The following is a 138,932-nucleotide window of genomic DNA, read 5'->3' on the forward strand; positions in this document are numbered from 1 at the left end:
GGGTGCCTCCACTCCCCACTGGTCCATCTGGGCACCATACAGGGATGGACAGCTGGGCAGGAAGGCAGAACATCTCTCTCTCTGAGCTGCAGAGTCAGTCTGGCCTCTCTGCACAGGAGCTGCTCTCACCGTAGCTCTGTGGCTCTGACAGGGGTCAGAAGAGGAGAGCTGGTGAGGTCCTTCAGGCTGAGCCCTGGCCTGGTTTTACACCATTCCTTCCCATGCATTGAACCAGCAGGGGAGTCACACTGTAACTCACAGCAGTGAAACCACCGGCGAGGAGCTACGCGTGGAGCTCCCGTGAGTGACAGCACAACCACAGAATCACAGACTCACGGGGTTGGAAAAGACCTTTAAGCTCACTGAGTCCAACCATCCCTGTCCTGTGCTCATCCAGACCTCTCAGCACCTCATCTCCCCCTCTGTTAAACACACACAGGGGTGGGGACGCAGCCCCCTCCCTGGGCAGCCTGTTCCACAGCCCCACAGCTCTTTCAGGGACGAACTTTTCCCTCCCATCTGAGCTGACCCTGCCCTGGTGCAGCTTGAGCCCATTTCCCCTTGTCTCATCTCCTGTCCCCTGGCTGAAAGTGGACTTGTTGCAGCCAGTTGTACAGTTAATTTCCTGGGGGCCTGGCTTTGGTTCAGGGATGGCAAGAAACACACCTCCAAGCAAGAAGGTGACACGTCAGCACTGCACATCTCCTGGAGGTGCAAGGAGACACCTTGCCTGCAAGCAGTCAGCACCTCCTCATGATGCAAAAGCTTGGGGAAGCTGCCCCTGCCTGCAAGTCCAATACAAACATCACCTCACACAGAATCCTATTTCCTGCTCCCATCCTGATGGGAGATCAACGCTGGTGAGAGGTGGTGATTCAGTGAATCAGGTCCTCCTGAAGCAACTGTGTTTGGGGGGCATTCAAGCAGAGCGTTCACCACGGAGCAGTCTCAAAGCTGGACCATGCATGAAGGCCTCGCTCAGGAACTTCATCACGTCTCATCCCACTCCTCAAGCTACAAAGACTGTCTACAGAGGACCAGGACCTCTCCTGACTCAATGCTCCAGGGAAGGGAAGGAGCAGCCTTTACATCCATCACCCTACGGTGATCTAACAACCTAGGAAGACAAAACCTGCAGGACGTGTGCTGGAGGGAACAATATTTTTTTCCAGCAAGGTGTGTTCCCAAGGGCTTTGTGGAGTTGGAACAGGACCTGGACAAACCCTCTGAGAGCAGGTGGTTCTGAGATGTCAGTTCCTCCTGCAAACAGTGGTAGATTCTGTGTGAATCTGAGTGCTGGAGGACTTTCAAGAGCTCTAAAGCTGCACCTTTGGGGGTTCAAGGCAGTCAATGGCTTGGGAAGCTAATTTACCAGTGGAATTGGTCCAACCTGGAATGGGGAACCCAGGAAGTTTTGTAGCTCAGAAGACCAACATGGTAAATAGTCTATATTCAGTGATATAGAGAGGATGGTATGAGGTTCCTCTCCAGGGGGTGGAGATCAGCAACCAAATAAGACAGAGGAGTGAAGAGAGGCCGGGCAAAGCAATGGGGAAGAGCAGAGAGGAAAAACAGGGGAGCACAGTGCCACTGGCCTGTCCATATCTCCTGGCTGTGCTGCGACACATCCCCACCTGCACTCCATGGCAAACATCTGGCCAGGGCTGGCATCATCACTGGGAGGGCTACAAAGAGAAGCCCTCAGTGGCAAAACCTTGCCAGCTCCTTAGGAGAGGAGCAGAGAAATGCTCCTCAGGAGGCGGGGCAAGGCAGAGATTTTGGCTTGGGTGGTGGGATGCGAGGCTGGAGCCTTGCACGGGCTTAGGATACCCTCTGCAGGCCAGCACTGAGCTCCGCACATCCCGAGCAATTCAATCACAGACAGGTTTGAGTGGGAACGGCCCTCAAACCCCCCCCCAGTGCCCCCCTGCCATGGGCAGGGACACCACCCCACCAACCAGGATGCCCAAAGCCCCATCCAACCTGGCCTTGAACCCTGCCAGGGATCTAGGGGCAGCCCCAGCTTGTCTGGGCACCGTGTGGCAGGACCTCACCCCCTTCATCATGAAACACTTCTTCCCTATTACATCTCAACCTTCCCTCCTTCAGTTTAAAACCATTGCCCCTTGCAGAGGTTTGGGTTGGGAAACAAGCTGGAGACACCAAAACTGAGTTCCCTGCAGGGTGGGCAGGATGTCATTCAGCGCAGTATCTGGCAGAGATCCCTTTCCAAACCCGCTGTCACTAGGACATCTGCAGAAAGCTACAGCTCTGCAGGACAGTTTGCACCACAAGTGGATTTGGTGGGGAACTGTCTCTTCTTCCCATGTTCTCTGTTCACCCCAGGGGCTCCCCAGGCCTGGGTTCCCAAGGCCAGGCAGCTTTGTGGGGAGCGTGGGTGTAACATGCCCCATCTGACTCTGGCTCTAGCAAGAGCAGCTACAGGACAGACACGTGAGTTGCCCCCATACTGGGCACTGGTGAGGCTGCACCTTGAGTGCTGGGTCCAGGTCTGGGCTCCTCACCATAAGAAGGACATGGAGGTCCTGCAGTGAGTCCAGAGAAGGGCAACCAGGCTGGGGAAGGGGCTGGAGGGCAAATCCTCTGAGGAGCGGCTGAGGGAGCTGGGGGTATTGAGCCTGGAGAAGAGGAGGCTGAGGGGAGACCTTCTCAGCACCTCCACTGACCTGCCAGGAGGGTGCAGAGAGGTGGGCGATGGTCTCTTCAGCCAGGGGACAGGAGATGGGACAAGGGGAAATGGGCTCAAGCTGCACCAGGGCAGGGTCAGCTCAGATGGGAGGGAAAAGTTCTTCCCTGGCAGAGTTGTGGGGCTGTGGAACAGGCTGCCCAGGGAGGGGGCTGAGTCCCCACCCCTGGGTGTGTTTAACAGATGGGGAGATGAGGTACTGAGAGATCTGGGTCTGCACAGGACAGGAACGGTTGGACTCCCTGAGCTTAAAGGGCTTTTCCAATCTTGGGATTCTGGGATTCTGTGAGTTGCTGGACTAAGTCTAGTCCCAGCATCAAACTGCTGCATCCTTCACGTCACAGAATCAATCACAGACTCACAGAGCGTTAACGAGTTGGAAGGGACCTCAGAAGCTCATCTAGTCCAACCCCCTGCCAGAGCAGGATCCCCCAGACTAAAGTCATTATTCATCTTCATAGAGTCACTCCAAAATCGTTTGGTTTCCCAGAAATTAGCTTTTTTATTGAGTGGCATTTTGCAGATCCCTATGACAGTGAGGATCAATGCCCTGAGATCCTTCCAGCCATCCCACAGCTCAAATAGAGACAACTAAAGATAGAAGTATAAAGATTTAGTGAGCAAATGATAACCCCTAGCAAGTGTCTCAGTCATGGACCTTCCCCTCCTCTCTTCAAGCATGGGTCTTTCAAGGAGACACAAGGTTTCACCTCCATCCTTGCAACCATCCTTTCTCTGCTGCCTACCTAAGGTCTAGGGCAGCTGGGAGCCTTCATCAGAGGAGGACCTGACACTACAGTAGGGTGAAGATTGGTTTAGTGGCCTCTTAAATAGATGAAGAGCAGAAGAAAAGCATGAGACATCTCCGTAGCAACTAGTGCAGAGACTCTGCCTCCTCTGAATTTTTCTGATTCACCTTCTCTGCATGCAGGTAATCCAGGGGTGATGGTAGAACCACTGATCCCACTGGAAAGGGGTATGTGGTGAGCTGAAAGAACTGGGGCTGTTCAGCCTGGAGAGAAGCAGCCTGAGAGGGGATCTGATCAATGGGTATCAATATCTGAAGGGTGGGACACAGGGGGACATGGCCAGCATCTTCTCAGTGGCTGTGAGGACAGGACAAGGGGTGATGGCCTCAAGTTGGAGCACAGGGAGTTCTGCACCAATATGCAGAAGAAATTCTTCCTGGTGAGGGTGAGGGAGCCCTGGGACAGGCTGCCCAGGGGGGTGTGGAGTCTCCTTCTCTGGAGATATTCCAGCCCCGTCTGGACGCCGACCTGTGCGACCTGTCCTAGGGAGCTGCTTTGGCAGGGGGGTTGGACCCGATGGGCTCTGGAGGTCCATTCCAACCCCTATGGTTCTGTGACTCTGTGATTCTGTGATGGAGGTGGGTAAACAGAAATATGCAACATCAGCTCCTTCACCAAATAAAGTTCTTCTGAAGGGGGATTCTGAACCTAAGAAGGTCTTAAAAATGCCCCAAAAAACAGTTTTACAAGTGGATTCAAGCCCCTGAATGTAGAAACCCACAAAGCCAGGTGATGCTGTCAGGGCCCTGAATGTCATCACGGTGACATCCAGCCACTAACATCTGTGCTTCAGGCAAGACACAGAAAGGTGAGAGATCTGACTTTGAAATAAAGCCACACACAGACTTGATGCACCTTTGGTCTTCCTGTCCAAGCTGAAGGCTATAGAAAGAAGTTCTTGCACACCTGAAGATGAACCTGGTAGGAAGCAGCGTCCTGGGGGAAGCCACTGAAGCAGCGGGACAGCACGGAGAGTGGAGGGGCAGCAGCCATGGGCAGCAACGCGGTAACCTGGAAAGCTGAAGAGGTGGTGAGATGGCTGAGCCTCCTGCCTTCATGGGAGCTGTGCATCTCCCACTCCTCCCATTTAACACCCTGAGAAGTCTCAAGCCAGCCTCATCCATGCCAAAGTCATCTGGAAGGTATGCTGGTGGGCTTCCCAAGTAGATATCCCTCTCAGACTCACTACAAGGAGCCCAGACGTTGAAGCATTTTAGGTGTCTGGAGATGGAGATATGCTCCAGGAGGGATGTTGACAGTATGGAAGTGGTGGCAAGGTACCCAGCATGGCCACCCACATGCTCCCACCCCCTACAGGGGTGCCATGTTGTTTGTGGTATGCAACTTGGAATCACAGACTGGTCAGGGCTGGAAGGGACCTTAAAGATCATCAAGTTCCAACCCCCTGCCATATGCAACCTGAAAGGCATTGCATATGAAAACCACAGAATCATTAAGGTTGGAAAAGACCTCCAAGATCATCTAATCCAACCATGCCCCTACCACCTCTATCACTCCCTAACCCATGTCCCCTCAGTACCTCATCCAACCTTTCCTTGGACACACTGAGGGACGGTGACTCCAACACCTCCCTGGGCAGCCCATTCCAATGCCCAACTCCTCCTTTGGAGAAGAAATGTCTCCTCATTTCTCACCTGAACCTCCCCTGGCCCAACTTGCAGCCATTCCCTCTTGTCCTATCGTTACTTATCTGTGAGAAGAGGCTGACCCCCTGCTCACCACAACCTCCTTGCAGGGAGTTGGAGAGAGCAAGAAGGTCACCCCTGAGCCTCCTCTTCTCCAGGCTGAACAGCCCCAGGTACCTCAGCTGCTCCTCATCACACGTGTCCAAGCCCCTTCACCGGCTTTGTCGCTCTTCTCTGGACACACTCCAGGGCCTCCATGTCTTTCTTGGAGAGAAAGGCCCAAAACTGAACCCAGTATCAAGGTGCAGCCTCCCCAGTACCCAGTCCAGGGGCACAATCCCCTCCCCAGACCTACTGGCCACACTATTTCTGACACAAGCCAGGATGCTATTTGCCTTCCTGGCCACCCAGGCACACTGCTGGCTCATGGTCAACCAACGTCCCCAGGTCCTTTTCCTCTGTGCAGCTTCCCAGCCCCCCTGCCCCAAACCTGTAGCGCTGCCAGGCCTGTTACCACCAACAGTCCCCATCCAAGAGAGAGGATCCTCAACCCTGTGAGAAACAGGGATTTGAAGCAGCTCCATGAAAGTCAGGCCAGTAAGAACAACCAGAAATAACACTCTTCACTCAAGCAGCCAGCCAGGCTGAAGTAACAGATAACATCCCAGAGCCAACCATGGAAGATCAATCGTCCCTGTGGATGCTATATCACCGATGACACCAAGCTGGGTGGTGAGGATTATGTGCCAGAGGGATGGGATGCCATCCAGAGGGACCTGGACAGGCTGGAGAAGTGGGGCCAGGGGAACCTCAGGAGGTTCAACAAAGCCAAGGGCAGGGTCCTGCCCCTGGGTTGGGACAACCCTTGTTATCCATACAGGTCAGGAGATGATGGGCTGGAGAGCAGCCCTGAGGAAAAGGACTTGGGGGGACTCGTGGATGAGAAGCTCAACATGAGCCACCAATGTGCATCTGCAGCCCAGAAGGCCAACCCCATCCTGGGCTGCATCCCAAGGAGTGTGGCCAGCAGATGGAGAGAGGGGATTCTGACCCTCTGCTCTGCTCTGGGGAGACCTCACCTGCAGTGCTGTGTCCAGCTCTGGAGCCCTCAGCACAAGAAGGACATGGACCTGTTGGAGCAGGTCCAGAGGAGGCCACAATAATGATCCAAGGGCTGGAGCAGCTCTGCTGTGAAGCCAGGCTGGGAGAGTTGGGCTGGGTCAGCCTGGAGAAGAGAAGGCTCTGGGGGGACCTTAGAGCCCCTTCCAGTCCCTGAAAGGTGCCTGTAGGAAGCTGGGGAAGAACTGTTCCCCAGGGCATGGAGTGATAGGATGAGGGGTGATGGGTTAACCTAGAGCAGGGCAGGGTCAGATGAGACCTTAGGAAGAAGGTGGCGGATCCCTGTCCCAGGGTGCCCAGAGAGGTGGTGGAGGCCCCATCCCTGGAGACATTCAAGGTCAGGCTTGCTGGGGCTCTGAGCGACCTGCTCTAGTGAAGATGTCCCTGCTCACTGCAGGGGGTGGGACTATAGATGGCCTTCAAAGGTCCCTTCCCACCTAGCGCACTCTGTGACTCTCCGGCAGGTCGCGGAGATGCCCCGTGCAGCCGCCTGACCGCCGCGGGGTGCCGAAGGGGACACACCCGCCCTCTCCAGGGCCGGGGCTCCCCTCACACCGCGCCGGGCCCTGCAGGTCCAGCTGCCGCTCCCCCCCGCCCCTCCGTCCGCCGCAGGGACGGCACCGACGGCCCCGGCTTATATACCCGCTGTCTCATGAATATTCATCAGCGGGGCGTGGCCCGGCGCGGAGGCGTTGCTCATTAATATGCAGCGGGCGGGCGCGCCGCCGCCGCCTCATGAATTATGTGACACGGGGGGGGAGGGGGCGGGGCCGCGCGCCCCAGCGCTCTGTCCCTTCAAAGTGTGAGAAGATGGCGGCGGCGGCGGCGGGTCCCGGCGGCCGGGCCGCGGTGCCGGCTCGGCGGGGGCGGCGGCGCCGGGGGCGGGCTGTGGCAGCGGCGGCGGCGGCGGGGGAGGAGGAGGAGGAGGGCGAAGTGGTGCTGGCGGTGGCGGAGTGCCCGGTATGCCGCCAGGCGTCGGTGGAGGCGGTGACGCCGCCCTGCCGCCACTCTCTGTGCCTCGCCTGCTTCCAGCGCTGCCTGCAGGGCCCGGGCCTCTGCTGCCCGCTCTGCCGCAGCCGCCTCTCCACACGGGCCCGCCGCCAGCAGGCCCGCGCTGAGCCCGCCGCCACGACGGCCGCCGGAGGAGGCGGGGAGCAGCGGCCGCCGGACCAAGGTGCGGCGGCGGCGGGCGCCCGTCCCTCCCTCACCACCTCCCCCCCTCCCTCACCCCCCTCCCCGTTTCCAGCCGCGCCGGTGGAAGGGGGGAGGGAGGAGGCGGGAGCGGGAAGGGAGGAAAGGGGGGGGCGATTTGGGGGGGTGGGGGGGGTGGTGCGGGGCGCGCGCGGGTGCTCGGCCCCGAGGGGGCGGGGCCGGCGCGCGGGAGGTGCGATGAGCTGGAGGGGGCTCAGCCCCCGAGCGGGGCGGGGCGGGGCCGGGACGGTGCGGTGAGTTTGCGGGGACTCAGCCCCGTCCGCGGTGTGCGGGGAGGAACGGGGGGGGGTGCGGCGGGCCTCAGCCCACCCTCCCCTTAGCAGCGGCGGGAGATGGGCCTCGGAGGGGTGCCCGGGACACCCACACGAATGTTTCCATCCTGATCAACACTGCTCCGTGCACTGAGTGCGCCCGGGCTCAGCTGTCAGGGCTGCACCTCGCCGACAGCGTTGAGAGGGGGACGGCAGGAGGGTGTCCCCCTGCATAAAGCATCATCCCTGGTGGTGATGGTGGGCTGGGGAGGTGTGAAGGCTGGGCTGGAGAGAGCTGCCAGCAGCCTCCCACCCCGTTCCCTGCCCCGCACTAATCCACTGGCTTTAACAGCCCCCCCTGCATCGGGTAGGTCTGACCTCTCCTCCTGAACCCCGAAACACCAAACAGACAGTTGTGTGTACACCAACACCCCCCAAAAAAACCCCGAGTGGCTTCAACAGCGCTGCTGGTTGCTGCTGCAGCCAGAGAGGGAAGCTTTGTGCTGGGGGAAGTCCCGCTCCCTTGTTGCCATAAAAAACAAGCCCATCATTTCTGAGTTCATGGCTTTTTGTCACGCGTTTCCTCCCCAGCAGCCTTTCCCTCTGCTCCTAGAAAACCATCCACAGTGTTTCCTTTAAAATAAATCCTCATCTGAGCCAGCAGCCTGGCTCTGTTTTTCTTCCCTTCCCCCCCACCCCCCTTCCCTGTTGTGATAAGATGCCCAACCTTCCTGCTGTCAAAATTCCCGGTGTGCCGGGAGCTTCTGCTGGTGCCGCGGTGCCTGCTGGTCGGAGAGGTGATGCGGCAGCGCTGGCAGAGATAACCTCCTACACCGCACCCACCTGAGAAGCTTCACCACCTTTAACAGCACAGATGAGGCTTTAAGCTCTGGATAAACGGTCTTCACTGGTCAGCCATCCCCTAACCATTCTCCATCCCCTAACTTCTCCATCAGCAGAGGGGTGGCAGCAGGGACAGGGAGGGGATTGTCCCTCTCTGCTCTGCCCTCATGAGGCCCCAGCTGGAGTCCTGAGTCCAGATCTGGGGCCCCAACACAAGAAAGATGTGGGACTGTTGGAGAGGGGTCAGAGGAGCCACGGAGATGATCAGAGGGTTGGAGCAGCTCCCCTATGAAGAGAGGCAGAGGGAGCTGGGCTGGTTCAGCCTGGAGAAGAGAAGGCTGCGGGGGGACCTCATTGCAGCCTTCCAGTCCCTGAAGGGAGCAGAGAAACAGGAGGGGAATCGGCTTGTTAAAGGGCAGAGACTGGCAGGACAAGGGGGATGGAGTGAAGCTGGAGGAGGGAAGGGTTAGATGAGATACTGGGGGGAAGTTCTTTCCAGAGAGAGTGGTGAGGGGCTGGAAGGGGCTGCCCAAAGAGGGGGTGGGTGCCCCATCCCTGGAGGTGTTCAAGGCCAGGTTGGATGGGGCCCTGGGCAACCTTGTGTAGCTCCAGGCCTGGAGGTTGGTGGCCCTGCCTGTGGCAGGGAGGGTTGGAGCTCTGTGATCCTTGGGGTCCCTTCCAACCCAGACCAGTCTGGGATTCTATGATTCCTTTTCCAGCCTGTTCCCAGTATCCCAGTTCGTGCTTAATTCGCTGTGGGGAAGAATTGGCAGGATGAGTTTAAACAGCTTCAATTGGTGGTTTGCACTCACCCCACTCACCTTTGCTGGGAGGGAATTGTGAAGTCTTCAGGCAGGAGGATTCACTGTCCAGTGGGAGGTTTCTCCTCGCCGACCCAGCCAGAGGAGTGACAACAAACTCCCCCCCCCAAATCCATCTCTGCTCCGAGGTGGTTGTCTTGGTGGTGCTTCAATATACTCGGCTTGATCCTGCTTGAGTGAGACTATCCCACCCCACCATGCTGTGGGAATGCTGATGCAGTGCTGTGGTGGTTCAGTTTGGGGGTTTATTAATTAGTGGATTTCAATATGCTGGTTGTCTTGAAGCATCTGAGATGCATGTGTGGTGCAGCAAGGGCATCCCCTTGGTTGTTTTCCGTCTGCCCAAACTTCTGAAAGCTCTGCAAATGTCTTGAAGAGAATCGTGTTGGGGCGTAGCAATGAGAGGTGTGGGGTGTACCCCAAACCATGGAATCACAGAACCACAGACTGATCCAGGCTGGGAGGGATCTCAAAGATCACTGAGTCCCACCCCCTGCCATGGGCAGGGACACCTCTCAGCAGCCCCGGCTGCTCAAGGCCCCATCCAACCCAGCCTTGGACACCTCCAGGGAGGGGGCAGCCACCACTTCCCTGGGCACCCTGTGCCAGGGCCTCACCACCCTCAGAGGGAAGAATTTCTTCCCAATATCCAATCTAAATCTTCCCCCCTTCCAGTTTAAACCCATCCCCCCTCGTCCTATGTCTCCCTGCCCTTCTGAAAAATCCCTCCCCAGCTTTCCTGTAGCCCCTTCAGGGACTGGAAGGTGCTGTGAGATCTCCCCAGAGCCTTCTCTTCTCCAGGCTGACCCAGCCCACCTCTCCCAGCCTGGCTTCACAGGAGAGGTGCTCCAGCCCTTGGATCATTTTGTGGCCTCCTCTGGACCTGCTCCAACAGGTCCATGTCCTTGTGCTGAGGGCTCCAGAGCTGGACACCACATTGCAGGTGGGATCTGACAATAGCAGACCTGCACCTGAGTGTCCCCTTAAGCATGGCTTGCTCCTGGATGCTCTAGGTTGGGCTGGACTAACCCTTCCTCACACTGTGCCCTGTGTTCAGTAGCGTAGACCTCACCACCATAAAATTCCACTTAAAGCCATGGAGTGGTTGAGGTGACAGCTCATGAGGTGAGGTAAAATGAGCCGTAATCTTCAGTGGCATTTTCCAGCCCAAGCTCCAGCTTAAGTAGCACCAACTTGAAGCCATGAAGATAATTGGCCACTTAGGTCATAAATTGGGCTAACAGTGTGGAAATCGAAGGTAGGCATTACAAGTGGTACCCTACTATGTCCAGAGAGAGGGAGCAGTGGATGTGGTTTAGATCATTGGTGAGGTTTATCAGAGGGTCACAGCGTGGTTGAGGTTGGCAGGGATCTCTGGAGACCCTCAAAGCGGGGTCACCAGGAGCAGGTTACTCACTACTGAGTCCAGTTGGGTGTTGATTCTCACCAAGGTTGGAGACTCTGCAGCTTCTCTGGGCAACCTGTGTCAGTGCTTGACCACCTTGATGGTAAAAAAGTGTTTCCTGACATTAAATGGAGCTACTTGTATTTCAATTTGTGCCCTTTTCCTCTTGTCCTGTCACTGGGCACCACTGAGTAGAGCCTGGCTCAATCTTCTCTGCTGTCTTCCAGCAGGTATTTAACCACACTGATGAGATCCTCCCAAAGCCTTCTCTTCTCCAGGCTGGACAGTCCCAGCTCCCTCAGCCTACACCAGATCCTCTGGTCACTTAATGATCTTCATGGGGCTTCACTGATGAGGATAAACTGTGTCCACTGCTCATCTGCTGAGCCAGTTGTCTCATCACAGAAGAGTACTACACTGCTAAGTGTGCTTTCCTTTTCAAACATCCAAGCTGAATACCTCCCCAACACCTTCTCCTTGTCTAGAAAGGGTTTCCAGGAATAGTGGCTCCATCACCTTTCCAGGGATCGAGGTGGGACTGGCCTTGTCTTTTGTCCTCCTTGCCCTTTTGAAGGGAAGAGTGCCATTTCCTTTCTTCTAGGCCTCAAGAACCGATCTGGATCAGCATCACCTTTGAAAGATGATTAATTGTAGCCTCACAGTGACACTGGCCAGCTCCCTGGGCTCTCATGGGTGCAACCCATGAAGTACCATGGACCTGTGTCTGTCTGCTTTGTTGAAATGAACCTGATCCTCCCCCAGTGATGGTGGGTCACCCTGGCTCCAGATCTTCCCCCTGCTCTCAGGAGCCTAGGATTCCTGGAGCTGGTCTTAGAATCCCAGGCTGGTTTGTGTTGGAAGAGACCTTTGAAAAGTACGTGGTTCCAACCCCTTGCCATGAGCAGGGACACCACTCACCCAGCCCAGGGTGCGCCAAGAGGGTCTTTGGCAACCTCAACTACTCTGTGATTCCTTTATCAAACACTGATTAGGTTGATGTATTTAATTAAATCACTTAAAATCTGCAGAGTCTGAAAAGCTGCTGGGTATGACTTCTTGGCATGGTGTGGCTTCTTGACCTCTTGACTTGGTATGACTTCTTGACATGGTCTTTCTTGATTATTCCAGCTTAGACTGGCTCATTAATCAAAGTTTCAGGTCTCCTATTTTTGTCCTGTGGGATTTGTACATACTGGTGGACTTTAGGAGCTCTCAGACCTTGGCTGAGATTGTGGAATCTGTGTTAGGTGCCACACAAATACGTATGAAGACAAAGTCCTTGTCATACCAGTTGTCAAACACAACTGGATGGAAGTCAGCAGAGACCATGCTGTGTTGTGTCAGCGTGGGCTGGGTTTGTTTGCCTTCTCCTGGGCATCTGCTGCCCTTTGAGCTGCCCCTCTGCCTTCAGCCTGGCCTCCAGCTGCTGCTCCAGAAGGTGTAGGTGACCCATTGGTCCCACATCCTCTCTGCCTGCTGTGTGGGCATCTCTAGGTGTATAGATGCTGGAGTACAACCGAATTTTGAGCTGAAGATGCAGTGTGATGCTTTGCTTAGTGTGATTCCTTCTATGAAAACAGTTTCCTGGTGGAACTCTTGGAAGGCAGATAGGTGCAGCAGATGGGAGGCTTGGAGACAGCGGGAATGTGTTGGAGGCTTCAGCTGCCCAAGAAGAAGGAGGAGCATAACGTGTTCACAGCGAGTTGCTCAGCCTAAATAAATTCCCATCTCATCTCTCTAAGGAAGATGGATGGCGTTGTGACTCAAGGTGCTTTGTGCCCATCACCCCTTGTCCTGTCACTGGGCACCCTGAGAAGAGTCTGGCCCCATCCCCTGGACACCCCTTTTAGATAGGGGTCAGTGTTGATGGGATCCCCTCGCAGTCTTCTCTTCCCCAGCTCTCGCAGCCTTCCCTCCCACCAGAGATGCTCTGGCTCATCCTCATCCTCATCCCCTCCCCAGACTCTCTCCAGCAGCTCCCAGTCTGTCCTGAACTGGGAGCCCAGCACTGGACACCCAAGTCCAGCTGTGGCTCAGCAGGGCTGAGCAGAGGGGAGGAGAACAGAACCTCCCTGGAGCTGCCGGCCACTCTCTGCTCAAGGCCCCCAGGTCCCACCGGCCCCTTGGCCACTGCTGGGCATGGAGAGCTCGGTGCCACCAGCACTCCCAGGTCCTTCTCGGCAGCGCCGCTTCCCAGCGGGTCACCCCGAACTGTCCTGGTGCTGGGGGTTGTTCCTCCCAGGGGCAGGACCCTACACTTGCCCTGGCTGAACAGTCCTGACATTCTTGTCCCTGACTATAGATGACTTCAGGGAGCTTGGAAAATTGCTGAAGGACAAGTCGTTAAGTTGGTCCAGACCTTCACACCCCTAACATGAAGGTGATCTGGGAGGGAAAGAAGAAACAACTGCTGCCGTAGTAGAGGTCCAGGTATTTTTAGAAGGGAGGGGAAGCCTGCTCCCCCATGCTGAAGTAGGATCAAAGGTACCTGGACCTTGTAGACATCCAAGTCGTCTGCTGATACACAGAAGATCCCACCACCGCCTTTGTTTCAGCCTCCGAACTTTTGGGAGATATTGCCTGGTATCTACTGAAGCTCCCTTGTTAGGAACACATCCAAGTTTCTTTGTTTCTCCCCTGCCCAGTAGCTACACAGAACAACCAATAGCTGATGTTTTTATAGGGGGGTGGGGTGTTTTTGCCAGACATGACCTCCCCCTCCTTCTTCCCAGTCTTTTTGGCTGTGGTTTCCCTCTTTCCTTGCTGAACCAGACCAGTCTCATTCTCCAGCATTTCCTGGTGATTCCTTTATTTGCTGTCATTTCTTTTGTTCTCCAGCCTGTCACCAGTAGTTTGTGTGTGTGTCTCCAGACCACAGCCTTGAAGAGTTGATGGCAATCCTGAGCAAGCCTTTCACTGATTTACTCCGCAGGTCCAACTAATTGAAGTCAACACCACCTCCTTCTTCCTCCTCCTCCTCGCAGTATTGGTGGTGTCTGGCTGTTTGATGGCACAGATTAAATTTGAGATTGCCAGAGAACAGGAGAAAGGTTGGGTTGCCTCTTCAGGGACATTAACAGTGAACGATCTTGCACAGTGGCTGTCTGCAGCCAAGGACGCTGGGGCAGAAACCCCACAGATGGAACCTTGCTCTGGGATGCATCTGAGGAGGAAGGAGAGATGATTAGAGCATGACATGTATTCCTCCAGCACCACCAGATTTTATAGTCACTGGTGAGAACAGTTTTGGACAGTGCAGGAGGCAGTTCCTCTGTGAGCTGCTTAAAAGCAGGGTGCCCCGTTGAACAGCACATCCTGCTAGTCCTGAACTTCCTCTGTCAAGAGAAGTTGTGGTTGGCTTGGTCTCTCCAGCAGCTAGAACACCCTCTCACCCCCAAGAGATGAACTGGATGTTACTTGGTTCCCCCTAATTATCCCATCAGAGATGGAGATGGGTTTGAGTTAATGAGTTGTCCTTACAGTATGGTGGTAGTTGGCCTTCTTCCAAACTTAACAACTGGTTGTAGTACCCCTACACTGGTTTACACTTTTCAAGTAGCTGCTTCCCCTCCTCTTCTCCTACTTCTCCATGATCTCTGTGCTCCAGGAAGCCTTGAAGACAACCACAAGCACTTCAGAACTTACCAAGGGGGGGATTTCACCAGCTTTCTAAAGACACCTCTTCCCTCTGTCCCTCTGGCTGGGAGACAGAAATCCTTCCTGGGGAGGGGGGAGGCCCTGGCACACGGTGCCCAGAGAAGCTGGTGCTGCCCCTGGCTCCCTGGCAGGGCTCAAGGCCAGGTTGGATGGGGCTTGGGCCACCCTGGGCTGGTGGGGTGTCCCTGCCCATGGAAGAGGGGCACTGCAGGGGGCTTTGAGGTCCCTTCCCACCCAAACCAGTCTGGAGTTCTATGAAAACATGTTGGGAAGACTATCTAAAGGAGATGACTGGAATTACTGGTACCAGCCTATTTAGGCTGTAGTGAGTGAGGGAGAAATGACTCTCTGCTACATTAATATTCCTTTGGTGTCACCTCCTTCAGCTGGAGCTCAATCCTCACAAGCAGATAAAATCTGTTACTGTCCCATTTGAGAACTGGTATAGAGCCCATTGTGACATAGGAGCTCTGCTGGGGTGAAAAAAACCCAACTTTTTGGAGATCTGCAATTAGGTTTTTATCCAGTAGATGAGTTCTACCTTGGCTCAGGTCCATCTCTGGTTTCCTGTGACCAGAGCTGGCAATTGCAGGGCAGGAGAAGGGGGTCTGGAGATGCCACATGTTGTCCTACCAGTGTGTGACAGCCTCAGTTCTTCCTACAGCTCCAACTTACTGCTTCTTCCACTTAGAAAAATTGCAGATTTGTGGCCAAACCAGCCAAAACTCTTGATCTGTTGGCCACGCTCCTTGGGATGCAGCCCAGGATGGGATGGCCTTCTGGGCTGCAGATGCACATTGGTGGCTTACATCCAGACTTGCTCCAGTGGCTCATCAAGTGATGACATCAAGTGATGGCTCATCAAGTGATGGCATCAGTGTGGCAAAACCCAGGAGCCTCCAAACAATGGGACAGGGAACCGAAGGGTTTCTGAACCCAGTTCAACTTCTCTTTATTCAACCCACACTGCAGAACTCTCCAGGTGGATGTTTCTGAACCTTCTCACCAGTAACTATAAAATCTGGTGGTCAGGAGGGCAGGTGACTCTGCTTGATGCACAGTTCTGCATGCTTCTGTTGAAGGATGGAGGCATTCAAGGGGATGGAGGCTATGAGTCAAATGCCTTCTGTGAAGAGAATTAAAGAATTAATTCTTTAATTAAGTAAAGAATTAGGAACCCTTTTGTCCTCTCATATAGTGCAGAAATCAATTGGGTTCTTCCAAGATTGAGTACAACAGGCTGAAATTCTTCTCTGCCAACCTAAGGAGGCCAAGTTGGATCCTATCGCTGTGCCTGGCTCAGTGCTGTCACCCTGCTTGGAGGGAGCATCCCAGTGCTGACCTTCCCAAGAGCCCTTCCAGGTCAGCTTCCTTGAGAAACCATTTCTGTTGACTCACAGTTGCTCAAGAGAAGAACAAGCTGGAGTTTTGCTGCAGAACCGAGTCAAAGGCTGTTTCTTCCATCCTTTCACCCATTTTCCATCATTCTCCCAAGCTGCAGGACACACTGGAACAGCTGAGCAGCCTTCTCCTGGACCTGAGCATGCAGAGTTAGGACAGGGATGTTCAGGAAGGAGGACGTTCCTGTGCTGGAGGAATACATCTCATGCTCTAATCATCTCTCCTTCCTCCTCAGATGCATCCCAGAGCAAGGTTCCATCTGTGGGGTTTCTGCCCCAGCAGCCTTGGCTGCAGACAGCCGCTGTGCAGGATCGTTCACTGGACAGACAGTTGGACTTTATGGCCCGAGAGGTTTTTTCCAACCTTAAAGATTCACAGACTCCCAGGCTTGTGGGGCTGGCAAGGACCTCTGGAGATCCCCCAGTCCCACCCCTGCCAGAGCAGGGTCCCCTCCAGCAGGCTGCACAGGACAGCGCCCAGGATCACGGGGTTGGGATGGCTCCAGAGATGGAGGGAGACTCCCCAAGCTCTCTGGGCAGCCTGGCCCAGGGCTCTGCCACCCTCCCAGCAAAGAAGTTCCTCCTCAGGGTCAGGGGGAACTTCCTCTGCTCCAGTTTGTGCCTACGGCCTCTTGTCCTGTCCCTGGGCACCCCTGAACACAGACTGACCCCTCCTCCTGAGCCCACCCCTCAAGGGTTTCTCAGCACTGAGAAGATCCCCCTCAGTCTTCTCTTCTCCGGGCTGAACAGCCCCAAGTCCCTCAGCCTCTCTGGGTCAGAGAGATGTTCTGGTGCCCTCAGCATCTCCACAGCCCTTTGCTGCCCCCTCTCCAGGAGCTCCCTGTCCTTACTGATAGGGAACCCAGCCCCTGCACACAATATTATGGGTGATCTACAGCTGTGGATCCATTTTTGTTTTCATGTCTTCTACACCAGTTGAAATTTGGGGTTTCTGTCTCTTCACCCATCTATGAAACATTCAAGTTGTCTTGTAAAGTTTTCAGACATAAAATTCCCTCCCCCTGACATGAGACCCCCCCAGGGAACCAGCACAGCTTCATGGATAAACCTGATTCTAGTCTTTAAAATCTCTTCCAACTTGCTGAACCCAATGAAACAGTTGATGTGGCTCCTCTTTAGTGCTGCTTCTTTCCCTCAGGTTAGCTCATAGGGCTTCATCATGTATCACAGAATGACCAGGTTGGAAAAGCCCTTTAAGCTCAGGGAGTCCAACCGTTCCTGCCCTGTGCTGACCCAGATCTCTCAGTACCTCATCTCCCCATCTGTTAAACACACCCAGGGGTGGGGACTCAGCCCCCTCCCTGGGCAGCCTGTTCCACAGCCCCACAACTCTGCCAGGGAAGAACTTTTCCCTCCCATCTGAGCTGACCCTGCCCTGGTGCAGCTTGAGCCCATTGCCCCTTGTCCCATCTCCATTTCCCTGGCTGAAGAGACCATCGCCCACCTCTCTGTACCCTCCTGGCAGGTCAGTGGAGGTGCTGAGAAGGTCTCCCCTCAGCCTCCTCTTCTCCAGGCTCAACACCCCCAGCTCCCTCAGCCACTCCTCACAGGATTTGCCCTCCAGCCCCTTCCCCAGCCTGGTTGCCCTTCTCTGGACTCGCTCCAGGACCTCCATGTCCTTCTTATGGGGAGGAGCCCAGAACTGGACCCAGCACTCGAGGTGCAGCCTCACCAGTGCCCAGTCCGGGGGCACAATCCCCTCCCCAGACCTACTTGGAGGTAGGTTTTACCCCAGAGGTAGGTTTTACACCCTTTTAGCTACAGAGATAAGGTCAGAAACAAACCTTAAACACTCAGCAGTAACTGAAGGTTGCCCCTGGTGTGTTAGGAATGGCTCTTGCTCTTGGCACTGTCTCCGTGGAAGTTCAGCTTGATAAAATTCCCAGAGAACTGGAACTGCTCAAGTACACAAGTGAAAAAAAGAAACATTTGGAGAAGATGATGGAAGGTTTCCAGCGTGGCTGGTTGCAGAAGCGGGAGTGAAGAATGCAGCCTGGACTCCCCGGCCTCACCACTGCTCAGGATTTTTATCACATGTTTTGGGATGCTTTGGGTGTTTTCCTTTAAAAACAAGTCCTTCTCTGGAGAGATTCCAGACCCATCTGGACACCTCCCTGTGCGACCTGTCCTGGGGAACCTGCTTTGGCAGGGGCGTTGGACCAGATGATCTCTGGAGGTCCCTTCCAACCCCTACAGTTCTGTGATTCTGTGATTCTGTGATTCTTATCATACAAAATAGCTTCTTAATGTTTGGTCCCAAGATGTTTTTTCCCCCTTTTCAAGTGAGTATTAAAGATCTGTTCATTCTGGCCTCAACAGCAGGAAGCTCCAGAGTTGCCTCTCATGCTCGCCGCTGGGAAAGGACTGAAGTGATGGGCTTTTTCATAGAATCATGGGATGGTCTGGGTTGGAAGGGACCCCAAGGATCACAGAGTTCCAACCCCCTGCCACAGGCAGGGCTACCAACCTTCAGGTCTGGAGCTACACAAGGTTGCCCAGGGCCCCATCCAACCTGGCCTTGAACACCTCCAGGGATGGGGCACCCACCCCCTCTCTGGGCAGCCAGCCTGTTCCAGCCCCTCACCACTCTCTCTGGAAAGAACTTCCCCCCAATATCTCATCTCACCCTTCCCTCCTTCAGCTTCACTCCATCCCCCTTGTCCTGCCACTCTCTGCCCTTTAAATAGCTGATTCCCCTCCTGTTTCTCTGCTCCCTTCAGGAACTGGAAGGCTGCAATGAGGTCCCCCCACAGGCTTCTCTTCTCCAGGCTGAACCAGCCCAGCTCCCTCAGCCTCTCTTCCTAGGGGAGGTGCTCCAGCCCTCTGATCATCTCCGTGGCTCCTCTGACCCCTCTCCAACAGTCCCACATCTTTCCTGTGTTGGGGCCCCAGCTCTGGACACAGGACTCCAGCTGGGGCATCACGAGGATGATGAGCTGTGCTGCTCCCCACCCTGAGCACTGATGCTGGCTGAGCTGGGACAGTTGTTCAGGGGTTGTTGTTTTATTTTGGTTGTTCCCTTTTCCATCTGAGCTCCTCTGACTGTACCACAACTTGCCCAGACTTGTGCTGCAGAGAAACCGGAAGGAGCTTTGAGACCAACGTAACGAAGGGAGTTATCTGGGGAGTAACAGACTCCAGGGATGGAGGTTAAACTCTAATCCTGTGCCAATGTGCTTCTGGTTTCTGAATTCCCAAGGGGGGGAAGAGAGGAAGCGGGAACAGGATGGGGAATTCCTGCCGGAATGAGCAACCCACCCTTCCAGCTTTGAAATACTGACTTTGGGGAGTGGTTTTCTAGCAGAAGGAGATGAGGAGGAGCTGAACCATGTATAAAAAATACAGGGATCTCCTGAGGAGAGTCCAGGGGAGGGACACGGAGATGATGAAAGGCCTGGAGCGTCTCCCCTGTGAGGAAAGGCTGAGTGAGCTGGGGCTGTTCAGCCTGGAGAGAAGCAGCCTGAGAGGGGATCTGATCAATGGGTATCAATATCTGAAGGGTGGGACACAGGGGGACATGGCCAGCCTCTTCTCAGTGTGTGTGGGGACAGGACAAGGGGTGATGGCCTCAAGTTGGAGCACAGGGAGTTCCACACCAATCTGGGGAAGAGCTTCTTCCCGGTGAGGGTGAGGGAGCCCTGGGACAGGCTGCCCAGGGGGGTGTGGAGTCTCCTTCTCTGGAGATATTCCGGCCCCATCTGGACACCGACCTGTGTGACCTGTCCTAGGGAGCTGCTTTGGCAGGGGCGTTGGACCCGATGGGCTCTGGAGATGCCTTCCAACCCCTGTTAGTCTGTGATGTAAAACCAGAGAGAGTTCTTGAGGTGTTTGTTCAAACAGCGGAAGGGCACGGATGGGAATTCAGGACATCCTGCTGCTGCTCTCAGCTTGCTTGGCTGTCTGGCTGGAGGAGATGCTTAAAGCTTCTAGGACTCAGCTTCCCTGTGCCACCTCAGGGCTTAACGTTTGTGCTTACATCCTCCTCATGCTCTCCTGTAGAGTAGAAACCCTGTAGAAAATGGATTTGCTTGGCCATCCTCCTCCTGATGGTTCTGTACATTAAACAGAGCTTCCACAGCAATGTCCTAACATAAACATTCCATGCTCCAAAAAATGCTGCAGAACCTCCCTGGACGGCTTGGCTTTTTGGGGAAATAATGGGCAACACCAGTCATCATACACTAAAAAGTGGTTTTGTCTTTGTTTTGTCCCTTCTTTTTCCAGACTTTATATTCAGAGCACCCATTAAATTGAGTAAACCAGGGGAACTCCGAGAAGAATATGAAAGCCACCTAAGGAAGGTACAGTATTCTGTGGAAATGGTTTTTTTTTCTTCCAGAAGAACTTGGATTTCCTGTGGGAATGCCATCCTACCTCTAAGGAAATGGGAAGGGCTTTTTATTCCTGCTCTGTAGCAAAGGTCATTCATTTCCTTTGTGCTGTTCACCCAGTTCAGAAAAATGTTGGCAGTAATGGAGCGTGGTAGGTCCAGGGAAATGGCCTTCAGCTGCAGGAGGGTGATGGAGAGGGACTGGGAAGCAGGAATCCTTCCTGGGGAGAGGGAGGCCCTGGCACAGGGTGCCCAGAGAAGCTGGGGCTGCCTCTGGCTCCCTGGCATGGTTCAAGGCTGGGTTGGATGGGGCTTTGGGCACCCTGGGCTGCCTGTGACAGGTAGGCACTGGATGGGGTTTGGGGTCCCTTCCCACCCAAACCAGTCTGAGAGTCTGTTGAGAAGCCAGATTTTACTGCCTTGCAGAACATGGAAATGTACCTTTCTCAGCAAGCCTTAAGGATCCCTTCTGTTGTTCAGGGTTCATTAGAGTATCACTATTTGTGGCTGTAATTCCATAAAGACTTTTGCAGCAGAAGACGCCTCCTGCAGTAGGATCTTTCTCAGAAACAACCTATTCTGAACTACAGCTTTCTACCTACTTTTGGGCAAGGAAAAAGATGTCATTTCAAGCCAAAAAAGACTTGAGAAGGGAAGAAAAAGCTTCTCAGTTGCTTTGGAGTTAAAAATCTGGGAAAATTTTTTGAACATTTAAAAAGGGAATTGGTTTTGTGGAACTACCCACCTCCAAAAACCAGTTGTTTATGGAAATCTGTTGCTTATTAACTGGGAACTGTTGCAGTGACTGCTGCAGCCAAGTGGATGATGATTCCAACTGCAACCCCTCCTGTAACTTGCTGAGAGGGGAGTGTTGGAATTCCTGTGTCTGTCACGCCTTCCTCTGCTTGGACCTGCTGAAACACTGTGGACTCTGCCCACTGCCAGTGTGTCTGTCAATAGATTTCATCGCTGTCCTGGGGCCTTGATCTCTGTGATGGTGCTTTGAGATGGGTCCAACCTCTGGCTGATTGGTTCAGCTGCTGGGGAAGAGGAATGAGAGTCACAGAATGACCAGGTTGGAAAAAACCTTTAAGCTCAGGGAGTCCAACCGTTCCTGTCCTGTGCTGACCCAGATCTCTCAGTACCTCATCTCCCCATCTGTTAAACACCCCCAGGGGTGGGGACTCAGCCCCCTCCCTGGGCAGCCTGTTCCACAGCCCCACAACTGCCAGGGAAGAACTTTTCCCTCCCATCTGAGCTGACCCTGCCCTGGTGCAGCTTGAGCCCATTTCCCCTTGTCCCATCTCCTGTCCCCTGGCTGAAGAGACCATCGCCCACCTCTCTGCACCCTCCTGGCAGGTCAGTGGAGGCGCTGAGAAGGTCTCCCCTCAGCCTCCTCTTCTCCAGGCTCAACACCCCCAGCTCCCTCAGCCGCTCCTCAGAGGATTTGCCCTCCAGCCCCTTCCCCAGCCTGGTTGCCCTTCTCTGGACTTGCTCCAGGACCTCCATGTCCTTCTTATGGTGAGGAGCCCAGAACTGGACCCAGAACTCTAGCTGTAGCCTCACCAGTGCCCAGTCCAGCTCTTTTCCAACCTTGTGATTCTGGAGAAAAAAAAACAAGGGGATTCCAGGAAGGGTTCATTGCATGGGTCAGAGTGGGGAGTTTTCAAAATTTGGGGTCCCCTTTTGGCCTTCGGAGGGGTTAAGGGATCTCTCTGGATCTTCTCCATCCCAATGGGTGAACAAAGCGATGGGATTTCATGCAGTGACTAGGTTTCCACATGGGAATCACTGTATCAAACCAGTTTTGATGTGGGTGACGCTGTCTGTGTGCCTGTCACAGCATGTGGCCTGTGCTGCCGTCTGTTGGCAGAAGAAAATACCTGTGGTGTTCACGTTAGAGCCCGTGAATGTGTAAGGCTGTAGAAACAACCCATCCTCCACGTGATTCTTAGTGAGGGAGGCACTGGCTCTGCTGTGGAGTAGAGAAATTAAGACACTAAATTCACAGAATCACAGAGCTGGGGGGGTTGGAAGGGACCTCCAGAGCCCATCGGGTCCAACCCCCCTGCCAAAGCAGCTCCCTAGGACAGGTCACACAGGTCGGCGTCCAGACGGGGCTGGAATATCTCCAGAGAAGGAGACTCCACACCCCGCTGGGCAGCCTGTCCCAGGGCTCCCTCACCCTCACCGGGAAGAAGCTCTTCCCCAGGTTGGTGTGGAACTCCCTGTGCTCCAACTTGAGGCCATCGCCCCTGTCCCTTTTATACCAGGGAGCCCAGAACTGGACACAACACATCAGGTGGGGCCTGACCAAATTAAATTATGTGGTCAGACTTTTAGAAAATTAACTCATTGGCATCAAGATGTTGGACTTCAAACCATTTGAAATACGCCCTTTTTCTCCTTATTTCCAGCTGAGAGAAGAAAAACTCCAAGAAGAAAAAGCTTCTGAGGATCTGATTCACAAGTTCATTCTGGATGATGTGGACATTGGAAAAAGAAAAATGGAAGAACAGCAGAAAAAAGATGAATCTTTAGTGCTTAAAGTGAACCAGGAGTGTGTAAGTAAACTTCTCCTTCCCTTTCTCCATCATAGACATGGAGCAGTAGATGAAATGCTGCTAAGACTCAGTCCTGGAGCAAGAACTTGTGGGGGGGTTTAAGACCTTGACTAGTTGAGTATCTCCTCTTCCTGCCCATTGATACTGAGAGGTGTCAGGAACTTGCCAGGGTTCTTTGACAGACGTTGTCATGATCCTTGAAGGCTGTGAGCTAACAGACTGTAAAGATCCATGTTAGTGAGAGCTGCCTTCAGTGGTTTGTTAGGATGCTCTTCCAATCTGTACAGGTACTGGCTCTGCTTCCATATCCTTAATCTTCAGTTGTACCTGTGTTTCATAGAATCATAGAATCATAGGATGGTCTGGATTGGAAGGGACCCCAAGGATCACAGAGCTCCACCCCCCTGCCACAGGCAGGGCCACCAACCTCCAGGCCTGGAGCTACACAAGGTTGCCCAGGGCCCCATCCAACCTGGCCTTGAACACCCCCAGGGATGGGGCACCCACCCCCTCTCTGGGCAGCCCCTTCCAGCCCCTCACCACTCTCTCTGGAAAGAACTTCCCCCTAATATCTCATCTCACCCTTCCCTCCTTCAGCTTCACTCCATCCCCCTTGTCCTGCCATTGTCTACCCTTCATGTTTCCACGAATCTTCTCCAGTGAAGGTGTACAGTGACTGACTGTAGTCAATAAACCAACTCTCTTCGATGTCCGACAGCTACATGGAGCAGCTGTGGGTTTCCTTTGGCATTATTCATGCTCAGTGAAGAGCTGAGGAGCGTGTGGGGCTGCTGGCAGGTTCCTTCTCAGTTCTTGCCCTCAAGGTGTAATTGGAACAGGGGATTTGGGGATCTTTAATACCTTGGCAGGACAGAGCTTTATTTTCCAAGTGGTTCTTCTTGTTGTACGTGTCAGTAAACTCTTCCTTGATTGGCTGCAGTTTCCTGAACGTCTCTCAGATTCAGAGAACGAAGAACCATTCCAGGGCAAACAAACACATCGCTCGGCTTTCGTCTCCAAGAGCAGTGCCTACTCCTTCGCTTTCCTTTCAGGGTAAGAGCCTGGGGTTAACAAGTCACAAAACCCCAAACTGGTGGGGCTGGCAGGGACCTCTGGAGATCCCCCAGTCCCACCCCTGCCAGAGCAGGGTCCCCTCCAGCAGGCTGCACAGGACAGCGCCCAGGATCATGGGGTTGGGATGGCTCCAGAGATGGAGGGAGACTCCCCAAGCTCTCTGGGCAGCCTGGCCCAGGGCTCTGCCACCCTCCCTCAGGGTCAGGGGGAACTTCCTCTGCTCCAGTTTGTGCCCATGGTGCCTTGTCCTGTCCCTGGGCACCCCTGAACACAGACTGACCCCTCCTCCTGAGCCCATCCCTCAAGGGTTTCTCAGCACTGAGAAGATCCCCCTCAGTCTCCTCTTCTCCAGGCTGAACAGCCCCGAGTCCCTCAGCCTCTGTGGGTCAGAGAGATGTTCTGGTGCCCTCAGCAGCTCCACAGCCCTTTGCTGTTCCCTCCCCAGGAGCTCCCTGTCCTTCCTGCCCCGGGGAGCCCAGCCCCACATACACTGTTCCTGATGAGGCCTCCCCAGGGCAGGGCAGAGCAGAGGGGCAGGAGAACCTCCCTGACCTGCTGCCCACACTTCTCCTGACACCCCCAGGACCCCGTTGGCTTTCTTGGCCCCAGGACACATCACTGGCCATGGTCAGCCCGGTGTCCCCCAGCACTCCCAGGGCTTTTCCCACAGTGCTGCTTCCCAGCAGCTCACCCCAAACTGTCCTGGTGACAAGCACTGAGCCCTTGGACATGGCCCAGGTCTCCATGGCACATCCAAGTTACCCAGATCCCTTGGGATGTGCAGGAGAATATCTCTTCCAGCCAGGCGCTGCCAAGGCCGATGCCTTCCTCCCACCTACATTCACTGCTGCCAGGGGTGGGGCTGTGGGGCTGCTCCTTCCAGATTGTTCCTCACCAAATCTCCTGTTGTCACCCCCCTGCTTTTCAGGAACCTAACGGCCAAGGTGGAAAGGAGTCGGAGCTGCAATGACACGATTCAGGAGAGATCAAAGAGCAGGCAGAGATCAACAGTGGCCAACAGAACAAAGGTACCGACTGGGGCTGGGAACGAACGTGGTTTCTGTGTGTAAACATTCTTATCTGGGTTACTGGTGTTTCTGGTGTGGCTGGTGATGTGTTAGCACCACAGGGTCTATCTTCTTCTTCCAGCTCACAACGAAAACCTGCCAGGGAGCTGGGAAGTAGGAGGCTTACAGGTTCGTTAGCACAGGGGGGATAATTGGAAATTATTGGGTAATTGAAACTCATCACATTTTCGTTTACTAATTACTTTTCAAGGCTGAAGCCCCAGCCAATTCCAAGCAAATCTTGAAGAAGTTTGTGTGTCTTGGTGGATGAGAAGCTCCCCATGAGCCAGCAGTGTGCTCTTGCAGCTCGGAAGGGCGATGGGATCCTGGGCTCCATCAGCAGAGGGGTGGCAGCAGGGACAGGGAGGGGATTGTCCTTCTCTGCTCTGCCCTCGGGAGGCCCCAGCTGGAGTCCTGTGTCCAGAGCTGGGGCCCCAGTACAAGAAAGATGTGGGACTGTTGGAGAGGGTTCAGAGGAGCCACGGAGATGATCAGAGGCTGGAGCAGCTCCCCTAGGAAGAGAGACTGAGGGAGCTGGGCTGGTTCAGCCTGGAGAAGAGAAGGCTGCCGTGGGGACCTCACTGCAGCCTTCCAGTCCCTGAAGGGAGCAGAGAAACAGGAGGGGAATCAGCTTTTTAAAAGGGTAGATAATGGCAGGACAAAGGGGTTGGAGTGAAGCTGGAGGAGGGAAGGGTGAGATGAGATACTGGGGGGAAATTCTTTCCAGAGAGAATGTCTGGAAGGGGCTGCCCAGAGAGGGGGTGGGTGCCTCATCCCTGGGGGTGTTCAAGGCCAGACTGGAGGGGACCCTGGGCAGCCTTGTGTAGCTCCAGGCCTGGAGGTTGGTGTCCCTGCCTGTGGCAGGGGGTTGGAACTCTGTGATCCTTGGGGTCCCTTCCAACCCAGACCAGTCTGTGATTCTATGATTCTCCCCCTTCCTCTCCTGTTCTCCAAAGCTGTTCACAGAGAGGGAAATTCCTTGCTCTCCACATGTTAGGACACTTCCCCTTGCACTTCCACACCACAGCAGGAGCCGGCCTGGTCTTGCTTTCCAGTGGATAGCAGTTTTACACACTGGCGGTTGTACGGATCTGTCTGTGAGGCTGTACTCTGCCTCTGACTGACAGCAGCAGCTTAAATCATGAGAGCTGTCAGTTTTCAGCCTGGGGCAGCTCGCAAGCACATCCCACCTCCTCATGCTGACACCCCTCACACTTGGGCTCGGTGTCACCCCAGATGGGGAAGGGTTCAATTCCAGAGATCCCAAATTTTAAGGAACAAAAAGCCTCTGGAAGGTCAGTTTGGTTGGTGCCTATTGCTTGGAAAATGGTCAGATCCCCACTGGAAGCACTCATCACCCAGTCAAACTGCTCTAAGGCTACAGGCATGGACCATGGCTGGAGAGATTGTATTTGAAGCCTGTTCCACTTCCCATGGAAGCTAACGGGAGCTGGGCTGAGCTGAAAGGAAGGTCTCAAACTGACCCGCCTACTCCTGACTTGTGGGGCTGTTTTAACTACTTTATGGACCTAGCTAATTAAGACTGGTGCTACAGGGGTGATCTGCTAATTTGTATTGAGCCCAAAATAAGCTCATGGAAACAAGTCTCTTTTGGGCTCAGTAGGGAATCATAGAGTCACAGAACCGTAGGGGTTGGAAGGGACCTCCAGAGCCCATCGGGTCCAACCCCCCTGCCAAAGCAGCTCCCTAGGACAGGTCGCACAGGTCGGTGTCCAGACGGGGCTGGAATATCTCCAGAGAAGGAGACTCCACACCCCCTGGGCAGCCTGTCCCAGGGCTCCCTCACCCTCACTGGGAAGAAGCTCTTCCCCAGATTGGTGTGGAACTCCCTGTGCTCCAACTTGAGGCCATTGCCCCTTGTCCTGTCCCCACACACACTGAGAAGAGGCTGGCCATGTCCCCCTGCGTCCCACCCTTCAGATATTGATAACCATTGATCAGATCCCCTCTCAGGCTTCTTCTCTCCAGGCTGAACAGCCCCAGCTCACTCAGCCTTTCCTCACAGGGGAGATGCTCCAGGCCTTTCATCATCTCCATGTCCCTCCTCTGGACTCTCTCCAGGAGATCCCTGTCTTTTTTTACCAGGGAGCCCAGAACTGGACCCAACACTCCAGGTGGGGCCTGACCAGGGCAGGTTGTCTGTGCTTCAAACCACAACTTTGTTTCTTCGTCAGTGAGGTTTACACCTATGTATGTGCAGCTCTCATTTCTCTTTTATTTGTGCCTGGATTCTGTCACATTCCCGAAGTGACAGCTTGAGTTGTCAAGAAAATGTTGCTCTTAAGCTCTGCTAGGGACTGGCTCAAGCAGCGTCCAGTGTGTTGTGGTCTGGGACCACTTCTCCAGGTTGTTCCATCACTCAGCCTCAGGGACACAACACACGGTTTCTCATGCCGTTTTGTGGCACAGTTTGTTTAAACCTGGGACGAGTGTTTATTCTTTGTCTCCTGGAGAAGAGGAGGCTGAGGGGAGACCTCATGGGAGTCTTTGAGATACGAGTGTCTTGGGGTTAATCAAGGAATGCATTAGTTTGGAAGGGACCTTTGAAGGCCCTCTAATCCCAGCCCTGCAGTGAGCAGGGACATCTTCACTAGAGCAGGTCACTCAGCCCCATCAAGCCTGACCTTGAATGTCTCCAGGGATGGGGCCTCCACCACCTCTCTGGGCAACCTGGGCCAGGGATCTCATCACAGTCTGTAGCTTCCTTCTGAGGGGAGCAAAGGGGCAGCACCGATCTCTCTCCTCTCTGTGGGGACCAGGACTGGAATCCGAGGGAACGGCGTGAAGCTGCACAGGGGAGGTTTAGGCTGGGTGTCAGGAAGAGGTTCTGTCCTGAGAGGGGGGTCGGGTGCTGGCACAGGCTCCCCAGGGAAGGGGTCACAGCCCCGAGCTGGGCTGAGGGCAAGAAGCGTCTGGCCGATGCGCTCAGGGCCCTGCTCTGACTTGACCTGTGAGGAGCCAGGGGTTGGACTCAATTGGCCTTAGGGGTCCCTTCCCACTCAGGAGATCCTGGGATTCCTACAAGGAGCAAGAAGCCCTGTGAAGGTGACTTCCTCTGGCTCCCTTCAGCCAGGGTGGCTCCGTGCTTCTCAGCTCCTTGTCTTTCAAGCCTTTTGCCATCAAGTGGGTGCCACTCGTGGTCAGAGCAGCTCTTCCCCTGAAATAACCTTCAGACCCAGATGGTGTCAGACTCACGTTGTCTCCTCGTCCTCTCGCGGGTTTGTCTGTACTTCTCAGTGCCAACCTCTCAGAGCTGTGGTGCTTTGCCTTGCAGGTGCCACCCCTCACCAGCACGTCCGCACCGCTGGTTGGAGTTCTGTCATCCACCCAAAACAACCGCTGCCTCTCCGCCCCAGACCTGACGGCAGAGAAACGTCTGGTTCTCAACCCTGTTTCATCCCTCTCAGCCCTGCACAAGCCGGAACGTTCCATCAGCCCCGAGAGCAATGACAGCATCTCAGAAGAGCTCAACCACTTCAAGCCTATTGTCTGTTCCCCGTGTACTCCTCCAAAGAGGCTTCCTGATGGCAGAGTCCTGAGCCCTCTCATCATAAAGTCCACCCCAAGAAACCTGAACAGGAGCCTGCAGAAGCCAACCACCTACGAGGCCAGTCCTAGGATACTGAAAAAATGGGAGCAGATATTTCAAGAGCGCCAGATTAAAAAGACTCTTTCTAAAGCCACCCTCACATCCTTGGCTTCGGAGCCTGGAGAAGATATTACAGTTCCTGATGTCCCCAACTCCAGCACTTGCACTAAAGAGCAGCCTCACATGCAGGATGATCATCTTCCTCCTGATGTGACAGCAGATCCACGTGGTGAGCTGGATTTCTTTCCTTCCATCAGCAAAACGAAGCTGGGAAGAGGGAGTGAGAAGAACAGAGATCCACAGGCCTTAACCACAGATGACAACGCTGCTGAACCAGATGTGAGATCAAACATCACCTCCCTAAACACACGAGTGTCTGAAGCTCCTGAGCTAAAAGCAAACATGGACAAACCTTGTCTGAACCTTGGCCCGAAAGTGCTGAGCAGAAGACTGATGGGCGTCACCGCGTCGCTGCCTGACAACACCACCACCACGCTCGGAGTCTCCGTGAAACCATCAGGCAAAAAGCAGCTGAAATACCTGAACAACAGTGAACTCATCAACGTGCAGAACAGCACGTGTAGCTCTGTGGAGAACATCATCGGGGAGCAGCCCCCGTCGCTGAGACGGGGCCGCAAGAGACGCTGCAAAACCAAGCACTTGGAGCACAACGGCTCCGTCAAGAGACTGAGGCACGCGGCTGGGGAGGTGGGTTTGGCTCCGGAGGATCGCTTGGTCCGGGAGATGGAGCAGAAGCTCCAACAAGAGGAGGAGGACAGGAGATTGGCCCTACATCTGCAGAGGATTTTTGACAGTGAGAACAGGACAGTGGATAGGCGGAAAGTCCGAGTGGATCGGTATCTGCTGCGGTCCAAGAGCACTCTGGGTGCTAAGTAGTGCTGCTGGACGATGTTGCCTTTGTAGAGGACACTGAGGTTGATGAGATTATCTTAGAGGAACACTATTTTTTGTCACGTTTCCACCCACACAATTGGTTTGGTTGGGGTTTTGTTTTTTTTTTTTTTTCTCCTTTTGGTGGCAAGACATTTGTAGGTCCAGTTCGAGGAGAAGCCAGAGTCCTTTCAGATTGACAAAAAAAAGAGAGAGAGAGAGAAACTCCTCCAGCTTTCTGGTCTGTTGGTCTGAGAGAAGTGCCTGTCCTTCCCGTGAATACGCTGCAATGCCGCTGTGTCCGTCACGTTTGGGGTTCCCCAGCTGAGGGTTGCAAGAGGGGTACGGGGTAAGGACTTTGTCCTCCCTCACCTTGCTGCTTCCATATCCCAAGAGCTATGGGAGTTGTACTCACAGAGAAGGAATTAGGCTCTTTCTGTCCTAGAAACATCCCGCTCCACTCTGCCCTCCCCAGTTTCCTCCTTCCACTGCAGCTGGCTGTGGTGGTTGGACTGGTAGCTGTGTCGGTGCGTTCCAGTGACCTGATTCCAAGGTGATCCATACTCCTATGAAGTTCCAGATAGATCCACCTGTAGACATAGAACTGGCTGTACCTCCTGCCTGCAGCAGCAGCAGTGCAGGTGGGCGCTTGATTTCTCAAAGCAAAAAGCCAAAGGCAGCGAAGAGAGATGTAAAATAAGGATTTGACTGAAAAGCCTCAGAGGAACTTGGAGGTTCCTCTTGGTGACACAGCAGAGCTCGGGGGGAGCAACTGGGAGATGCCACCCAGGGACCAGTGCAGCTTTTCTCCTGGTCTCTTCCCAGGCAAGAGGGTTTTGCCTTCTTCCTGCTAACATTAAAACATAGAAAGGTTTCAACAAAGGGCAGAGACTGGCAGGACAAGAGGGATGGAGTGAAGCTGGAGGAGGGAAGGGTTAGATGAGATTTTGGGGGGAAGTTCTTTCCAGAGAGAGTGGTGAGGGGCTGGAAGGGGCTGCCCAGAGAGGGAGTGGGTGCCCCATCCCTGGGGGTGTTCAAGGCCAGGTTGGATGGGGCCCTGGGCAACCTTGTGTAGCTCCAGGCCTGGAGGTTGGTGGCCCTGCCTGTGGCAGGGGGTTGGAGCTCTGTGATCCTTGGGGTCTTTTCCAACCCAGCCCAACCCAGTCTGGGATTCTGTGATTCTCTGATTCAGAGTTCAGTATCTAGGACTTTGTATGTTAAGGGGAAAAGCTGGCTGAGGGATTTTGGGAAGGAGGCACTCCCTGCTGACATGTACCCCACATGTTCTTGCTCTCTTGGCACACCTAAGACCTGTCCTTATGTGTCTGAGAGCAGCCCAAGGAGACATCCTGAGGTACCTGAGGCATAGCTGTCCTCTCCCAGGTGCCCAATGGGTTGGTGGTAGAGTTGGGATGGGAGCCCAGCCCGTGGGTGCTTGGGTGATGCCAGCCTGCCCTGCCCCTGCTCCGAGCGAGCTGTCCTCAGGCTCAAACCACTAAGAAAGCTCAGGTGAGCAATGCACTAAAAATGGCCACTTCAAGGTATAAAATGGGGCGGTGGGAGCTTGGACTGGAGCTAATTCAGATCCTGGGCTTGGTGGAGTATGTGTTGTCTGCCCTCTGGGCTTTTCATGTTTAGAATCAGAGAGTCATGGAATCACTGACTGTGTTAGGTGGGAAGGGGCCTTTGAAGGCATCTAGTCCCACCCTGCAGTGAGAAGGGGCATCTTCACTAGAGCAGGTCACTCAGAGCCCCAGCAAGCCTGACCTTGAATGTCTCCAGGGATGGGGGCTCCACCACCTCTCTGGGCAACCTGGGCCAGGGATCCACCACCCTCAGAGGAAAGAACTTTTCCCTAATACCCAACCTAAATCTCCCCTTTTCCAGTTTAACCCATCACCCCTCATCCTATTGCTCCATGCCCTCAGGAACAGTTCTTCCCCAGCTTCCTACAGGCACCTTTCAGGGACTGGAAGGGGCTCTAAGGTCCCCCCAGGAGCCTTCTCTTCTCCAGGCTGACCCAGCCCAACTCTCCCAGCCTGGCTTCACAGCAGAGCTGCTTCAGCCCTTGGACCATTTTTGTGGCCTCCTCTGGACCCATGCCAACAGGTCCATGTCCTTCTTGTGCTGAGGGCTCCAGAGCTGGACACAGCACTGCAGGTGAGGTCTCCCCAGAGCAGAGCAGAGCCGAGGGGCAGAACCCCCTCTCTCAATCTAACACTCTTCCCCATCAGCCATTAACAGCATGATAATTTCATTGATTAGTTCCAGCAATCAGGTTGAGAAAACCCCATCATCTCCACTCGACGCTTGGAAGCCGCCTTTCAGAGTATTCACAGGGGACCCTCTGTGCCCTCAGGGACGAGGCTGTGGCGCTTTCACCACCTTCCTGACCCATGTTCTGGGTGACAAGTGGCATTTTCAGGCCATAACTGAAGCATGGTGGTGTGAAGGGAGGATCTTTAAACACAGGGAGCTGATCAGAGCAAACACTTGTTGCCCAAATTCCTCTATCTTAAGCAACGGTTGGGATTTCTCCTTCCATCTATAACTGGTTCAAACCAAACCAGGAACTGGTTTTCTTTTTCTCTCCCAGTATACTTGTGTAGCTGTGAGGACCCTGGCGCTTTTTTTTCCCTAATTGAACTGGATTTTTTTTTTTAAAGGAAAAAAAATAGAAAAAAAGAAATCTTCTATTTTAATGGATAAAATTTATATATTTTAAATACTATATTGCAACAGATGGACACTTTGGTTTTGAGAAATCTTCTAGCGATGAGTCCATAATATATATATTATATCTCTGTAACTCCTTAACACGCAAACTACTGGATGGTTAAAGTCATACCTAGGGCTGGCTTAGACCTGGCTTAGCTCTGCCCACTTAGGGCTGGCTTAGACCTGGCCTAGCTCTGCCCACCCGCTTAGGGCTGGCTTAGGCCTGGCCTAGCTCTGCCCACTCGTTGCGGCTCGTGGGCGATGCCTTTCTGCAGCCTCCTTAGGTGCTGATTGAAGCAGGCGCTTTTGACCCAAAACTGAGTCCTGTCCCCGTCCCCAGCTGTGAATCAGAAGGAAATGAAGTCATTAAAGTCTCAATGTGACCTAAAAGAGCAGCGCAGAGAGAAGTAACAATGGCCCACGTCCTCCCTCCACAGTGAAATAAGCTCAGGAGGGAAACTCACAGCTTCTACTCGGAGTCCGTTCCGGTCTTCCCCCAACCTTTGGAGCTGAAGCATGACTTCTCCAAGCACTCAGCCAGATTTACCATTATTTTTCCAGGCCTCCCTTTCCCCCCAGTTTATTCCTTGAGCCTGGGATCAAACTTCCCAGAAGTTTCCTTCTTTCTTAAGGTGTTTTGGGAGGTTTCAGCCAGGTTTGGGCTGCTGGATGCTCTCTGAGCAAACCTACACCACAAGAAACTACAAGCACACGTTGAATGTAGCCTTTCTTTCCCTCTTATAACAGATCTCACAGTCCAACACGCCAGGCCAGTGACTTAAATACCTTCTTGTTTTAAGTGACACAAATATTTAGGGGGAGATGTTGTGTGGTTTCTAAATCCGAGCTGAGCAGAAGCATGGGAAGCCCTGCCTGAGCTGGAGCTCATCCCCAGCCAAAGAAAAAGAGGCTTAATGGGCCACCTCACTCCACCAGCTTCCCAAACCTCGGCTCCCCGAGCATCCCTGCGGCCGTGGCATCATGGAAGAGTCGCGGTGGCCGCCGGGTGGGACCGAGCTTTTCCCGTTGAGGTTTTGAAGCCCCTCAAAGCTGGTGGCTGCATTTCTACGTTCACTTCTCCATCCAGTTGCCTAAGGACTGGGAAAAACATGGGGGGTTGTTTTCCAGACCCTCTGACCACCTTCATCGCCCAGCAAGAGCGCTCCCGCCCTCGGCTAAAATCCACCCCAGGCCGTGTCGGGCTCGAGACTCGGGGTGATGTGAAGGGAGGATGAATGTTGTATGAATTTACCACTCTCTGAGCTGGTGTAAGCTGGCACAAAAAGCAAGAATTGTAAATAATTACACTGCAAAGAGCAGGAATTCCCAGCCTCTGCCTTCTAAAGGTCGAGTATGACGCTATTTTTGGCTACCAATTGTGGCAGCTTGGAAGTAAAATACCTCTTGGTGGAGCGGTGGATGCAGCACAGGATCAGCAGAGGCTTTTCAGCTGAAACCAAGGATTTCTTTGTGCTTCTGTGAAAGTCATTCAGAACCTTCCTCCTTTCTGCAGCCACCTTCTTTCTGGGATGGAGACAGTCCTTGCTGGCTGTGGGACAGCAACGCACGGGTGAGAGCATCCTCCTAAAATGAAGCTGTCTTCTCTTGAGGGCAACATAAATAAATACAGGTCAAGAGATTGCACTGCTGGTAGCGCTGGAGGGGCTGGGGTCAGTTTGACACCGGAAGGACCACGTCTGCCAAAGAGGACTCCAGAAAAGTTGCTTTCTAAACCCTCTGGAGCTCCAGGAAAAGCCGTAGGGAAAGGTCTGTGTTTGGAGTGAGTGAGATGGGATAAATGAAGGAAAAGTGCCAAAAGAAAGGGTCGTGCCCAGATGATTGTACAATGTTGTTCTATATTGTCAGTATTTCTCTTCAGATGCTGTTGTACTTGCAGTGCCCAGTAGTCGCCAACAAGCGGTTCTTTGTGTTTTCTCCATGGAAGAAAAGGGGGAGGTTGAAGCCTTAAAGACTATCACTGAGTTTATAAACCAAGCCTTTAGCAACGCTCTGCGGAGGGACCCCAGGGCTCCACCCGGACCCTCCCCCAACCCTGGGCTGTCTCCCAGTTGTCTGGTGACAGAGGAGCTCGTCCCATGTGCGGGATGGGGAAACGTTTAAGAAAACCCCCCTGACCCCTCTCAACCCATCCGGGGATCCTAAAATGGAAACGTGTTAACGACCATCGGACACGACGGTCTCACGTGGTGCTGCGTCCCCCACCGGGGGGACCAGGAGGTCTCGCATGGTGCCGCAATGGAGACCAGTGGAGTGTCCCCACCCATGGGTGGAACCGGGACGCGATGGAGACCCGCCAAGTGTCCCCCACCAGTGGGTGGAACTGGGAGATGATGGTCTCGTGTGACACCGTAATGGAGACCAGCGGAGCATCCCCTGCTCATGGGTGGAATCAGGACGCAACGGTCTTGCGCGGCGCCGCGGTGGAGACCCATGGAGTGTCCCCTGCCGATGGGTGGAACCGGGACCCGACGGTCTCGTGTGACGCCACGATGGAGACCAGCAGAGTGTCCCCACCCATGGGTGGAACCGGGACGCGATGGAGACCAGCGGAATGCCCCCACCCACGGGTGGAACTGGGATGTGACACCTGTTTGAACTCCAGCGCGGAAGCTGGGATGATTTTGCCCCCCCACGTGACGCACGCATCTTCCCCGTGTCTGTAAAACACCGGCTCTAGAATTAGCTCATCACTATGCAAACAGAAGAACCTCCAGCTGGTTACAGAGGGGGATTCGTGTGGGCCTGGTTTCCTTGGTATTTACTGTCAAAACTCTTTCAACCCAATCTAGATGTTGCTGCACTTACCCTTTTCTTTCTCATTCCTGATAATGCTTTCAAATGGTCGTGCTTTCGTGTTCTCCTCTCGCTCGCCAGCAGAGCACTGGGGTGGTATAAAGACTTTACGGTTGTTTCAGGGGGAGGGGGGGGTCTCAGCTGAACCACCGTGGCTTCATCATCTGAATGTTTTCCAAAAAAAAAAAGGGATGGAATTTACTGAAGGACTGGTGACTTGCATGTGTAAAATGTGTGGGTAAAATGACATGCAGGTGTCTGTCATGTTGTGGCTTCTATTTGGAACAGAGTATAAAAATCCTGCTTGTGATAAAAAACAGTGGTCACAGACCAGAAATCTGCCAACCTCGTACAAATCATGTGTGTGGTTTAACAGCAATGAGGACTTTTTAACTGCAGGATAAAGGCTGAGGTTAAAATCCAGAATAAAACCAGGTTCTGACAGTGAACTGCCTATTTGTGCTGAAGTTGTTGTGCTTGGAAACAAGCAGGACCCTACTGCTGCCTCTCCTGAAAGGGGTTACGGTTGGCCCTGGCTGAGTGAGGTCGCTGGTTAATGTTTGGCAGGGAAAAAAAGCTATAAAAAAGGTGGTGAAGGTGAGTGTAATGATGGATTTTTGATGGGAGCAGCCCACAGGGAGCGAGCATCCTCCAGTGCTCATCCCAGCCCCCGTGGTTGCACTGTTTTTAGAGGAGCCAGAGCAGGGTGGGGATGGATTTGGGGTGTAAGAACTATTTTGGGGCTGGCAGGTTTGAGGTACCCATGTTGGGATGGGGCTCAGAGAGGCGTGGGGTGGATTTTCCCCCAGCCAATGCTGGGACAGTGAGTGGGAGCTGAGAGAAGCAGAGAGCTCATCTGCTCCGTTACGGGCAGCGCTGCTGCTCGCCCACGAGCCCTCCTCATACAGGCAGAGCCCCTTCGTTAGCCACGCTCATCAGCGAGCCCTCCACCCAGTTTGGTGCTGGCCAAAACCTCCCCACAGTGCCCCAAAGGGTCAGTTTTTTGCCCCCACAGTCTTGCCTGTGTCGGTGTTTTCAAGCTGGATGTCGCTGCCTGAAAGCCTGAGATGAATTGTGTTGGGTTTTCAACCTCAGGAGGAGAAAACAGCTCCCAACATGTTAAAAAATGAACATTTTACCCAAAAGGTCCAAGCTGTGGGATGCTTTATTCAGACCCTGGCCATACTGAGAACTAAACCTTGGACACCTTCTTGGCTGCTCTCTTCCCTGGCAGCTGTAGCTGTTTGGGGCTTCCCTGCTTGGGTATTGCCTCTTCGAGAAGGGCTTTTCCCACCTGCTCCTCATCCATCGGCTTGGCCATCTCCTCCACGATGGTTTCAGGAGGTTCAAGAACCTCCTGGAATTTCTCCATCAGTCTCCATGCCTCCTGGTATGCCCCGGAGCTGGCTTTCCTCTTCTGCAAAGCAGAGGCTGAAAAAGATGAGGGGGTGTGAGCGGAGCGGTGGGACGGCTCCCTGGATGCAGCATCTTCCCCTCCCACACCTCCCCGCCCACCAACGGCTCCTCCCCAGCCCTCCCGTCCCTGCAGCGCAGGGCACGTCACCGCGGCAGGGTGACAAAGGCAGCTTTAGGGATCTGGCTCTGTCCTGGCACCCGCATGAAACACGAAAACCCCAAAAGCAAAGGCAGCGGTGGTGGTCCTGAGTGACTTGAGAGTGAAGAGAGAGGTTCTGGGCTCAAGCCTGGGCAGGAGCTTTTACTGTAGGGAGCAGAAAAGGTCTTAGGTTCATTCTTGCCACTCTTCTCCTGCTCTTCTGTGGTAAGTGCAGGGAAAAGAAAATACAGTGTTAAGTGTTAATATGCCTGAGGGTAGGGAGGCTCTTCAGAGGGATCTGAACAGGCTGGAGTGCTGCACATGGGACATAAACAACCCCGAGCAGCGCTACAGGCTGGGGGAGACTGGCTGGAGAGCTGTCAGGCAGAGAAGGGCCTGGGGGTGTTGGGTGACTGACCATGAGCCAGCAGTGTGCCCGGCTGGCCAGGAAGGCCAATGGCATCCTGGTTTGTGTCAGACACAGTGTGGCCAGTAGGTCTGGGGAGGGGATTGTGCCCCTGGACTGGGCACTGGTGAGGCTGCACCTCGAGTGCTGGGTCCAGTTCTGGGCTCCTCACCATAAGAAGGACATGGAGGTCCTGGAGCGAGTCCAGAGAAGGGCAGCCAGGCTGGGGAAGGGGCTGGAGGGCAAATCCTCTGAGGAGCAGCTGAGGGAGCTGGGGGAGTTGAGCCTGGAGAAGAGGAGGCTGAGGGGAGACCTTCTCAGCACCTCCACTGACCTGCCAGGAGGGTGCAGAGAGGTGGGCGATGGTCTCTTCAGCCAGGGGACAGGAGATGGGACAAGGGGAAATGGGCTCAAGCTGCACCAGGGCAGGGTCAGCTCAGATGGGAGGGAAAAGTTCTTCCCTGGCAGAGTTGTGGGGCTGTGGAACAGGCTGCCCAGGGAGGGGGGTTGAGTCTCTGCCCCTGGGTGTGTTTAACATATGATTAGATGAGGTACTTAGGGATATGGTTTAGCTTAGGATGGGAACAGTTGGACTTGATGATCTTAAAGATCTTTTCCAACCTAGGAATTCTGTGATACACCGGGGAGTAGCTGGGTCCTGCTCGTAGTAGCAGTTGAGGGTTGTACCATGCTTGGGGCTGGGATGGAGACAAAACATGGGTGCTACTCAGAGCCCCAAGTCCTGCTTCATCTCAGGGGCAAAACCACTTTTACTCCAAGGCCATTCACCCACCAGCTGGGCAGGGGTAAGGCTAAGACAGCTGTGGATCCAAGGGATCCCAGCTGTGGATCCAAGAGATCCCAGCAGCCTTTGTCTTGGATTTATCCCGCCGTTAACTGGTAGGGAGAGTGATCGGGGTCCAACCTCATGATGGGCCAAGGGTGTTCAGCAGGCAAAGCTCCTGTCCTCCCCATTGGGGACCCTCATCCCCAACTCAGCCACACCCCAGAGCCCCACCAGCTCAGGGACACCTTTATGTTCGGATCCTGCCCCTGCCACGCTGCCAAGAGGAGACTGGGAATGCAGGAACATACCCAAGGGGACTTCAGTGACGGTCGAGGTGTTTCTCATGGCCAGGAGGACTCCTTCCATGACCTCTGCTTTTGTCTTTCGGGCAGGAGGGCTGGGCATCCTCCCACGCTGCAGGAAAGATCGAGAGGCTGCAGCATGCCTCCCCTCCACGCTCCAGGCTGATGATCCCCCACCTCCTCTTCCCTCCCCCTCTCCTAAACCAACATGGCCATGTACTTCTGCATGAGGTAGGGGAGATGGTCTTTTGTTTTTGGGCCAAGCCAGTTTGGTTTCACCACTGATTTAAAATTACAGGATTGCAGCACTGGGTCAGCTTTTTGTCAACCCAGGGCCCTGCAGTGGTTTTGGGTTCAGTAATTCTACCACAACCCACCCCACACACCCAGCTTGGAGGCTAAAAGTTGCCTCCACATCCCTTGGGACAGAGCTGGCTTTGTCCAGGGTGGCAAGGGGCTCCTCAGCCCCAGCAGGTCACATCCCATGGGGGCTGAGGGCATTATAGAATCACAGACTGATCTGGGTTGGAAGGCACCCCAAGGATCACAGAGCAAAACCCCCCCTGCCACAGGCAGGGCCACCAACCTCCAGGCAGGCCTGGAGCTACACAAGGTTGCCCAGGGGCCCATCCAATCTGGCCTTGAACACCCTCAGGGACAGGGCACCCACCCCATATCTGGGAAGCCCATTCCAGCCACTCACCACTCACTCTGGAAAGAACTTCCCCCTATTATGCCATGAGGGAGAGAGATCAGCGAGGCCCTGGGATCGGGAACTGGGGCCAAGGCCACACTCAAGCGCTCGGCATCCATCCAAACATGTGAGTGGATCCAGATACAGGTGCAACCTCTCACCCTTTGGAGCTCTTTACCTTTTCCAGGGGCACATAGGGCTTCTGCACACCATCCAGACGTGGTTTGGCATCCCGGTAAACCAGGGGGTGTTTCAGGATGTAGTACAGAGCCTGCACATTCTTCTGTATCCCTGTAAACCAGAGGGAAAATGAGACAACAAAAGCCTTTGCTTCTTTGTTCCTGGTCAGAGCAGCCCATGCTGCTCATGGACCTGCCAAGGCTTTTCTAAGCAGGAGGCCTCTGCTATCTTCACTCACTAACTGGCTCCACGAAATCCGGGTCTGTGTCTCCACCAAGCAGCTCCTCGTAGCCTTTGTATCGCTCTGGAACCACCTGGGAGCTTCCTTCCCCACTCTGCTCACTTGTCTTCTCCAGCCTGGCCTCTGCCACAGGCTGGGACACATCCTCCACCTCAAAGCAGCAAAATAAAGGGATTCACAGCCACCCTTTTGTAGCAGTCAGGCTCAGCTGGAGCCTCTCCTGCTGTGGCCAGAGGTCTCTCCTGGTGGCACCGAGCCACGCAGCCACCACCTCGTCCCATCTCTGCTGAGCGGGACTGGGTGAAGAGGAGAGAGAGAGGCCATATCAAGCCATTTTCCCCTGATAATCCCCATGTTTGCAGGGAAAGCAAGTCAAAAAGCTGCCCTAGTGAGCTATAGGAGGGAGTTTTCCAATGGATGCTGCAGGGATGATGCTGGACTGGTGAGGTCCTGCAGCTGGGGCTACCCACCAAGCCAGCGCAGCCCTGTGCCACCATGAGAAATGGGCCACCATTCGTCACAGTGTTGGTGGGTTTGCTTCTTGCTAGTGCTTCCTTCCCTAAATCCCTTGCAGTCAAAGGAGGGATATAACTAGGGATACCCACAGCACGTGCCCATGGGTTGCTCACTCAGGTCCACACATCAGAGGATCACAGAATCATTGGGGTTGGAAGGGGCCTCAAGAGATCATCAGGTCCAACCCCCAGATCATTGGGTCCAACCCCCACACATCTCTGGACCATTTCTGGACAAGCCCTGCAGTCTTGAACACTTACAGCCCAGCCTCACCTGTGTTATGAAGAAGGATGCAATGTCCTCCTTGGCTGGGCCAGGAGGAGGCAGGGAATCACCTTCATCTTCCTCCAGTTCTGGCTGCTGGCTGCTGGCTGGGGTGAGTGAGCTGATGGGGGGAAGTGGCTGGGCTGGACTCGGAGGTTCAGCATCTCTCACAGTCTCCACCACAGCTGGAAGTGGTTTCCACTGGAAGGTTTTGGCAGGAGATTCCATCATCAGTGGCTGCTTCATCACTTTGGGGAGTTGTGACGTGACCTGGGGGGACACAATGGACACACAGCCACAAGTGTCAGCATGAGGTTGGGTCTGGTGGCTGGAGGTTGGTCCCTGAGGGACAGGAGGTGCCAGGGCAGCCCCGGCTTCAGGGACACCCAGGCAGCAGCTTCAGTCCCATCTGATCCCTCAGCCGAGGCCGATGTGCAGGACTGAACCCAAAAACCCAGAGAAAAACCCCACCTGGGGCAGAAGTCAGGGCGTTGTTGGACTCCCCAGCTTCATCCTGAGCAGAATACCTCCAGATCCTTCCCACCCTTCCCTCCATCCTTCCAACCCCACCGGGTGGGTTCCATGTGTCCCACCAGCTCTTCCCGTGCTCCCCAGCAAGCCAGTTCCTGGGCAGCCCTGCCCCCCCCCCCCCCCTTACCTTGCGGCTGGCTTTGAGAGGGATGGAGAAATGCTGCCTCTTCGTGGCTGAACTCTTCTGTCGGACAAGTGTGATCCCCAGATCGTGCTGCAGGAGCCGGGTCAGCAGAGGTGGCTGCCCTGAAGGAGCAGAGGTTGACCAGAGCTGAGGGCAGGTGGTGAAGAGGCCCATGTCCTGCTCCTTCACCGGCAGCATCCAGGGCCAGTTAACCCCAGGCTCAGCTCAGGGCACAGCCCCCCTGTTTTGTAGGGAGATGCTTTAGGACACACATCAGACAGGGCTCCGTGCCACCGAGGCCAGAGGAGCAGCCCTGAATGTTTGATTTACTAGCTAACACATAGGTCGTGCAGGGAGCATCACCACTGCATAGAGTCATAGAATCATACAATCATAAACTGGTCTGGGTTGGAAGGGACCCCAAGATCACAGAGTTCTAACCCCCTCCTGACACAGGCAGGGCCACCAACCTCCAGGCCTGGAGCTACACAAGGTTGCCCAGGGCCCCATCCAACCTGGCCTTGAACACCCCCAGGGACAGGGCATCCACCACCTCTCTGGGCAGCCTGTTCTTCCCCCTAATATGCAATTTAAACCTTCCTTCCTTTAGCTTCACTCCATCCCCCTTGTCCTGCCAGTCTCTGCCCTTTAACAAGCCGATTCCCCTCCTGTTTCTCTGCTCCCTTCAGGGACTGGAAGGCTGCAATGAGGTCCCCCCACAGCCTTCTCTTCTCCAGGCTGAACCAGCCCAGCTCCCTCAGCCTCTCTCCGTAGGGGAGGTGCTCCAGCCCTCTGATTATCTCCGTGGCTCTTCTGACCCCTCTCCAACAGTCCCACATCTTTCTTGTGTTGGGGCCCCAGCTCTGGACACAGGACTCCAGCTGGGGCCTCCCGAGGGCAGAGCAGAGAGGGACAATCCCCTCCCTGTCCCTGCTGCCACCCCTCTGCTGATGGAGCCCAGGATCCCATCACCCTTCTGAGCTGCAAGAGCACACTGCTGGCTCATGTGGAGTTTCTCATCCCCCAGAACCCCCAGGTCCTTCTCAGCAGGGCTGCTCTCCAGGAGCTCTTCTCCCAGTCTGTAAATATGTCTGGGATTCCTTGAGCCCAAGTGCAACACCTGACACTTTGCAGTGTTGAACCTCATTAGGTTGACTCGGACCCACTGCAGCATTTCATCAGCATCCTTCGGGGTTCATCCACCCTGCTCAGAAAGCTGCTGCAGGAGAAAACCTGGGCCTGCTTCAGACAAGCCCTTTGGGGGTTAAACACCATTTGGGGAGCAAAATGTAGCTCGGGATTGATTGCACTGCCACAGTCAGGGATGGGCTGTTCTGGACTTCGATGGGGTTGAGAGCAGCAGCAGGGCATTAGTGGTGTTTGTGAGAGCGGTGCTCATCCACATTGCTCTTTAGAGAGCAGAAAGGATGAAAGCACCTCCTCAGGGACCAGAAGCAGCGTGGCAGGAGTGTCTGAACCCCAAAAGGTGATGTGGTCCCTGTCCTAGAGACCTAATAGAGGTGGAGGGACAAAGCAGGAGTGCCCTGCAGAGCCCTGCTCATACTGTACCACTCCGAGTGGTGGTAAGAGGGTTGTTGTGAAACGTCAGCTCCTTCAGGCACGGGAAGAAAGCCACGGGTAGGAGGGCTGTCTCATCTGCAATCTGTAAGATAAAATGGTTTACTGTTAGCTCCCAGCATTGAGTCATGCTGGAGGCTGTAGATTTTCATCTGATTGTGGAGGGAAGAGGCAGTGCTCCCCTCTCTTGCACGCAGCAGCCAGAGGACTGATGCCTCCAGCACTGAGAAGAGCTGCAATGTGGAGAGCAGCAGCTCTTTGGAGCGAGAAAACAAGTCCTGCCTCTCCACCCTGCTGTCCAAACCGCAGCCTGGCCTGTGGCATGGCACCCAAAAACCAGCTTGCTGCCAAGGCAGTGATGTAAAACAGGGAGATGCTTTGGAAGCAGCCTCAGCATGCCCCTTGCTGAGCAGAGGTAACTCAGCCCTGCCAGGGAAGCAGCGGGAGTCGAGCCCTGGGCAGGGGCCAAAAGCACCAGGAAGGGGAAGTTAAATGAAACCCGTTATCTGACACATCCCCACGGGCTGGCAGTTGGACACAGGAGCTGGGGAGAGCTGTGCCCTTGGTTGTGGCAGCTAAAGACCCTGCCAGGGAAATAAAGCTGGGCTCGAGCAGCTGGATCTTTACACTTATCCAGAGCTAGAGGACCCTAGTCACCTTGTTGAAGGCCAGGCTGAGATGTTTCAGCTCAGGAAAGGGAGCACGAACGTTTCTGAGCATGGAGGGAGCTGACAGAGTCATAGAGGCAGATGGGTCCATCTCCCTGGGAACAACCTTCAAGAGAGGAGGAAGAGTGTGAGCAGAGACACCGCCCCAGAGGCAGGATACCACCCTCCTGAGCCCACACACAGCTATAATTTGAGGAGCTTTTGGCTCACACTCGCTTTGGGGTTTGTCTCCAGTCAAATGCACCCAACTCCCATCATCCAGCACCAAAAGCCTGCGTGAGCTCAGGAGGAAGTGTGACTGTGTGTCCTGCTAGAACAAGCTGCAAGTGCTCCTCATCCCTGAACCTCAGCCCCTCGCTCAGGTTCTAATAAAAATCAGGGTCTTTGTTCCCAGCAGCACCAGGGGGCCTGAAACTGGGGGGGCTTACTGAAACTCAGAGAGGTGTGGGGAAGGGAAGTTTTGGAGCACATACCCCATTATCAGGGATTGTCTGATGGTTCTTACCAGCGCTGGGTGTCCCTGAGAGCCAGAATTAAAAAGGACCTCTGCAATGAAACACAAGCAAAACGAGGGTTTCTATGTGAAGCTGAGCACCAGGACAGCTCCAGCCATGGCAGGGCTGGAATTACTCTGGAAAAGCAAATCTGTGTCAGGCAGGATCCAGCTCAACAGCAAGAGGGGGATTAGGCTGACTGTAGCAGGTTTGTTGACAGCCCCATCGCTCCAGGTGAGATCCATGTCCCTCAAACACAGGAGAGACCTGCTTCTGTGCAGCCAGGAGCTCCCCACAGGTAGATTTTGGAGTCTCACCCACGAGCACAAAGCCTTTCCCACATTGTGCTGCTACTGCTAGAAGTTGCACTGTTGTCTGCTCCACAAACACGTACCCCAAAGGACTGCTGCCATGTGCCAGGGGGCAAGAGGAGCGCTTGGAGCAGCCCCACCATCAGCCTCCATCACAGCATGATCTGCACAGGAGACACCGAGCAGCCTCTGGACCTATCCCAGTGTGTGGCCCAGCATGGTGTGTGCATCACACTCCAGTGATGACATCCAGAGGGGAGAGCTGACCTACCCCAGGTGTGCATGGGCTACCTGCTCACACAGCCTTCCTACCTTCTACCTCTCCAGGATCCACCATCATTCACTTCCCAACCTATTTTCCCTATTTTCCCCAGTTTTCCTCTCAGCCAGCATGCAATATCTGCTCCAGAGCAAACTACCCCAGAGGAATCCAGGAAACAGAAAGGGGTACTTCTGTCTGACCCACTGGAGAAGCCTTCTTCAGGGTGACTCCTGTCCAGTAAGCTCCCAGTAATTATAAAAGGGACTGTAAAGATTATCTGAGATGTCTAACATGGATCCCTCCCTCACTGTTTTAATTCTGCCAAGCTTCTTCGCTCACCAGTAAACATCCAGCAAATCCTCACCCTGCCATAGAATCACAGAAACCCAGACTGGTCTGAATTGGAAGGGACCCCAAGGATCATAGAGTTCCAACCTCCTGCCACAGGCAGGGACACCAACCTCCAGCCCTGGAGCTACACAAGGTTGCCCAGGGTCCCATCCAACCTGGCCCTGAACACCCCCAGGGATGGGGCATCCACCCCCTCTCTGGGCAGCCCGTTCCAGACACTCTCTCTGGAAAGAACTTCCCCCCAGTATCTCATCTAACCCTTCCCTTCTTCAGCTTCACTCCATCCCCCTTGTCCTGCCAGTCTCTGTCCTTTAACAAGCCGATTCCCCTCCTGTTTCTCTGCTCCCTTCAGGAACTGTCAGGCTGCAATGAGGTTCCCCCACAGCCTTCTCTTCTCCAGGCTGAACCAGCCCAGCTCCCTCAGCCTCTCTTCCTAGGGGAGGTGTTCCAGCCCTCTGATCATCTCCGTGGCTCCTCTGACCCCTCTCCAACAGTCCCACATCTTTCTTGTGTTGGGGCCCCAGATCTGGACACAGGACTCCAGCTGGGGCCTCCCGAGGGCAGAGCAGAGAGGGACAATCCCCTCCCTGTCCCTGCTGCCACCCCTCTGCTGATGGAGCCCAGGATCCCATCACCCTTCCGAGCTGCAAGAGCACACTGCTGGCTCATGTGGAGTTTCTCATCCCCCAGAATCCACAGGCCCTTCTCAGCAGGGCTGCTCTCCAGGGGCTCTTCTCCCAGTCTGTATACATGTCTGGGATTCTTCCGGCCATAACCAAGCCCTCTCCCACTCAAACACCCCACAGTTTCAGGGAAGAAGCAAATGCTGCTCACCCTTCCTATCCAGATCCCTCTTGTTCCATAACATGACATATTCAGGCTGTCCTTTCTTGGCTTCCAGTTCTGCTGGCATCTCCGTGTCACCCTGCTGCGGTGGCCGGTACTGGTGCCAAAGACTGCTCAGGGACTTGTACCACTCTGCCCTGAAGCTGTCACCTTCCAGCGTGGGGTGGAGGAAGAGCTGCCTGCTCTCTACCTGGTGCAGGTAGGGGACAGCTGAAATCCTGTTCCTGTCCAGATTCAGCTCCCTCAGGCTACGGGAAGAGGAAACTGTGTGAGGAACTCCACAGTGTGAACATCCGGCCATCTGCTCGCCCCAGCGCCCGTGGGGCAGGGAGCTGGCGCTGGATCTGCCTCCTCACTGAGCTTCCCATCCATGACACCCACGTCTCACTGCCCTGTTCCCCCTCTTCTCCAAACCTCCACCTTGGCACAGCCCAGCGTTGCCCCTGAAGCCCCTGATTTCAGTGCCCCCTCCCCCCCCACCAGCCCAAGGGTGACATAGCTTTAGCACATCTCTTGATGGGAATTTAACAGACAAGGAGACATCACATCTTCATTATTTGTTCAGTATTCTGTTCATTAATTCTGCTCATTAATGAACAAGGCCATTAATTAAATCACACAGCGTCCCAATGAGCTGTGATCCTGATGAGATTCCTTGACAATGTTCCACCTTCCCAGAGAAATACAAATGCTGAGAAACCCTTGAGGGATGGGCTCAGGAGGAGGGGTCAGTCTGTGTTCAGGGGTGCCCAGGGACAGGACAAGGCACCATGGGCACAAACTGGAGCAGAGGAAGTTCCCCCTGACCCTGAGGAGGAACTTCTTTGCTGGGAGGGTGGCAGAGCCCTGGGCCAGGCTGCCCAGAGAGCCTGGGGAGTCTCCCTCCATCTCTGGAGCCATCCCAACCCCGTGATCCTGGGCGCTGTCCTGTGCAGCCTGCTGGAGGGGACCCTGCTCTGGCAGGGGTGAGACTGGGGGATCTCTAGAGGTCCCGGCCAACCCCAACAGTCTGCGAGTCTGGGACTCTATGACCAAGGCCAGAATGCAGGTTAGGGAAGAGCAGAAACCCAAACATCCACACTCCAGCCCTGCAGTCTCATCCCTAACCCTTGCCCACTCCTGCTCATGGACCCAGTGGAATCATAGACTCACAGAATCACAGAGTGATCCGGGTTGGAAGGGACCCCAAGGATCACAGAGTCCTAGACCCCTACCACAGGCCAGGGCCACCAACCTCCAGGCCTGTTGCTACACAAGGTTGCCCAGGAAAATGTGCAGGAATGTCCTGGCAAACCCAAGGCAATTAGCCAGACCAGATACCCACTTCCAGGTTGCAGCACTGGAGGGAGGCACTCAAGGAACATCAAAAGATCTCTGTGCCATCCCCAAATCCAGCTGAGGGGCACGTGAACAGCCACCCTTCTCTGGCTGAATCACAAGAACATGTTAAACAGAGCAAGCTGGTCCACAGCCTTTCCTAGCGGTGTTGAGTGGGAACAGAGGATGAATCAGAGCTGGAGGAGGGGAAATGGAGAAAGCAACTTCCATTTCTCAAATCAGACCTGGAGATTCAGCAGGACCTGAATTACCAGCTGCCTGCTAGGTTTGGCCAGCTTGTGCTGGGGTGCATCAAAAGGAGCGTTGCCAGCAGGTCAAAGGAGGGGATCCTCCCTCTCTGCTCTGCCCTGGTCAGACCCCACCTGGAGTGTTGTGTCCAGTTCTGGGCTCCCTGGGATAAAAAAGACTGGGATCTCCTGGAGAGAGTCCAGAGGAGGGACATGAAGATGATGAAAGGCCTGGAGCATCTCTCCTGTGAGGAAAGGCTGACAGAGCCCTGGGACAGGCTGCCCAGGGGGGTGTGGAGTCTCCTTCTCTGGAGATATTCCAGCCCTGTCTGGACGCCGACCTGTGCGACCTGTCCTAGGGAGCTGCTTTGGCAGGGGGATTGGACCTGATGGGCTCTGGAGATCCCTTCCAACCCCTGCGGTTCTGTGAGTCTGTGCCTTACAGCAGGATGTTTGTTTCCATTCAGCCCTGTTTGCAATATGAGACTAAACAGAGAAGTATCCCAGGGAATCCCAAAGGTTTGGGTTTTTGTTTTAAGCTTACTGCTGTACAGCAGCCCCTCAAAAATGAGACTCATCTGCTGCCAGGAAATTCCTTACCTGCAGAGATGAGACAGGCTCACAAAGACACTCGGGTCTGACAGACGATTGTCATCCAGTGACAAGACCTCCAGAGATGGAAACCGTAAATGAGCAGAGCTGTGGGTACAGAGAGGCTCATTAACAGCACACTCAAAGAGAAGGGAAAAACACATCATTTGCTGTCACTGGGGGAAGATGTGTCTGCCAGGAGACTGGACCGGGGCCTTTTCCATTCTTTTAATAGGAAATGGAGATCCTACCCCAAATCATCTCAATTAAATCAGACCAAACGACCATATAGCTCAACATCTTATCTCCACCAATGGCAAACAGTAGATACCTTTGCATGGCAACTGTGGCTAAGCTAATGGGAAGGGTCTCATAAATAACACCCTCTTCATGTGGCTCGGCCAGGGCTGCAGAACAACTGTCCAGAGGTTCCTCTGAGTGACGGAGCGCAGAGCTGGGATAACCCTTCCCTGCCACCCAGCACCGACCATCAGGTTATTTTTATTTTCCGGTTTGCAAGAGAAGAGTTCTGCTGCCCAGACTGATAAATCCCAGGGTGCCCACTCTTGCTGCCCACCCTCATTACCGTGCCAGCCCCACTGCTGCCTGTCTGGCATGTCCCGCCGACCTGGTGGCACCTCCCCACCAAACTGAAGTGTCACTCGCCCTGTGCACTCACCCCCATGCGCCTGCCAGGTCTGGGGGCAGGGACTGAAGCCCGTTGGCTGTCAAGTGAAGGACTTTGAGCTGTGACAGATATCCCAATGTCCAAATGTCCTGGGGGGACAAGTTATTGTAGGAAAGATCCAGATGCTGAAGGAAAAAGAAGAAACAATCCTTAGGAGCAAAGAGTCTGTTGGCTTTCCCTGAGTAGGTATTAAATATTTACAGGAGAGTTTCAGTCATGCAACCACCTGCCAGGCCAGGGTGATGCTGTGAGTGTCTCTGACGTGCTGGGACTTCTCTTACATTGGTGGGACTCTGCACCCCAGCAGAAATGTACCCACCTGGAGTGTTGTGTCCAGTTCTGGGCTCCCTGGTATAAAAAAGACAGGGATCTCCTGGAGACAGTCCAGAGGAGGGACATGGAGATGATGAAAGGCCTGGAGCATCTCCCCTGTGAGGAAAGGCTGAGTGAGCTGTTCAGCCTGGAGAGAGGAAGCCTGAGAGGGGATCAATGGTTATCAATTATCTGAAGGGTGGGACACAGGGGGACATGGCCAGCCTCTTCTCAGTGTCTGTGGGGGACAGGACAAGGGGCGATGGCCTCAAGTTGGAGCACAGGGAGTTCCACACCAATCTGGGGAAGAGCTTCTTCCCGGTGAGGGTGAGGGAGCCCTGGGACAGGCTGCCCAGGGGGGTGTGGAGTCTCCTTCTCTGGAGATATTCCAGCCCCGTCTGGACACTGACCTGTGTGACCTGTCCTAGGGAGCTGCTTTGGCAGGGGAGTTGGACCCGATGGGCTCTGGAGGTCCCTTCCAACACCTATGGTTCTGTGAGTCTGTGAAGTGCTCAGGGCTGGTTTCCCACCCACCTATGAGACTCAGGACAACAAGCCAGAGAAAGCCAAGAATCAGACCCTGTGGGGAGCAAGGACAAGGATTTTTAGGATATGTGATGGGAATAGCTTTGCCAGGGCAATACAATGGGCTACGTTTTCCTGGAAGGGGCTTGAAGCATTCTCCAATTTAATAAGGATCATCTCCAATCAACATTCCCAGGGCTGATTTCTCCAGAATCACAGAATGACCAGGTTGAAAAAGACCTTTAAGATCATTGAGTCCAACTGTTCCTGTCCTGTGCTGACCCAGATCTCTCAGTACCTCATCTCTCTGTATGTTAAACACCCCCAGGGGTGGGGACTCTGCCCCCTCCCTGGGCAGCCTGTTCCACAGCCCCACAACTCTGCCAGGGAAGAACTTTTCCCTCCCATCTGAGCTGACCCTGCCCTGGTGCAGCTTGAGCCCATTGCCCCTTGTCCCATCTCCTGTCCCCTGGCTGAAGAGACCATCGCCCACCTCTCTGCACCCTCCTGGCAGGTCAGTGGAGGCGCTGAGAAGGTCTCCCCTCAGCCTCCTCTTCTCCAGGCTCAACACCCCCAGCTCCCTCAGCTGCTCCTCAGAGGATTTGCCCTCCAGCCCCTTCCCCAGCCTGGCTGCCCTTCTCTGGACTCGCTCCAGGACCTCCATGTCCTTCTTATGGTGAGGAGCCCAGAACTGGACCCAGCACTCGAGGTGCAGCCAACCCAGTGCCCAGTCCAGGGGCACAATCCCCTCCCGAGACCTACTGGCCACACTGTGTCTGACACAAGCCAGGATGCTGTTGGCCTTCCTGGCCACCTGGGCACACTGCTGGCTCATGGTCAGTCTGCAGTCACCCAACATCCCAGGCCCTTCTCTGCCTGACAGCTGTCTAGCCCAACAGCCTGTTTTGCTGTCAGGAACGAGATCCTGGACACAGGTGATAGATGAAGCTGAGATCTATGGGGACATGGCAGGAAGGGGAGTTTAGGCAGGTCCCATCCCCACCTTTCATGGCTGATGCCAGTGACAGAGCTGCTCATGTGGAGTCACACAGGGATGATGGACGGGATCAGTCCTGGCCTCATGAGCCTTGGGAATTTGGTTTCTCATCAGCTGGGCACGTGCCCACTGACCAAGTCAAACCCTTGAGAGGGTCACCAACAGTGCATGAGACAAACATGGGAGAAGCTCTTCTACGTTTCATGGCTTTGGGGATGTCCTAAAGCCTGCAGGCAGAAGGGAGGCCAGGATCTGAGTGTACAGAGCTGACAGCTGAGCCACCAAGAATTCTTTGAATATGACAAGGAGAAACCTTTTAAGACAGAACTTTTTATCAAGAAACAAAGAGACATCAGAGAGATCCAGGCAAGGATGTCTCCTCAAAGACAGCGAACCTAGAGGAGGTCAGTACAGCTGAGCTCTCTAGAGCAGAGTCCCACTGTGAGCTGGAGGGAGAGGACTTGAGCCATCACACCAGGAACAGCTGCTTGTTCTTAGGATACACTTTGTCCCTTTGTTTTTTAAAGAAAAAAATAATCTGACCCCTTTTCTGCATTAGAAGGGCAGTCTGTAAGTTGGGAAAACTCCAGACACCCATCTGGAGAGTAAGAAGATGCAACACAGAGAGGTAGAGCACAGTTTGGAAGAGGATAGGGATTTGTCAGGGACCACACAGCATCAGGGAGGTGAGGGATGCTACGGGTGATGGACACACTGCAGGGAGAGGATCCTACAGCAAAGGGAGTGGCCCATCGCAGAGAAAACAATGAGTCAGTGGCTGAGCCACAGGGATCTGTGAGGGATTGCTCTTCAGGAGGAAACATGATGTGAAGGTGCCTGAGGGACACATGGGAAAGGACTTCCCAGAATCACAGGGAAGCAGGAAGAAAGAACGACTCTGCAGTTTCAGAGAGCTTGGCTTCAGCATGATGGTTGGGAGGAGATGAATAAGGTCTCAGCTTCTCCTCATCTTACTTCCAAATGCAGGAAGTCTCCAGCGCTGATTTTCAGGTCTCTCAGTCCGTTCAAGGAAAGTTCCAGTTCCCGCAGGCCCGGAAACTTCCGAAAGGATTCTGCAAGTGTGGAAAAGGAGACGCTCCAGTCAGTGAGGAACAGCAGTAACAGGACAAACCATGTCTTATCCAGGTCTGGAATGGACCAAACCCAGCAAGAACAAGAGAGAACATGTTTGAAAGGACACACTGGCTCGGTTGGACGCTGTCTGGGCTGAATGAACTGGGGCTGTTCAGCCTGGAGAGAAGAAGACTGAGAGGGGATCTGATCAATGGGTATCAATATCTGACGGGTGGGACACAGAGGGACATGGCCAGCCTCTGCTCAGTGGCTCTGGGGGCAGGACAAGGGGCGATGGCCTCAAGTTGGAGCACAGGGAGTTCCACACCAATCTGGGGAAGAACTTCTTCCCGGTGAGGGCGACAGAGCCCTGGGACAGGCTGCCCAGGGGGGTGTGGAGTCTCCTTCTCTGGAGATATTCCAGCCCCGTCTGGACACCAACCTGTGTGACCTGTCCTAGGGAGCTGCTTTGGCAGGGGCGTTGGACCCGATGGGCTCTGGAAGTGCCTTCCAACCCCTGTTAGTCTGTGATTCTGTGAGTCTGTCTGTGCAACACATGATGCCCCACCAGCCCATTCCTCAGAAGTTTGTTTTGCTTTCTACTCCAAGCCAGATGACTGCTCAAAGCCACCGATGGCACGTTCAGCTTCCATGTTTTACTAGTTATAAAGGGATTTCCCTTTACTTCTTCAAATTAACTGAGCCCAAGGCACTGGATTTGGATCTACCTCCCAGTTCTCCCATTAACCTCTCAAGCCTTTGGGACAAGTGTTTCTTTCTATTAAATAGGGATTTTCTCCATAAAGAGCTTTGTTTTCTCACAATGAAAAGGATACCAGATGATTAGTGTTACAATTAAAGCGAATTAGCACAAGGATTTCAATTCAGTAAGGGGAAGGAAGCACTTCTGGGAAAAAAAACTATTCAAAGCTCTCAACCTATGTTCAGCCAAGCATAAGCTTCCCTGGGTTGAAAAGCAAGGTGGATTTTTTGGGAAAGCAACCCCTTACCCAGCTTCAGCAGGTTCTCAGCAGCATTTATAAAAGCAAGGCAACTAAATTTCTCAAAATCATCTTCTTTTGCCTGAAAAATACAGGGAAAAAAAATCAAAAACCACATCATTCCACTCCAGCCCCTAAACTGACCTGAAACAAATGGATCTCTCCAACATCCAGAAGACTTAAATAAGTAGAGATAAGGTTCTATGATTCTGTGGTTGAGTCCCAAAACAAAGCTCCTTCTGCTTGCTCACTGCTGACCTTGCTCTTCCATGTGTATTTCTCCTGGGATGGAACTCACACCCACGTGTGCCACCCTAGGATTTAGTACATCTGACCTTCCCCGCAGCAGGAGGGAACCCTAAAAAAGTCACTAAAAACCTATCAGCAACAGATTGCAGACGAACCCAAATAAACCCAAATAAACAGCCCTTCTCAAGCCCAAGTTTTGTCCAGTTTTGTTCAACATCTTTACCAATGACCTGGATGAAGGGATCGAATGTTCCCTCAGTAAGTTTGCAGATGACACTAAGCTGGGAGGAAGTGTTGATCTGCCTGAGGGTAGGGAGGCTCTTCAGAGGGATCTGAACAGACTGGACCAATGGGCTGAGACCAACGGGATGAGGTTTAACAAGGCCAAGTGCAGAGAGCTGCACATGGGACAGAACAACCCCGAGCAGCGCTACATGCTGGGGGTGACTGGCTGGAGAGCTGTCAGGCAGAGAAGGGCCTGGGGCTGTTGGGTGACTGACCATGAGCCAGCAGTGTGCCCGGCTGGCCAGGAAGGCCAATGGCATCCTGGCTTGTGTCAGACACCTTCTCAGCACCTCCACTGACCTGCCAGGAGGGTGCAGAGAGGTGGGGGATGGTCTCTTCAGCCAGGGGACAGGAGATGGGACAAGGGGAAATGGGCTCAAGCTGCACCAGGGCAGGGTCAGCTCAGATGGGAGGGAAAAGTTCTTCCCTGGCAGAGTTGTGGGGCTGTGGAACAGGCTGCCCAGTGAGGGGGCTGAGTCCCCCCCCGGATGTGTTTAGCAGATGGGGAGATGAGGTACTGAGAGATCTGGGTCAGAATAGGTCAGGAACGGTTGGACTTGATGATCTTAAAGGTCGTTTCCAACCTGGTCACTCTGTGATTCCCCCAACCCAATGTGAGGGGATATGTGCAGGGAAAGGGCTACATGTGATGAAGACCAAGTTCATTCAGTTCTGAAGACATGACCCAGAAATTTGTAGGACATCTAAGCCTGTTCAGAGCTGGCTGGCTCACGTTCCCCTGCAAGGACGTAGGCCTGCTTCTAACATTTTTTTTTCTCTGACATCTGGACACTCATGTGCTAAAGTGGTGAATTTTTCAACTTTTAAGGTAATTCATTGATGTTTCTTGAGCCTCTGATACTCACAGAGACCAGGTTTTGGCTGCTTATGTTCACAGAGCACAGGTCAGAGGGGTTCTTCAAACAGTGGTGCTTCATCTGGGGATTTAAAAAAGGAAACAGGATGTTTAGTCCTGTACCACCCATGTGAGCAATTCTAAATGTCACATTTAGACCTGAACCCCAAAACCAGACCTCGGCTGCCCCCTTGGATTGTGGGAAGGGGGGAGAAGGTGGCACGGAGATGGGGAGGGAGAGGCAGCTAGAGACTCCATCCATGAGCAGGATCTATCCAGAAAGGGCTATGGGAAAGTTCAGGTGGTAACAGAGGAAATCTGCACTCACCAGAAATGGCTCATCTAGGACATTGTTTTCCTTATTTTCTTCCATGGAAGCAGAATCTGGGAGCTTTCTCCTCTGCACTGGTGTCTTCCTGGCGGTGCCCTTCTCATTCCAAGCCCTCTGGGTAACGCCCCGTGCCAGCATCCAGCTTCTGGCCCCTGGCACAACAACAGACCAAGGCGGATGGGATGGGATGGGATGGGATGGGATGGGATGGGATGGGATGGGATGGGATGGGATGGGATGGGGGGCACACAACCCTCTAAATGTGCCCTTCACAAAGTGGCTGCATTCCACCCCATGTTTCAGCCCAGCACCTAAATCCATCATCTTAACCCCCCCATGGGGTATTTCCCATGACTGTAGTTTGGGAAATAGTGGAGTACAGTGGAGTATAAAATGTTCAGTGATCATAAATGTAAGGAAGGAGCATTAAAACTACAGTCAGAGCCATGGGAGAGGATAACCATGCTATGTTACAGGTGCTTGTAAAGCCATAGGTTGCAGAGATGGGAACGTGTGCTGGAAGAGCATTCTGGAGGTCTCCAAGCCCACCTCCCACTCAAAGCAGGACCATCAGCAATGTTAGATCAGTCAGCTGTGGCTTCACCTAGCAATTCCACCACCTCCCAGTGCAACCTGGCTCAGAGGTGCTTCTCCTCTCAGTGAAGAAGTAATAGAATCATAGAATCACTGAATGTGTTAGGTTGGAAGAGACCTCCAAAGCCCATCTACTCCCAGTTCCTACAGTGAGCAGGGACATCTTCACTAGAGCAGGTCACTCAGACCCCCAGCAAGCCTGACCTTGGATGTCTCCAGGGATGGGGCCTCCACCACCTCTCTGGGCAACTGTCTGAGAGGACAGCAGGCCTGCTAGAGGCCTAGCTCTCTCCTCCCAAGATTTAGGCCCTGACAATATTCTTCTATTCCCCTGAGACAGGAAAAGTTTCTCATGATGAGAGGAACCTAATAATGACATTCTCAAAACACAGCAGCCTTGATGATAGGGGTACAGGCTACCCTAAACCAAGAAGCAGTTATGGGAAGGTACTTGGGAGTAATGAAACATGATAAGAACCAACCATAGTAAGATCATAGAATCATAGAATCCTAGGGGTTGGAAGGGACCTCGAGAGATCATCAGGTCCAACCCCCCTGCCAAAGCAGGGTCCCTAGCTCATATTGCACAGATAGGTGTCCTTCACCACCTGTCCCAGGGCTCCCTCACGCTCACTGTGTAAAAGTTCTTCCGCATGTTGGTGCGGAACTTCCTGTGCTCCAACTTGCAGCCATTGCCCCTTGTCCTGTCCCCACAGACCACTGAAAAGGGGCTAGTCATTTCCGCCTGCATCCCATACTTAAGATATTTATAAATATTAATATGGTCCCCCCCTTAGTCTGCTTTTCTCCAGGCTGAACAGCCCCAGCTCACTCAGCCTTTCCTCACAGGGGAGATGCTCCGGGCTGAAGTGTCTGCTGCGGTGGTGTCATGATCATGGAGTTCTGGTCGAACTGCACTTAGTGCTTAGAATAAACGCCTGGCAAGGGGTGGGGGATAAATTATGGGATGCGGTCTGTATGGGAGACAAGGAAGGAAAGCGACTTGCTGCTGCTTGGAAACTTGTCATGTCCACTCTGGAAAGCATAAAAGCAGAGCAGGCAGATGCCACGGGGGCTGCTAAAGCTCCTGTGGCAACCACATGCCCTGCTGGTTTTGACCGTATTAGTATGGTTGGTTCTTAACATGTTCCGTTACCCCAAGTACCTTCCCATAACTGCTTCTTGGTTTCGGGTAGCCTGTACCCCTACCATCAAGGCCACTGTGTTTTGAGAATGTGATTATTAGGATCCTCTCAGCATGAGTAACTTTTCCTGTCTCATGGGAGCAGAATATTGTCAGGGCCTAAATCTTGGGAGGAGAGAGCTAGGCCGCTAGCAGGCCTGCTGTCCTCTCCGACGGGCAACCTGTGCCAGGGATCCACTCCCTTCAGAGGGAAGGACTTTTTTCTCATATACAACCTAAATCCTAGCCCTGCCAGTCCCACAGCTGGGGAAGCAGGCCAGGACACCAGGGGCTTTCTGGGCTGCCAGCACACAGTGACAGGTCACGTGGAGCTTCTCATCCCCCAACAACCCCAGTTTCTTCTCCTCAGGGCTGTTGTCCATCCATTCTCCACTCAGCCTGTCATAGTGCTGGGGATTGCCCGGATTCATGAGCAGGACCTTGGCCTTGGCCTTGTTGAACTTCAACTTCTGCCATCTCTAAGCATTTCTCAGATGTGACTCACAAAGCCCAGAGAAAAAGGAGAAGCTCCCAGCTCAGAACCACCCTGCGCTATCTACATGCCTGAAGCATCCCTCCTGACAGCATCTGCCCATAGCCATTGTTTAACATCTGCCCTGGACATCCTTTCCCTCTTCATTTGAATGCAGTTTTAAATGAATTTAAGACTTTCTGGAAATTGGTTTTAAGTTATGTTATCAAATGTTCTGTGTGTTATCCTCTGTGATGTACCCTCAAAGCGTCACCTTCTTTACCTGTGCCAAAGATGTTCCTGGCAGGGAAGCGGTTGGTTGCGTAGCTGCTTCCATCACTCATGGTCTACAGCCCCCTCGTAGGCACCTTCGCTGCGGCGGTCCTGCGGAGAGTGGGGAAATGATTGGGCTGAAACCAATGGGATGAGGTTTAACAAGGCCAAATGTAGAGTGCTGCACATGGGTCAGAACAACCCTGAGCAGCGCTACAGGCTGGGGGAGACTGGCTGGAGAGCTGTCACGCAGAGAAGGGCCTGGGGGTGGTGGGTGACTGACCATGAGCCAGCAGTGTGCCCGGCTGGCCAGGAAGGCCAATGGCATCCTGGCTTGTGTCGCAAATAGTGTGGCCAGTACTTCTGGGGAGGGGATTGTGCCCCTGGACTGGGCACTGGTGAGGCTGCACCTTGAGTGCTGGGTCCAGTTCTGGGCCCTCACCATAAGAAGGACATGGAGGTCCTGGAGCGAGTACAGAGAAGGGCAACCAGGCTGGGGAAGGGGCTGGAGGGCAAATCCTCTGAGAAGCGGCTGAGGGAGCTGGGGGTGTTGAGCCTGGAGAAGAGGAGGCTGAGGGGAGACCTTCTCAGCGCCTCCACTGACCTGCCAGGAGGGTGCAGAGAGGTGGGCGATGGCCTCTTCAGCCAGGGGACAGGAGATGGGACAAGGGGAAATGGGCTCAAACTGCACCAGAGCAGGGTCAGCTCAGATGTGAGGGAAAAGTTCTTCCCTGGCAGAGTTGTGGGGCTGTGGAACAGGCTGCCCAGGGAGGGGGCTGAGTCCCTACCCCTGGGTGTGTTTAAGAAAAAAGTAGTTGAGGTACTTAGGGATATGATTTAGCACAGGTCAGGAACAGGGTTGGACCTGATGATCTTAAAGGTCTTTTCCAACCTGGTGATTCTGTGATTCTCTGAATTAATAGGTTAACGTTTTAATTGGCTTCATCGCTCTCTCGCCTTGTGTCCCTGTAGCGGAAGATGGTCTCCCTGTGCCATTTGCTGCTGTGTCCACTCCTGGCTGCTGCTCTGACATACTATGGCAGACTATGGTGGTCGCACACGGTGCCGGTATTTGGGGTGGATCTCCCCTACAACAGGCACAGGCTGTGTGTTCCTGTGCCAGTATAGCGGGAGGGCAGCTGTGTGTGCTGTTGGCACTGGTAGTGGCCAGCTGAGGTGGTGCTTCACCACCACACGGGACGCTCATCGCGACGCCGATGCTGGCACTGCGGGTACAGTGAGATGGCAGCGGCACAGGGTACACCGGGACACCATCAGGGGTGTACTCCAAACCATGGAATCACAGAACCACAGACTGGTCCAGGCACCAGCACGCCTATGGTGCACCGACACGCTGCACTGCCACACCGTTACACGTGACCCAAACACCCACACACCCAACACATACCCCTGTCACCACAACTGCCCACAACACAGACCCCCAGTACCCAAAAATACCCTCCCATGCACACCCACCACATATACACCCCAGGTACACCCATCACATAAACCCTGCCATGCTCCTCACTGTGCACCTCAGGGCGCACACAGCCCATGTCCTTACCACCCCAGAACATCAGCACCCACGTACCCCCGCACAAAGACCCCCAAACACCCTCACAACCCCATGTACACCCACTCGCCACACTAGCAGATCCCTGCACCTGCACAAACACCCTCTCACACCACACATACACCCTCCCAAGACCCCTGTGGCCACCTGCCACACCCCGCTTGCACTCGTGCTCCCCAACACAGCACCACAGACACCCTCACTCCTCACACTCCCTCGCACACCAACAAATGACCATGACAGAATGCCAACCACATCCTGGTTTGCATCCCAAGGAGTGTGGCCAGCAGATAGAGAGAGGGAATGCTGGAGTGCTGTGTCCAGCTCTGGAGCCCTCAGCACAAGAAGGACATGGACCTGTCGGACCGTGTCCAGAGGAGCCCACAAAATGATCCAAGGGCTGGAGCAGCTCTGCTGTGAAGCCAGGCTGGGAGAGGTGGGCTGGGTCAGCCTGGGGAAGAGAAGGCTCTGGGGAGATCTTACAGCACCTTCCAGTCCCTGAAGGGGCTACAGGAAAGCTTGGGAGGGAACTTTTCAGAAGGGCAGGGAGTGACATGATGAGGGGGGATGGGTTTAAATTGGAAGGGGGGAGATTTAGATTGGATATTGGGAAGAAATTCTTCCCTCTGAGGGTGGTGAGGCCCTGGCACAAGGTGCCCAGGGAAGTGGTGGCTGCCCCCTCCCTGGAGGTTTCCAAGGCTGGGTGGGATGGAGCCCTGAGCAGCCGGGGCTGGTGAGAGGTGTCCCTGCTCATGGCAGAGGGTGGGACTTGATGATTGTTAAGGTTCCTCACAGCCCTGACCAGTCTGTGGTTCTGTGATTCCATAGTTTGGGGTACACCCCACATCTCTCACTACTACGCCCTGTCATGGTTCTCTCCAAGACATTTCCAGAGCTTTAGGAAGTTGCCTGTAGGAAGCTGGGGAAGAACTGTTCCCCAGGGCATGGAGCGACAGGACGAGGGTTGATGGGTTAAACTGGAAAAGGGGAGATACAGGTTGGGTATTAGGAAGAAGTTCTTCCCTCTGAGGGTGGTGGATCCCTGGCCCAGGTTGCCCAGAGAGGTGGTGGAGGCCCCATCCCTGGAGACATTCAAGGTCAGGCTGGATGGGGCTCTGAGCGACCTGCTCTAGTGAAGATGTCCCTGCTCACTGCAGGGTGGGACTAGATGGGCTTCAGAGGTCCCTTCCAGCCTAACGCAGTCAGTGATTCCAGGGCTCTCTGACTTCACGGCACCGCACACCTCTCCCCTCCCTCTCCCGAGGCCCCAGCCTGAGGCAGCCCGGCCAGCCAACACTGTCCTCTCCTCCCCGCTCGGGCCGGGGACCGCCCCGGCACCTATCCGGGCCCCGTTCTCCGGCGGGGGGGAGGGGGGGTCCCTCTCCTCACCCCGCCTCGCCTCGCCTCACGCCGCCTTCCCGCCTCACGCCGCCTTCCCGCCTCACGCCGCCCGGTCGCCACAGCAACGCGGCACGCGGGCGGGGAGGGACTACGCTTCCCAGGGTGCCGCGCGGCGAAGGGTTGGCGAGGGGAGGGGCCCCCCCCGCCCGTCCCTTCCCGCCGGCCCCCGCGGGCGGCCAATCGGGAGCGAACAGGTCGCGTGGCGAGGGAGGGCGGCGAGAAGATGGCGGCCAAGGGAGGCAGGAACGGGCTCCTCGACAAGGTACCGTGCAGCGGGGCCGCCCGGGCCCGGCCCTCCTGGGGCTTCTCTTCCCGGTGGAGCCTCTCCCCGGCTTCGGTGGCGCTCCGAGAGCCGGCTGTGCCGCGCCTCATCCGCCTCGCTCCCGGGCCTGCCAGGGTTCCCCCGCCTCGCTGAGGGGCGTCCCCTCGCCTCAGCCGCGGTGCTGGAGGGGAGCTCGGGCCTCCCCCGGCAGCGCCGCGGCCGCTTCTTGCTGCAGACGGGCAGGAGGAGCCCCAAGGGAACGCGGGGAGGGGGGGCTCTTCCCCGGGGCAGGCCGTGAGGCGAAAGCAGCCTGCGAGATCGCTTGGCGGGTTGGGTTGGAGGCGGGGGGGGGACGGGGGGGGGGGCTGTTGTGTGTTTCAAACCACCCCTTTTTCTGTCAGCGTGGCTGGGTTTAGCTAAACCGTCCCGCTAAAAGCCCAGCTGCCCTCCTCCCGGAGGGCGTTTGGCCAGGAGAGTAGCGCCGAGGTGTCGGGTACGGTAAAACCAGCCGGTAACTCGCCTCAGCAGTTCAGAGGGACGTGTTTGTAAAGCGTCTTCCCCTTCCGCTCAGTTTTAAGTGGTCAGGCGTTTGCATTACAGCTCTTTGCGGTGTTTGGCAGGCTGGAAACTGAAAGTAAGGATCCAGAGGCGTTGTCTGGTTTTTATTTCCCTGAGAACATGCATAAAAAAAGCCGTGTCTGTATCTCTGGCCATGTTTGCCGGGTGGCATCTTTCACTGAACTTCAAGATCCAGAAGGCTGCAGCAGCAGACACTTTGCTTGGTGCTGATACCTGCGTCCTCCTCCTAATTTCATAAGAGCGCTTTGTCCTCACCTCCATTTGGGATTAAATTGTTCTTACCACCCCTACGAATTGGGGAGGAGGGGAGGTTCTTTAGGTGGGTAGATTAAGTTGTCAAGCAAACACTTTTAGGGGGGAGGCTTGCATCCTGAAACACTCCTGTCATCTGCAGCCGCGCTCAGCTTCTGGAACGAGGGTGCTTTGTGCTTAAACTTAGAAGAACTCTGGGAAGTATCAGGCTTTTGAGGCATTCCTGCTCCTCCTGCTGTGTTGTGGATGCTGGGGGGTAATTATTTCCAAAGGAAGAAGGGGTGTTGGTGAAATCTTTTAGTTGGAATAGTTTCAGTGAGGTTTCTGCCTGAGGTACGGACGCGCTCAATAGCGATTCCGTCCCTGTGTGGATCTGTGTGCCTTCGCTTCGTCCTGCTGGATGACTTAAATGCTGTCTGGTCACTTCTGTGAGCTGGTGTCTGTGTTGCTCAAGGGTTATCTGGAGAATTGTGGCCTCAGGTTCATCGTTTCCTCCAGTTTCTTTTTGAACAGGGATATAACAGGTTATTCCAGAGGCTTTCATAAAATCACAGAATCACAGACTGGTCTGGGTTGGAAGGGACCCCAAGGATCACAGAGTTCCAACCCCCTGCCACAGGCAGGGACACCAACCTCCAGGCCTGGAGCTACACAAGGTTGCCCAGGGCCCCATCCAACCTGGCCTTGAACACCTTCAGGGATGGGGCACCCACCCCCTCTCTGGGCAGCCCCTTCCAGCCCCTCATCACTCTCTCTGGAAAGAACTTCCCCCTAATATCTCATCTCACCCTTCCCTCCTCCAGCTTCACTCCATCCCCCCTTGTCCTGCCAGTCTCTGCCCTTTAACAAGCTGATTCCCCTCCTGTTTCTCTGCTCCCTTCAGGGACTGGAAGGCTGCAATGAGGTCCCCCCACAGCCTTCTCTTCTCCAGGTTGAACCAGCCCAGCTCCCTCAGCCTCTCTCTGTAGGGGAGGTGCTCCAGCTTTAACGCCTTTGGATGGGTTATTTATTCAGTGTATCTTTTCATGCTTTGCTAGAAGGGAAATCGGGGTGAGTTCAAGGAGATTTGCAGTTTAACTATCCAATTTTTCTACTTCTTGTGTTTTCTAAGTGTGTTAATCAGAGTATCCTGACCTCTCCCCACTTATCCGAGACCACCAAAAAGTGCTCACTCACTGTCCCCTCAAACACCTCAGGGTTTCACCCACCTAACACAGTGCCAAGTGATTAACTGTGCTCTGCTGCTACTAGAGCAAAATCTTCAAAGGTTTTGCAAGTTTCAGGACTAGAACCACTTCCTGAACACCAACAGCCACTAACACCTTCCACTTCTGTGCCCCAGGAAGAGCTCTCTGGGGCCAGGGGGACGTTGGGTGTGAGCACAGTCAGGCAGCGCTGGTATTTTGGGGGGAATGAGGTCCACAATTCCTTCCTCCAAGGCAGAAGATGAGTTGGTTGGAGCTGAGAACGGCAACGCCAACGTGCTGGAGTTAGCTGCAACTCTTCCCTCAAGAAGAATGGGAGGGAACTGATGCCAAGTGAGGTGTCCCTGGATTCTGCCTCTTGCAAATCCTGCTTCAGCCAGGCTCATTAGGGTTTTTGTGGAGGGGTGAAGGCCTGTGGTTTGGGACTGTCTGTCCTGTCAGCTGCAGCCCTGCCTACAGGAAAAAACAAATGAGGTTTAATAAAAGCAAATGGAGACTCTTGCACCTTGGAAGGAATAAATGCTTGTATCAGTACAGGCTGGGGTTAGGCTGCTGGAGAGGAGCTCTGTGGAGAAGGGCCGGGGGGTCCTGGGGGGTGACAGGGTGGCCATGAGCCAGCAGTGTGCCCAAGGAGGCCAATGGGATCCTGGGGGGCATCAAAAGGAGTGTGGCCAGCAGGTCAAAGGAGGGGATCCTCCCCCTCTGCTCTGCCCTGGTCAGGCCCCACCTGGAGTGTTGTGTCCAGTTCTGGGCTCCCTGGGATAAAAGGGACAGGGATCTCCTGGAGAGAGTCCAGAAGGAGGAACATGGAGATGATGAAAGGCCTGGAGCATCTTCCCTGTGAGGAAAGGCTGAGTGAGCTGGGGCTTTTCAGCCTGGAGAGAAGCAGCCTGAGAGGGGATCTGATCACTGGTTATCAATATCTGAAGGGTGGGACACAGGGGGTCATGGCCAGCCTCTTCTCAGTGTCTGTGGGGACAGGACAAGGGGCGATGGCCTCAAGTTGGAGCACAGGGAGTTCCACACCAATCTGGGGAAGAGCTTCTTCCCGGTGAGGGTGAGGCAGCCCTGGGACAGGCTGCCCAGGGGGGTGTGGAGTCTCCTTCTCTGGAGATATTCCAGCCCCGTCTGGACGCCGACCTGTGCGCCCTGTCCTAGGGAGCTGCTTTGGCAGGGGGGTTGGACCCGATGGGCTCTGGAGGTCCCTTCCAACCCCTGTGGTTCTGTGACTCTGTGAAAAGGACACAGCGTTTGCTACGTGCCTTCAAGGAGCCCTTGTGCGTTGTCAGCTGAGGATCTCCCAGCCTCCCTTGGCTGTGGCATCACAGCCAAGAAACTCCGAAAAGTTTCTGATGTTACTGTTTGGGAAGAGGACTTTGCTTTCTTTTCATCCTTGTGGTAGAAAACACAGGCTGGACACAGAAATAACACTCCCCTTGGAGAGTTTAGAGAGTCTACATGGGTGATCCTCTTGCAATAGCGCTGAATCTTTTTCCCTCTACGGTTTATGTTTGTAATACCCACAGCGCCCTGTACGCTTCAGAGTGATGCTCGGCGGCAAGCGAGCTACACAGGAGATCATAGAGTCATAGAGTCATAGACTGGTCTGGGTTGGAAGGGACCCCAAGGATCACAGAGCTCCAACCTCCAGGCCTGGAGCTACACAAGGCTGCCCAGGGTCCCATCCAATCTGGCCTTGAACACCCCCAGGGATGGGGCACCCACCCCCTCTCTGGGCAGCCCCTTCCAGCCCCTCACCACTCTCTCTGGAAAGAACTTCCCCCCAATATCTCATCTCACCCTTCCCTCCTCCAGCTTCACTCCATGCCCCTCGTCCTGCCAGTCTCTGCCCTTTAACAAGCTGATTCCCCTCCTGTTTCTCTGCTCCCTTCAGGGACTGGAAGGCTGCACTGAGATCCCCCCGCAGCCTTCTCTTCTCCAGGCTGAACCAGCCCAGCTCCCTCAGTCTCATTTCATAGAGCAGATCTTGCAGACTGACGTTGGATGTGGTGGAATGAGACTGACAGCAATGAAGAAGGAGTAAGACAGGAAAGGGTGGGGGCTGGAAACCAAACTTAAGTTTGTTTCTCCTGTAAGAACTTTCTGGGCCTCTTGCTTAGGAGCGAGTTTATCAGAGGCCTTTAAGTGACAGTTTTAGCTTGACCAAATGAGCTTTGCGAGCGCTCCGAGCCTGCGATGGCTCCGGTGAAAGCAAGTGCTTGTTTTGCTCTCCCATTTTTTGGGGAGGGAGAGGGGGCTAACAGCAGAACGTTCCCCTGCAGCTGTGCTGCAGTCCAGCCTTGCTCTTCGGTGAGGTAACAGCTGGCTGTGTTTTAGCCTTCACTCCAGAGTTTGCTACTAGGCAGGGATGCTTTTGGGTACCAAATCCACTTCCTGGCTGTGCCCTGTCTCCTCCCTGTTCATAGTTCCATTGTGTTCAGAACGAATCCGATAGCCTTTCAGTTGGTTTTTAAATCAAAGGAGTCAAAACACACCCAAACTACAAAATAAAAACCCTGGAATTCTTTTCCCCCTCCATCAGGCTGGAGCTGAAATCTGAACTTTTCTCTGGAGGCCTTTGGAGCTTCAGAATGAGGAGCTGGTTGGAAAACATCATGCACTAGCCAGAGGAGCAGACATGTTTGTGTCTGCCAGGCTCTGTGGGTCACTGTTGTGCTGCTGTGGCCTCAGCTTGCCTCCCCACCTTCACAGGCAAGGCCAGGCTGTGCTGCAGACCCGAAGGGCTGGGGGTTTGCCCCCTTCCCCTTCTCCCCACCCTCTGTTTGAGAGTGAGCACTTGGTGGCAGGGGCTGAATCTCTTCCAAGCCATCAGTGAGAGCTTTCACACAGGGTTGCGTCGGTGTGTGGACATCGATGTATAGGTGTGTACGTTTTTGTGTGGGTCTGGACACAGGGGTGACATGGATCATTCCCTCCAAGCACCTTCCCTGCTTCCCTTCCACATCCCAACCTCTCCCTAACTCTTTGGTCCTGCAGATCAGCCTGGAAGAAACAGGAGAACCAGCAGCACTTCGGTGCTGATACCTTATCAGGAGAAGTAACCTCAGGGGAACATCACCACCAAGGTAACGGGAAAGCTGAAGCTTCTCCCTGGCTCAAGTCCCAAACCACAGATGTGTCCCCATTACAAGGGCCCTTCTCACATGAACCACCCGTGGGATTATCAAGCTGTTACTGTCTTGAAGCAGAACAGCCTTGGCCAGAAGGATGCCTGAACAGGAACCACAGAAATGCTGGTTCAGCTCCTTGCCATCCAAGATTAGATTTTATCTTTTTCTCCACCCAGTAACAGCTTTATTTCATTAAAAAATACCACATGAGCTTCTACATCAGCCCCAAAAAGCGGTGGCTCTATGATAGAGATAAATAGCACTGATGTTATCTGGCAGTTCCAGTGTTGAGGGGGGAACAGAGGCTGAGAAATCTGTCACGGGTTTCCTGGAGCTTTTATTTTCATGGCCTGCTCTCAGCTTTTCTCACTGGTGGTTTCTAACTCTGCTCTGGGGACACCTCACCTCTGGAGTGCTGTATCCTCAACACAAGGAGGACACAGAGCTAGTGGAGTGTGTCTGGAGAAGGCCACAAAAATGGTCCAAGGGCTGGAGCACCTCTCCTGTGAAGCCAGGCTGGGAGAGTTGGGCTGGGTCAGCCTGGAGAAGAGAAGGCTCTGGGGAGAACTTACAGCACCTTCCAGTCCCTGAAAGGTGCCTGTAGGAAAGCTGGGGAAGAACTGTTCCCCAGGGCATGGAGCGATAGGACGAGGGGTGGTGGGTTTAAAATGGAAAAGGGGAGATTTAGGTTGGGCATTAGGAAGAAGCTCTTCCCTCTGAGGGTGGTGGATCCCTGCCCAGGTTGCCTAGAGAGGTGGTGGAGGCCCCATCCCTGGAGACATTCAAGGTCAGGCTTGCTGGGGCTCTGAGTGACCTGCTCTAGTGAAGATGTCCTTGCTCACTGCAGGGGGTGGTACTAGATGACCTCTAACAGTCCCTTCCAACCATACACATTCTATGATTCTATGATCCTGAATTCAAACAGATCTTAGAAAGCAGTTGGGTTTATTTGGGAGGAGAAGAGAATTTTAGCACAAGTCTCACTTCTATCCTCACAGGCTTTAGGAATTCAAACCAGACCTGAAATACTTTGTAACTTAACACTGATGTGAAAGCTCTTCCCCAGCTGTCTGTGGCTTGTAAACGTGTCTTCCTTTTGCTTTTGTCTCTCCTAAGCCAGTTGCTGCAGTTACTATGCACTTCATAATTCCTAATCAATAATTCATAATTCGATACCTGCAGAGCCTGAAGGAGAAACAGCCTTTTCCCTGTGTGAGTGCAGGAAAGCAGATCAGGTTTTCCACCTTCCCTTCCAATGGTTTTTGTTCCTGCTGGAGAAGGAAAAGGAGCTCTTCTGACAGGTAGTTAATAAATCCACCTAACGAGCGTTAGGGGCAGGGAACAGGCCCAGTGAAGCTGAGAATCGCTTCGAACAGAGTCTAAAATTTGAGCTCAAATCACTTGATGACTTCAGATCAACAGGGCTGGAGCTCCTGGGTCCTACTGTGGCTAAAAGGATCGGTGTCCCCCAACAATATCGTGGCTCAGAGGAAAATGAAGCCCTTTGGAGAAGCTGAGCCCTTGGACCTGAGACTTCTTATCGATGAAGATCCCGCTTCTGAGGGGAATCAGGATGTAGGAGAGTGACGGAGTCTTTTGGCTTCGCTCTGGAGGGATGGTGTGACTGAAGCACCTTGGTTTATCCCCTTAAGTTCTCCCCCCTGTACCCAGATTGTTAACTGACACCTTAAAGCCTTCCCTGCCAGTATGGGTTGGGGACTGGACTGCTGGAGAACAGCACAGGGAGAGGAACTTGGGGGTACTGGGGGGCAGCAGGATGACCATGACCAGCAAGGTGCCCTCGTGGCCAAGAAGGACAATGACGTCCTGGGGAGTATGAGAAGAGGGGTGGTTAGTAGGTCAAGAGAGGTCCTGCTTCCCCTCTGCTCTGCCCTGGTCAGACCCCACCTGGAATATTGGGTCCAGTTTTGGGCCCCTCAGCATAAGAAGGACACAGAACTCCTTGGAAGAGCCCAGCGCAGGGCCACCAAGGTGATGAAGGGAGTGGAACCCCTTCCTGATGAGGAGAGGCTGAGGGAGCTGGACCTCTTGAGCCTGGAGAAGAGGAGACTGAGGGGTGACCTCATGAATGCCTATCAATATGTAAAGGGTGAGAGTCAGGAGGCTGGAGCCAGGCTCTTCTCAGGGATGGCAGCGACAGGACAAGGGGCAGCGGGTGCAGCTGGAGCAGAGGAAGTTCCATGGGAATGTCAGGAGGAACTTTGTCCCTGTGAGGGTGCCAGAGCCCTGGGCCAGGCTGCCCAGAGAGGCTGGGGAGTCTCCTTCTCTGGAAACATTCAAACCCCATGATCCTGGATGTGTTCCTGTGTGATTTAGTCTGGGTGATCCTGCTGTGGCAGGGGGTTGGACTAGATGAGCTTTCAAGGTCCCTTCCAACTCCTCATGGTCTGTGGTTCTGTTACAGGCTCCATCTGTCTCTGCTCAGGTTTTCGTGAGCGGGCAGGGTGTGTTTCACCTTGGGTTCTATCCTTGTGCTCATGATAAAAGATGAAGCTGTACCTAATTCTCTCCCCTCCCTTTGATTTCTGTTGCAGTGGAAGATTGATGACAAACCAGTAAAAATTGACAAATGGGACGGTTCAGCTGTGAAAAATTCCTTGGATGATTCTGCCAAAAAGGTTTGTTCCGCGAGTGTCGGTCTCGGGAAGCGCTCGTGTCCCCTCAGCTTCCCGAGTTTAGTTTGAAAACTAAATGTTTGGGGGGGAGGTTGTTCTATTTGTGACATGCCCATGGCCACGCTGGTTCTACAGTGATTCCCCTGGCTCTGAGGGTATTTGAATCACAGAGTCACAGAGCTGGAAAAGCCCTTTAAGCTCAGGGAGTCCAACCATTCCTGTCCTGTGCTGACCCAGATCTCTCAGTACCTCATCTCCCCATCTGTTAAACACACCCAGGGGTGGGGACGCAGCCCCCTCCCTGGGCAGCCTGTTCCACAGCCCCACAACTCTGCCAGGGAAGAACTTTTCCCTCCCATCTGAGCTGACCCTGCCCTGGTGCAGCTTGAGCCCATTTCCCCTTGTCCCATCTCCTGTCCCCTGGCTGAAGAGACCATCACCCACCTCTCTGCACCCTCCTGGCAGGTCAGTGGAGACGCTGAGAAGGTCTCCCCTCAGCCTCCTCTTCTCCAGGCTCAACACCCCCAGCTCCCTCAGCCACTCCTCAGAGGATTTGCCCTCCAGCCCCTTCCCCAGCCTGGCTGCCCTTCTCTGGACTCGCTCCAGGACCTCCATGTCCTTCTTATGGTGAGGGGCCCAGAACTGGACACAGCACTCGAGGTGCAGCCTCACCAGTGCCCAGTCCAGGGGGAAAACTCAACTCCTCCCCATGTTCCTCTCCACAGGTTCTCCTGGAAAAGTACAAGTACGTCGAGAATTTCCGCTTGATCGACGGGCGCCTCATCATCTGCACAATTTCCTGTCTCTTTGCCATCGTAGCTTTGATTTGGGATTACCTGCACCCCTTTCCTGAATCCAAACCCGTCCTTGCCTTTTGTGTTGTGTCATATCCTTTATCAATGGCAGCTCATTTACTCCAAAAAACGTGTGGGTTTCCCCATGAAACACAACAAACTCCTTCTCCCTCTTCCTGTTTTTCCAGCCTGTGGGATTTTTCCTTCCCATGGTGTGGGGATCAGCTGATAATCAAACAGTTCTCATGTGATGGTGAAGCTGGGGAGTCAGGAGCTGCTGGAGCAGCTGATCCACTCTTGGGCTCCCTGTTACAGCAGAGGAAAATTCCCAGCTCTCAGACTCCAACCATGCCAAGATTCCTCCACTTAAGTGTGTTCATCTCAAAATCTTAGCCCTTGAGGGCTCGAGTTGGTTTTTGGGTCTGTTTGGGGGAGGTTTTATGTTTAATTTTGCCTCCTGCCTGGATAATTTATCTTCAAAGGATTGAATTACAGAACTGAGGAACGTGAATGGCTCCATCTGTGATTGAGTCTGACACTCGTTTGCTCTCACAATTTCTTCCCATCTCCCCACAGATGTTGCTCCAAAACAATTAAAACCAATATTTAGTAATTAAAATATTTCACCACCATGATTTCCTCTTTGGAAGCCTTCTTGGAAGCTTTCTTTCACACAGCCAGGGAATTCCCTGTCAGGAAAGCACGTAGGGACTTGTTGCTTTTCCTGTGGCTTGCAGACATTGATGGATGTTCTTATGCAAGGGGAAAGATTTAAGAAAGTGTCCTGATAATTATTTAATTCCCTGTGCTAATGAGGCCTCAGCCAAGCACCCTGTTCATAATTGTCACAGGAGGTGGTTAAACGATGGTGGCTGAGGGTATCTAAAAGGGTAGATAATGGCAGGACAAGGGGGATGGAGTGAAGCTGGAGGAGGGAAGGGTGAGATGAGATATTAGGGGGAAGTTCTACAGAGCTAGTGGTGAGGGGCTGGAACAGGCTGCCCAGAGAGGGGGTGGGTGCCCCATCCCTGGAGGTGTTCAAGGCCAGGTTGAATGGGGCCCTGGGCAACCTTGTGTAGCTCCAGGCCTGGAGGTTGGTGTCCCCGCCTGTGGCAGGGGGTTAGAACTCTGTGATCCTTGGGGTCCCTTCCAACCCAGACCAGTCTGGGATTCTGTGATTTCTCTGCCTGATTTCCACTTCTAATTGCAACTTTGTAATTTCCTTAATGGTTCTTTGCACCTATTTTGTGATGATGGGGATCCTGACCATCTACACCTCCTACAAAGAGAAGAGCATCTTCCTTGTAGCCCACAGAAAAGACCCCGCCGGGATGGACCCCGACGACGTTTGGCAGCTCTCCTCCAGCCTCAAACGGTACCACTTCCTCCCACAGCCCGGATTCAACCAGTGGGGAACGTGGGATGCTCCCCTCCCAGCCCCTGCTTGTCTGTGCCACCCGTAGCTACCACGTGGGGCAGGAAAACATGTCATGAGGGGGGGGAATGTCGGTGTCATGGCACTGAGGTCGTGAGTTGTCCACCGTGCCACCATCTTTGCCTCTCTCCAGGCATTGTTACTCACCATGGAATATGATTACTCAGAAACAGCAGCAGTTTGAGATCCCTCTGGATCTCTCCATAGGATCCCCTTAAATATTCCCCTTTATACAGAATCCCACAGGATCATAGGGGTTGGAAGGGACCTCAAGAGATCACCAGGTCCAACCCTCCATACCTACAAATCTCCCTCACTCCACCAAAATCAGTATCCCAACCTAGAAACAGAAGTGGGGCTGAGCAGTTACCTGCCACCAGCGTTCCTGTTTCACTTCTCTTTAGTCGTGTGCCCCCCCTCATTTAATCACAAAGAGGATTAAAACCTTTAATTGAGCCATAATTAACCCCTTACATCTTGACAGCAACCAGTGTGTGGGAATCTCCTCTCCTGGGGGCTTTTCCCTTTTCACAAAGACAGGATTTGAGATGGGGGAGGCGGGGGTGAGGGTGGCTAAACCTGGCTTAAATCAAGCCTGGCTTAAATCCTCTTCCATCTCTCCCCAGGTTTGATGACAAATACACCCTGAAGCTGACTTTCATCAGCGGGAAAACCAAACAGCAGAGGGAAGCAGAGTTCACCAAATCCATCGCCAAATTTTTTGACAACAACGGCACCTTAGTCATGGAAGCCTATGAACCAGAGGTGTCCAAGCTCCACGATAGTCTGGCCCTGGAGAGGAAGATAAAATGAGTCCTCACGCCTCCAGCTTCCCTGGGAATGTGCTAAATTAAGGCCAATAAAAGGAAAACAGCAAAAGAAAAGCCAAGCCCTTGCCTGGTTTTGTCCTGAAATCCTGTTAAATGGTGGATGAGGGGGATTTTTTAAGCTTGGATGTGGCGGGTTTTGGAACCACAGATGGTTTTTTTGCACTGGGTGTTGACTGTTCCCCTTCCCTCAGGGAGGGAGAATCCACCCGTGGGAACCCTTGGGGAGGGCAGAGCGGCAGTTGGGGGACTTTTACACCATTCCCATTTCCCTTTTCTGGTAGGAATTCAGGACAAAATCCTGTTGCAAATGAGTTTTGTTTATTTTTGTAATTAGCTAATTGGGGGAAAGGATTGTTTTATATAAACCTGGGAGGGGGGTAAATACGCTGCTGCGTGTCTGGCCCTGCTGCTTATCTCCAGGGTGGGAGGAGGAAAGCAAAGGGCTGCTCCAAGCTCGGGGGGGCCCTTCCATAAACTGCCTTTTTCTTGAAAAAAAAATCAAATTGTCTCTTTTATTTTCCCTTTTTTCCCCCCTTTTTCCCTTTTATTATCTCCCCCAGCCCCCTCCCCCCTCCCCCAGTCCCCCCATTTAAGTTTTTCTCCCCAATAAAAGGGAAGAACACCCCTCAAACGTGTGCTGGGCGTCTCTGGGGTGTTTCGGGGTGCTGTGATCTCAGTGCGCACCCCATTCTTCCTTCCTCCCCCCTTCCCGGTTCCACACCCGCCCCGGGGCCGGGCCCGGCCAGGAAGAGGCGGGGACAGCGCGGCGGAGCGGACGCGGCTGCAGATGAAGGGGGCGGTACGGAGGGTTTGGGGGGGGTACGCGGGGTTTGGGGAGCGGATTCGGGGTACGGAGGGGGCTGAGAAGGAGATGGGAAGGTCGGGATGGGGATGTCAGTGAATTGAGGGAGCGCAGGGGTGCGGGGGCGGGGGGAGAGTGGGGCGTGCAGGGAGTCGGGCTCGGGGGTACGGGAGGGGGGCTTGGTTTGGGGGTCGCGGGGGATCGGTACGTGGGAGGTGGCGTCCGGGCGTTGGGGATGGGGGATTACGGGAGGGGAGGGGGGCACGAGAGGTGCAGGGAGCTGCCCGCGGGGGGGGCGGTATGTGGAGGACGGTGGATTGAGGGAGGGGACTGAGGGCTGTGGGGGGCCAGCGGAGGTTTGGAGGTGCATGGGGAATAGGGGGTGCACCGGGAGCCTGGGAGGTGCGTGGGGGGTGAAGAGGGCCTGGAGGGTGCATGGGGAATAGGGGGGGGCTGTGGGCACCCCCTCAGGGACTCCAGTTTGGGGATGCCGGTGGGGTTGGTAAAAGGGGGGCTTGGGGGTCAAGCCCTTGGCGGTGGGTGTTGGGGGGGGATGGAGAGGAGCCTGTCCCACGGGAGACACAGGGACATTGCAGAGGGGCAGGCCGGGGTGTGTGTGGGGGGAGCTCTGCTCTCATCCCCTCCCCCCACACCACACTCAGGCCCCAGTGGGGACCTCAGGGAGGCCACCATGTCCTCAGCCACCACCTCCCTCAAGGTGAGTCCTCCCTAAACCCCCCCCATCTCGGGGGGGGGAGGCATGAGGGCCAACCCCTTCTTCTTCCAGCAAGCCCTTAACCCTTTACTATCTACCCCTCCCAGCAGCAGGGGGGTGACAGGGAGACACCCCCTGGATTCCTTCCCGTCTTCCAACGGGAGACGCTGTTCCGGCAGACGAGCCGGGTCACCTACCGCATCCCGGCTTTGCTCTACATCCCCCCCAGCGCCACCTTCCTGGCCTTCGCCGAGAAGCGCTCCTCAGCCAGGGATGAGGATGCCAAGTACCTGGTGCTGCGCCAGGGCCGCCACCACGGCTCCTCCGTGGAGGTAAAACACCCCAACCACCCTCCATGGGGTGGAGGAACAAGCTGCCACCTCACCACACCTTGTGTAGGCCTGGAGGTTGGTGGCCTACAGGGGATTGGAGCTCTGTGATCCTTGGGGGTCCCTTCCAACCCAGACCAGTCTGGGATCCTCTGATTCCCGTCACGGTGGGCTCACCCCTGGGGTGCTGCTGGGCGTTCTCGGGGTGCAGCCACACCAGCGCATCCCATGGCTGAGCCCTCTTTTCCTCCTTGGCCGCCAGTGGGGTCCCGTGGAGGAGTTGTCAGCGCTGGTTCTGCCCGGCCGCCGCACCATGAACCCGTGTCCCCTCTACGACGGGACAACTGGCACCGTCTTCCTCTTCTGCATCTGCGTGGAGCAGGGCAAGACGGAGCGGTGGCAGATCTGGAGGGGCTGCAGCGCCGCTCGCCTCTGCTACGCCACCAGCGCCGACGGCGGCCGCGGCTGGTCCCCGCTGCGGGACGTGACGGACGAAGCCATCGGGGAGGATTTATCCCGTTGGGCCACCTTTGCTGTGGGACCAGGCCATGGGATCCAGCTGGATTCGGGGCGCCTGGTTGTCCCAGCGTACGCCTACTACGTCCACAGGCGCTTGTGCGGCGCCGTGCCGCTGCCGTGCTGCACCCGCCCACACTCCCTCGTCTTCTACAGCGACGACGGCGGGCGCAGCTGGCGCAAGGGTGCCCTGCTCAGCGGGGTGCCGACGGGGGAGTGCCAGGTAGCCGAAATCCAGCGGAGCGATGGCCACCGGCCTTTGCTCTACTGCAACTCCCGGGCGTCGCGGGGTTGCCGGGTTGTAGCGTTCAGCGCTGACCACGGGCTGCGGTTCCAGCGCTCTGCGCGGTGCGAGGTGCTGCGTGAGACGCTGTGTGGCTGTCAGGGCAGCGTGGTGAGCTTCCCTGCATCCCCAGCCGGCGCCGGGGATGAGCTGACGTGGTTGCTCTACTCCCATCCCACCGACCGGCACCGCCGGAGCGATTTGGGTGTCTATCTCAACCCCTCGCCGCTGGACAGGGAGGGCTGGCAGCACCCATGGGTGCTGAACCTGGGACCGTCGGGTTATTCTGACCTATCCACCTGCGCCGGTGGCGTTTTTGGCTGCTTGTTCGAGTGCGGCACCACCAGCACCTGTGAGGAGATCACCTTCTGCCTCTTCACCCTGGACACCTCCGAGCAGAACCTCAAAGCTCCCTAAAACTGACCCGTTTTTAAGGAGAGGGGGGTGATGGAAACACTCAGAATCAGTCCTGCTCACCAGCAGCCAGACCTTTGGTGAGCGCAGTGACAGCCAGTACCTCACCAGCACAGCGATGACCAGAACCTCCCCAGCCCAGCTTGGATGTGCCAGAGGCTCAGCACAGCGTAGTTTTTACTTCATTAACACTTGGCTTTTTAATCACTCTTCAGATCAGTGAGGGGTAGGGAGGTTGATGGAGGGGATGCCCACACAGCACCTGGAATGCCACCGCTGCCCCAATACTCAGCGTTACCCACCTGGCAGCAGCAAAGGAACCCCCAAGGTGGTACCACCAGGAGCAACCATTCCCTGGGGATAAAATTCCCCAAAATGGTTTCATTATGTATGAAATCCATCAGGAATTCCTCCTTCTCCTCATGTTGTGGAGAGAATTCGGTGCCCCCGTGCCTCCCACCCCTGTTTTTACCAGTTTTTAATCCCAGTTTCTTTACTCTCCCAGTTCTGACTGGGTTTTATCCCATATTCCCATGGGAAGAAGCACTCAACTCCTGCAGTGGCAGGATGGGGCATTTATTCTTCTCCACATCCCACCAGTGCTGGTGACCTCATGCCCCTTCCCGTGCTGCTGCCAAATAAAATCCTCTGGAAACAGGTGAAATCCATCCAGTATATGGGAAAAATCCCATGGGAGGTGACCCTGCTGGGGGGAGGATGTAGAATATCCCCCCAGCATTGTCACCTCCCCAGCCACCCCACCACCCCCCCCAGCATTGTCACCTCCCTGCCGCTATGTCTCGGGTACACAGCATCTGGAAGAGAAGATGACCCCCCCAGCCCCCCATGGTGATGGGGTTACTGGTTTTTGGGGGTGGGGGGGAGGTACAGGGGGATTATTTTGGCATCTCTGTGTTGCCAGTAATGCTGGGGACATCTGAAATGTCCCTGCTGGGTCTCGTGGGTGAAGCAGAAGCAGCCACAGTGGCCGGTGTGCTGGGCGCAAGGATGGGCGCTGGTGGGGACGGCGTCGGATGGGGCTCCCCAGGAGGTGCTGGTGGTGGGGGGCCAGGGGCTGGCAGCCAGGAGCAGGGCCAGGAGCAGGGGGACAGCATCAGAGGGCACCCCCAGGAGATGCTGGAGGGGGGGGCGGGGGCTGGCGGCCAGGAGCAGGGCCAGGAGCAGGGGGACGGCATCAGAGGGCATCCCCAGGAGATGCTGGGGGGGGGTGGGGGGGTGGGGGCTGGCGGCCAGGAGCAGGGGGATGGTGTCAGATGGGGGTCCCCAGGAGATGCTGGTGGTGGGGGTGCAGGGGTTGGTGGCCAGAAGCAGGGCCAGGAGTGGGATGGGCATGGTGTGGAGACACCAGTGCCCCCTGGGGTGGTATTTATGGGGTTCAGCCCTGGGGAGGTGAGGTTTGGTGGTGGAGGGAGATGCTGGGTGGGGGTTAGTGATGGATGATGGTTTGGCCTGCTCTGGTGGCTGCGGGGGGACATGGGGATGGGGTACAGGGGATGGGGAGGGCCCCATGTGAAGGTGGGGGTAGGGGGTGTTTGTCCGACTTCTTGGGGTGACTCAGGGTGGGGGGAAGGCGGGAGAATGGGGGGTGATGTGGGGATGTGGAGGGATGAGGACGTGGGACATGGAGTGATAGGGGACATGGAGTGATGGGGACATGGGGCGTGGATTGATGGAGACAAAGGATGTGGAGTGATGGGGACACAGGATGGGGAGTGATGGGGACAAGGGACATGGAGTGATGGGGACATGGGGTGATGGGGGACATGGGACATGGAGGAGGGACATGGGAAGCAGGATGATGGGGACAAGGGACATGGCTGAATGATGGGGGATACAGGACATGGCTGAGTGATGGGGATGCACAACATGGTGTGATGGGGGCGTGGGACATTGAGTGACAGGGGCATAGGACATGGAGTGATGGAGACACCGGATACGGCTGAGCGATGGGGACGTGGGGTGATGGGGACACAGGACATGGCTGGACAATGGAAGGAGGTACCCAGACCCTGGAGTGGAGGAACCTGGAGCAGTGCTCACCCCAGGCTCTGCGCCCATCGTGTCCCTGCGCCCATGGCCCCACCATGGCCAGCCCTTCACATGGGCACAGCCACCCTGGGACACCCCCCCATTTCCCAACGGCTCTTGGCTGTTCCTTTGGGAAAGGGTTTCCTGGGTGGGATGGCAGCTGCAGCTTTGGTGGGAGCCCATGGGGACATCCCTGACCCACCAGACCGGGATGGGACAGGATGGGGATGGGATGGAGTAGGGACAGGCAGGAGGAGGAAGGAGGACAGGCAGAAGTTGGGGACAGGCAGGGTGGGACAGGGCAGGATGGGGACAGGGCAGGATGGGGACAGGGTGGGGCCATGGAGAGTGGGGACGGGCATGATGAGTTCAGGACAGTTTGGGGACAGACAGGGAGGTGACAGGAAGAGGCAGGATGGGAACAACATGAAATTAGGGACAGGATGGGATGAGGAGAAACACGGTGAGAATGAGGAGGATGGGGACAGAAGGGGATGGGGACAGGCAGGATGAGGCCGGGGCAGGACAGGACCAGACAGGATGAGACCAGGACAATTTGGGGACAGTCACAAGGGGAACAGCAGTGGTTGGGATGAGAGGGGACCAGGCAGGATGAGACCAGGATAGTTTGGGGACAGACAAGAAGGGAACAGGAGGGAATGGGGACGGGACAGGAGGGGATGGGTACAGGGATGGGATGGGATGGAGATGGGGACAGGACAGGACCAGGCAGGATGAGTCTGGGGCAGTTTGGGGACAGTCAAGAGGGGGACAGGAGGGGATGGGGACAGGAGGGGATGGGGATGGGATGGGGACAGGAGGTGATAGGGACAGGAGAGGATGGGGACGGGATGGGGACAGGACAGGACCAGGCAGGATGAGGCTGGGGCACTTTGGGGACAATCAAGAAGGTGACGGGATGGGATGGGGACAGGAGGAGATTGGGATGGGGACAGAACAGGACCAGGCAGGCTGAAGACCAGAAGCCAGCGTGGCGGATCCAGGGCACCCCGCTATCGCTCCCCACCCCCCCACACCCCCCAAGGCGGGGCCTCCCCGCCCCTTTCTCCCCCTTTCCCCCCCCTTCCCCTCCCCTCCGGCCTCTCCGGGCGGCGGTTGGATGCGGCGGGATGGGGGCGCTGGGGGCGCTGGGGGCGCTGGGGCTGGGGGCTCTGCTGGCCCTGCTGCCCCCCCCCGCCCCGGCTGAGACCTACACGGCCATGCTGAGCGTCCGGAAGGCGCTGGGCTCCGAGGGCCGCCTGCTCCGCCGGCTCCGAGCCTACCTGCGGGAGGAGAGCGCCCGGCTGCGCCGCCTGGCCAGGTACCGGCCCCCCCCGGACCCTCCCCCCGGCACCCCCCGGCCACGGGTGGGGAGGTCCCAGGAGCATCCCCCCTTCCCCTCCCCCACCCCCTCCCCCAAGCACCCGGAATATGCCCGCCCCGAGGTGGGTACTGCACTTGAGGGGGGGGGAGTGGGGGGGTAATTCAGAGCATCCCCCAGCAGATGGTTTTTGGGGTGCCCCTAAAAAGAGGTTGGGGTGTTGTGGGGGGCACAGCCCGGATGCTGCCTGCCAACCCCTGCCCCCCAGACACATCCCGGGAGGGGGAAGTGGTGAAACCCGCTCCACCCCCCCCCCCCCCCCCCCCCAAAACTAGGGAGGTGGGGGGGGGGGGTCATCCCCACGTACTCACCAGGATGGGGGCCAGCCAGCCTTGGAGGGGGTTTCCCTGCCTTGGGGATGCAGGGGTAAAGATGCCCAACTATGGAGGGGGAGGTTGTCACACCCCAGACTCCACCCTGGGGGTGTCACCTCCCAGGAGGAGCACTCCAGGTGTCACCCAGTGGGTCCCTTGTAGGTTTTATGAGAAGGTCCAGGCGCTGCATCAAGACCCCAAGACCTCAGTGGACAATCCCTTGTTGGCCTTCAGCCTCATCAAACGTCTCCACTCCGACTGGCCCAACGTCATCTACAGCGACGAGGCCACCCAGAACACCCAGGGTATGGGGGGGAAGGGGGGCACACACCCACCTGGCTACACGTCCCACCACCTGGGGGGAGACCTGAGAGCTGGGAGGTGATGGGAATGGGTGGAGGAGCAGAGGGATAGATGGAGGAGCAGAATGTGTGGCTCCTAGAGATGGAGAACGGTTGGTAAGTGTAACTGCACCCCAAAATAACTCAATAATCCAACATCCCCCCCGCCCTCCCCCAACAGCCCTTCAGGCTGGCTTCAAGGAGGTGGAGCAGGACCTGCCTGGAGCTGAGGACCTGGATGGGGCAGCCCGGGCGCTGATGAGGCTGCAGGATGTCTACGCGCTCAGTGTCAAGGGCATGGCCAGCGGCGTCTTCCAGCCAGCCGGTGCCGGGCGGCCGACCCTCTACAGCCCCAGCCGCCGTGTCTCCCTCTCTGCTGACGACTGCTTCCACGTGGGCAAGGTGAGGTGGAGCCCCACAAACCCACCTCAGAGCTTTCCTGGCCTGTTGGCTTCTGGAGGGTTTGCTTCCCAGATGGATGCGGAGGGATCAGTCCACAGGCCATCAGTCCACCACCTGCCACCAGCTCCAGGGTTCCTCCCTGCACGTGGCTTGGGGAAGATCTGAGCTGGTGGCATTAGGAAGACCTCTTGGCCCAGCGTCCTGGTTGGGTAGAGGGTGGGTCCCCACCCGGGGGTAAAAGTGGCTCTGTAAATCCCTGGGATGGGGGTTGGGTACTTTGGTAGAGGGTTTTGTATGGGGTGGAGTCTTCTGAAGGTCCCTGCAGAGCTGGGATGGAGTGTTAGACCACGGGATGGGATGGGGTGGGATGGGATAGGGATGGAGATGGGGATGGGGGTGGGGATGGGATGGGACAAGATGGAGATGGGAATTGAAATGAGGATGGAGAAGGTGCTTTGATAGAGATTTTTGTGTGGGGTAGAGTCTCCTGAAGGTCCTTGCAGAGCTGGGATGGAGCACTGGACTATGGGATGGGACGGGGATAGGTTGGGATGGGATGGAGTGGGGACAGGATGGGTCTGGGTGGTGCACTGCCTTGTAGGTGGCCTACGACACGGGTGACTACTACCACTCCATCACATGGCTGGAGGAAGCCGTCAGCCTCTTCCGCCTCTCCTATGGCACCTGGAACCCCGAGGACCGGAGCAGCCTGGAGGATGCTCTGGACCATCTCGCCTTCTCCTACTTCATGGTACGGCTGCCAGTCCCATCCCCACCACCCTGGTGTCTGGTGGAGCTGAACCATGGGCAGGGCGATGCTCACGGGCTCTCCACCCCTCCATCCAGGCTGGAAACATCTCCCACGCCTTGAGCCTCTCCAGGGAGTTTCTTCACTATGGTATGTGGGGCAACCTCAGGTATGGCAGGAGGATGGAGAGGTTTTGGGGTGTCCCCATCATCTCGGCATGGCACCAGCCTCCTTCACCCCATTTCTTAACCCCACGTGGGGTGAGTCCTCCAGGGACTGATGCCAGGTCCTGATGGGTGCCAAGTGATGGAGACATGGTGTTTTGGGCGATGGGGACATGGTGCTTTGGGTGATGGGGACATGGTGTGTTGGGTACCACCACCTCTCTGGCAGACCCCAGTAACCAAAGGGTGGTGAGGAACGTGGCCAAGTACAAGAAGCTGCTGGAGATGGGACCGGCGGTGAGCGCTGGACCCCTGCGGCGCCCCAACGGCACCCGCCTGCAGAGTCGAGACACCTACGAGGAGCTGTGCCAGCGCCCGGCAGGGCAGGTGGGGCTGGCAGGGGTGCCATGGTCCCCTACCCCACCACTGTCCCCACCCCCCTTTCATGCCCTCCTTAGTCTTCTCTCTCTCTCCCCAGCCGATCCCGGAGCATCTCCCACACCTCAGCTGCTCCTACGAGACCAATGGCAGCCCCTACCTCCTTCTCCAGCCTGCCAAGAAGGAGATGGTCCAGATCCAACCCTACGTGGCTTTGTACCATGATTTCATCAGTGATGCTGAGGCTGAAACCATCAAGGGGTTGGCAGGGCCCTGGGTGAGCTGTCCTTGTCCTAAGGGATGACCCTCTCCTGGAGAAGGGTGCCTCAAGAGCTGCTGGTCCAGGGTAGACCATGCTGAGATAGGAGCGGTTTTAAGCCAGGGCTTAGCCAGAACCTTCTGCAGCAAGACCCTGGGGGGGTGGAGGTGGGGGAGGATGAGCCCAGCTTAGCTCCATGTGAGCCCACCCAAAAGATTTTTGGGAGAAACCAGGTCCATGCATGCATCTAAACCCTCTCCCAGCCAAGCTTGACTTGGTGACACCCAACTGTGTTGCATCCAAACTGCTATCCCTGCATCCATCACCCTGGTGGGACACCTCAGGGTGGGGAAGGTTTGGTGACTAGGTAGTATTAAACCCCCCCCCCCCCCCAGTTTCAACCCCAACTGGGATCCCTGCTTGGTGTGTGTGGGGTGGGGGTGGTCTCCATCTCCCCCACCATGTGTCCTCCAGCTGCAGAGGTCCGTGGTCGCCTCCGGGGAGAAGCAGCAGAAAGCTGAGTACCGGATAAGCCAGAGGTAGTATGGCCACCCCCTCCCTTGTCCTCCAGCCGGTGGGACCACCATGGCCCCATTGCCACCACCGAGGTGGTGGTGGAGCCGTGCTGGGCAGGCCTGGGTCCTCCACACCCAGCATGAATTCGGGGAGGGGCTGAAGGCAGGGTGCTTCCACAGCGCCTGGCTGAAGGACACCGCCGACCCGGTGGTGCGGGCGCTGGAGCAGCGCATCGCCGCGGTCACCGGCCTGGACCTGCGGCCACCCTACGCCGAGTACCTTCAGGTCGTCAACTACGGGCTGGGAGGCCACTACGAGCCACACTTCGACCACGCCACGGTCAGGGAGCTGCTTGGGCGGTGCCCAGGGTGGTCTCTAAGAGGGTCACCAGGGTGGGCTCTGGGATGGTCCCTCAGAGGCTCCTGGAGGTGACCCCGGGGTGGTCCCCATGGTAATCCCTGGGGTGGTTCTCAGAGTGGGCTCTGGGATGGTCCCTCAGCTGTTCCTGGAGGTGGCCCTTGGGGCGATGCTCCCAGGGTAACTCCCTGAGGAAGGTCCTAGGGGTGTCCCATGGTGGTCCCTGGGGTGGTGCCTGGGATTTTCCTGGGAAGGGAGGGAGAAAAGAGGGAAGGAAGGTGGGAGGGAAAGAAGGTAAAGAAGAGGATGAGATGTCTCTGGGGGCATCTCAGAGCCACCAGCTCTGTTAGGGCCTCCAGGCCAAGCTGTGTCAGCATGGGACTGACCGTCCCCATCTCCTCCCTCTTGGGGCAGTCCAGGAAGAGCCCCCTTTACAGAATGAAGTCAGGCAACAGGATCGCCACGCTCATGATCTATGTGAGTCCACCCCGTTTCCTCACACGGTCATCAGTAGGGTTCAGAGTGAACAGGGTTTGAGATGGGGAGGGCAACCCTAAATCGAACCGTGGTGGGGTGTTAAAAGATCTGCAGAACATTGAGGAGCTTGTGACATGCACCTAGGGACATGCTGGGTGGGCAGGGGGAGGTTATGTGCCTCAGTTTCCCCATATCACTGGGGGAAGAGGAGGCCCACAGCTCATACCTCTGCTCCTTTTCCAGCTGAGTGAGGTGGAAGCTGGTGGCTCCACCGCCTTCATCTACGCCAACTTCAGCGTGCCCGTGGTGAAGGTGAGGGAGACCCTCACAAGCTTCTCCCCCAACTCCTCCCCAGGGAGTTTTGGGGTGCCAAACCCCAACCCTAGAGCCACGGACTCTGCTTTGGGGGTGTCAAACCCTAACCCTGGGATGCCAAAATCCAGTCTCAGGGATCCCAGCTCTATTTTGGGGTGCGAAGCCCCTCCCCAACTCCAGGTGTCTCAGGTCTGGTTTAGGGGTGCCACACCCCAACTCTTGGGCTCCTTGCACTGTTTTGGGGTGCAAACCGAAATTTTCGGGCTCCTGGCTGTATTTTAGGGGCACTGAAGCCCAACCCTTGGGTTCCTGGCTCTGTTTTAGGGGTGTTGACTCCCAACCCTTGGGTTCCTCCCTGCACTGGGATGTCAAGCCCCAACCCTTGGGCTCCCAACTTTCCTTTGGGGTTCCAACCCCCCCAGTCCTGGGGCTCCTGGCCCTGGTTTCGGGGTGCCAAACCCCTCTCTGCTCCACAGAACGCAGCTCTCTTCTGGTGGAACCTGCGGAGGAACGGGGATGGGGATGGAGACACCCTCCATGCCGGCTGCCCCGTCCTGGCCGGGGATAAGTGGGGTGAGAGACGGTGGCTGGTGTCACCCTGGGGTGACACAGGGACAGAGGAGTAACTGACAACGGGGTGGGGGGAGGGGAGAGATGCTGGGAACCCAGAAAAATCCTGGAAAATAAGGCAAACCCATGTCACCCATACTGAAATGGGGGTTGAGGGGGTGTGGGGGCTTGGGGGAGGGGGTGGAAGCAGATGAGGGTTCTTGTCCTTGTCCCTTCCAGTGGCGAATAAATGGATCCATGAGCACGGGCAGGAGTTTCGGCGGCCGTGCAGCTCTGACCCCCGGGATTGAGCTGCTCTGGGCTCCAGGACACAGGACCTATGGATGGCAAAGCCACCCTGGCACAGGGTGTTACCCAAAAGGGAGGGAGGGAGGGAGGGAAGGGAGGCAGGTGGCAGCGGGATGGGGTGCTAGCAAGGGCTGTGGCCTCTGCTCAGCCATGACCCGACCCAATGGAAATAAAGTCAAAAGAAACTAAACTGGAGCCTGAGGGAAATAACCTCGGGTGGTACCCCACAGGATGATGTGGGGGTGGTGTTTGTGTCCCCCCCACCCCAATACCAGCCTGGGCCCTACACACACAGACCCAGCCCCCTCCTCCAGCCCTTGCCAGTCTGTTCGTATAGAGGTGCTAGGAGTTGGTGTCATGGAATTTCTATGGTAATCAGTAGGCTTCAGAGTGAACAGTGGCCACAGCCAATACACTGCCCTACCTCAGATAAGTCCACAGTGCTCAGCTGCACCTTGGGTGCTCTGCTGACATCCCCAGATCAACATGGGTGCCCCCTCCTCTGCACCCCAGAAGGGTGAGGCAGGGGGGGGTTGGGATGCGGGGCGGGGGGGGGGTGGGGTTACAGGGTTTTTGGGGAGGGAGAGGCCAGCCGCTGCCTTCCAACCCCAACCTGCTCACAGTCAGAGCACGTCTGCTCCAGCATTGCCTCCCTGGGGCCCCACAGACAAGCTCCCTTTCTCCAGGCCGGAGCGCGGCACCTCCGTGACTGGAAGGCGAAAGGAGGCGGCTGGGCTCCCCGGCAGCGCCTGGAGATCGGGCAGGGACCCCGCGCTGCTCCCCGGGGCCCCCATAAATCCAGGATTGAGCTACCACATGGAAACACCCCAGCTCCATGTTCATCCAGCCCCATGGGTGTGATATTTGGGGAGGGTGGGGGTGGGAAGGGCAGGGGACCCCCCTTCTTTGCCAGCTGGATGGAAAGGGATAAAAATCAGGGTGAGGGATACAAACCCCAGGCTGATCTCTCTCACTCCAGGTTCCGAAACAGACGCACTTCTGGCTGCCCTAACTCTGGGGTACTGTTAACCACCCCCCCGATACCCCAAATTCCTGCCCTTGGGTTAGGAGCAACCCCCCCAGCACTGAAGGTTTGCCAACAGACGGGCCCGGACGCGGCGCGGTTGTTTAACAGCCAGAGCGCCGTGGTTTATTACTTCCAGATGTTTCCATACATGTGGGAGCCATCAGATTGCACGGAGAGCAGGGGGAAAGGCAAAAGCTAGGGGTAAAGCATCCCCCCTCTCTTGCCACAACAGAGGGGTGAGGGAGGATTTTAGGTGAGGAGAGGTTTGGGGCTGGTCCTGGAGATGGCCCAGGAAGAGCCGGATGGACATTCCGAGTAAGGGATGGGGTGGGGTGGGATGGGAAAGGAGGAGTTCCCACCCCAGGCTTTTCACAAATGCTTTATTGGAATGAGAGAGGGTGAGGAAGAGGGTGAGGCTGACACAGGGGACAGAGCACGGGCTCTGGAGAGCTCACACACACACACACACAGAGACACACTGTGTGTGTGTGTGTGTGTGTGTGTGCACGTGTATGTTTTCCTTTTGGAATCAGCAGCAGGTGGTTTTTAAGAGGTCACCTCACCAGACTGGGAAAACTTGCCCAAAAACCAGTTAAACACCCAAGAGCAAAGCTCAGAGCCACCACCTGAACTGGTGTCCCACAGGTCTCCCACCCCTTTCCGGCCGGGGTGAAGCATCGCTGGCTGGATGGGGGCGGAGGACAAAGACTTGTGGGACACAAAGGGGCAGGTTCAGCTTGTGACACGAGTGGTAAAACACCCCAGGGCCAAGTTGGCTTGGAAACAACATCCCATAAACTCTCTTTTTTTGACCATATGGGTTTAGATTTTCGGGAGGGTTGCGCACCAGTTTGAACTAGTGACCTTCCACACCCAAGAACAGAGTCAGTGATGAAGACCTGGAGGAGGAGAACATCAAACATCAGTGCAAGGTCTTCCTCCAATCCCTGACAGGTGAACCCCGGATCGATGAAGACGTGGGGCACACCGAGGAAGATTTTAGGGCTCCCAGGATGGTCCCACTGAAGGAGAAACCAGCAAAGGGCTTTTCTCTACTTGGAATCATTCAGCTCTGCCCTGCAGGGGGAGGAAAAACCAGGAGGGATCACTCCAAACTGGTCCAGAATGGTATTTATGGGATCTATCTCCACCCTGCCACCACCTCCCAGAGCTTCCTGGCCAGGAACTCAGCGCTTCTTTCTCTTTCAGAGGGTGTCTTGGTTGCACCAAGCCCTCCAGTTGCAATAAACATCGTTATTTTTAATTGCTTTCCATATCATCGTCTGCCCAGGTGATCTCACCGGTCCTGGGATCTCCCATTTCCCTGGAGCTGGTGAAATCTAACCCTGGGTCTGGCTTGGAGAAGTTGAAGTGAATCCTGTGACAAAGCAGCCTTAAAAAATGACAGCTCCAGCTCCTGCCAAGCTCTGGGGATTTTTTCCATTGTGAAAGTTTCCACCCATCCTCGATCCAACCGTTGGAACAAAAGCAGGAGAGAGATTTCTAAAGGATGAGAAACTCCAGCGTGCAACCAGCATCCAGCATCTCTGTATGGAACCGGGGCGATGCCACAGGGAGCAAAAAAACACCCTGGAGCAAAAAGCTGGTAGGTACAGGACGATTCTTCTCACCATCCCCATTTTTCATGAGTCCAAGAGAATATCTCTAGTCCCCACAGGTACTTTTAGCACCGCCTGATCCATCCTTCACCTAAATATCATCAGTGGGACCAAGTCCAAATATTGGTTCTCTGAAAGCCTGGAGCTCCTGGAAACGGGAAAAGAAACCACAACAGGGAAAAGTGGAGCCTCCAAAACGTCCACAGATAGACCCAGGGGAAATAATTCCCCCTCCATCCACACGCTGTTGCCACTGTCCCTCCAGTCACCTTGTTTTTTGACTCCACGAGTCCATCATCGTTGTCCCTCTCGGGACCAAGAACTTGGCACAGGGAGATGGCCCGTCCTGTCCCCCCCAACTCACTTCTCCACCATCACCAACCAAAGATGATCCCACAGGATCCAGAAACAGGATTGTTTGTTTTGCAGCAGTGCTTCCAATGGAACAGGAGTTTTCTTTTGCTTCCCACTAAGGTTTGTGGGTTTGATGGGGAGAGTTTTGTTTGGGTGTTTGGGGTTTTTTGGGGGTGTTGGGGGGGGGGGTATTGGGGTGTTTTTTTGTAAATCTCTGGCAAATGAAACAGGAGAGGTGAAGGAACATGAGGAGTTACTGGAACAGATCACTCCTGGCCAGATCAGGGTGGAGGAATGCGACTTGACCACAATCATACATGGGTATGACAACGTGCTCAGCCTGTGATGTGAGATTCCAGATGGACACATCACTCTTCTTGAACTTCTCCCAATCTGAACGCCAGGAGACATCTGGAAAGGGCCAGGAATTTGGCCAGTCTTCAAGATCCAGCTGGGGAATGTGTTATTTCATGTCTCAGCTACCGAGGAACCGTTTAATCCATCAGGAGCTAAACCAGGGGTGGGAATTACATCGAGGTCCCAGCAAACAAAGGTGGTAGGAACGAACTGGGGCGGGGGTGGGGGGTGGGGGTGTGTGTGTGGTGTGTGTTCAGGGGGGAAGTGCCAAGGAGCCAGTGATTGCTCTTGTAACACCTGAGTTCTGATGGCTGAAGAGAACTCTCCAGAATGAGGGTTTCTGGTCTCTTAATTCAGGCATTTCCCACCTGGATGCATCAAGGAAAGGGGAAAGATGGAGCGAAGCCACCACCACCGTGTCCAGGGCTCACATGGGAATGGATCAGAGGAGATGAGGGGCTCTCCATGGGGGTAAACACTGAAGTTCAACCAGGTTTTGGCAGCTCTTCCCACCGTGTCCTCACCTTGCAGACATCAAGAGGTCGTGCTGGGTCTCATCACGCATCGCAGCTCCCGGATGGGGCTTGTGCAGACCCTTCCAACCCCTATGATTCTATGAAGAAGGGAACTGCTCCTCAGGGTTTCCTCACACAGCATCAAGGAGTTACAGCCACCAGGCCAAGGAACAACCAAAAAAAGAAGCAGATTTTGGATACCCACCAGGAAAACAGCAAGGAAAGTGGCTCTACAACCTGCTCTCAAGCTCAAGAGATGAAGAGGTGGAAGGAATCTGAGAGCAAAAGCTGTCTGCAGGTAACTTAACCCCAATGAGCAGCTCTCTGTGTACTTGCCACACGGGATAGGGAAGGCAGGGAGCACAATCTCAGAAGCATCATCAAGAGGTGCTTCTTTCCTTGGACCCTGGGGGGGGCTGAAGGGGGGAATATAACACAGCAGAAGCTGCCTCTAACCCTGCATCATCAGCAGGACCAAGTCCAAGCTCTCCCAGGGTTTTACGTACCGCGCTTTCTGTGTTTCTTTCTTTTGGTTCCTCCAAAAGGTGCTGATCTCAGCTCAGGTGTGTGGTGGCTACAAGGAGGAAAGGATAAAGCAGCATTCCGGGGCAGAGAGGAGCCAAACCACCTGTCAAGCATGTTGTCAGCGCTGCTCTTGGGTCTTCTCCATGAAGGCAAGCCTGGAGGCCCCTGCCTGCTACTTGTGGGCAGCAGCTGGAGTCACCCAGGGTGTTTTTCTCAAGTAAGAGCTGGAAACGAGCATTAAGAAAGCTGCAAGACTCCAAAAAGGAGCTCACGGCGTCCGTCTGTCCATCCCCCTCCTGTCTGACTCCACGCAGGGAGGCAGCGTCTCGGCTCTTCCCAAATTAACCCGTAAGGTTGGTGTTGGTGAGAGGAAACCCCACCTCCCAACGAAGCTGATTCCTCATCTGCTTTAGGGGAGAAACACACCCATGCCCAAAAACCAAACCCAAGGGGCACTTCCAAGTCACTTACAGCAATTCCATGGATAAATCTCAAAGCCTTTGGTCACGCCACAAAGCCCTTGGTGGATCTGCACTCCCAACAAATGGCTCCTTTGTGCTTGGGTCTGAGAAAGCCCAAGGATTGAAGGAGACCGGTAGGATTGGCTAAGTTGAGATTTTGGAGAGGCCTTTCCTGGTGGCAGCAGAGAGGAGCTGGCTTCTGAGGGCTCGAAAAGCTTTCTGTGATCTTCAGTACAAGCTGCTTCCAAGTGAGGAAGTCCCCTAAGGGTTTACACCTTCTGGAGAACTAGTTCTAAGGGATGAAATCTCACACCAATGTCTCGTTGCTGCTGAACTGGAGAGATGAAGGGATATGGATACGTCACAGTGGCCTCTGGTGTGGTTTATTTACAACAGGACTCAGTGCTGGAGAACACTGGGGTATTAACAAGCAGGAAACACGCTGGGAGGGAAAAAGGAGAGCAGAAGAAAGGTCACATGTCAAAAGCAAAGTGATATCCTGTGTATATCTGAGCTACGACACCAGAGAGTTAGTTGACTGCTCCAGACCAAGCAAGGTCCATCACATGGGTTAAAAGCAGCAGCCAGCAGCACCTCACAAGCAATGTAATAGAGAGGAATCAGGGATTCATGGAATCATTGGAGTTGGAAGGGACCTCCTGAGCTAATTGGGTCCAACCCCCCTGCCAAAGCAGCTCCCTAGGACAGGTCACACAGGTCGGTGTCCAGACGGGGCTGGAATATCTCCAGAGAAGGAGACTCCACACCCCCCTGGGCAGCCTGTCCCAGGGCTCCCTCACCCTCCCTGGGAAGAAGTTCTTCCCCAGATTGGTGTGGAACTCCCTGTGCTCCAACTTGAGGCCATCGCCCCTTGTCCTGTCCCCACAGACACTGAGAAGAGGCTGGCCATGTCCCCCTGTGTCCCACCCTTCAGATATTGATACCCATTGATCAGATCCCCTCCCAGGCTTCTTCTCTCCAGGCTGAACAGCCCCAGCTCACTCAGCCTTTCCTCACAGGGGAGATGCTCCAGCCCTGTGTCATCCCCAAGGGCATGGGATGAAGGGGAATAAAGAAGATCACCCAGCAGAACCTCTTCAACACTGCCAGTCCTACAGCTCAGTGCATTTTGGGGCTTCCAGCTGTTGTTGAAAGAGTTTTCAGGACTGCTTAGAAAACCGTGCTTAGTTTAGGGTTGTCTTGGCACAGTCTGGCTGGAGGCCTGTAGCCAGTGGTGCTCCTAAGGGGTCAGTCCTGGTTCCAGTCAGGCTTCATCAATGATTTGGATAAAGGGACAGAGTGTACCCTCAGCCAGTTTGTGGTGGTACCAAACTGGGAGGAGTGGTGGACACGCCAGAAGGTTGTGTTGTCATCCAGGGAGATCTGGACAAAGGGGAGAACTGGGCAGGGAGTGATCTTGGGGAATTCAACCAGGGCAGGTGCTGGGTCCTGCCCCAGGGAAGGGTAACCCCCAGCACCAGGACAGTTTGGGGTGAGCTGCAGCACTGTGGGAAAAGCCCTGGGACTGCTGGAGGACACCGGGCTGACCATGGCCAGTGATGTGTCCTGGGGCCAAGAAAGCTAACGGGATCCTGGGGGTGTCAGGAGAAGTGTGGGCAGCAGGTCAGGGAGGTTCTCCTGCCCCTCTGCTCTGCCCTGCCCTGGGGAGGCCTCATCAGGAACAGTGTGTGTGGGGCTGGGCTCCCTGGGGCAGGAAGGACAGGGAGCTCCTGGGGAGGGGACAGCAAAGGGCTGTGGAGATGCTGAGGGCACCAGAACATCTCTCTGACCCAGAGAGGCTGAGGGACTCAGGGCTGTTCAGCCTGGAGAAGAGAAGACTGAGGGGGATCTTCTCAGTGCTGAGAAACCCTTGAGGGGTGGGCTCAGGAGGAGGGGTCAGTCTGTGTTCAGGGGTGTCCAGGGACAGGACAAGGGGCCGTGGGCACAAACTGGAGCAGAGGAAGTTCCCCCTGACCCTGAGGAGGAACTTCTTTGCTGGGAGGGTGGCAGAGCCCTGGGCCAGGCTGCCCAGAGAGCTTGGGGAGTCTCCCTCCATCTCTGGAGACGTTCAAACCCCGTGATCCTGGGCGCTGTCCTGTGCAGGCTGGGAGGGGACCCTGCTCTGGCAGGGGTGAGACTGGGGGATCTCCAGAGGTCCCTGACAGCACCCACCAGTCTGGGGTTCTGAGATCTTTCAGGTGAGCAGTAGAACAGACAAGCAGCCTCCACGAGGTCTCAGCACCGGTTTAGTTATTACTTTTACGGTACGATAAGGCTTAAGGAGTTTTTTATGATCAATCTTATCAGTCCCAACCTTCTCCCACCACCCTGCTCCTGATTGTGGAGGCCTGGCTGTGTTCTGATCCACAAACACACGAGATAAGCACAGGGTGAGCCTGCAGAGCAAAGAGCAGGGCTCTCTCTTATCTCACTAGGGCTTCTTTGGCCAAAGGGCGGTGGTGTGAAGTTGTTTTCAAAACACAGGGCCTGTTATTACTTCCAGAAAATGCTATTTAAACTGATCAGAGGTGGTAGTTCTGCCTTCCACAGGCTATAGGGAAAGGAAGGAGCCAGGGAGGATCTGCTCTGCTCCTCGCCTCCAAGGAAAGAGGTTTTAGGAGCACAAGTTAGGATGTGAGAAGCTTAGAGAGACCGCCTCAACATCAAACACAGGATTCAAAGCTGTTTGTTTACATGGTGGGGGGGCAGCATTCCACCGAAACTCCAACCTCCCACATTGAGCAGGAAAGGTGTAGGCTTGGGAAAGCAAAGAGCCCTGCTCAGGGACCTCACACAGCTCTAACACCAGTAGAGCCTTACCACTGGAATCCACCGATGGGCTCTGTAAACCTGTGACGGATCAGGAACGTCGCAACAGCTTCAGCAACCTGAGGGAAAGGGGGAAAAAAGTCAGTTGGAATTTGAAGAGCAGGAAGAAGGGAAGATATCCCATAGTTTTCAAAGCCTGTGGCATTCCCAATGTCAGTTTGTGTCCTCAGGACCCTCCTGCTGCATTGAGTTTGCTCCTCTGAAACTAGGATGGAATGACTGACTTCCACCTTCCCTCTGACACCAACAGCAGTTTGTCAGGGTCTCTCTCAGTAATTCTTAAAGCAACATCTCAGTTCAGAGGGTGAAAAAAGTCCCATGAGATGTCCCAGAGTCACTGAATGACCAGGTTGGAAAAGCCCTTTAAGCTCATCAAGTCCAACCGTTCCTGTCCTGTGCTGACCCAGACCTCTCAGTACCTCATCTCCCCTCTGTTAAACACCCCCAGGGGTGGGGACTCAGCCCCCTCCCTGGGCAGCCTGTTCCACAGCCCCACAACTCTTGCAGGGAAGAACTTTCCCCTCCCATCTGAGCTGACCCTGCCCTGGTGCAGCTTGAGCCCATTTCCCCTTGTCCCATCTCCTGTCCCCTGGCTGAAGAGACCATCGCCCACCTCTCTGTACCCTCCTGGCAGGTCAGTGGAGGCACTGAGAAGGTCTCCCCTCAGCCTCCTCTTCTCCAGGCTCAACACCCCCAGCTCCCTCAGCTGCTCCTCAGAGGATTTGCCCTCCAGCCCCTTCCCCAGCCTGGTTGCCCTTCTCTGGACTTGCTCCACTGGACCTCCATGTCCTTCTTATGGTGAGGAGCCCAGAACTGGACCCAGCACTCGAGGTGCAACCTCACCAGTGCCCAGTCCAGGGGCACAATCCCCTCCCTAGACCTACTGGCCACACTATTTCTGACACAAGCCAGGATGCCATTGGCCTTCCTGGCCACCCAGGCACACCACTGGCTCATGGTCAGTCACAGTCACTCGACACCCCCAAGTCCTTCTCTGCCTGACAGCTGTCTAGCCAAAATGTTGGTGCAAGTTATCCCCATGGAGAATGACCCCAGAGTCATGACACTGCTTAGAACTGGTATTCAAGGGAGTAACAGTGTGAGAACTCAATATATTCAGATTAAAACCCAACTCCCAGTTGCAGATGGGCAAAGCGAGGCACCCAAAGCCTGAGGTGGAGTCTCGCAGTGGTCTGTGTAGAACAAGCTGTCCAACCAGATGTGGTCCCAACCACAGGCTCCACCACATTCTTGCTCCTATGTGGACAGGGGGTTTTCAGGAGTTCCCAGCAGCAGCTCTGCTCTGTCTGTCCCTGAGTGGTTTTGTACTGGGGGAAAAGGTGAATCACCCAGCTTAAGGAAACACAGACCAACCCCAACCGCTGCAGCTTATGGCAAGAGAGAGTGGAGAGCCTCACAGGCAAAAGCAGGGAGGATAAATCCATGCTCCAGGGAGTTAAGAGTTAGTTATATCACTGCCAGCCTGAGAGTTGAATGGAAAACTAGCCAAGCCCCATGGCATGAACCATATTTCCAGCCAATTTAACCCTCTCCCCGATTTAATCCATTAGCAGAACAATCCAAACCACTTGGCAAAGAGCCAGTGAAGATGTCGTGCCAAAAACCACCCCTGAATTACAATCACAGACTCACAGAACTGCAGGGGCTGGAAGGGACCCCCAGAGTCCATCGGGTCCAACCCCCCTGCCAAAGCAGCTCCCTAGGACAGGTCGCACAGGTCGGCGTCCAGATGGGGCTGGAATGTCTCCAGAGAAGGAGACTCCACACCCCCCTGGGCAGCCTGTCCCAGGGCTCTGTCACAATCTCTGGTCCATTGGAAGCAAAGGACCCCTTCAGCATTGAAACTGTGATGATGGATTTGTTTTTGACCCCATGGTGAGGCTCACCTTGTCTGGAGCATCTTCATGGACTGCGTGGCCGCACTGCGGGAGGACCTGCATCTGAAACTTCCCTGTGGACCAAGAAAGTCAATGCTGGAGCTGCTTTTGAAGAGGCCCTGAGGTCCAACAGCAACAGAAAACAGTTCTCACACACACACAAAACACCCTACACCCTTCAAAGTGCTGGGACTTTAGGGAGCCTCCAAAAAAGGATCTTGGATTCTTTATGAAGCTCACGGAATCACAAGGTTGGAAAAGACCATTAAGACCATCGAGTTCAACTGTTCCTGTCCTGTGCTGACCCAGACCTCTCAGTACCTCATCTCTCTGCATGTTAAACACACCCAAGGGTGGGGACTCAGCCCCCTCCCTGGGCAGCCTGTTCCACAGCCCCACAACTCTTGCAGGGAAGAGCTTTTCCCTCCCATCTGAGCTGACCCTGCCCTGGTGCAGCTTGAGCCCATTTCCCCTTGTCCCATCTCCTGTCCCATGGCTGAAGAGACCATCGCCCACCTCTCTGCACCCTCCTGGCAGGTCAGTGGAGGTGCTGAGAAGGTCTCCCCTCAGCCTCCTCTTCTCCATGCTCAACACCTCCAGCTCCCTCACCCACTCCTCAGAGGATTTGCCCTCCAGCCCCTTCCCCAGCCTGGCTGCCCTTCTCTGGACTCGCTCCAGGACCTCCATGTCCTTCTTATGGTGAGGAAAAACCTCTCTCCACGTGTCAGGAAAGGACCAGGGAAGGCACAGGAGTCCCAGGTCAACTGAACAATACACCCAGCACCCAGTTTCAGGGGATGTTTAATTCCTCTTCCCTGGGAGTAACTAGAGCAGGTTCCCAGGAGTTCTAATGACGTCAAACTTCTCGGAGCTTCTCGGTAGGGCTGAGACCATTTTTCAAATGGAAACCGTCACCAAATCTACCTTAATATAATGTTTAATCTGCTCCCACTATGATTTTCCAGTACTGGTTGCTCTGGAAATCAATGAAGCTGAGACAGGGAGAAATGAATAAAACACCCCAAATGAACCCAAACCATTCCTGCAGATGCTGAACCTTGGTCTGATGTCTGCCAGAAACAGCAGGAGACCAAAGTGTTTTGGATGGTCTCAAGTGCTCTGGCCAGGAACATCAGGAACATAATTAGAAAGGGAAAAAAAACCAGATTAGAAGGAAAACCTCTGGTGGAAGAGAAACTTGGCAGCGCCGCCAATGTCAACATTGAACACTGGACTGAAGAAAACCCATGGCAAGAGCCCATCACAACTTCCCATTCAACCTCTCTCAACTCCTCCACCTTTCCAACTACCAGAGACAGTCTGAAAACACTTTGGGATGGATGTCACCCCAAAAGAGTGTTATAGTACGGATGGAGTAAGAAAATGAAATGTTTACCTTGCATCTGTCCAATTGTTAGATCTTTATCCAGCCTGTCCACACCTACAATCAAGCAAAGAGAAGCACTGGAGAAAAGCCAGAGAGGACATGACTAGCTAAGTGGGGCTTTACTCATACTCAAATGGAACATCATCCCTGATACCCACAGGGACTTTCTGTTGTTCCACCTCCAGAGAGTAAAGTGACATGAGAGAATCCCAGCCATGACATACAAACACATCCACCCCTACAACTGGAAAGGGGTATTTCATAGAATCCCAGACTGGTCTGGGTTGGAAGGGACCCCAAGGATCATACAGTTCCAATCCTCCTGCCACAAGCAGGGCCACCAACCTCCAGGCCTGGATCTACACAAGGTTGCCCAGGGCCTCATCCAACCTGGCCTTGAGCACCCCCAGGGATGGGGCACCCACCAGAGCTCTGGGCAGCCTGTTCCAGCAATTTATCCCAGTTCCATTCTTTATTTACTACTGGGGTATGAGGAGGATCTACAGCTGACTCCAGAACATTGATCATTGGGCTTTCAGTTGGAATGTTCCATTCAGGCCCATGTCTGCAGGAAAACATCTCAGTGGTGGCTGAGAAACAAAACACCCGTCCAGCAGTACACAGGACGTCACTGTAGCCATAGTGGAGGCTCTGAGCTAATTCCAGACCCACACAGATCGACCAGACCAGTTTGTAGTACTGCAAGAGGTCCAGAGAAGCCAAGGTCTGCTGAGACAGGTCTGCTCTTCTCAGAGAGACATCACCCCAACTAGCTAAAACCTAAGTGGGACACCACTGAAGTGAACAGCCACAGAAGGTGACCAGGACTGGAAGAGACACGTACCAGCTAAAAGCAACAGCTTTGGGGTGGGACAGCTTAGGAAGAGGTTGGATAATCCCCTGAACCAGCCATCCCAGTACTTCTCTGTTTTCGCCAGTTCAATTCGCCATGTGTATAAATGCTCCTTCTTGGTCTGCAGGGAGGAGAGAGCTCAGTATTAGTGACCAGTGAGACACCCCGAGTATGGATCCCAGAGCATCAGGAGTTGGAAGGGACCTTGAAAGTTCATCTAGTGCAACCCCCTGCCACAGCAGGATCACCCAGACTGAATCACACAGGAACATGTCCAGGATCACGGGGTTTGAATGTCTCCAGAGAAAGAGAGTCCCCAACCTCTCTGGGCAGCCTGGCCCAGGGCTCTGGCACCCTCACAGGGAAAAAGTTCCTCCTGACATTCCCATGGAACTTCATCTGCTCCAGCTGCACCCGCTGCCCCTTGTCCTGTCGCTGCCATCCCTGAGAAGAGCCTGGCTCTGGCCTCCTGACTCTCACCCTTTACATATTGATAGACATTGATGGGTCACCCCTCAGTCTCTTCTTCTTCAGGCTCAAGAGGTCCAGCTCCCTCAGCCTCTCCTCATCAGGAAGGGGTTCCACTCCCTCCATCACCTTGGTGTCCCTGCACTGGGCTCTTCCAAGGAGTTCTGTGCCCTTCTTGAGCTGAGCCAGACACATTTATAGACATTAATGAGGTCACCCCTCAGTCCCCTCTTCTCCTACCTAAAGAGACCCACCAACCCCCACAGCATCCTCGTGGCTGAACTGAGGAAGTGTGGGCTGGATGATGAGGTAGTGAGGTGGGTTGTGAACTGTCTGAAGGACAGGAGTCAAAGGGTTGTGGTCAGTGGGGCAGAGTCTGGCTGGAGGCCTGGATCTAGTGGAGTCCCTCAGGGGTCAGTACTGGGATCTGTACTATTCAATATAGTCACCAAGGTCCTGGGTGAGGGAGCAGAGCCTCCTGAGGACAATCTCCATCAGTAAAGAAAAAGTAGGCATTCAGTATCTCCACCTTCTTAGTATCCTCTGTCACCAGGGCATCCACCTCACTCCCCAGAGGGCCTACCTTGCCTCTAGTGTTACTTTTGTCTACAGTTGTTGCAGTTTTGTGAGGCTGTGCTGCTGAGACTGTTTCTTTAAGCAGCAGTTAGAGTTTTCTGCCAGACTAAACTATAAACAACGAGCAATTCAAGGCCAAAGTTGCGGCCTGAGGGATAGTCAAGTGCCTCTGAGAATCACATATAGGAGAAAACAACCTGGCAGCAGCTGCATTTTGCCACCAGAGAAGGGAGTGAGAAGATGTAACGAGCTGTGCAGACACCAAGGCTGGGAAAGGGCGGGGGAGGAGGCAGCCCAGGTGCCAGAGAGAAAGATGCCCCTGCAGCCCCTGGAGAAACCCATGGAAAGGCCGAGACCCCACCTGCAGCACGTGGAGGAGCTCCACACCGGATGAAGCAGGTGGAGACACAGAGATGACGCTGTGACCCTATGTTGGAACAAGCCCCTGCCAGCACTTGCAGCCATGAGGAGAATCAGAGACACAGAGACAAGTGAGAGAGAGATTTGCACCGAACAGGTTTGGGGGGGAGGCTGGTGACCCTGCAGAGGACTGGGACTGAGGGACATTGTGATTTATGACTGCCTGCCATAGCAGTGACCCACGCCAGGGCAGCTGGTGAATAGATAAAGCCCTGGGGAAATGATTCATGTTGGAGAAGTTCACAGAGGTCTATCTCCTGTGGGTGAGACCCTACGGTGCAGCAGGGGGAGGGTGTGGAATTAATGTGTCCCCTGTCTCCCCACCCCGGCCGAGCAGGAAACCAACTTGCAAGGGACTGACCGAAGCCCCCATCTCTCAGTCCCTGCCCCCCTGTGCTGCAACCAGGGGGAAGAAGGGAGTGAAATCATGACTAGAGTGAAGTCTGCTAAGAAGGGAGCAGGGAGGGAGGTTAGAGGTGTTTTAAGATCTGAAAGAGGAAAACAGCTCATGAAGAAGTAACCGAGAACCCCATTTTTTCCCAGTCCCTGCCCCCCTGTGCTGCAAGCAGGGGGAAGAAGGGAGTAAAATCATGGCTAAAGGGAGTCTGCTTAGAATGGAGGGGTGGGGGGAAGGTGCTACCAAGAACCCCATTTTCCCCAGTCCCTGCCCCCCTGTACTGCGAGCAGGGGGGAAGAAGGGAGCAAAATCCTGACTAAAGTCTGCTAAGAAGGGAGTGGTGGGGGGAAAGTGTTTTAAGATCTGGTTACGTTTCTTTTAAAGATCTGGTCACGCTCCCAAATCCAGTTTTTTCTTCACTGTTCTTTGTGGTTGTAGCGTAGTGTAATAAAGTAGAGTAGTTTCTCTCTTCTTTACTCTGTGCTGAGTCTGTTTTGCCCACGTCATTGATGACAGAATGATCTCTACCTGTCCTTATTTTGACTCCTGAGCCTCTTAATATATATATTTTCTCCCCTGTCCAACTAAGGGGAGTAATAGACTGACTTTGGTGGATGTCTGGCCTCCAGCCAGGGCAAAACCACCACAACAGTGTATCTGAAGAAGCCCTTCACGTGAAAGAGCAACTTCACCACCTCACCTTGTTGGCCTGTCTATACTAAAAAGGACACAGAATCACAGGAAACCTTAGGTTGGAAGGGACCTTTGAAGGCCATCTAGTCCCACCCCCTGCAGTGAGCAGGGACATCTTCACTAGAGCAGGTCGCTCAGAGCTCCAGCAAGCCTGACCTTGAATATCTCCAGGGATGGTGGTGGAGGACCACCTCTCTGAGCAATCTGGGCCAAGGATCCACCACCCTCAGAGGGAAGAACTTCTTCCTAATATCCAACCTAAATCTCCCCTTTTCCAGTTTAAACCATCACTCCTCATCCTATCACTCCATGCCCTCGGGAACAGTTCTTCCCCAGCTTTCCTACAGGCACCTTTCAGGGACTGGAAGGGGCTCTAAGGTCCCCTTGGAGCCTTCTCTTCTCCAGGCTGAACCCAAGGTAAACTGAAAGCATGTGTTTGGTTGCACTTGCTTTTCCTTCCTGAGATGTTCACAGATGTAATGCACACAGGCTGAGAGAGTTGGGCTGGTTCAGCCTGAGGAAGAGAAGGCTCCAGAGAGGACCTGTCTTGGACAGTCCAAGATAGAAGCAGTGGTATGAGGCAAAGAAGAAAAAGACCTAGTCACAGTGTAAAGTTCTTGGAGCTGCTCCATTTTCCACCAGCTACAAGCTCCTTCTCTTGCAAGGGAGCATTATGCAAACATGAGATGCAAACACGGGAGGAAAGTCCCTACCTCTGTGTCATCTTCTTTCTTCCTTTTGTTGACAGAGCCTCCCCCTTCCTCGTCCTCTTCATCCTCCTCCTCTTCTTCAATAATACCCTCCACTATGGCTTTAGGACATTCAGGACTGGCAGCACCTTCACACCTGTGAAAATAAACCCCAAAATGAATTCCTCACCAAACCCAATGAGAAGTAACAAGGTTTCAACCCCAGGTGGTCAGAAAGTGGTGGGAATAAAGTCTCCATGGGTTTAAAAGTAGTTGGGGGTGAAAGATACAGTCACAACAAAGTCATTTCTGAAGAGGCATCCCCAAGGTAGACAAAACAAGGTTCAAACAGGAAAGATGTTTTGAAGAGCTTTAATTAAAAAGGTAATTAAACAAGAAGCCACCTACTGTTTGACTTGGCCAACCATAGACACCCTGGCAGACTCAAGATTTCTTATTTGTCCACTTTTTACACTAAAAAAAAAAGAAGAAAGCAGAAGGACAAAAAGAGTCACCAAGCAGAACCAATAATTACAAAGCTCCAAACCAAAAAGCTCTTTCCCAACTCCCAACTTCCACAAAGTTCCAGTTCTCAGGAAGCATCTGGAGAGGTCTGCTCTACACGCTGACTTTACTTGAATCCCCCTCACTGGGAATTTGGGTGAAATGCTGATGGGTGAAATGCTGATGGAGAAACCAGTGAGATAATATTATAGCTATTTGATTGCAGGGGACGTGGAAAGGTCAGAAATTATGTGGGGATCTGGCATCAGATTTGGGCTCCAAGCAATGAACGTCACCATGGGGTCATTTCTGTTCACACTCAGATGACAAATGTCTAAGTATTTTTTGCTAAATCAGGAATAAATCCTGGTTCTTACACATGGGATGGGCCCTCAAGATTCTCCTGTATTAGTTGGGAAGCTCAGAAGGAAGTTGCAACTTGTAGCACAAAGTTTTCCACTAGTTGAAGCGCCTTCGCCAATGCCAACGCTGCCGGTAAATGAATTAACTCTGAGGCCTCTCTCCCCACGTTAAATAGGCTATGGAATGGGTGACAGTAGTTGTGGAAAGTGGGAAAATGGACAAATTCTATAGAAACACTGTTTTCCTTTGGGTGCTGAGCTACAAAGATGAGCGATTCTAGAGACTACGTAAGCCCGGGTGTTACCTCCACTCGATGGCGTTCTCAAGGGACTTGAAGGTTTTGGGACGACTCCTTAAGAAGTTCTGCATGCTGTTCAACGCGTCCATGGCTGTACCTGAAACCAATTAGTTCAGCTTTAGGGTATCTGATGAAATAATGGCCACATCCCTCTACACAGAACTGGAGATCAGGGAACACCCTCAGCAAATCACAGAATCAGCATGGTTGGAAAAGACTTTCAAGATCTACAAGTCCAACCATCAGCCCTACACCACCACTGTAACCCTGAAACCATCTCTTTAATGTTTATCAGTATCTGAAGGGTGGGACACAGGGGGACATGGCCAGCCTCTTCTCAGTGTCTGTGGGGACAGGACAAGGGGCGATGGCCTCAAGTTGGAGCACAGGGAGTTCCACACCAACCTGGGGAAGAGCTTCTTCCCAGTGGGGGTGAGGGAGCCCCAGGACAGGCTGCCCAGGGGGGTGTGGAGTCTCCTTCTCTGGAGATATTCCAGCCCCGTCTGGACACCGACCTGTGTGACCTGTCCTAGGGAGCTGCTTTGGCAGGGGGGTTGGACCCGATGGACTCTGGAGGTCCCTTCCAACTCCTATGATTCTGGGATTAATTCTGTGAAGCACATTGTCTACTGCTTTTTAAACACCCCCAGGGACAGTGACTCCACCACCTCCCTGGGCAGCTTGTTCCCATGCATCACCGCTCTTTTAGTGAAGAAATTTTTCCCAATGTAAGAGATTATTAGTTCCTAATAAGAGAGAGCTGGAGTTCGTTGGGGCTTTAATGCTGTTAAGGAAAATAGAGCTGAAAACTCCTAAACCTGTGGTCACACCTACACCCACATTAGAGAATTGATGTTTGAGCAGGTAGGACATTCAGACAGGAAGAGAAGGCAGAAAGCTCTCATCAGGACCAGGAATTACTTAAACAGCCACCTTTCTCCCTGCTAACAAGAGAATGTTGTGAAGGAATTAGGAAAACAGCAAGGAAGGGTCACACTTAGAAAGACTTTTGTGAAGGTGGCATCTCTAGGGGGATTGGTATCAGTTTAAAAACTGGGCCAAAATTTCTGTCAAGAACTAAAAAAGATCAAGGTGGAAGACAGAACCTACCTAAGGGTGGAAAGACTTACCTTCCACAACGTCAATCATGCACAGCCCCAGTAAGCTTGGCACCAGATTCGCGACCGCCGTGTGCACCGCGATGGCGCCCCCCATGCTGTGCCCAATCAGCATGATGGGGGGAGGAAGGTCTCCATACAGAGCTTCAACCACGTTTCCTACGTCTCTGCCAAATTGAGATAGAAGGATGGTTGGTATCTCGACCTTGATACGTTTCTGAAGCAGATTTGCACAACGGGAAGAGAAGGTACAGATCCAGGGTAGATGTCCTGCTCCAAATCCCTCTGGATGCTCATTCCACAGGTAGATGAGGCAAATATATTCTCTTACCATCTGGACTCCAATAGGGGAAAGCATTCCAGCATAGAATCAGAGTTACACAATGACCAGGTTGGAAAAGACCTTTAAGCTCATGGAGTCCAACTGTTCCTGTCCTGTGCTGACCCAGATCTCTCAGTACCTCATCACCCCATCTGTTAAACACACCCGGGGTGGGGACTCAGCCCCCTCCCTGGGCAGCCTGTTCCACAGCCCCACAACTCTTCCAGGGAAGAACTTTTCCCTCCCATCTGAGCTGACCCTGCCCTGGTGCAGCTTGAGCCCATTTCCCCTTGTCCCATCTCCTGTCCCCTGGCTGAAGAGACCATCGCCCACCTCTCTGCACCCTCCTGGCAGGTCAGTGGACATCTCTCACCAGACCAGGGAGGGGGCAGCCACCACTTCCCTGGGCACCCTGTGCCAGGGCCTCACCACCCTCAGAGGGAAGAATTTCTTCCCAATATCCAATCTAAATCTCCCCCCTTCCAGTTTAAACCCATCCCCCCTCATCCTGTGTCTCCCTGCCCTTCTAAGAAGTCCCTTCCCACCTTTCCTGTAGCCCCTTCAGGGACTGGAAGGTGCTGTAAGATCTCCCCAGAGCCTTCTCTTCTCCAGGCTGATCCAGCCCAACTCTCTCAGCCTGGCTTCACAGGAGAGGTGCTCCAGCCCTCTGATCATTTCCATGGCCTCCTCTGGACCCGTTCCACCAGTCCCACGTCCTTCTTATGTTGGGGACCCCAGAACAGGACCCAGCACTCCAGGTGGGGTCTCACAAGAGCAGAGCAGAGGGGCAGAATCCCCTTCCTGGACCTGCTGCCCACGCTTCTTTTGATGCAGCCCAGGATGGGGTTGGCCTTCTGGGCTATAAGCAGGCATTGTTGGCTCATGTTGAGCTTCTCACCCACCAGCACCTTCAAGTCCTTCTCTGCAGGGCTGCTCTCTAGCACTTCATCTCCCAGCCTGTATGGATTATGAGGATTTCCCCAACTCGGGTGCAGGACCCTGCACTTGTCCTTGTTGAACCTCCTGAGGTTCCCCTGGGCCCACTTCTCCAGGTCCCCCTGCATGGCATCCTGTCCTTCTGGTACATCAACTACGCAACTCAGTTTGGTGTAATCTGCAAACTTGCTGAGGGTGCACTCAACCTCACCATCGATGTGATTGATGAAGATATTAAATAATAGAGGTCCCAGTACAGACCCCTGAGGGCCACCACTTGTCACAGTTAGCTTTCTTGACTAAAACCCATTTAAATGTCTCATCAGCTGTTTTGCTCTGTCAGAGGAAAACTCTTGAGTGTTTGATGAAAGAAAAGACAACCAGCTACAATTTAAAGTTCCAATTTAAAGTCTCTTCAAGAACAACTTTCAAGCTCATTGCTAAGAGCAGAGAAAGGTTTGAAAACAAAAGACAACTTGTTCTGCCTCCAGTAGTGCTGCTCCAGGTCTGCAAACCCATTCCTAACTGTTTCACAGGTCATGTCCTCAGGACGCTAACGTATCAGGATCTGACAAGCCATAAGCAGAAGCAATAAGGTAGACAATGGGAGTCAGAATCCATTTCACACATGGCCTCCTCACAACAAACCAAGCTGGTTTGGTCAGAGAAAGGTTCCAAAATCCTTCCTGATTCAGCTGTAGTCAGAGCAAGGGGTTTCTTTGTGCTACATGTGGATGTAACATCACGCGCTGAGCAGTGGGTATTTGCTTTTCTTACAGCTTTGTCAAGAGGAGGATTGACCCCGTGATCTCTTGAGGTCCCTTCCAACCCCTACGATTCTGTGATGATTCTGTGATTGTATCCCAAAGCAGGTCCTGGGAGTTTGAATGAGCAAGTCCCTCCACGCTTGATAAGTCTTGGCCTGAGACCCAGGCTTTGGGGGTGAGGATGGTTCAAGATGGACGCGCTCTTCACGCTCGCTCAAGGAGCGGAGGAAGAACCAAAATGGGGATTTTGAGCTAAAACCCCCCAGTCAACTCCGTGTGAGCAGCACATCCCCCTTCTCACTGGAAAGCTCTACAAAGCATTGCAGCGTGCTACAGGTTCACCACCATGAACTGGGGCTATGCCAGGTACCAGTATTGGTTGGGGACTGGGTTGTTGGAGAGCAGCAAAGGGCAGAGGGACCTGGAGGTCCTGGGGGACAGCAGGATGACCATGATCAGCAATGTGCCCTCGTGGCCAAGAAGACTGATAGCACCTGGGGGTGTATGAGAAGGGGGGTGGTTAGTAGGTCAGGGGGAGGTCCTGCTCCCCCTCTGCTCTGCCCTGGTATGACCCCACCTGGAATATTGGGTCCAGTTCTGGGCCCCTCAGCTCAAGGAGGACACGGAACTCCTTGGAAGAGCCCAGAGCAGGGCCACCAAGGTGATGGAGGGAGTGGAACCCCTTCCTGATGAGGAAAGGCTGAGGGAGCTGGGGGTGTTGATCCTGGAGAAGAGGAGACTGAGGGGTGACCTCATCAATGTCTATCAATATGTAAAGGGTGACAGCCAGGAGGTTGGAGCCAGGCTCTTCTCAGGGATGGCAGCGACAGGACAAGGGGCAGCAGGTGCAGCTGGAGCAGAGGAAGTTCCATGGGAATTTCAGGAGGAGCTTTTTTTTCCCCTGTGAGGGTGCCAGAGCCCTTGGCCAGGCTGCCCAGAGAGGCTGGGGAGTCTCCTTCTCTGAAGACATCTGAACCCCTGATCCTGGATGTGTTCCTGTGGGATTCAGTCTGGGTGATCCTGCTGTGGCAGGGGGTTGCACTAGATGACCTCTTGAGGTCCCTCTTCCAACTCCTAACTCTCTGTGAATCTACTTAACAACCGAGGCCACCTTAGAATGACTCCAGTCTGAAACCTGACTCAGCTAGAAGTGGAATAATTTCAAAGCCATTTCAAACTAGCCCAAAAAGGAAAGAAAAGAAGGGACAACCACAAGAATAACATGAAATCAAACTATCTTCCAGCTCCCTTGAAGATCAGTTGTGCACCCTCAAGTTTATAGGTCAATGAAGGAAAGGAAGGGTGGTGGGCAGTGAAACACTTAAGAGAGAGCAGAACTTCCTTACTTTGACATAGTCTCTGCAGACAGATCTTCAGGGTTCCGAACTTTTGTTTCTCCTGAAAGAACAACAAAAAAAAATCCCTCAGGATGGAGAGCAGCTGCTGCACCAAAGTTTTTGGGCACAGTTATTAGGGATGAGGCTACTGCTACTAACATGAATAATTAAAGAAACCCATAATTAATAGGAATGGCTGGTACTTTATCATGTTATAGCTTATGGGGAGGAAATGCTCCCCATAAACGTGCTGTATTTGCAATGGATGGAGCTTGTTTCTAGGGGTAATGACCACTTAGGGGTGAAGAAAGAATGAAGGAGAGGGTTTGGTGCCAGAATGTAGGAAGGAGCAAGTCTACAAGGCCACCAGCACCTTGTGCAAAGGCACAGGGAGTCTCAGCTTCTGGCATGTGATGCTAAGTGGCTGCAGAGCTCTGGATGCACCTCTTCCATCCCTGCTTTTCAATACAAAGTGGGATGCTTTAAGGATGCTTCCTGAGTCATCCCAGGAGGAACTGGTCACATCATCTTTAAAAACCAAGAGCTTGTGATGTACTTATGGGATTTTAAATGGCTTTTACTTACCGTGGCCTCGGAGATCTAAAGCCACAATCCTACACTGGATCCTGTTAATGATGGCAGACTGCAAAGAAGGACAAAGACAACAATGAATTGAAGCTCTGGAAACACAGCAGTGGGATTACAGACACCAAAGTAAAACCTCCCCGACCCTTCCCCCAGCCACACACCTTACAAAATAAATCTCAGCTACATGTGGAGATTACGGAATCACGGGATTGTAGGGGTTGGAAGGGACCTCCAGAGCCCATCGGGTCCAACCCTCCTTCCAAAGCAGCTCCCTAGGACAGGTCGCACAGGTCGGTGTCCAGACGGGGCTGGAATATCTCCAGAGCAGGAGACTCCACACCCCCCTGGGCAGCCTGTCCCAGGGCTCCCTCACCCTCACTGGGAAGAATCACAGAATGGTCTGGGTTGGAAGGGATCCCAAGGATCACAGAGTTCCAACCCCCTGCCACAGGCAGGGACACCAACCTCCAGGCCTGGAGCTACACAAGGTTGCCCAGGGCCCCATCCAACCTGGCCTTGAACACCTCCAGGGACGGGGCACCCACCACCTCTCTGGGCAGCCTGTTCCAGCCCCTCACCACTCTCTCTGTAAAAATCCACCCATCCCAGCAGCTAATGAGCTACAAGTGAGTAGCTATGGGATTTAGTAAGGCCGAGGTTTAAGGCCTGAAGTTCCATCACAGTCCAGCTGGCAAAGAACTTTTCCAACCTGTTTCATCATAAGATGGTTTCTGATTATACCATCAGGATTCCTCAACAGGACTTATGTTGGGAATTTAATTTGGGAGGCGTAGAGACTTTGTCCGCCCCACCGCAATCCCAGGAACATCATCCTTCAGCATCCTTCTCTTGAGGGTGCTAGACAAAGCTCAAAGTGATCCTGGGTTTAAAAGGTCCCAAATAAAAGAAATCACACGGTGTATATGATTTTATTTTACTTGGAAACCTTTTAAAAATGGGATTTCTGGAAAAAAAAATCAATTATATGTTCTGATGGGAAAGGTCTCGGTGTTTGTTTACAGCACCCAAGGTTTGGTTACCACTGATAATTAAAAATACCCAGCTGATGAAGCTTTGCTTAGCTAATGAATAGACTGACAGCAAAATATTTAGAGCACATGACTCAGGTGAGATTTTAAGACCATTTGGTGACTTGATTTCCCTCTGCTGAACAAAGCTGAAGGGTTAGTCGCCTTCCGTGCTCATCTGGCTCTATTTGCATACATCAATGTCTCTGTAAAGTGGGGGTTTACTCACAGTAAATACAGCCCAGGAGAGAGCAGAGTGGCCTCCACCATGTAGCAGGAGTAAGACAGGTCCCTCCAATCCGCTTTTGTAAATTCGAAAAGTGTATGAACAGTTAAGGACACTCTGCAAGAGTTACATCAAGTGAATCTGGAGTCTGCAATACCCAACAGTGATTTGTTTCTAACCTTGGGTCACTCCACCCCCAGGTCTCATTTCCCCCTCCAATCAATAGGCACATGGGATCATAACCTGGATGAAGCTTGACTTTGAGCTTCAGGGAGGTGTTTTCCAGCTGCCCAGGTCTCCTCCTCCTTGTAAATCCACGTATCTTTTGCCTGCACCCTTTTCTCCTCCTGTACAAGAGTGAATCAAACTAAGAGAAGAGAAAAACCGAACCAGGATCAGTGTATTGGAGGATCTACCTACCACTGCCAAGGAAAGATGTCCAGTAAGCCAGTAAACAAGATTTTCAAGGCAATGTAATTACTCTCTGGAATGAACAGAGTCACAGAACCGTAGGGGTTGGAAGGGACCTCCAGAGCCCATCAGGTCCAACCCCCCTGCCAAAGCAGCTCCCTAGGACAGGTCACACAGGTCGGTGTCCAGACGGGGCTGGAATATCTCCAGAGAAGGAGACTCCACACCCCCCTGGGCAGCCTGTCCCAGGGCTCCCTCACCCTCACCGGGAAGAAGTTCCTCCCCAGATTGGTGTCGAACTCCCTGTGCTCCAACTTGAGGCCATCGCCCCTTGTCCTGTCCCCACAGACACTGAGAAGAGGCTCGCCATGTTCCCCTGTGTCCCACCCTTCAGATATTGATACCCACTGATCAGATCCCCTCTCAGGCTGCTTCTCTCCAGGCTGAACAGCCCCAGCTCACTCAGCCTTTCCTCACAGGTGAGATGCTCCAGGCCTTTCATCATCTCCGTGTCCCTCCTCTGGACTATCTCCCGGAGATCCCTGTCTTTTTTATACCAGGGAGCCCATAGCTGGATACAACACTCCACAATACATCATCCTGTTGGTCTCAGCCCATTGGTCCAGTCTGTTCAGGTCCCCCCGAAGAGCCTCCCTGCCCTCAGACAGATCGACCTTTCCTCCCAGCTTAGTGTCATCTGCAAACTTACACAACAAAGCCAACCCCGAAAGGAAGATGAGAAGACATGGAAAAGGTGAAGGAAACCCCAAAAACTCAACGGTAACTTCCTCAGTTGTCAGGAATCTCAGAATCACAGAACTGTAGGGGTTGGAAGGGACCTCCAGAGATCATCAGGTCCAACCCCCCTGCCAAAACAGGTTCTGAATAAGCAAAGTTCAAGCCAAAAGGATATATCCTTGCCGGTTTCATTTTCTACCACAACATCCTCCATCGATTCAAAGTACTGGCTCCAAAGCACAGGTGAAAAGTCACGCTTCCTTCCAGGGCTGCAAGACACAAACACAACAAAAATAAAGGATAAGCAAATGGCATTTTAAAACCCTTTCATGTAGACGAGTGTCCAGTCGGCATCTCCAACACTGCAAGGAATGTGCCAGTGCTCCACAACAGCTTCGGACTAGAAGGAAACAATGAATCAGTGAAACTCCCTCCCAGCTACGGTATTAGTAGGGAAATCCTCCCCCTCATCCCACCCCACAGTTGTTGCTCCAACTGAAGGAGATCACAAAGATGCACAGGAGAAAGTAGTGGAGCAACAGAAGAGTATTCTACTCATGAAGCAAAACCGAGTACCGGAGATTTCGTACTGGGCATTGGTGAGGCTGCAACTTGAGTGCTGGGTCCAGAGAAGGGCAACCAGGCTGGGGAAGGGGCTGGAGGACAAATCCTGTGAGGAGTGGCTGAGGGAGCTGGGGGTGTTGAGCCTGGAGAAGAGGAGGCTGAGGGGAGACCTTCTCAGCGCCTCCACTGACCTGACAGGAGGGTGCAGAGAGGTGGGCGATGGTCTCTTCAGCCAGGGGACAGGAGACGGGACAAGGGGAAATGGGCTCAAGCTGCACCAGGGCAGGGTCAGCTCAGATGGGAGGGAAAAGCTCTACCCTTGAAGAGCTGTGGGGCTGTGGAACAGGCTGCCCAGGGAGGGGGCCGAGTCCCTGGTCCTGGGTGTGTTTAACATACAGAGAGATGAGGTACTGAGAGATCTAGGTCAGCGCAGGACAGGAATGGTTGTACTCCATGGTCTTTTCCACCTTGGTTGTTCTGTGATATTCAGACTGCAGAGACCCAAGCCAAGGGAAGAAGAAGAATGGGACGTGCAGTGATACTGGCCAGTAGAGTCTCCCAAGTTGCCACGACCCACAGATCAGGTGCTTCAAAAGTCAGGGGGAAAAGCCATTAAGTAGCTCTGTAATTCATAGTTGTGCTTGTAGCCTTAGAGGAAACCTCCATGCTGACATGCTGGGGAGGACACTGGTGTCCAGAACACAGGAAGCCAACTTGAATTAATGACTCAGCCCATGAATCATAATTAAAAGGAGAATACATCCTGCTCAGAAGTCACCTTGACATGCATGATTAGAAAGCAGAGTGACAGTGCTGCTGTTTGTCAGGACATCACAGTGTTCCTAGAAATCTGCTCTCATTTTGGGATGAAATCTCATGCAAAGAGAAAGGTCAACCTGTCCTGAAGGCCGAGCAGCTGTTGGAAAAATTAGAGAGACAAACAGTGTGGTGTATATAGGGGATGATGGGCTGGTAAGTAGCCCTGCGGAAAAGGACTTGGGGGGACTCATGGGTGGGAAGCTCAACACAAACCACTAATGTGCATCTGTAGCCCAGAAGGTCAACCACATCCTGGGCTGCATCCCAAGGAGTGTGGCCAGCAGATAGAGAGAGAGGATTCTGACCCTCAGCTCTGCTCTGCTCTGGGGAGACCTCACCTGCAGTGCTGTGTCCAGCTCTGGAGCCCTCAGCACAAGAAGGACAGGGACCTGTTGGAGCAGGTCCAGAGGAGGCCACAAAAATGATCCAAGGGCTGGAGCAGCTCTGCTGTGAAGCCAGGCTGGGAGAGTTGGGCTGGGTCAGCCTGGAGAAGAGAAGGCTCTGGGGGGACCTTAGAGCCCCTTCCAGCACCTGAAAGGTGCCTGTAGGAAGTTGGGGAAGAACTGTTCCCCAGGGCATGGTGTGACAGCATGAGGGGTGATGGGTTAAACTAGAAAAGAGAGATTTAGGTTGGGTATTAGGAAGAAATTCTTCCCTCTGAGGGTGGTGAGGCCCTGGCCCAGAGAAGTGGTGGAGGCCCCATCCCTGGAGACATTCAAGGTCAGTGTGGATGCAGCTCTGAGCGACCTGCTCTAGTGCAGATGTCCCTGCTCACTGCAGGGAGGTGGGACTAGATGACCTTCAAAGGTCCCTTCCAACAATCTACACACTGCAATTCCATGATACTAATGTCAGGTTGCATCCAGCACTTTCAAGAACGCAATTCCCCTAAATTATTGGGTCAACGCAGTGGACCTGTTCTGCAGCCATGGCATAAACCAGGACTCCCAAAGGCTTCCAGCTGACAAACCAGTTTGTTTTTTCACTTCCATCCCAAGGTGCAGCTGTGTCCTCTCCTCGTACCCCCCGCACTAACAAAAGGCTCTGCAATTACAATGTTCCTGATGACTCAGTTGATGCAAAATCCGTTTCTCAGGCTGACAGTCACTCAGGGAGGCTAAAAGAGTAGTGCTTAATTTTGGCAGTGCCATAATTAGGCTAGATTCAAGCCCAGTCTATAGGATGAGTAACGGTGCAGCACCAGTTTAACCATTTGAAGGCTTTCTGCACTTCCAACTCTTCTGAGAGAGGCAATTGGCACAGAATATTAACATCAAGCACCGGAGCATGGGGAGAAGGACCTTCACAGAAGAAAAGTCATCTCTATTGAAGGAAGGTTTTCCTGAAATCTCAGCTTCCTAAAGAAATAGAAAGGAACAGACAATAATTTGTTACTTCAAGAGTCATTGGGACCTGGAACAGGCTGCCCAGGGAGGGGGCTGAGTCCCTGACCATGGGTGTGTTTAACAGACAGGCAGATGAGGTACTGAGAGATCTGGGTCAGCACAGGACAGGAACAGTTGGACTCCATGAACTTACAAGGCTTTTCCAAGCGATTGTGCCCATGTATTCAGCATTGGTGAGGCTTCACCTTGAGTGCTGGGTCCAGTTCTGGGCTCTTCACCATAAGAAGGACATGGAGGTCCTGGAGCAAGTCCAGAGAAGGGCAACCAGGCTGGGGAAGGGGCTGGAGGGCAAATCCTCTGAGGAGCGGCTGAGGGAGCTGGGGGTGTTGAGCCTGGAGAAGAGGAGGCTTAGGGGAGACCTTCTCAGCGCCTCCACTGACCTGCCAGGAGGGTGCAGAGAGGTGGGAGATGGTCTCTTCAGCCAGGGGACAGGAGATGGGACAAGGAGAAATGGGCTCAAGCTGCACCAGGGCAGGGTCAGCTCAGATGGGAGGGAAAAGCTCTTCCCTGGAAGAGTTGTGGGGCTGTCAGGGAGGGGGCTGAATCCCCACCCCTGGGTGTGTTTAACAGATGGGCAGATGAGGTACTGAGAGATCTGGGTCAGCACAGGACAGGAACGGTTGGACTCCATGAGCTTAAAGTTCTTTTCCAACCTGGTCATTGTGTGACCGAAGCTCGAGAAACCTCAGTGCTGCAGTAGATTATTGTTCCTTTTCCTACAGCAATAACACTTGCTCCCCCTCTGCTGCTCCTGATCCAGTTTCAACCACATCGTATGGTCACATTAACACAGGCTCCCTAGATGAAAAAGAGTTAAAAACCAAGTACTAACTTGGTTTACTAACACTTGGAGTACCAACACTTGGAGTACTAACACGCTGTCAGCAGATAGATGAAGATGAAGCAAAGCATAATGTCTTCAGCCATGGACAGATCAGCTCCCCAGCACTGTTGGATGTGAAGTTGAAACCTGTTCTGATGTCCCTGCTTCCAATTCAGGCTGCTCAAAGCACGTAAATAAACCAGGTTTATATACGAGATGCTTAACTCAGCTAAACAAATTAATTAAGTATAATTATTAAAAGTTTGACTATTTCAGTGTAGCCTCAGACTTTTGCTGGCACCATAAGTCACTTCTCATTTTTCTCTGTATAATTAATCCCAGAAATTAAGAGTTTCTGTCCTTTATTCCCTGTTGAGTCTGTTCTGCTCATGATGCTGATTGTGGAATGATCTCTCCCTGCCCTTATCTCCACTCCTGAGCCCCTCAATATCTATTTACCCCCTGTCCAGCTGAGAAGGGCAGTGACAGAGTGGATTTGGTGGGCGTCTGGCCTCCAGCCAGGGTCACACCACTGCACCCACCGAGGAGATTTACACAGCACTGGAGCAGTCAACCAAAAGTACAACATGATTCTGAGGACTCAGGATGCTTCTACGGGGACAGCCAGGGGAATTCTTGATCCATAACTGGATCTCACATCAGAAAGGGGAAGAAAAGCAAAATAAAAGAGATTTCTAGCATTATAGAACCATAAAACGCAAACTTCTTTCCACAAGCATGTCCCTAACATTCAAAAACCCTCTGAAGATGGTGAAGACAGGAAGTGTTACACAAATTACTCTACTGGCTCGCCGCGAGCATGAGTACCACCAGCCTGCAAACATCCACCAGCACACACCATAAAATCCCTTCAGAATCACAGGGTTGGAAAAGACCTTTGAGATCATCAAGTCCAACCAAGATCCATGGAACTGCTCCACTGCAAACTGCTTGTTTCCCTGCGATGGGGAAGTGAAGCACCAAGTACCAGGGGGATGTGTCAGCACCTCTGTAGGTTACTAATTGAAGAGTCGTTACTCTGGGTTATTTTCCTCTCAAACCTTCTGATGAGGCTGGATGGTCAGAAACACCAACGCTGACATGGGAAACACATCCCACAGCACAGCATCCTTGGGCAAGAACGCAGCCAAGGAGAAGCATGTGCCAACCACAGCAGCTCTTCTGGTTTACCACCACGGAGCTCTCACCAGCAGAGCAGCCATCAGGCTGCCCAGGGGTGTGTGGAGTCTCCTTCTCTGGAGATATTCCAGCCCCGTCTGGACACCGACCTGTGCTACCTGTCCTAGGGAGCTGCTTTGGCAGGGGGCTTGGACCTCATGGGCTCTGCAGGTCCCTTCCAACCCCTAGAGTTTCCTGAATCTCCCAATGGTGAGGGAAATTCATTTTTGGACTCATTTAAACATGGAAAGACAATGGCCTTGAGGAAAGAGCTCACAGAAGTTGCCACCAGCGGCAAGATAAGCTGCAGATGGAATTTCATCCTGTTTAAGGCCACCTGAACACCCATGTTACATGGAATCACAGAATAACCAGGTTGGAAAAGACCTTTAAGACCATCAAGTCCAACCATTCCTGTCCTGTGCTGACCCAGACCTCTCTGTACCTCATCTACCCAGCTGTTAAACACACCCAGGGGTGAGAGCCCCCTCCCTGTGCAGCCTGTTCCACAGCCCCACAACTCTTCCAGGAAAGAGCTTTTCCCTCACACCTCAGTAAAACACCTGAGACCATCTCCCACAGCATGCTCGTGGCTAAACTGAGAAAGGGTGGTCTGGAAGGTGGAGTATTGAGGTGGGTTGAGAACTGGGTGGAGGGAAGAAGCCCGTGAACTTTTATCAAGGGGACAATCTGGTTCGAGGTCTGGATCTAGCAGGGTCCATCAAGGTTGGTGCTGGGACCTGTCCTATTCAAAATGTTCACTGATGATCTGGATGAGGGACCAGAGTGCACAGTCAGCAGGTTTGCTGCTGACACAGAGCTGGGAGGGGTGGCTGCCACCCAAAGGGCTGTGCTGCTGTTCAGCAGGACTTGGGACAGGCTAGAGAGCTGGGTGGGGAGAAGTTCAATGAGGTTGGACAAGGGTCTGACATCAGGGGAAGAACAACACCAGGTACCAGTATTGGTTGGAGACTGGGTTGTTGAAGAGCAGCAAAGGGGAGGGGGACCTGGAGGTCCTGGGGGACAGCAGGATGACTAAGACCAGCAAGGTGCCCTCGTGGCCAAGAAGACCGATAGCACCCAGGGGTGTATGAGAAGGGGGGTGGTTAGTAGGTCAAGAGAGGTCCTGCTCCTCCTATGCTCTGCCCTGGTCAGACCCCATCTGGAATATTGGGTCCAGTTCTGGGCCCCTCAGCTCAAGAAGGACACGGAACTCCTTGGAAGAGCCCAGTGCAGGGACACCAAGGTGATGGAGGGAGTGGAACCCCTTCCTGATGAGGAGAGGCTGAGGGACCTGCACCTCTTGAGCCTGGAGAAGAGGAGACTGAGGGATGACCTCATCAATGCCTATCGATATGTAAAGGTGAGAGTCAGGAGGCCAGAGCCAGGCTCTTCTCAGGGATGGCAGCGACAGGACAAGGGGCAGCGGGTGCAGCTGGAGCAGTGGAAGTTCCATGGGAATGTCAGGAGGAACTTTGTCCCTGTGAAGGTGACAGAGCCCTGGGCCAGGCTGCCCAGAGAGGTTGGGGAGTCTCCTTCTCTTGAGACATTCAAACCCCATGATCCTGGATGTGTTCCTGTGTGATTTAGTCTGAATGACCCTGCTCTGGCAGGATGTTGGACTAGATGAGCTTTCAAGGTCCCTTCCAACTCCTAACGCTCGGGGATTCTCTTTGCTTGGCCTCAAAGCTGTGCCATCACTCTCCAAGGCTCACCTTAGAGATAACTCCCACTCAAAGCAATAAGTATTTGATGATGATTCGTTGGCGTTAGTTTATCCATTAACAACATCAATCGCGTCCTCTCCATCCAAACAGGTTACAAAGAAGACTCCATCTGTGGTCTTTGCCCCATTGCAGCCCTTGAATTCACACTTCTGAGAAATCCTACAGACTTGAAAATGTGTTTTCTCCAGGTTTAATATCAACCCCATGTTTCCGTCCTGCTCAAACACAGTCACAGAGTCACAGAACCGTAGGGGTTGGAAGGGACCTCCAGAGCCCATCGGGTCCAACTCTCGTGCCAAAGCAGCTCCCTAGGACAGGTCGCACAGGTCAGAGCAGGGCAGAGCAGAGGGGGAGGATCCCCTCCTTCAACCTGCTGGCCACGCTCCTTTTGATGCCCCCTAGGATCCCATTGGCCTTCTTAGCCACCAGGGCACACTGCTGGCTCATGGCCAACCTGTCATCTACCAAGAGCCCCAGATCCCTGAACCTATGCTTATTGCATAGGGCCGCCAAATTGTTCTGTTTTTCCCCCTCTGCTCTGCCCTGGTCAGGCCCCTCCTGGAGTGTTGTCTCCAGTTCTGGGTTCCCTGGGATAAAAGGGACAGGGATCTGCTGGAGAGAGTCCAGAGGAGGGACATGGAGATGATGAAAAGCCTGGAGCATCTCCCCTGTGAGGAAAGGCTGAGTGAGCTGGGGCTGTTCAGCCTGGAGAGAAGCAGCCTGAGAGGGGATCTGATCAATGGGTATCAATATCTGAAGGGTGGGACACAGGGGGACATGGCCTGCCTCTTCTCAGTGTCTGTGGGGACAGAACAAGTTGGCTCCAAGTTGGAGCACAGGGAGTTCCACACCAATCTGGGGAAGAGCTTCTTCCCGGTGAGGGAGCCCTGGGACAGGCTGCCCAGGGGGGTGTGGAGTCTCCTTCTCTGGAGATATTCCAGCCCTGTCTGGACACCGACCTGTGTGACCTGTCCTAGGGAGCTGCTTTGGCAGGGGGGGTGGACCTGATGAGTTCTGGAGGTCCCTTCCAACCCCTACGGTTCTGTGACTCTGTGATAAACACCCCGAGACCGCAGCTTTCCTGCTCCCCAGTCCTCACAATTGCTTCACTCCACAACTACAACTTCCCTCCCTACATCCCAGCCATAACCCTGCTGCAAGATCACCTTGGTGTCCTTTTAACTGCTTGGAAAACAACCTCCACCCTCAAACTTTTGGAAGTGGAATTATTCCATTCCCCTCAAAGCCAACCCATTTGCAACTCCTTTTCTCCCCCTGACTCATCCCTAAAGAATAAAGCTTTCTTGGAGGATGTTCCTGTCTGGTCAGTCCTTCACAGCTGTCCTCCCCACAGCCTGATGCTGCTCAATCTTCTCTCTCAAGTTTCCAAACCACATTCTTATTCCTGCTTCAAGGATTTGACATCCAGATTGGACTATCCCAGAGGCGATTTCCCATCACCTGAAGCAGGGACTCAAGTCACTCGCAGAGCTCACCCACTACACAGCTCCACACCAGCATCAGTCACTAAGAAAGAAGGTTTAGATGTGCCTCTCTCCCCCAGCCAAACGTTCACACCCTCTGAGGTGCCACCTAGATAAATCATGACACATTAGACCCTCCCTTGAGGCCCAGAGGGCAAAAGAACACTGGGAAAGGGGCTGCTGAAGAGCAATCCCAGTGCTGAGGATGGTCTTCGTGCCATAACACCTTTGCCCAGGGCACCTGCTGAGCAACCCAACCCCAGGGGTGACCTGATGGTCCCTCGCTGTGCAAGGAGACCCACCACGCTGCTGGCCACCTATGTCAGGCTGCCACCTCCCCCATGCCCCCTCCCCCCAAAGATCCCCTCACCTTAAAACAGCAAATAGCACCTGCTTTTCTCTCTTTGCCAGAACAAGCACCCGCCCCGTGAAACACCCCAGGCCTTGGTACCCCCACCAGCACTGATGAACCCACTCCCAAGAATGCACCCCCCCAGCTCCACTCTGGACAGGCCACCCCCTTTGCACAGGGTGCTGTGACCTACCCACTGATGGGTGGCCCCTTCTCCCTTCTGCTGCCACCTTTCAGCAAAGAGGGTCCCTGTTCCTAACCCCCCCAATAATGAGCACCCCGTCTCCAGACACCCCAATAACTAGCTACCCCTCCCTCCAGACCCCTCAATACCAAGGACCACCTCCTTCCAGACCCCCAATAACAAGCATCCCTTCCTCCCAGACCCCCCCAAAACAGCCACTCCCTCCAGAACCTCCACAATAACCCCCCTCCCATACCTCCAGACCCCCCATTAGAGAGGACCCCCCAATAACGAGCAATCTCTCCTTCCAGATCTCCCAATAACAAGGACCACCCCCCTCCCGACCCCTCAATAAGTAGCAACCTTTCCCCCTCAGGCCCCCCCAAAAAGGCCACTCCCCCCAGAACCCCCCAATAACAACCCTCCCCTCCCTCCAGACCCCCCTAATAACAAGAGCCCCCCAATAACTATCTACCTCTCCCCTCCAGACAACCCATGAACGACCACCCCCTCCCTCCATAAGGAGCATCCCTCCCTCCCAGACCCCCTAAAAAACGGCCACTCCCCCCATAACCGGCCAATAACGAGCCCCCCGCGCCTCCAGCTGCCAACGGGACCCCCCAGGCCCACAGCACTGAGCACCCCTCAGCCTCCCCACTGCACCGAGCACCCCTTCAGCCCTCCCGACCCCCACCCCGCGCCCTTCCCCATCCCCCGGCCCCCTCCGCCCTGCCCCCACCTACCCCATGCGCATCTTCGAGCCGGACTGGCCGCCGCCACCGGGCAAAGGAGGCCGCGGCGGCAGGCGGCCCAGGTGCAGCTGCTTCTCCAGCGCGGACATGTCACCGAGCGGAGCGCTGACACCCCGCGAGACACCCCGGCTCCGCCTCAGACACCGGCCCCGCCGAACGCCTCGGCCGCCGCCGCCGCCGCGCACCGCCCCGCCGGAAACGGCCTTCCCTCACAGCGCGGCCCCACGGGAAGCGCCCGCCCGTGGGCGCCGCAGGCACCCGTAGCGTAATCCCCCCGCAGCCTTCTGGGAAACGCAGTCCGAGTCTCCTTAGAGCTGTGCGGCGGCGCGGGGCACGATGGGAGTTGTAGTACCGGAAGCGCGGCTGAGCGCCTCCTCGGGGGTAGGTCCCGGTGCCGCTCCCGCCCAGGCGGCCGTTGCCCGGCGGCGGCGCGGGGTGAGGCGCGGCGGGATGCAGCACAGGAGGGCCAGGGCGCTCGCTCCGGCGGCGAGGGGCTCCCGGAGGAAGGGAGGTGAGCCGAGCCGCTGCCGGGCGGGAAGGAAGGAAGGACGGGTTGCGGGGCGGGATGGGGAGCGGCGGTTGGCAGCGCACGTCGCCTCACGCCGCTCGGTCCCTCGTCCCCACAGGTGCCGCCGACCTCCCCGCTTCCACCAGCCTGCCGCCGCTCGTAGAGGGCCCGCTGCGCTGTTTCCTCCGCTGCACCGTCTCCCGGATCCTCTGGACGGTCCCCAGGCCGCCCTCCGCCTCCTTCATCCGCCTGAGGTGGTGGGGAGAAACCTCCGACGGCACCGTCTTCCAGCCCGCTTCCCGGCCGGGCCAGCCGGCGGGCGGAACCAGCACCCGCTACGCTGTCCGCTGCGGGGCCAGGCAGTTCGCTGCCTACCTGGCAGGTAGAGCCGCCTCGGGTCAGGGCTGGAGCTGCAGGGAGACCCCCAAGGACTGAGGAGTTATTTACCCGCTGAGGAACCCCAGTTCCGCTCTCGCCTGGGGGGAGCCTTGGCTAGTTGGGAGGGGTTTGGTCTCAGCCTGGAATTGCTGGCGTCAGTGTAGCTTGCAGTTGGGTTTAGCACTCGGGTCTGTAACCTGGTGAAGTCTGTAATCCCCACAGCATCAAGATCAGATGAGTTTTTAGTATTATACGTATCATATTAATTAGGCATTTAGTGTTCTAAGGGTGTGAAGTACAAAGTTACACTCAGGTGAGCTTGTAATCTTATTAGGGTACTTAATTTACCATCCACAGCGTCTCTGGGCAACCCATGCCAGTGTCTCGCCACCCTCATCATCATCAGAAATCTCTTCCTTATATCTAATGGAAATCTCCCCTCTTTGAGTTTAAAGCCATTACCCCTCATCCTATCATAATTAATCTCACACTTATTATTGTGCTCATTTACATGAGCTCATCAGTGATAAGCTTGACATGGAGCCAACAGTGTGCGCTGGCAGCTCAGAAGGCAAACAGTGTCCAGGGCTGCATCAAGAACAGTGTGGCCAGCAGGTCTGGGGTGGGAGTTCTTCCCTTCTGCTCTGCTCTGCTCTCGTAAGATCCCCCCTGCAAGTGCTGCCTCCAGCTCAGGGGACCCCAGGACGGGAAAGACATGGAGCTGTTGGAGCAAGTCTAGAGGAGGCCATGGAAAGGATCAGTGGGCTGGAGCACCTCTGCTGTGAAACCAGGCTGAGAGTTGGGCTGGGTCAGCCTGGAGAAGAGAAGGTTCCAGGAAGACTTTATTTCAGCTGACCAAACCTTAAAGGGGTCCTACAGGAAAGTGGGAGAGGGGCTGGTCACCAGGGAGTGCAGGGACAGGACAAGGGGCGATGGCTTCAAGCTGGAAGAGGGCAGGGGTAGGTTAGATGTGAGGAAGGAATTCTTCCCTCTGAGAGGGGTGAGGCCCTGGCACAGGGTGCCCAGAGAGGCTGTGGAAGCCCCATCCCTGGAGGTGTTCAAGGCCAGGTTGGATGGGGCTTTGGGCAACCTGGGCTGGTGAGGGTGTTGGGACTAGATGGGCTTTGAGGTCCCTTCCAACCCAAAGCATTCTGTGATTCTATGATTATTTATTATAATCTGTTCTCCCTATAACCCTTCTTTACCCGCTGCTTCGTTATCATAATGTGCTGATAGGCCATTAGGTTAACCTCTACCCCTCTGTCATTTTAACCAAACAAGTTTTAATCATGTTTAATACTGTGTTGTGTGAAGCTGAAACAAAACTGTTCTTAACTTCCACAGATATGGGTGTGCTGGTCCTGGAGGTCATGACCAAACTCGATCATCTTCCAGTTGGCAGAGTGCAAATCACCCAACTGGCTGGGCTGTCTCCCAGCCATCCCATCGATGGGCTTTTCTCCATAGTTTCACCAACAGCTGATAAACTGGGAGAGCTGCAGGTAGTCCTGATGTCTGTGTTCCTTCTTAGACACTCTGTTGTCCTAACGCTCACTGGTAGAGTTCACAAACACCTTGGGCAGAACTAAGGTAGCACCTGAAAAGTGAATAGAGAGGGTGTTGACACTTTTTTGGTGGGTGTGGTGCATTGGTAGTTCAACTTCATGAAGCAAATGTGTAGTCTCTATGCTGTGAGTTTTAACAGCTGGTTTATCAAATAGATTCTCAGTTCTGATGCTTCTTTAGAGCCTCTTGGGCCAGAATTTTAAATGATTTGCATCAAAAGGAGTGTTGCTAGCAGGTCAAAGGAGGTGATCCTCCCCCTCTGCTCTGCCCTGGTCAGGCCCCTCCTGGAGTGTTGTATCCAGTTCTGGGCTCCCTGGTATAAAAAAGACAGGGATCTCCTGGAGAGAGTGCAGAGGAGGGACATGGAGATGATGAAAGGCCTGGAGCATCTCCCCTGTGAGGAAAGGCTGAGTGAGCTGGGGCTGTTCGGCCTGGAGAGAAGCAGCCTGAGAGGGGATCTGATCAATGGTTATCAATATCTGAAGGGTGGGACACAGGGGGACATGGCCAGCCTCTTCTCACTGGGCTGTGGGGACAGAACAAGTTGGCTCCAAGTTGGAGCACAGGGAGTTCCACACCAATCTGGGGAAGAGCTTCTTCCCGGTGAGGGTGAGGGAGCCCTGGGACAGGCTGCCCAGGGGGGTGTAGAGTCTCCTTCTCTGGAGATATTCCAGCCCCGTCTGGACGCCGACCTGTGCGACCTGTCCTAGGGAGCTGCTTTGGCAGGGGGGTTGGACCCGATGGGCTCAGGAGGTCCCTTCCCACCCCTACGGTTCTGTGTTTTGGAAATCTGGGGTGAAGAAGGTATTCTGATTACAACCCTGGCTCTGGATAATTTATGATGGATACTGGTTGTCTGTGATTTGGAAACACTTTACACACACTGTCTTTCAGGTCTCATTGGCTTTAGAACCTCTGCCAGAGCTGTACAACACCAGCAGCTCTCTCCCAACCACAGATCCCGGTTTGGACATCGATTCTGGTCAGGAAAACTGTCAGCCCCAGTTTCTTGCTCCATTGGGGGAGTCCAGGCAAAAACGGGTGACTATTGCTGACCAAGGGTCCGGTAACAACAGCAAAGCCACAACTCCCAGGTACCTTTTTTTTTCTTCCAGTACAAAAAAAAAATAGGTATCCAGAGGGATCTGGACAGGCTGGAAAGGTGGGTCTGGGTGACCCTAATGAGGTGCAACACTGTGAAGTGTCAGGTGTTGCACTTGGGCTGGAGGAATCCCAGACGTATTTACAGACTGGGGGAAGAGCCCCTGGAGAGCAGCCCTGCTGAGAAGGGCCTGGGAGTTCTGGGGGATGAGAAACTCCCCATGAGCCAGCAGTGTGCTCTTGCAGCTTGGAAGGGTGATGGGATCCTGGGCTCCATCAGCAGAGGGGTGGCAGCAGGGACAGGGAGGTGATTGTCCCTCTCTGCTCTGCCCTCGGGAGGCCCCAGCTGGAGTCCTGTGTCCAGAGCTGGGGCCCCAACACAAGAAAGATGTGGGACTGTTGGAGAGAGGTCAGAGGAGCCATGGAGATGATCAGAGGGCTGGAGCAGCTCCCCTATGAAGAGAGGCTGAGGGAGCTGGGCTGGCTCAGCCTGGAGAAGAGAAGGCTGCGGGGGGACCTCACTGCAGCCTTCCCATCCCTGAAGGGAGCAGAAAAACAGGAGGGGAATCGGCTTGTTAAAGGGCAGAGAGTGGCAGGACAAGGGGGATGGATTAAAACTAATAGAGGGGAGGTTTAAATTAGATATTAGGGGGAAGTTCTTTCCAGAGAGAATGGTGAGGTGCTGGAACAGGCTGCCCAGAGAGGTGGTGGGTGCCCCATCCCTGGGGGTGTTCAAGGCCAGGTTGGATGGGGCCCTGGGCAACCTTTTGTAGCTCCAGGTCTGGAAGTTGGTGTCCCTGCCTGTGGCAGGTGGTTGGAGCTCTATGTTCCTTGGGGTCCCTCCCAACCCACCCTGGTCTGGGATTCTGTGATTCTATGACAAAATTCTGGGTTATTTTGCTGTCCATTCCCATTTTTTTTTACAGTAACAGCCAGACACTTGTGTATTTTTTCAACGTGGATTTTATAGGGAATTCAGCATTTCAGAGCTTACAGGGACCATTTCTCATCTGCTACAGATTTCCACCCTGCATTGACTTCCTTTAAGCTGTACTAGTTGACCTAAGAGTTGCCACAAACCTTTTACTTCCAGCATGAGTTGGTCTCTCTGATGGTGTAGGAGGAAGATGAGGAGTCATTAAGGGGAGCAGCTGCAGCTCTAGGGAGATTTTGGAGAGCTTTGAATCTTTTTCCTGATCCACTTGAAATGATGTTTGTTTTTCAGTAGAGGGAAGGACTATTTCCTTTTTCAAGAGAAGTCTGAAAACATGAAGGATGCTCTTTCTGCTTCTCCTCACCGGCTGATTTTACCAGATGAAGGTTTGAAAGTGAAGCCGTCACATCAGCAGGTCTCCTTTCCCACCAGCGCTGATCCTGAGGCTCCTGCTAGAACACGGGTGCTGTCTCTGCATAACCCAGCTACAACAGATCTGCTTTCAGGTTTGTTTATGATTAACCTTGCAGATGACACCAAGTTGGGAGGAAGTGTTGATCTGCGTGAGGGTAGGGAGGCTCTTCAGAGGGATCTGAACAGGCTGGACCGATGGGCTGAGACCAACGGGATGAGGTTTTACAAGGCCAAGTGCAGAGAGCTGCACATGGGACAGAACAACCCCGAGCAGCGCTACAGGCTGGGGGAGACTGGCTGGAGAGCTGTGAGGCAGAGAAGGGCCTGGGGGTGTTGGGTGACTGACCATGAGCCAGCAGTGTGCCCGGCTGGCCAGGAAGGCCAATGGCATCCTGGCTTGTGTCAGACACAGTGTGGCCAGTAGGTCTGGGGAGGGGATTGTGCCCCTGGACTGGGCATTGGTGAGGCTGCACCTCGAGTGCTGGGTCCAGTTCTGGGCTCCTCACCATAAGAAGGACATGGAGGTCCTGGAGCGAGTCCAGAGAAGGGCAACCAGGCTGGGGAAGGGGCTGGAGGACAAATCCTCTGAGGAGTGGCAGACGGAGCTGGGGGTTTTGAGCCTGGAGAAGAGGAGGCTGAGGGGAGCCCTTCTCAGCGCCTCCACTGACCTGCCAGGAGGGTGCAGAGAGGTGGGCGATGGTCTCTTCAGCCAGGGGACAGGAGATGGGACAAGGGGAAATGGGCTCAAGCTGCACCAGGGCAGGGTCAGCTCTTTCCCTGGCAGAGTTGTGGGGCTGTGGAACAGGCTGCCCAGGGAGGGGGTTCTGTGATTCCATGAACCTCATCTTTTAGATTGCCCAAGAAATATGTCTTGATGCTATTTCAGGTGCCTCTCTAGAGATAAAGATGTAAGGAAAGCCGATACTTTCCAGGCTCTCGCTGTGTTATTTCAAACAGAAAATAATAAGAAAAAGGTCTTTAATTAAAAGCTGATGGGTTAGTCTTGTAGGAAGGTGGCTTGAAGATCCAGCTCAGGCAAAACACACTGCCCTAGCAGCATCCCTGAGCTGTGATCGGAAGGGGTAAAAGGAAGTTCAGCTTCGCAGACTGTTTAATCCTTGATACGTCTTCTGAGATGTCCATTGAAAGTGCCACTCACCTTCAGGTGGCTCTTGGGAGGGTTTCAATGTCTTCGGCATTTCCAGATAGAGAATCATGTCCATCATCTGCCAGTTAAAGTCATAGACTGGTTTCAGTTGGAAAACCTTCAAGATCATTGAGTCCAACCATCTCCAGCCCTACTAGATCCAACATTAGACCATGTCTCCAAGCAGAACATCTGGTCTTTTAAACCCCTCCAGGGATGGTGACTCACCCACATTCCTGGGCAGCCTGGGCCAATATCTGACAGCCCTTTCAATACAGAAATTGTCCCAAATACCCAGCCTAACCTTCCCCTGACACAACTTCAGGCCGTTTCCCCTTGTCCCATCACCAGCTACCAGCGAGAAGAGACCCACGCCCACCTCACTACAACCGCCTTTTAGGTAGTTGTAGAGAGTGATGGGATCTCCCCTCAGTCTTCTTTTTCTCCAGACTAAACAATCACAGTTTCCTCAGCCCCCTCCTCATGAGACTTGTCTTCTTAGCATCCCTTTCAGATCACAAGACACCCTGAACTGGATTCAGAGGAGCATCAAAGTAGGGCACATTGCCATATTGGAGCTATTTTTTAATATTCACAGAGAAGACCTGAACTTAGATTGCTCTTCAGACATCTGAAGGTGACAAGCTGCTCTTCCATAAATGTATTTCAGATTTCTTGTACAGATGAGTTGTTTGTAGAGCTCTGAGTGGGATCCTGGTGGAGAATTTCTCTCTCTCACTTGTAGCTGTGCCGTGTTATGGTGTGGAGCACGTGGTTCATCTCCAGCATGTCGAGCTCTCCTTCTAACAGCTGAAGACACGAGTTCTTTGACTGTAGCTGGTGTGTTTGTCATGGTTATGGGTTGCTCCTCTAATGCTGAGGTTTAATCCTTCTCCTTACCTCCCAGCTCTTCTGGATCGAGGCAATAAACTCCGGGATGCCATGGTTGCTTCTGCCATGAAGTCTAGCCCAGACATGGAGATTGAACTGACCCAAGTGCCTCCTCTCATTGAGAGAGATGATCTCAAAGCGATAACAAAGTAAGTTTGGGAAAGGGGGAAGTGACAGTCAGTTAAACATGGTGAATTTTGAGGCCTTACTGAGAAAACTCGAAATATTGACATTGATTTGATGTATTTTGGGATTCTCATTCAACCAGGAAATGACTTTTGTGTGGATCTTACAGTTTGTAGGTTGGTTTTAACCTGGCCTTGAACACTTCCCGGGATGGGGCAGCCACCGCCTGACTGGGCACCCTGTGCCAGGGCCTCACCACCCTCAGAGGGAAGAATTTCTTCCCAATATCCAATCTAAATCTCCCCCCTTCCAATTTAAACCCATTCCCCTTGTCCTGTCACTTCCAGCGCTTCTGAAAAGTCCCTTCCCAGCTTTCCTGTAGCCCCTTCAGGGACTGGAAGGTGCTGTAAGATCTCCCCAGAGCCTTCTCTTCTCCAGGATGACCCAGCCCACCTCTCCCAGCCTGGCTTCACAGGAGAGGTGCTTCAGCCCTCTGATAATTTCTGTGGCCTCCTCTGGACTTGTTCCACCAGTCCCATGTGCTGCTTATGTTGGGGACCCCAGAACTGGACCCAGCACTGCAGGTGGGGGCTCACGAGAGCAGAGCAGAGGGGCAGAATCCCCTCCCTGGACCTGCTGCCCACACTCCTTTTGATGCAGCCCAGGATGGGGTTGGCCTTCTGGGCTACAAGCAGGCATTGTTGGCTCATGTTGAGCTTCTCACCCACCAGCACCCCCAAGTCCTTCTCTGCAGGGCTGCTCTCTACCAGTCATCTCCCAGCCTGGATTGACAATGAGGATTTCCATGACCCAAGGGCAGGACCCTGCACTTGTCCTTGTTGAACCTCCTGAGGTTCCCCTGGGCCCACTTCTCCAGGTCCCTCTGGATGGCATCCCGTCCTTCTGGAGTGTCGACTTCACCCCTCAGCTTGGTGTCACCTGTAAACTTACTGAGGGTGTGCTCAACCTCATTATCAATGTCATTGATGAAGATATCAAATGTTGATAAGAGTAATGTAAGGAATGGTGCAAAGTCAGTGGTACTTCATCACAGAGGACAGATTTGCAAAGGAATATAAGTAATTAGTGATGTAAATTACGTACTTTTGGGTATTTTAATTTGCATCTCTTGGTATCAGAAAACCCATTTGCATCTGTGACTGTGTTCTTAGAATTAGTGGTCATTAGTGTCTTCCTAATGATCTTTCTTGACAGGTCGGCGATGCAGTGGGGACGTGTTTGTGCTCTTTCAGCTTCTGACTCTGGGTGCATAGCACCAGGCTTAGGGAACACTAAGCTTGGCTTAGCAAATGCTCTCAGTACAGTGAAATGAAGAGGCAGAAGTGCCAAGACAAATCTGTGGGTTCTCCAAGAGAAACTTCTACGCCTTGTATCTGGAAAAACACTAACGATGCCTTTTGTTCTCCTGTAAGACAGAAAGTTATAGAATCCCAGACTGGTCTGGGTTGGAAGGGACCCCAAGGATCACAGAGCTCCAACCCCCCTGCCACAGGCAGGGACACCAACCTCCAGGCCTGGAGCTACACAAGGTTGCCCAGGGCCCCATCCAACCTGGCCTTGAACACCTCCAGAGATGGGGCCCCCACCACCTCTCTGGGCAGCCCCTTCCAGCCCCTCACCACTCTCTCTGGAAAGAACTTCCCCCCCAATATCTCATCTAACCCTTCCCTCCTCCAGCTTCACTCCATTCCCCTTGTCCTGCCAGTCTCTGCCCTTTAACAAGCTGATTCCCCTCCTGTTTCTCTGCTCCCTTCAGGGACTGGAAGGCTGCAATGAGGTCCCCCCGCAGTCTTCTCTTCTCCAGGCTGAACCAGCCCAGCTCCCTCAGCCTCTCTTCGGATGGGAGATGCTCCATCCCTCTCATCATCTTCATCGCCCTCCTATGCCACTGCCTTTGACAGTTAGTGATAGGGTTGCAACCATGATTTACATTATTCCTGCTCAAGCTATTACAATTTTTTAAAAGATTTTGGATTTTCCAGGAAAAAATTGGTAGAACATCACTTATAACCACTTGGCTTGTGTATCCCATGGTCTCTGTCTCTCCTTGTTTGCAGCATCTGCACTTAAACTGTGACATTTGTGGTTGGACTCGATGATCTTCGAGTTCTTTTCCAACCCAAATTTTTTTTTGATTCCATGATGCATTCTGGAGTGTAAGAAGTTGGATGTGACTTGCAGGATGCTGCAGGGTTGCAGAAGGTTTTTGGATATCTTAGACATGAAGCTGCAAACTGCAGAACTCTGTGTATAACTGATAATTTTTGATTTATCCTTGATGGATTAATCTCAATTAATATCTTTATTTTTCCTGCTCCCTGCGCTGCCATCACTGTTGTCCAGGAGCCCAAAAGCCTTGAGCACAAATTTTCTACCTGCTCCGGAGGATGCCCATCTCTTCTCATCTGAAGTTTCAGGCCAGCTGGTTGACCTGAGCTCTGAAGAGAGAGCAATAGAGTTACTGTTGGGCAGGTGAGTGTAATGCCTTGGGGATTGCTCCAAAATTTCTCTTTTATCACAGAGTCACAAGGTTGGAAAAGCCCTTTAAGCTCAGGGAGTTCAACTGTTCCTGTCCTGTGCTGACCCAGATCTCTCAGTACCTCATCTCCCCATCTGTTAAACACACCCAGGGGTGAGGACTCAGCCCCCTCCCTGGGCAGCCTGTTCCACAGCCCCACAACTCTGCCAGGGAAGAGCTTTTCCCTCCCATCTGAGCTGACCCTGCCCTGGTGCAGCTTGAGCCCATTTCCCCTTGTCCCATCTCCTGTCCCCTGGCTGAAGAGACCATTGCCCACCTCTCTGCACCCTCCTGTCAGGTCAGTGGAGGTGCTGAGAAGGTCTCCCCTCAGCCTCCTCTTCTCCAGGCTCAACACCCCCAGCTCCCTCAGCCGCTTCTCAGAGGATTTGCCCTCCAGCCCCTTCCCCAGCCTGGTTGCCCTTCTCTGGACTCGCTCCAGGACCTCCATGTCCTTCTTATGGGGAGGAGCCCAGAACTGGACCCAGCACTCGAGGTGCAGCCTCACCAATGCCCAGTCCAGGGGCACAATCCCCTCCCCAGACCTACTGGCCACACTGTGTCTGACACAAGCCAGGATGCCATTGGCCTTCCTGGCCAGCCGGGCACACTGCTGGCTCATGGTCAGTCACCCAACACCCCCAGGCCCTTCTCTGCCTCACAGCTCTCCAGCCAGTCTCCCCCAGCCTGTAGCGCTGCTCGGGGTTGTTCTGTCCCATGTGCAGCTCTCTGCACTTGGCCTTGTTAAACCTCATCCCGTTGGTCTCAGCCCATCGGTCCAGCCTGTTCAGATCCCTCTGAAGAGCCTCCCTACCCTCAAGCAGATCAACACTTCCTCCCATTTTAGTTTCATCTGCAAACTCACTGAGGGAACATTCAATCCCTTCATCCAGGTCATTGATAAAGATGTTGAACAAGACTGGACCCAGGACTGAGCCCTGGGGGATGCCACTCGTGACTGGCCTCCAGCTGGATTTAGTTCCATTCACCACCACCCTTTGGGCCCGGCCATCCAGCCAGGTTTTAACCCAGCTGAAGGTCCAGTTGCAGCCAGTTTCCCAGTCAGAATGCTGTGAAAAACTGTGTCAAAGGCTTTACTGAAGTCCAGGTAGACCACATCCACAGGTGACCCTTGTCCATTAAGCGGGTCACCTTGTCATAGAAGATGATCAGGTTAGTTTGATAGGATCTACCTTTTGTAAAGTCCATGTAAGGACTTGATCCTTAGAAGTGCTTCTTGGCTGTCCATGTTCACCACACTTCTGGAAGTGTAAGCAGTGAATCCTGTGTCCAGGAGATGGAGGGGTTAGCCTCAAGAGCTCCAAGTCCCCTGCTGCACACCTTGTGTCACAAAGATGAAGCACAATCATTGATAAGATTACTTAATTCATAGCTGTAGCAGTTGTGCCCTGAAGTGTGAAGTTCATGAAACACACACAATGTTTTTCTGAAAAACTTTGCTGCCTGTGAATTAAAAATGGAGAGAACCAAGAGTTACTTCTGATGTTTCTCCAAATATTAAGTGGGTCTTTTGGTCTCATTAGTGAGTATAAATGATACTTAGGTTGTCTCTATCCAAAAAAATAACAGCTTCTGTATCAGACATGGTCCTATATTTCAGTTCCTGTGTCTTTTGCCCTGCACTGATGTTTTTTTCATGGAGTCACAGAATGCTTTGGGTTGGAAGGGACCTCAAAGATCATCAAATTCCACTCCCTGCCATGGGCAGGGACACCCTCAGTAGACCAGGCTGTCCAAAGCCCCATCCAGCCTGGCCTTGGACACCTCCAGGGAGGGGGCTTCCACAGCCTCTCTGGACACCCTGTGCCAGGGCCTCACCACCCTCAGAGGGAAGAATTTCTTCCCAATATCCAATCTAAATCTCCCCCCTTCCAATTTAAACCCATCCCCCCTCGTCCTATGTCTCCCTGCCCTTCTGAAAAGTCCCTCCCCAGCTTTCCTGTAGCCCCTTCAGGGACTGGAAGGTGCTGTAAGATCTCCCCAGAGCCTTTTCCAGGTTGAACAACCCCAACTCTCTCAGCCTGGCTTCACAGGAGAGGTGCTCCAGCCCTCTGATCATGTCCATGGCCTCCTCTGGACCCGTTCCAGCAGTGCCACGTCCTTCTTATGTTGGGTACCCCAGAACAGGACCCAGCACTCCAGGTGGGGTCTCACAAGAGCAGAGCAGAGGGGCAGAATCCCCTCCCTGGATCTGCTGCCCACGCTTCTTTTGATGCAGCCCAGGATGGGGTTGGCCTTCTGGGCTGTGAGCGTGCATTGTCAGCTCATGCTGAGCTTCTGACCCACCAGCACCCCCAAATCCTTCTCTGCAGGGCTGCTCTCTAGCACTTCATCTCCCAGCACAGATGAGGATTGCCCCACCTCGGGTGCAAGACCCTGCACTTTTTCTTATTGAACCTTATGAGTTCACATGGGCTTGCTTCTCCAGCTTGTGGAGGTCCAGTATCCTAGAATCTCCTGAACTGGAAGGGACCCATAAGGCCCATCAAGTCCCACTCCAGCTCCACACAGGCCAACCAAGACAGAGCACTGTGGTTTTTCACTGGATGATACTGATGTGTTTGGTTTTGAGCTCACAGCACAGCTAGAAAAGCTTTAAACCAAAACAAACCCAACTTACTCCAACCATGTTCTGAAAATACCTGTATTTACCTATTCTGGCTGATGTCCAGGGATCCCTTTCAACCTCAACTATTCTCCCATTCCAGGGATATATATATTCCCACATGCTTTTTCACCTTGGCTCCAGAGATGTCAGCAGAAGGTGACCCCTCAGGTTGGGTCAGACATGTATTAGCTTGATCAAAGTGCTGTGTGAACATGGTTTGGCTGAACCCAGAACCAGTAGAGAACAAATCCAGTCCAGAATAGACACTATTATCCGAATTTCTAAGACATTGACCTTAGAATCTGCACCACTAAGTTATGTTTCATTCTCTTGTGTCCACAGTGCTGACTTATCAACTCCTTTCTGGGATCAGACGGGTTCCCTTCTGGATTCTCTGTCTCTTGGGAGTGAGGTGTATGACAGCGAGCTGAACGATCCTCTTTACGACCAGAGTCTGCTAGAGAATCTTTTTTACACAGCTCCTGTAAGTATAAGCAAAAGGAAGGGGCTTCAGAAGTAGTCTCCAAGGTGAAGAAAAGGCTGGAGGTTCCAGTATTCATATGGCTGAATAAGCATCAAGTGTCCTGCAGAAGTGTGTGAGAACGTTGCTTCAGATTCATAGTACTAGAAGAAAGGTGTGGAGAATGGAGCCATCCACGTGCCCAAACACCCATGGGGGCAACCACATCCTGGGGTGCATCAAGCCCAGAACAGCCAGACCAGGGAGGGGATTGTCCCGCTCTGCCCTGCACTGGGGCAGCTTCACCTCCAGTCCTGGGGGCAGGTTTGGGTGTCACAGGACAAGAGGGACACAAAACTATTTGAGAGTGTCCACAGGAGGGCAGCAAGGATGGGGAAGGAGCTGGAGGGCAAATCCTCTGAGGAGTGGCAGAGGGAGCTGGGGGTGTTGAGCCTGGAGAAGAGGAGGCTGAGGGGAGACCTCATGGGGTCTGTGGCTTCCTGCCGAGGGGAGCGAAGGGGCAGCACCGATCTCTCTCCTCTCTGTGGGGACCAGGGCTGGAACCCGAGGGAACGGCGTGAAGCTGCACAGGGGAGGTTTAGGCTGGGTGTCAGGAAGAGGTTCTGTCCTGAGAGGGGGGTCGGGCGCTGGCACAGGCTCCCCAGGGAAGGGGTCACAGCCCCGAGCTGGGCTGAGGGCAAGAAGCGTCTGGCCGATGCGCTCAGTGCCCTGCTCTGACTTGGCCTGTGTGGAGCCAGGGGTTGGACTTGATGATCCTTAGGGGTCCCTTCCAACTCAGGAGACCATGGGATTCTGTGGTTCTAAGACTCCAAAGTCAAGCAGTGAGTTTGGAAGTTGCCAGGGCAGAACCTGTCTGTGAAGACTTTTTTATTTAAAAAAAAACCCTCTGAAAAAAGTTTGATGTGCTTTGAATTGTTTCACGTTACACAACCTACAAGTTCAACACAGAATCCCAGACTGGTTTGGGTTGGAAGGGGCTTCAGAGATCATGTAGCTCCAAGCACCTGCAGGGACACCCTTTGCTTGGAGTTGTTTTCCTTTCTGTCCTGTGACCATTATGGATCTTTCTTGCCAACGAGAGTTGACTCCTTTTTCTTGGGCATTGTTTCTGTTTCAGAGATCTGATTCCAGTTTAAGTGATCTCCTCAGTGATGATGATGTTAACCCCTCCAAAAAACCAACCAAGCCAGAATCTCGCAAGAAAGCTGATCCAGCAAATCCACAGAAGGATTCGAATGTGCTTGATCGGGATCCGAAGGTGACAGAAGTTGAACCCAGGTAAAATAGTTACATTGCTGTCTCATTGTGGAGCCTCTTGATCATTGTAAGTCAGGATTAGCAAGAATCACCGATATCGTACCCTGTCATCACACAACACCAAGTGCAGAGAGCTGCACATGGGGCAGGACAACCCCGAGCAGCGCTACAGGCTGGGGGAGACTGGCTGGAGAGAGGTCAGGCAGAGAAGGGCCTGGGGGTGTTGGGTGACTGACCATGAGCCAGCAGTGTGCCCGGCTGGCCAGGAAGGCCAATGGCATCCTGGCTTGTGTCAGACACAGTGTGGTCAGTAGGTCTGGGGAGGGGATTGTGTCCCTGGACTGGAGGAGTGTCCACAGGAGGGCAGCAAGGATGGGGAAGGGACTGGAGGGCAAATCGTCTGAGGAGCGGCAGAGGGAGCTGGGGGTGTTGAGCCTGGACAAGAAGAGGCTGAGGGGAGACCTTCTCAACGTCTCCACTGACCTGCCAGGAGGGTGCAGAGAGGTGGGCGATGGTCTCTTCAGCCAGGGGACAGGAGATGGGACAAGGGAAAATGGGCTCAAGCTGCACCAGGGCAGGGTCAGCTCAGGTGAGGGAAAAGTTCTTCCCTGGCAGAGTTGTGGGGCTGTGGAGCAGGCTGCCCAGGGAGGGGGCTGAGTCCCCACCCCTGGCTGTGTTTAACAGACAGATGAGGTACTGAGAGATCTGGGTCAGCACAGGACAGGAACGGTTGGACTTCCTGAGTTTAAAGGGCTTTTCCAACCCTGTGATTCTGTGATTCTGTCTCCTGGGTTTGGTTGTGACATTACATGAAGTTTGGGAAGAGTTAGGCTACATAATCTTCTTTCAAAACTCCTCCAGCATAGAACATTAGGGTGGTTTCCCCCGGCTTAACGTACTCTTTACATTGTATAGTGTGAGATTCCTGGTACAGAGACCACCAAACTTGTTGTAAAAACTACATTTGAAATGTGTGTTTTAATGAACCAGGAGCAGCAGTTTTTAAATAACATCCCACCCAGCGACAGTTTTCCCTCCACATGGCTGTGTTATCATCCTTCTCCTATTGATCCTCAATTTCATCTCTTTAGGTGCTCTCCTACAAGACCACTTGGTCCTCCAGAAGATCCCACAGCAAAAAGTCACGTCCCATCCTTGAGCATGGACAGGTTGGCGTTGCTGGAGCAGATACACCTTGCCAGAGTCATTGTTGAAAGCTTGAAAATCCCACCAGAGATCATCCAGGTTACCCCAAAAAAGAAAGGCCTGATGGGGAGGCCTCCAAGGCCTGCATCGGTTAATAAGTGGTAAGGAGAAGTCTTGCTCACCGGGCTTCTGAGGTCTTCTCATTTCCCTGCTCCTCTCAGGAAATTGTATACTGTAAACTTCTGAAAGTGAAGAATTTGTCCTGATATGGGCTCATTTATAGGCAGAGCTTTTCTCTGGCATTTGGGGGAGGTGCAAATGTGCTTTGTTCATGGCTGGAGATAGAAGGGCTTGGGGTTATTTTGGGTTTTCTCTATTTTGGTGGAGAATCTGATACATATAATCTGTTGAAGGGACATCAACAGCAAGTTACCCATGAGCCAGCAGGCAGGAGGGGCAACCACATCCTGGGCCCATCCAGCCCGGCAGGGCCGGTCCAGGGAGGGGATTGTCCTGCTCTGCCCTGTGCTGGTCCAGAGGAGGGCAGTGAGGATGGGAAAGGGTCTGGAGGGAAAGGCTCCCAAAGGCTGAAGTCTCTGGGATTGTTGGACTCGATAGGCCTTATGGGTCCCTCCCAGCTCTGGAGGTTCAGGAATTCTATGAATTCATCAGATATTTCTTTTCCTCTAAAAGAAAAATGAAGTAACTTAATACATTTTGAATACAAAACTTGCCTGTTGCCCTCAGTGGTGTTACGTCCATTTGAGTGTTGATGGACAGGGATCACCCCTTCCCCCTTGCATTCACAGTACCTTCTTCGTTGAGTACCACTTTCCCCTGGGAGCCTCCAAGGATGAGAAAGGACAGGTCTCCATAGCAACGGAAGTAACTCGAATTGCTTCAAGTAAAATCAGCAACGATGGTGAGAGCTTTATTCTTCCCCCTTGTATTTACTTTAGTTGACTCCTTCCTCTCTTAGAAATAATTTAATAACATTTTCTAGGCTTTTTTTGTTGTGGCTGCTTGAAGAAGAACCTTTTACATTATGACCAGTGAGATCTCTGCCACTGGCGCTGCTGCGCTGCAGGAGTGGAATGCTCCTCTCAGGGGCATGAGGATGCCAAGAGTTTATTTCTATTTCTCTTCTAGCTTCCCAGAAGTCCTGGTGGGATTTTCACATTCCTGTTCCTAGCTACGAGTCAGTGAGACTGTTCCTTCACTTCAGCATAAAGCCACTACCGTTTCTAAGATAGGAAGAAGGACCTGGTGGAGTTGGGTGACTGCTGACTGACCATGAGCCAGCAGTGTGCCCAGGTGGCCAGGAAGGCCAACAGCATCCTGGCTTGTGTCAGAAATAGTGTGGCCAGTAGGTCTCGGGAGGGGATTGTGCCCCTGGACTGGGCACTGGTGAGGCTGCACCTCGAATGCTGGGTCCAGTTCTGGGCTCCTCACCCTAAGAAGGACATTGAGGTCCTGCCTGAGAGGGGGGTCAGGCGCTGGCACAGGCTCCCCAGGGAAGGGGTCACAGCCCCGAGCTGGGCTGAGGGCAAGAAGCGTCTGGCCGATGCGCTCAGTGCCCTGCGCTGACTTGGCTGGGCCTGTGTGGAGCCAGGGGTTGGACTCAATGGTTCTTATGGGTCCCTTCCAGCTTGGGAAATCCTAGGACACTGTGATTAAAAGGATGAAACCTCGAGATGTTCTTGTTGAGGGCTCCATTGACAGCTCACCCCATTCAGCTCCCAGCCTCATGTTCTCTGATTCTGTCACTTGCACAACTGCTCTCTCTGTGTATTTGTCCATCCTTCTCCAAAGCACCATTGCTTTCACCTCCAACCTTCTGAACTTCATCTCTCCACTCTGCCTGCATGTTCCCTGCAGAGACCAAAGACTTCTCTGTTCCTGCTGAAGCTCAGAAATCAGGTGAGCTCTTAATGCAGCTAAGAGCTCACAAGTTTCTCTGTTCCTTACAGTGGTGAAATTTCAGCAGCGCTTTGTGTTCCCTGTCCGGTTGGGTGGACCGATGCTGGAGCACTGGTGGAGCTCTGACCTTGCCTTTAAAATCTACGTGAGGAAAAGCACACAGAAAAAGGTACTTAGGAAAAGCTGGTTATACTTTGCCTTTGCATTTCGAGCTGCTTCTTAATCTGCCTTCGCCAGGTATTATGAAGGGAGGTGACATTACTGGCAGAGCTGGTGTCACTGTTCAGTCCTGTTGCCCAACTGAAGGATCTGCTGATGGGAAGAAAAAACCCCAAATTACAGAATCCCAGAATGACCTAATTGGAAAAACCCTTTAAGCTCATGGAGTCCAACTGTTCCCGTCCTGTGCTGACCCAGATCTCTCAGTACCTCATCTACCCCTCTGTTAAACGCACCCAGGGGTGGGGACTCTCTCAGGTCAGTGGAGGTGCTGAGAAGGTCTCCCCTCAGCCTCCTCCAGGCTCAACACCCCCAGCTCCCTCAGCTGCTCCTCAGAGGATTTGCCCTCCAGCCCCTTCCCCAGCCTGGCTGCCCTTCTCTGGACTCGCTCCAGGATCTCCATGTCCTTCTTATGGTGAGGAGCCCAGAACTAGACCCAGCACTCGAGGTGCAGCCTCACCAGTGCCCAGTCCAGGGGCACAATCCCCTCCCCAGACCTACTGGCCACACTATTTCTGACACAAGCCCGGATGCCATTGACTTTCCCGGGCACACTGCTGGCTCATGGTCAGTCTGCAGTCACCCAACACCCCCAGGTCCTTTTCTGCCTGCCAGGAAACCCTCCATAAAACTGCTCTCTTGCTCTTTAAGCTAATTTGAAGCGATTCCCAGTGTTTGTCTTCAATAAGAACGTTGCTCGTTTAGCAATACAGAGTGAGGCTGTTGGGCTGTGGTTGGTATAGTCGTGCCCAGGGTAAGGGGAGTAACATGAGGTGTGAAAACCTGGTGTAACTTGTGTGTTTGGGGTGGGGAGGAAGGTACCTTTGCTAAAAATATTTGCAGGAAGAGAGTGAGACGGGTTAATGCAGCTCATGGTCTGTTTTAATCAACACCAAGGCTATCTACTCATCTGTTCTAACTGACGCTTTTAATGGGTGCTTAATTGCATCATCAAGCACTGAACCTTTGCTCAGTTACTGGGATTCAGGGTGTTGATTTTTGCATTCACCTGGAACTATTAACTGCAGGAACTGGAAGAATTTTCCTTATTGTTTTCTTAGTCATGCTTGAAATTGGAACTAAGGGGACCTACAGATCCCCGTTGGTACAAGTAGTGTTGTAGGAGTGGGCTTCCCAGGCAGCTTTCCTTTCCCAACATGCCCCTAGTTCTTTAAACCCAACAGAAATCTTGGACATCTCATCCAATGGCTTCTTTTTCTGCCCTCAGCCGGTGGCCGTTGGCTCAGCAGCTTTTCAGTTGCGGGAGGTTCTTCAGTCTGAGCTGCTCATGGTCAGCTGTGACATCCCCGTGGAGAAAGAGGGAGGGCAGACACAAGTTGGGCCACTCAAGGTATGTGTTTTACCACTCAGAGCTTTGGATGAACCACCTGTTGTAACTCACTTTGGCTGGGTGCTCTCTTTTTTTTTTTTTTTTTATTTTTCCTTTCTTTTTTCTCCTCTTTCTGTTTATTCTCTATGACTGCATGAAAGGAGGGTGTGGAGAGATGAGGGCTGACCTCTTCTCCCTAGTTAACAAGTGAAAGGACAAGAGGAAATGGCATCAATCTAAGAGAGGGGAGGGTTAGATTGGAGATTAGGAAAAACTTCTCCCCGAAGAGGGTTGTCAGGCATTGGAACAGCCTGCCCAGCAATATGGTGGAGTCTCCATCCCTGGAGGGATTTAAAAGACAGTTGGATATGGTGCTGAGGGACATCGCAGAATCACCAAATCACCCAGAATCACAGAATGACCAGGTTGGAAAATCCCTTTAAGCTCATGGAGTCCAACCATTCCTGTCCTAAGCTAAACCATATCCCTAAGTACCTCATCTACCCTTTTTTTAAACACATCCAGGGGCAGGCACTCAGCCCCCTCCCAGGGTAGCCTGTTCCACAGCCCCACAACTCTTTCGGGGAAGAACTTTTCCCTCCCATCTGAGCTGACCCTGGACTGGTGCAGCTTGAGCCCATTTCCCCTTGTCCCATCTCCTGGTCACCTGGCTGAAGAGACCATCGCCCACCTCTCTGCACCCTCCTGGCAGGTCAGTGGAGGCGCTGAGAAGGTCTCCCCTCAGCCTCCTCCAGGCTCAACACCCCCAGCTCCCTCAGCCACTCCTCAGAGGATTTGCCCTCCAGCCACTTCCCCAGCCTGGTTGCCCTTCTCTGGACTCACTCCAGGACCTCCACATCCTTCTTATGGTGAGGGGCCCAGAACTGGACCCAGCACTCGAGCTGCAGCCTCACCAATGCCCAGTACAGGGGCACAATCACTTCCCCAGACCTACTGGCCAATCTAAATCTCCCCCTTTCAAATTTAAACCCATTCCCCTTGTCCTGCCACTTACAGCCCTTCTGAAAAGTCCCTCCCCGGCTTCCCTGTAGCCCCTTCAGGGACTGGAAGGTGCTGTAAGATCTCCCTGAGCCTTCTGTTCTCTAGGCTGATCCAGCCCAACTCTCACAGCCTGTATTGATAGGAGAGGTGCTCCAGCTCTTGGATTATTTTTGCGGCCTGCTCTGGATGTGCTCCAACAGTTCCATGTCCTTCTTGTATTGGGGACCCCAGAGCTGGACCGAGAACTCCAGGTGGGGGCTCACGAGAGCAGAGCAGAGGGGCAGAATCCCCTCCCTGGACCTGCTGCCCACACTCCTTTTGATGCAGCCCAGGATGGGGTTGGCCGTCTGGGCTGTAAGCGTGCATTGTCAGCTCATGCTGAGCTTCTGACCCACCAGCACCCCCAAGACCTTCTCTGACTTTAGTTTCTTGCCTTTCCATGGGACATGTCTTCTGATCAACCCTCTTTGCCTTGCGTGATGCAGGTGTCCTTAGAGCTGGCAGTTGACAACAAAGACTTCACCCGCACCGCAGCCAGGTCAGCGTTGGCTGTGCAGCCAATCCCAGCTCATGCTGTAAGAAGCCCCCAGCTGAATTTTCGGGAGTCAAATGATAAGATTGTAAACACAGAATGCCCTCACTGCTCTAAACCTCACAGCTCTGAGGACTCACCAAGGACAGGGGAAGCCAATGTGAAGCCACCATGGACTGTACAAACCTCTGTAGCCCATAATCTGATGACACAAAGAACCTCATCAGAAGAAGATGGGTTATTACTGCACGTGCTGTTGATGGTGCCCAATGGGAAGGATTTTCTTGCTGAAGATGGTGGGCTCCACTCTTCTTGTAACATCTATTTAACCTGTAAGCTGCTGGGCACGGAGGAGGCGACCAGATCTGCCATCATCTGGGACACAACACAACCCGCCTTTAATTTTTCTCAGGCAAGTCACAAGCCCAACACGGTTGAATGCTGATTGAAACTTAATTAATATAATCAATAAAATTAATGGTTAGAAATACCTCAAATGTGGGACACAGGGGGACATGGCCAGCCTCTTCTCGGTGTCTATGGGGACAGGACAAAGGGCGATGGCCTCAAGTTGGAGCACAGGAAGTTCCACACCAATCTGGGGAAGAGCTTCTTCCCAGTGAGGGTGAGGGAGCCCTGGGACAGGCTGCCCAGGGGGGTGTGGAGTCTCCTTCTCTGGAGATATTCCAGACCCATCTGGACACCGACCTGTGTGACCTGTCCTAGGGACCCTGCTTTGGCAGGGGGGTTGGACTCGATGGGCTCTGGAGGTGCCTTACAACCCCTACAGTTCTGTGAGTCAGTGAAAGGTGCTTTTCCACCCTGGCAGACAGTATTCCAAAGCTAAGTTACTTTTGAGTAGATAAGAACAGCTCCACTTGTCTCTGTGTGGGTTATTAACACTGTTTCCAGGCTGTATTGCAGGCACAGTTCTTTGAACCATCCATTTCTGAAGTAGAAAAGAGAAATAGGCAGAAAGGTTTGGGTCAAAGCTTTGAAAAAAACTTGATTTCTCCTTTCTTCCATTTTGACGAGAAAACACATTGTTGGTGGCATCTTTTTGGCATCCTGGTGGGCAGGTGTGGAATTGTTTGGTTGGTTCTGTTGCTCCACGTTCTTCTAGGTGGATTTATCAGCACAGAGTGTGGGTTACTGACCTTAAATGTCAGTAGGATGGGTCAGTCTGTATTCAGGGGTGCCCAGGGACAGGACAAGAGGCCGTGGGCACAAACTGGAGCAGAGGAAGTTCCCCCTGACCCTGAGGAGGAGCTTCTTTGCTGGGAGGGTGGCAGAGCCCTGGGCCAGGCTGCCCAGAGAGCTTGGGGAGTCTCCCTTCATCTCTGGAGCCATCCCAACCCTGTGATCCTGGGTGCTGTCCTGTGCAGCCTGCTGGAGGGGATCCTGCTTGGGGGATTTGGACTGGATGATCTCCAGAAGGCCTTCCAATGTTCCCCCAGTCTGGGATTCTGGGATTTTAAATCCCATTTCTAAAGAGCACAGCTCTGTAGACTGGAATGATGTCACTTTTCCAGCATGCTCTGTACTTCCCAAATAGCTTTCCCTGTGCCCTGTGTATAATTCTGCATTAAACCCTTTCAGGTGACGCCTTTTGTGTTGACTTCCAAACACTTGGAGCGGCTGAAGGACAACGTCATGATCATTGAAGCTTGGAACAAGACGGGAAACCCTGACTGTGACCGACTGCTGGGATTAGTGAAACTTCCTCTCCATCAGTTCTACGTGTCATTCAAGTAACCATCTCTGTTCCATGTTTTCTTGGGTTGGGATATATCCCAACAGATGCTGAGAGGAAGAAGGGCAGGGGGGTTGGACCTGATGATCTCTTGAGCTCTCTTCCAACCCCTACAATTCTGTGATTCTGTGAGGATGTTGTCTGGGGTTGGTGTGGGAGAGTTTTCAATTACACTTCAGAGCAAAAGGCCTTTTTGTTCTGCCAAGCTTCTTCCTCCCACATGGAGCAGCATATGAGTAAATTATGCTCTCCTTGTACACAAATACAGGTAGACAGTGAGAATTGAAGACACTGGGCTGCATCAGGTTTGGAACCGGGTTAATTTGTGGTTCTTGTTTGATCAAATAATATCCCTGCTTAACCCAGTCCAACTTAATGGGAATAAAAAGTCACAGAGCGACCAGGTTTGAAAAGCTCTTTAAGCTCAGGGAGTCCAACCGTTCCTGTCCTGTGCTGACCCAGATCTCTCAGTACCTCATCTCCCCACCTATTAAACACACCCAGGGGTGGGGACTCAGCCCCCTCCCTGGGCAGCCTGTTCCACAGCCCCACAACTCTGCCAGGGAAGAACTTTTTCCTCACATCTGAGCTGACCCTGCCCTGGCACAGCTTGAGCCCATTTCCCCTTGTCCCATCTCCTGTCCCCTGGCTGAAGAGACCATCGCCCACCTCTCTGCACCCTCCTGTCAGGTCAGTGGAGGTGCTGAGAAGGTCTCCCCTCAGCCTCCTCTTCTCCAGGCTCAATGCTCCCAGTTCCCTCAGCTGCTCCTCAGAGGATTTGCCCTCCAGCCCCTTCCCCAGCCTGGTTGCCCTTCTCTGGACTCGCTCCAGGACCTCCATGTCCTTCTTATGGCGAGGAACCCAGAACTGGACCCAGCACTTGAGGTGCAGCCTCACTAGTGCCCAGTCCAGGGGCACAATCCCCTCCCCAGACCTACTGGCCACACTGTGTCTGACACAAGCCAGGATGCCATTGGCCTTCCTGGCCACCCAGGCACACTGCTGGCTCATGGTCAGTCACCCAACACCCCCAGGTCCTTCTCTGCCTGACAGCTCTCCAGCCAGTCTCCCCCAGCCTGTAGCAGTGCTCGGGGTTGTTATGTCCCATGTGCAGGATTCTGCCCTTGGTGTTGTTACACCTCAGACACTGGGCAGAGGACATTCTTTCCAATGCAGAGGACTTGTTCCTTTTCTTGTAGTCAGACCAGAAAAAGGTGCAGCTCAGATGGGGTTCGAACGAGCCATTGTGAATTATCAGTGTGCTGTTTGTAGGGTTCTTTCAGAGTGTCATCTCCATAGTATATCTTCAGTGCTTGGTTAGAGGTTCTTACATTGTGCTGAGTGACGAGGCCTGCTCTTTGTTTACTCCCTGCCCAAGCCTGTCCCCAAAAGCACGTAATGGCCTCATAAAAGTAGAATATAGCTGCAGAGTATCAAGTCTTGTTCCAGTTCATCACATTGTCCACAGATCTCCAAGCTGCACTAGGTTTTGGAAAGCCATGCTTTGTCATTGTTGAAAAAAGCCTTTTCCATTCAGCAGCTCATGGATCACAGGATCTCAGAACCCCAGACTGGTGCGTGCTGTCAGGGACCTCTGGAGATCCCTCAGTCCCACCCCTGCCAGAGCAGGGTCCCCTCCAGCAGGCTGCACAGGACAGCTCCCAGGATCACGGGGTTGGGATGGCACCAGAGATGGAGGGAGACTCCCCAAGCTCTCTGGGCAGCCTGGCCCAGGGCTCTGCCACCCTCCCAGCAAAGAAGTTCCTCCTCAGTGCTAGGGGGAACTTCCTCTGCTCCAGTTTGTGCCCATGGCCTCTTGCCCTGTCCCTGGGCACCCCTGAACACAGACTGACCCCTCCTCCTGAGCCCACCCCTCAAGGGTTTCTCAGCACTGAGAAGATCCCCCTCAGTCTTCTCTTCTCCGGGCTGATCAGCCCCGAGTCCCTCAGCCTCTCTGGGTCAGAGAGATGTTCTGGTGCCCTCAGCATCTCCACAGCCCTTTGCTTCCCCCTCCCCAGTAGCTCCCTGTCCTTCCTGCCCCGGGGAGCCCAGCCCTGCACACACTGTTCCCAATGAGGCCTCACCAGGGCGGAATCAGGGAGATCTGGGCCTTGTGAAGACCAAGGTAGTCAAGCCAAAGTTTGGAGGAACAGAGATCAATCTAAAATGAGCTTTGTGGGAGCGTGGTCCGATGGCTTATCCTCATCCTGGGCTTTTTTGGGTTTTATTTTTCAGAGATCCAAAGATTTCCCACCTGTTTCTCCAAGCTCAGTACCCCGTGGTTGCT

At 53.9% G+C, this 138,932-nt stretch overlaps 7 protein-coding genes across 7 annotated transcripts in view; 5 read left to right on the forward strand and 2 right to left on the reverse strand.

Moving 5' to 3' along the window:
* Positions 1-7,091: 7,091 nt before the first annotated feature.
* Positions 7,092-29,433, forward strand: RNF169 (ring finger protein 169; the record flags this gene model as incomplete). Its single annotated transcript, XM_084261481.1, has 6 exons — positions 7,092-7,455; positions 20,116-20,192; positions 22,639-22,785; positions 23,726-23,838; positions 24,788-24,887; positions 28,222-29,433. The coding sequence occupies 6 exons, from the start codon at positions 7,092-7,094 to the stop codon at positions 29,431-29,433; spliced, it is 2,013 nt and encodes a 670-aa protein (XP_084117607.1).
* Positions 29,434-34,845: 5,412 nt separating this feature from the next.
* Positions 34,846-56,136, reverse strand: XRRA1 (X-ray radiation resistance associated 1; the record flags this gene model as incomplete). Its single annotated transcript, XM_084280558.1, has 19 exons — positions 34,846-34,856; positions 34,972-35,047; positions 36,254-36,390; positions 38,016-38,121; positions 38,882-38,994; positions 39,122-39,275; positions 40,076-40,174; positions 40,563-40,676; positions 42,124-42,222; positions 42,795-42,911; positions 43,311-43,351; positions 45,058-45,317; positions 47,235-47,333; positions 47,905-48,038; positions 50,723-50,820; positions 51,832-51,904; positions 53,223-53,294; positions 53,541-53,695; positions 56,076-56,136. The coding sequence occupies 19 exons, from the start codon at positions 56,134-56,136 to the stop codon at positions 34,846-34,848; spliced, it is 2,019 nt and encodes a 672-aa protein (XP_084136684.1).
* Positions 56,137-59,251: 3,115 nt separating this feature from the next.
* On the forward strand, positions 59,252-70,783 carry SPCS2 (signal peptidase complex subunit 2). Its single transcript, XM_084261493.1, has 5 exons — positions 59,252-59,301; positions 67,024-67,107; positions 67,830-67,989; positions 69,138-69,273; positions 69,960-70,783. The coding sequence occupies exons 1-5, from the start codon at positions 59,263-59,265 to the stop codon at positions 70,144-70,146; spliced, it is 606 nt and encodes a 201-aa protein (XP_084117619.1). The 5' UTR covers positions 59,252-59,262; the 3' UTR covers positions 70,147-70,783.
* An 873-nt stretch (positions 70,784-71,656) lies between these two features.
* On the forward strand, positions 71,657-73,823 carry NEU3 (neuraminidase 3; the record flags this gene model as incomplete). Its single annotated transcript, XM_084280569.1, has 3 exons — positions 71,657-71,683; positions 71,788-72,012; positions 72,272-73,823. The coding sequence occupies 3 exons, from the start codon at positions 71,657-71,659 to the stop codon at positions 73,223-73,225; spliced, it is 1,206 nt and encodes a 401-aa protein (XP_084136695.1). The 3' UTR covers positions 73,226-73,823.
* A 2,578-nt stretch (positions 73,824-76,401) lies between these two features.
* Positions 76,402-81,842, forward strand: P4HA3 (prolyl 4-hydroxylase subunit alpha 3; the record flags this gene model as incomplete). Its single annotated transcript, XM_084277446.1, has 13 exons — positions 76,402-76,592; positions 77,129-77,271; positions 77,489-77,709; positions 78,311-78,460; positions 78,556-78,607; positions 78,851-79,008; positions 79,100-79,276; positions 79,733-79,797; positions 79,954-80,113; positions 80,546-80,608; positions 80,852-80,920; positions 81,400-81,496; positions 81,713-81,842. The coding sequence occupies 13 exons, from the start codon at positions 76,402-76,404 to the stop codon at positions 81,781-81,783; spliced, it is 1,617 nt and encodes a 538-aa protein (XP_084133572.1). The 3' UTR covers positions 81,784-81,842.
* A 7,387-nt stretch (positions 81,843-89,229) lies between these two features.
* PPME1 (protein phosphatase methylesterase 1) lies at positions 89,230-114,958 on the reverse strand. The gene is made up of 13 exons (XM_084267061.1): positions 114,767-114,958; positions 105,661-105,754; positions 104,340-104,432; positions 103,080-103,137; positions 102,504-102,555; positions 99,145-99,299; positions 98,021-98,111; positions 97,258-97,323; positions 96,874-97,006; positions 93,598-93,727; positions 92,763-92,807; positions 91,376-91,440; positions 89,230-89,527 (listed from the first exon to the last, which is right to left on the reverse strand). The coding sequence occupies exons 1-13, from the start codon at positions 114,862-114,864 to the stop codon at positions 89,456-89,458; spliced, it is 1,152 nt and encodes a 383-aa protein (XP_084123187.1). The 5' UTR covers positions 114,865-114,958; the 3' UTR covers positions 89,230-89,455.
* Positions 114,959-117,005: 2,047 nt separating this feature from the next.
* C2CD3 (C2 domain containing 3 centriole elongation regulator) overlaps positions 117,006-138,932 on the forward strand; it is a gene marked incomplete at its 3' end in the record, with an annotated part of 51,347 nt that continues 29,420 nt past the window's right edge. The window contains 14 exon segments of the mRNA XM_084275070.1: positions 117,006-117,163; positions 118,122-118,321; positions 119,557-119,768; positions 121,731-121,863; positions 124,205-124,333; positions 127,348-127,489; positions 128,604-128,764; positions 129,835-130,050; positions 130,699-130,811; positions 131,860-131,978; positions 133,257-133,379; positions 134,846-135,304; positions 136,492-136,643; positions 138,881-138,932. The exon segment at positions 138,881-138,932 is cut by the window's right edge and continues 195 nt beyond it. Coding sequence (XP_084131196.1) covers positions 117,008-117,163; positions 118,122-118,321; positions 119,557-119,768; positions 121,731-121,863; positions 124,205-124,333; positions 127,348-127,489; positions 128,604-128,764; positions 129,835-130,050; positions 130,699-130,811; positions 131,860-131,978; positions 133,257-133,379; positions 134,846-135,304; positions 136,492-136,643; positions 138,881-138,932 — 2,367 coding nt within the window. The 5' untranslated portion in view covers positions 117,006-117,007.

This window comes from Gallinula chloropus, assembly GCF_964237585.1.
Source record: "Gallinula chloropus genome assembly, chromosome: 1".
Lineage (NCBI taxonomy): Eukaryota > Metazoa > Chordata > Aves > Gruiformes > Rallidae > Gallinula > Gallinula chloropus.

Excerpts from the sequence above, each read along its gene's own strand:
- SPCS2 (XM_084261493.1), top strand. The coding sequence starts at position 59,263 with ATGGCGGCCAAGGGAGGCAGGAACGGGCTCCTCGACAAG. Across the intron at positions 59,302-67,023 it reads GGAACGGGCTCCTCGACAAG|TGGAAGATTGATGACAAACC; the intron begins GTACCGTGCAGC and ends TTTCTGTTGCAG. Across the intron at positions 69,274-69,959 it reads CTCTCCTCCAGCCTCAAACG|GTTTGATGACAAATACACCC; the intron begins GTACCACTTCCT and ends ATCTCTCCCCAG.
- PPME1 (XM_084267061.1), bottom strand. The coding sequence starts at position 114,864 with ATGTCCGCGCTGGAGAAGCAGCTGCACCTGGGCCGCCTGCCGCCGCGG. Across the intron at positions 102,556-103,079 it reads TTTAGATCTCCGAGGCCACG|GAGAAACAAAAGTTCGGAAC; the intron begins GTAAGTAAAAGC and ends TTGTTCTTTCAG. Across the intron at positions 98,112-99,144 it reads CATGATTGACGTTGTGGAAG|GTACAGCCATGGACGCGTTG; the intron begins GTAAGTCTTTCC and ends AATTGGTTTCAG.